Genomic DNA, 104953 nt, shown 5'->3' on the forward strand with positions numbered 1-104953 from the left:
GAGGATCACGTATGATGCAAAAAATTATTTAAAAAATAAAAGAAACTGAGCGGAAGTAGGTTATGATACTGGGACCGTGTCCACTAAGCGTTCGTAGCACTACGTCATTCGTAAGCCAGTGATGATATTTTATAGCGTTAAGACAGGTGTAACGTTACGAACGCTTTGTGGATATGGGTCCTTATTCTCGATACGATCGTAGCCCTAAGAATTCGTAACTTTGCTCGTAGCCAATGTGTTAAGAATGGGCTTAAGAATTTCGTAGGGCTACGAACGTTTCGAGAATAGCTAGCATGGTCTTGATCGGAGGCACCGCAATTCGTTGTAAGGATGGTGTTACGTGGGCTTGCTAGAGATCAATGATCGATGGATCGAATCCCGGTCCTCGGTGATTATATTTTAGGTTTGCTGCCACCATTCCCGTTCTTGTAGCTTTCTCCAACGTTGTGAACGTCTGTGATCTGCATCACGTCGGCATTTCTGGAACGTGTGGGTTTTCCTGTCCATTGATCACTTGATTGTCTGGGCTGTTTGTAGAAGCCGTCTCTTGACAGGAGTTCTGCTGTGTGGCGTCGGGCTGTAAAAATATTTTGTATGAATGGTTGGTGATACCTTGAGGGTAGGTCATGTTTAACCTTTTCGCGAACACTAATGTCTCATTGACTTTCAGTGATCCCTCCGTACAATCCGCGCATCTATTTCTTTCCGTTTACTCCAGTGAATTTTGTTTCTGAGGATAGCCTAGACAACAGGGCCTAGATTTTCGAAGCTCTCTTAACGCTAAGATAGTCGTAAGTTAACGTTAATGTATGGCACTTACGACTTTCTTAGCGCTAAGAGAGCTTCGAAAATCTAGGCTCTGGTGCTCAATTATAAAAAGGCTTGACATAAAATTGTAGAAAACACACCACTGTTTGCGGCGTTAGTGTGTTCAGGATCCCAATCCACAAAGCGTTCGCAACGTTACGATTTCTCGTAACTATATACTAGTAGTTTATTACAGGATTACGAATGACGCAGTGCTATCACCGTTTTGTGGTCTTTACATTGTCTTGCCATGGTTTTCGTCATGATACAAGATCGATGGCCTTTATCACACTAGTATATGGCAATAACATCTATCATCATGGAACGGTTGGTAGCCTAGTGGTTAAGGCGTTCGCTCGTCACGCCGAAGACCCGGGTTCAATTCTCCACATGGGCAAAATGTGTGAAGCCCATTTCTGGCGGGTGTCCCCCGCCGTGATATTGCTGAAATATTGCTAACAGTGGCGTAAAACTAAACTCATTCATTCTATCAATTTTTGCCATATGATATTGTTTGCTTGACGATACAAAAACAGCCTGGGCCCTGTTCCTTGAAGTGCAAAGACAGTCGGACTGACTGACTGACTGAGTTTGGTTTTACGCCGCTTTTAGCAATATTCCAGCTACAACACCAGAAATGGGCTTCACACATTGGACCCATGTGGGGATTCGAACCCGGGTCTTCGGCGTGACGAGCCAACGCCAACCACTAGGCTACCCCACCGCCCCCAAAGACAGTCGGAAACCTGTGTGTGAGAGTTACTACTTCCCCAGTGCTACCGTCGTTTTGTGTGACGGTTCCCTGGGGTATTATCTTCCCGTTAAATATATTTGATAAAAATTACTTCGATGTGCCCAGAAAAGGTCTTTGGGGTCTATATAACCCACGGTAGCCAAACAGTCAAAGTGTCCGCTCATCAGACCCGGGTTTGATTCCCTACATGGATACAATGTGTGAAGCCCGTTTCTGGTGCCCCCCTGCTGTGATATTGTTGAAATATTGCTATGAGCGATGTAAAACCACACTCACTCATTTTTTTAAATATACATTTTAGATAAGATAACATTATTTCTAGGATCAGATGTTTGTCTTTACAGAAATATACAGATGGCTTGCATTGTATTACGAGAGCCCGGGTCACGTGAGACAGGGCAATGTCAGGTCAAATGTGAATTTATTGGATTTCTCTCCAAAAAATACAAAAACGATGTCATTGAAGTTTTTGTTTTATGAAGTTTTGTTTTGGAGTTTTGTTGGGTTTCTTCTTCAATTCGGGGAGGGTATATTATTTTGTCAGTTGATTTTGTTTGGGCGATGGGATGAGAGGTGAGAACGCGGTACTTCAAATAACCATCTAAGCTACATTTCGTCTCTCTTCACCGCAAAGGTGTTGTAATCACAGATTTATGAAAAATTACAATGAATTAAAGCGTTAATTCTAGCCTGATAGTTGGACGAGGCGGGCAACAATTACATTCTTGGCCAAATCCTATATGCAAAGTCCTTTTGTGTTATGTCTGAATCACCCCGACGACCATTTTATGGCTTCTGTAGAGCACATTTTTATAACGTAGTGTCTATATTTTATGTTTAACGTAAATGCTGACACATGAGAACTTAGCTCAGAATTAGTCTCCAGCAATTCATTCTTGTAAAAGAGTGAGTGAGTGTGGTTTTACGCCGTTTTAGCATCTTCCAACAACATCACGGCGGGGACACCAGAAATAGGCTTCACACATTGTACCCATATGGGGAATTGAACCCGGGTTTTCAGCGCGACGAGCGGACGCTTTAACCTTTAGGCTACCCCTCCGCCCCCCTCTTGTAGGAGAAGCCAACGGGACCGGGTGGTTAGGCTCGCTGACTTGCTTCATGAATGACATCGTATCCAAAATGCAAAGATCGTCGCTCAAGAAGCTAAACATGATAATTCAGACAAAACTTACATATAACTTGAGACCTGTGAAGATCCTGGCTAGAATTGGTCTTCAGTAACCTATGCTTGTCTTAAGGCGACTAACGGGATGGGGTGGTCAGGCTCGCTGACTTAGTTGACATCGTACCCAGTTGCCTAAATCGATACTCATGTTGTTAATCACTGGTTGTCTGGTCCAGATTCGATTATTTACAGACCGCCGCCATATAGCACGAATATTGCTGAGTGCGGCGTTAAACAACCAAACAACCAACATATAATTTGAATATTGCTGAGTGCGGCGTTAAACAACCAAACAACCAACATATAATTTTGAATATTGCTGAGTGCGGCGTTAAACAACCAACATATAATTTGAATATTGCTGAGTGCGGCGTAAAACAACCAAACAACCAACATATAATTTGAATATTGCTGAGTGCGGCGTTAAACAACCAAACAACCAACATATAATTTGAATATTGCTGAGTGCGGCGTTAAACAACCAAACAACCAACATATAATTTGAATATTGCTGAGTGCGGCGTTATACAACCAAACAACCAACATATAATTTGAATATTGCTGAGAGCGGCGTTACAACACACAAACACAAAACATAACAGTAGACAGTTTTATGACAGTGTATGGATTTCTGTGAATATTGTTGTATATGCAGTAGACATGAATGTGGATTCCGTGTATTTCAGCCACCACGTGCTGGGGCTATCTACTTGACTGTGAGGGAGTGAGAACAGGCCACCTGTCCAGCCGTCCACCGGCCCGCTAGCCAATCCCACTGCTGTTATCCACAACCTCATGCTGCTTCTCAAGCACACGCGTCACTTGTGTCACCACATGGCGAACGGTGATAACCTTTATCCTGCCTCAGACACGTTCAGAAACATAATCTGGAAATATGCAGAATCTTAACAGTGATCAGCACATTTTACATAGAAACTTACATGTAGGGTGTGCAAATACTCATTCGCTTCACCCTTCCGATAATGCTTCATCACAAGTACCTTTTATTTACAATTTAGCATGCGGTCGGTTTTATAACATTGCGTTTTTTTCAATGTTGCGTCACAGGGCCTAAAGAGTTTGTCAAGGTCGTTGCACATGTGCCGTTATATCACCATCTGCCAGACTGGTCTATTTCACCCCTGGATGCCAGAGGGACATGTCCTTCCTCTTCAATCCTCACTTTAAAGTGAAATACAATTCTAAATATATCTAGCACACAATACACTAAACAGTTTCGACGTCTGTGGAAATTTTCCTGTTTCTTGATACCATCCACTATTATCTTAGACAAACTAAAGTGCTGAAAATGACCTTTCAAAATTGGCCACATCGTAAATAATAATAATAATAATAATAATAATTATTTTGTATAGCGCCTAGTTTCCATCATAGATGCTCAACGGCGCTGCATACATCGTTAAAACCACAATAAGTGTGAAAAGAGTTCTATTCAGAAGCCATCTTGAAGAAGTAGGTTTTGAGCAAGTTCTTGAATGGTGAATGGGACTCAGTTCGTCTGAGGGTGACTGGAAGATTGTTCCATAGAGCTGGTGCTGCTACAGAAAAAAGGCTCTATCACCCATGGATGTTTTAGTGCTTGGCTGTGTTAGTCTTAACGTATCTATTGATCTAAGAGCTCTGGTGGGTACATGCAGATGTACAAGCTGGCGAAGGTAGTCACAGGACTGGTCATCGTAGAGGCAGTTATGAGTCAGTAGCAGAATCTTGAAGTAGATCCGTAACTACATCGTAAATGTCGCCATTTTGGACACATTACGAAACCGCTATTCACAGTGTTATTTGCTGTATGTACGATATACAGCGGAGGAATGTGCTGTTTTTAAGGCATGACAAAATGTGGGAAAACACTTAAAAGTGGGGTTTTTTCAAACCGTCCAAGTATTTGCACTTTAGAGTACACCATCGTAGTGGAAATTGAATTTTCTACATTTCGGTGTAATTTATAGCTGTAGTGTACCCTCAAGATATTACATTCAATCACAAGGCTACCCTCAAGTTATTACCCTTCAATCACAAGGCTACCCTCAAGTTATTACCCTTCAACCACAAGGCTACCCTCAAGTTATTACCCTTCAACCACAAGGCTACCCTCAAGTTATTACCCTTCAACCACAAGGCTACCCTCAAGTTATTGCCTCTTCAACCACAAGGCTACCCTCCACCCGCTATTACTCCTTCAACCACAAGGCTACCCTCAAGTTACTGCCCTTCAACCACAAGGCTACATACCCTCAAGTTATTGCCCTTCAACCACAAGGTTACCCCTCAACATATTCCTTCAATTACCCCACAAGGCTACCTTGTTATTACTCCTTCAACCACAAGGCTACCCTCAAGTTATTACCCTTCAACCACAAGGCTACCCTCAAGTTATTGCACCTTCCTCCCTTCAACCACAAGGCTACTCCTCAAGCTACTTGCCCTTCAACCACAAGGCTACTCCTCCCTGTTATTACCCTTCAACCACAAGGCTACCCTGCAAGTTATTACCCTTCAACCACAAGGCTACCCTCAAGTTATTATCCTTCAACCACAAGGCTACCCTCAAGTTATTACCCTTCAACCACAAGGCTACCCTCAAGTTATTACCCTTCAACCACAAGGCTACCCTCAAGTTATTACCCTTCAACCACAGGCTACCATCAAGTTATTACCCTTCAACACTGCTCACAAGGCTACGCGCAAGTTATTACCCTTCAACCACAAGGCTACCCTCCAAGTTATTATCCTTCAACCACAAGGCTACCCTCAAGTTATTACCCTTCAACCACAAGGCTACCCTCAAGTTATTACCCTTCAACCACAAGGCTACCCTCAAGTTATTACCCTTCAACCACAAGGCTACCCTCAAGTTATTACCCTTCAACCACAAGGCTATCCTCAAGTTATTACCCTTCAACCACAAGGCTACCCTCAAGTTATTACCCTTCAACCACAAGGCTACCCTCAAGTTATTACCCTTCAACCACAGGCTACCCTCAAGTTATTATCCTTCAACCACAAGGCTACCCTCAAGTTATTACCCTTCAACCACAAGGCTACCCTCAAGTTATTACCCTTCAACCACAAGGCTACCCTCAAGTTATTACCCTTCAACCACAAGGCTACCCTCAAGTTATTACCCTTCAACCACAAGGCTACCCTCAAGTTATTACCCTTCAACCACAAGGCTACCCTCAAGTTATTACCCTTCAACCACAAGGCTACCTGTAAGTTATTGCCCTTCAACCACAAGGCTACCCTCAAGTTATCAGCATACCCCTTTCCACCACATACCTCAAGTTATTACCCTTAAACCACAAGGCTACCCTCAAGTTATTATTCTTCAACCACAAGGCTACCCTCAAGTTATTATCCTTCAACCACAGGCTACCCTCAAGTTATTACCCTTCAACCACAAGGCTACCCTCAAGTTAGTATCATTCAACCACAAGGCTACCCTCAAGTTATTATCCTTCAACTACAAGGCTACCCTCAAATTATTACACTTCAACCACAAGGCTACCCTGCAAGTTATTACCCTTCAACCACAAGGCTACCCCTCAAGTTATTACCCTTCAACCACAAGGCTACCCTCAAGTTATTACCCTTCAACCACAAGGCTACCCTCAAGTTATTACCCTTCAACCACAAGGCTACCCTCAAGTTATTACCCTTCAACCACAAGGCTACCCTCAAGTTATTACCCTTCAACCACAAGGGCTACCCTCAAGTTATTACACTTCAACCACAAGGCTACCCCTCAGTTATTACCCTTCAACCACAAGGCTACCCTCCTGTTATTACTCCTTCAACCACAAGGCTACCCCTCAAGTTATTACCCTTCAACCACAAGGCTACCCTCAAGTTATTACCCTTCAACCACAAGGCTACCCTCAAGTTATTACCCTTCAACCACAAGGCTACCCTCAAGTTATTACCCTTCAACCACAAGGCTACCCTCAAGTTATTACCCTTCAACCACAAGGCTACCCTCAAGTTATTACCCTTCAACCACAAGGCTACCCTCAAGTTATTATCCTTCAACCACAAGGCTACCCTCAAGTTATTATTACCCTTCAACCACAAGGCTACCCTCAAGTTATTACCCTTCAACCACAAGGCTACCCTCAAGTTATTATCCTTCAACCACAAGGCTACCCTCAAGTTATTACCCTTCAACCACAAGGCTACCCTCAAGTTATTACCCTTCAACCACAAGGCTACCCTCAAGTTATTACCCTTCAACCACAAGGCTACCCTCAAGTTATTACCCTTCAACCACAAGGCTACCCTCAAGTTATTACCCTTCAACCACAAGGCTACCCTCAAGTTATTACCCTTCAACCACAAGGCTACCCTCAAGTTATTATCCTTCAACCACAGGCTACCCTCAAGTTATTACCCTTCAACCACAAGGCTACCCTCAAGTTCCTTACCACCTTCAACCCCACCAAGGCTACCCTCAAGTTATTACCCTTCAACCACAAGGCTACCCTCAAGTTATTACCCTTCAACCACAAGGCTACCCTCAAGTTATTACCCTTCAACCACAAGGCTACCCTCAAGTTATTACCCTTCAACCACAGGCTACCCTCAAGTTATTAGCCTTCAACCACAAGGCTACCCTTATCTCTTCTTGAAAAGAATAACAACGCCTGGTCAATCAGTGATAGTTTACTGTATATGACAACAACAGTTGAATACCAATACCTTTATGATGAGTGATGAACACACATGCCATTCAGTATACACATAATTCTCCACAATGACAAGTAATAATAATCATAATAACAAAAACAAACTCATCATAATGATACATTGGTTCCACATTCATGAGTGAGTGAGTTGGGTTTAACACCACTTTTAACAATATTCCAGTAACATCAGGTCAAGGTACTGTAGCTCCATATGGGGGAATCCCAAAGTGAAGCATGTTCACGATGTCTACCACTAAGGTGAAACCCACACACATGGGTATGGTGTTGACAAAGCTTAAAACCACAAATGGGGTGAATAATTCATTATTCCAACCCACAATCACAGGTTTTCAACATGCCTAACATTTGTGTGTGTGTACGTGCGTGCGGAGTGCGTGTGTGTGTGTCACAGAAATGAAGGCTCTTTTAGAAAAGAAAAGGACTAGTGCAAACCTAATGACAACAGCCTCCATGTTTGTAGGTTATATCATTTGTTTGTTGTTTCACGCCACATTCGGCAGTATTCCAGCCATATGGCGGTGGTCTGTAAATAATCCAGTCTGGACCAGACAATCCAGTGAACATGTGCATTGATCTACACAATTGGGATACGATGACATGTGTCAACCAACTCAGCAAGCCTGACAACCCGATCCCGTTAGTCGTCTCTTACAACAAGCATGGGTTACTGAAGACCAATTCTAACCCGGATCTCCACGGGTATGTTTGTAGGTAGTGTTTCTAGGTAGTCTTGCGTGAACAAAACTAAACTGTTTATTATGCTTACACTTTCTGTCAGTTTCGGTTGGTTCCCAATGGCAGCAAAATCGGAACATTAGGAACAGGTTGAGAACTATGGCACTAAACAACATATATAATACCCCCATTCTCACATGGGGTTTAGAAGTACAGAAGTAGCATTACTACCATAACAACAAGTGTTCAAATGCAGTTTAGCAAGTTATGGAATCAAACCCATGTTTTTGATGAGCTAACACTTCGGCTACTCCACCACCTTTTAATATATAAGGAACATAAGACAGCTGGTGATTGGAATGGTTACTGAAAGACAAACCCTGTCCCAATGTAATGACTGATTTGTAGTCAACATAGATATATTAAACTATTGGTAGCACTGGCCAGGTCACTTCCATCACTGTAACTGTAACAAAAATGTCTGTGAAATTCGGAAAAAAACCACAATGTCTATTTGCCGATCTGATTTGTTAGAAATGAAACCACAACCAATGATCATCAATATCGTCTTCATGTAAGAGTATGAAATTGTCTTTTTAAATTTGACAATTTCCTTATAAATATATATATCATACAAACATACACAAAATACAAGTCATCAATTTATGAAAAAAACATGACTAATACACAGAATTCATATAGAAAAATAGACATCTACATTTGATATGGTTTCTGAAATGTAACTGATTAACAGTGAGCAGATTCAGGTTCTACTGATGTCCTTCAGAGAGTGTTTCTAAAACAGGTAATGCAACCCATAAAATATCTTAAAATATGTGTTTCGCTATTCAGGTCATTATTAACTATGGCAGGTTGGTGAGTTTTTTAATACAGGGATTTATTCTATATCAGGTCCCCTGGTCATTTAGGAAACGAAACGTGTTCAAAGCAGGTTTTTTTTCTTATACTCTGGGGTATGTAAACATTGTATTTTGTACATAAATTATCATTAAAGGCAGTAATACATTCGAAATATTTAAAAATTTGTGATTTCCCAATCAGGAACATTTAATGACACATGCTGTAAATCTTAGGTCAATTGGCCTCGGAGCAGGTCACGATAAATCTCTGTATCACCCTCTTTCTTTGAAAAAATATTAATTCGCAGAATTAAAGACTTCGCTTAAATGATGATAATGACTAGCTCACAGTGAAGCACAACAATCATGTGCTGGTGGCTTAAAATACAAGTAATGCTGGGATGGTGATTACAGCTATATTGCTAGATGCAGGGGCTCCAGATTCCTGTTGGTTGTGAGTAGGAAACATATAATGTTTATATTTAAATAACTGACACAGAAACACAGAAACCCAACAAATGATGTGAAGGTCACTAAAGACTACAAGGATGCGAATGTAATGTTTGGCACAAGCGAAACTGTAATACCTTGAAAACAATTCAGGTGTTAACAAATTATTAATGAAGGGTAACTGATTTGATTGATGAATAATTTCAAATATATCTAAGAAAATAACCATCATACCAATTGATCAATGGAAAAACAGAAAACAGATTAATATTTATGTAGATCATGTCTAACAAGCAAGTTTATCCAAGGAGTAGCAAATGTCTTTCTGACAGAAAAAATGCTTAGTAAGCACATTTTTATTGGTTTGATTGCTCAATTAATATTCTGGAAACAACATATCAAATATTAACCCGATGTTATATAGAAAAATATTATCCATAAAGAAATGATATCAGTTAGACTTGTCAACACAACCACACACATCGTCTCTCTGATTGTACAGGTAATATGTTGAGCAATAAAGATTTCTCTTATACGTTCCACTCCAGTTAAATATACACTCACTCACTCACCAGAAACATCACTTTCCTCCCATATTTAACAGACATCCTGTTATAACTGGAATAACAGCACTAAACCAAACTCATTCTCATGGCAATCACAGTAACCTACTACTTGCTTGACAACGACATTAGAATCTATGTCAAAAGCGTCGCCTATACAGAATAAAGAAGTTGTATATCCATAAAAATAGTCCTCATTCTTGACCCAATGTCCCCGCATGTGAACAGTGATGTTAAAGCTGGAATTCGCCAATATTGCTAAAAGAACTCATGACAATAAAAACTAAACTCAGTCAGTCAGTTCATCTACCCAACCTTTAAACAGTATGGAATGCCTAAGAACAGTGGACAAAAGTGGCTACATTTACACTAGTGAACGATTACTGATGCCCTGTAATTCAGCAATATGCAAAATAAAAACATTTTTCTTTTTCACTCACTCACTCATATTGAATTGAAATTTGAAATCAATTTGAAATGAAACATAACATTAACAAATGCCTGTAATGTGCAGGGAAGCCGTCGGACTCTGGAAGCACACACATTATTGCACTCAAATGCTTCAGGTCAGACAAACAGTCTTCACTCTTTGGCACTGTATCTATTGTATTCAGGGGTGGAAATAACCCATTGCCCGACGCCCGAGTCCAGTGTTTTTTTCTGTTGGGCAAGCAAATTTTTATATCACACTGTACCGGTGTCCAGTTGACTTTCCAATATGAATTATGTTGTTTATTTAAAAAATCAACAAGAAAACGGACGGTATAGTGGAAAAATTATCAGGGCAAGTGATTTTACATGTGCCACTGTACCGGAGTACACTAGCAATTTTAAAGTTATTTCCACCCCTGTGTATTACCTCTGCCAAATCAGCTCTGGCATGTACATCTGTAATATTACATCTGACACAGTGTGTGAAATGGCCGCCAACTGGCTAGACCACGGCTAAGAAAATGACGGTCTGGCTGAAGATTTTGAAAGAATATTTTATGCATGTCTCTTTTGTTTATATACATACTGCTTCTGCTTCTGTAGATGAATATGGCCATCAAAAATATAAATATAAACTTGTATGGTTGTGAGTTACCCCCCTTTATAATATTTGACTCATGACATGCCATTTAGGTTTACGTTTTTGATACCTTTGTAAAACAACATGTCTGGAAACAGAAGCTGTGTTTTTTAAGCTGGTGAAATTTGATACTACCTTCAAACTTCCATAGCCATCTGGTCACCAATCCAGAAGACTGACACTATTTAACACACTGGTCTGACATTACACTGTATCAACTACAAAGTTTACTGGGAATAACATCACTAAACAGTTTGACTTCAAACAACGTATTACATAGCTGGTTTCTTCAAAACATGTATTTTGGCATAAAGGGTGTGTGTGTGTGTGCATGCGTGCATGCGTGTGTGTTATAAGATGTTTTTTATGGAGAAGCATGTACAATGTGAATGACCCCCCCTAAAATATATGTACAAAATAAGTGACCCCCCTGCATGTCATGTACAACATCAATGACCACCCCTCCCCTACCCATAATTTCTAAGCATAATTTTTAACATATTTTCATGAACAAAATTGATGACCACCACCCCCCTTAGTCCCAAATGCGTGTGTACAAAATTGATCACAATCCAGTGATCAACAGCATGAGCATCGATCTGTGCAATTGGGAACCGATGACATGTGTCAACCAAGTCAGCAAACCTGACCACCCGATCCCGTTAGTCGCCTCTTACGACAAGCATGGGTTACTAAAGATAATGACACAGTAGTGGTGGTCCAATTAATTGAAATAATCGAAGATTGGTCGCAGTGCCTAAACGACCAAGCAATCGATTGTGTTTTCTCATAATCGAACACAACCAATTTTGGAACACTTGTTGCAGCAACAATATTTTACACAAGGTTGGTTTTGTCTGTGTCATTAAATTTACATTTCATAAGCACTACAAGCTCGTTCCAAGTCATGATTGAATTTATCTTAAAGAATCCAGGAAATCTGTGTTCCTAACATACTAATCATCCTTTAAATATGCGAAATTTGCCAATGGATTTTGCCATTTGCAAAGACCCAATTACAAATTATTACTTGTGTTTTCTTTATTTTGTGTGTGTGCATTAACAAAGATAACAGGAACATTTGATAAATGACGAAAACCAATTATTTTCAATGATTGATCGGTTGTAATGAACCAATCATCAATTATGAGATTTTAACCAATTCCCAACACTCTGAGCTGATCAGTGCCAGTTTTACCATGTACTGCCAAGCTGCAGGGTAACAACATGGAGTATCTTTGTTTGGTTCAAAACACTTAGATGATAAAACAAATGATCTTTTCTCTCCATGAAATGTAGGCCAATATAAAATTAATGCGAGATTAAGACTTTACTTATTCTGTTAAGTGCAATAGCAAACTGACATTCATCGTGAAATAACGGATATCATAACCTATTTTCTTGTATCCCGTCCACTTGCTGTATATTTATGTTTAGACGAGTGAGTGACTATGGTTTTACGTGGCTTTTAGCAATATTCCAGCAATATCACAGAGGGGACACCAGAAATGGGCTTAAGTTTAGATGAGCATAACGAACTATGGTACAATATGAACTTGTTACAATCATTGTTTACTGTATTTCAACACAGTTTTGTGTAAGATGCAAATATTAAAATCATTTCAACCTGAAATTATCTTTAAACAAGGACATTAAGGATTGAACTACAACAAGCATGGAGAACATGTGAATACACTGAGTATAGAAGGAGAGGAAATCTCTTGGGTTCAAAAAAACTTCATCTGACCTGTGTCTTATATGGGTGAGTGAGTGAGTATGGTATTATGCCACTTTTAGCAATATTCCAGCAATATCATGGTGGGGGACACCACAAATGGGCTTCACGCAGTGTTCCCATATGGGGAGTCCAACCCGGGCCTTTTGCATGACAAGCGAACGCTTTAACCACTCGGCTACTCCACTGACCCATGTTTTACATGGAATGAACAAATATGCACTTAACTGACAGGAAGATATGAGAGTTCAACAACTTAACCCATCACTTAACCCACGCCTGGAATGGTTTCTGGTAACCTTCAACATTATGCTGTTCACATGTTTGGGATGGTTTGCCAGGCTAACAACATTGTATTGTACACCAAAAGTCACTGTGTTCTCTAATTTGATTGGTTGAAAACGTGATCAAATGGTATTCGATTCCCGGAAATTCGCTGCGTATTAGTACATACAAACATCGCGCTCACACCATTGTATTGTTAATCGTCAGCTGTGATGACGTCATTAAACGATATTGTGACGTAAAGTCCGAATGACGTCACAAATGAGCAGTTCCAGATGCTACCATGGGAGACAGCCGAAACGTCCGGCTGATGACATTCCACTGCTGACGCCGTCGGTGCCAAATGAATTCCTGTGCTTCAAATACTCAATTACACCTGGAAATTGGCCAACACATGATGTTTATCTCCATTATATTAGAAACCTAGAAACAGTTTGTGTTAAGATTTTGCACAACTTTTACGATGTAGTTGTAAACATTTAGAAGTACAAAATTTGTAGTCTTTGTACTCAAAGGGAACCTTCCCTGTCATGTCCGCCCCGCACTGATAGCAGCGACTGAAACAGAAAATATCACTGTGAGTTTATGCCATCAGCAACATATTTGTCGGAGACAGTAACAATGAGATTCACATTTACTGATAAGGAGGATCTAAATTCACAATACTGAACTGCCTCACAGCTGGTAGACACTGTGAAGATCAGCAATGGATTTCTAGTCGTAATAGTCGAGACACTGGATTGGACTGTCACTCACTAGCTTGGTTGATTGTGTGTCATCATGTCCCAAATTGTGCTCATGACATCAATCACTGGATGGTCTAGTATTTGGTCACACAGTGTGATTGGCTGTGCACCAGGGCCCAATATTTGGCCATACCAGATGTTTGGCTATACACCTATGTTCAGTGTTTGGCTACACAGTTGTGCCAAATGTTTGGCTATACACCTATGTTCAGTGTTTGGCTACACAGTTGTGCCAAATGTTTGGCTATACACCTATGTTCAGTGTTTGGCTACACAGTTGTGCCAAATGTTTGGCTATACACCTATACCTTGTATTGGCTGTGCACAGTCCAACGTAAGAGGCCTATTCAGACATTTAAGATGAGGATGGAGTAACTTGGAAAAGATCATGAAAGGGAGATTTTCCCTGCCAATCCCACATGCTTGGCAATAATTGATATGTATTTCCTACATGCTTGTCTGGTCCTGGTTTTGACTCAACACAAGTATAATGTAATACAAGTGTTACCATGGTTACCTGAGAACAGATGGCGCTGCTCCCTGCACTTCCTGTTGCTGCAAGATCCTTCTTTCAGCTGCCAGTGCTCGCTAGAGAAAGGAAAACAGTTTCTCTCATCAACATGGTTCAACAAGTTCGTGAAGTGTACGTGGTTCAACAAGTTCGTAGTGTACGTGGTTCAACAAGTTAAGTAGTGTACATGGTTCAACAAGTTAAGTAGTGCAATGGTTCAACAAGTTCGTGAGTGTACGTGGTTCAACAAGTTCAGAGTGTAATGCGTGGTTCAACAAGTTCAGAGTGCACGCGGTCAACAAGTGCGTGGTTCAACAAGTTCGTGGTTCAACAAGTTCAAGTGTACGTGGTTCAACAAGTTCAGTGAGTGTACATGGTTCAACAAGTTCTGAGTGTAGTGTCAGTACGTGGTTCAACAAGTTCAGTAGTGTAATGGTTCAACAAGTTCGTAGTGTAATGGTTCAACAAGTTCAGAGTGTATGCGTGGTTCAACAAGTTCAGTAGTGTTCAACAACGGTTCAACAAGTTAAGTAGTGCACGTGGTTCAACAAGTTAAGTAGTGTACATGGTTCAACAAGTTCGTAGTGTACATGGTTCAACAAGAGTGTACATGGTTCAACAAGTTAAGTAGTGTACATGGTTCAACAAGTTAAGTAGTGTACATGGTTCAACAAGTTCAGAGTGTACATGGTTCAACAAGTTCGTTGTGTACATACAAAGAAGCCAGATGACAGTTGGGGAACAACCTCATTATAACCAGATCTTTCACTCAGGGACAATACCTCTCTGGATCAAGATACAATAACATCTCTGAAATGTAGCATCTGGAGAAATGAGAGCAAACTCTGATTGCCCAATCTAAATGAAGGATGCATGGAATCTTGTGCCAATCAGATGTCAGATTTCTATAATCAATCATCCCATATTTGGAAATTTCAATTTTCCCAAATAGAAAACCATCACAAACACAGCCATTTTAGTTGTTGATGAGTATGTTTTGTATTTTTTGTTGCTTGTTAACAAAGCTCTTAGTAATATTCCAGCAATTTGAAGGCTTTCTGTAAGCAATCAAGTCAGAGCCAGGAAATAGTAATAGTAATAGTCTGCTTATATGTCGCTCATATCCAGGCTCATTGCCTGCTCGTGGTGCTACATACATTATTATCCCCGGTCATAGGACACTGTCATACTTTCCCAAACTTTTTCAACTCCCTGGGGATCATACAGCCATGCTGCCTGTTAGGCGCTATGAACTAAACACGCACATTGCCAGCACATCCTCACGGGTACCCATTTTACAGCTGGGTGAACGGAGACAATGTGGATCTAAGTATCTTGTCCAAGGATACTATGCAAATGTGCCCATCAAGCCATGGATGACATGCATCAACTTAGTCAGCAAGTCAGACTACAGAAAAACATTTGTTACCTCTTAAGACAAGCATCAAACACTGAAGACCAGATAACCCATGAAAATCTGGGTTAGAAATGGTCTTCAGCAACCCAGGCTTGTTGTAAGAGGCTGACTAACGGGATCGGGTGGTCAGGCTCGTGGCTTGGTTGACCCATGTCATCATGTCCCAAATGCGTAGCTGACCGCGTCATACCAAAAGACGTTAAAATATGTCTCTTGTTGGTCCCTGCCTGGCGCTCGGCATTAATGGGTACAACAAGGACTGGTCGGCTCGGAGTCAGTATAATGTGTCTGAGTGGGGTATTCATGCTTCACTGCGGCATGGTATCTCAGTGAGCTAGCACTATAAAACCAGCTTAAGCCTGGGCTAGTACAAGCAGCCGCACATACACATACACACGCATGCACGTCGTCATATGAGCGAAATATTCTCAAGCACGACGTTAAACCCAATTTCACCTCACCTCACCTCACCCAATTGCGTAGGTCGATGTTCATGATGTTGATCACTGGATTGTCTGGTCCAGACTCAATTATTTACAGACTGTCGCTATATTGCAGGAATATTGCTAGGGATCGTGTTAGACAACAAATAACAAACGAACAAACAAAAGCCCTGATCCTCAGTTGGGATGATGTGTTGGGATAGTTACCTTCTCTCGATCGGAGAGTGACAAAAATCGCTTCTTCTCCTCCTCCTCTGCTTTTGCCATGGCCATCTCCACCTTCTTCTCCTGCGAGGAAGACAAAATCAGGTCATCATATCCACATGTATTTCTGCACTGAATACGATTTGAAAATAAATGAATATGGGTGAGACTTGCACATGTGATTAGCACCAGAGTGTGACTTTGGATTTATGCTGCTTTGGGCAATACTTCTGCAATATCATTAAGGCCAAAATACATTGTACCCATTGGGGAATGGAACCCAGGTCTTCAGTGTGATGAGCAGGTGCTTTAACCACTTGGCTACACCACCACCTCTTCAGTGACAGAAAGAACATGATTAGTAGTAGGGGTGGGTATTGCAGAGAATGTTCATATTGCGATATATTGCGATGCGAAAGCATGTATTGCGATATGTAATATTGCAGCCCTAATTAGTAGGTCTTGGAGTTGGGAGTGTCTTAGCATATAGGAGAGTGGGTTTAGAGGCATACCATTAGGGGCAAGTTTTATAGGTTTGTTGTTAAGACCGTAGTTAGCAACTTTCAAGCTAAATCATGGCACTTGTTCAGTGGATAATTGATGTAGACGATAACTGATGTTGATGACATGATTGTTGGTGTGGTGGCTGAATGGGTAGGTGTGGGTGTAGTGGATGGGTGTAGTAGATGGGTGTAGTGTTCAGGCATGGCGGGCAGATGATATAGTGTACTGTGATGCTAATTGGAGCATGAGTATACTAGGTAGGCTGGTGAAGTGTGTTGGTTATGGTGAGCTGGGTTGGTTATGGTGAGCTGGGCTGGTTGTGGTGAGGTGGGTTGGTTGTGGTGAGGGGTGAGGTGGGTTGATTGTGGTGAGGTGGGTTGGTTGTGGTGAGGTGGGTTGGTTGTGGTGAGGTGGGTTGGTTGTGGTGAGCTGTGCAGGCTGAGGTGGATATGGTGCACTGTCATGTGCTATGATGAGCTGTGTTAGGTGTGGCAAGGTTATTTGAGCTGCGTTAGGTGTGGCAAGGTTGGTTGAGCTGTGTTAGGTGTGGCAAGGTTAGTTGAGCTGTGTTAGGTGTGGCAAGGTTGGTTGAGCTGTGTTAGGTGTGGCAAGGTGAGTTGAGCTGTGTTAGGTGTGGCAAGGTTATTTGAGCTGCGTTAGGTGTGGCAAGGTGAGTTGAGCTGCGTTAGGTGTGGCAAGGTTATTTGAGCTGAGTTAGGTGTGGCAAGGTTATTTGAGCTGTGTTAGATGTGGCAAGGTTATTTGAGCTGTGTTAGGTGTGGCAAGGTGAGTTGAGCTCGCGCTAGGGTTAGGCAAGGTTATTTGAGCTGCGTTAGGTGTGGCAAGGTTATTTGAGCTGTGTTAGGTGTGGCAAGGTTATTTGAGCTGTGTTAGGTGTGGCAAGGTTATTTGAGCTGCGTTAGGTGTGGCAAGGTTGGTTGAGCTGTGTTAGGTGTGGCAAGGTGAGTTGAGCTGTGTTAGGTGTGGCTAGGTGAGTTGAGCTGTGTTAGGTGTGGCAAGGTGAGTTGAGCTGGGTTAGGTGTGGCAAGGTGAGTTGAGCTGTGTTAGGTGTGGCAAGGTGAGTTGAGCTGTGTTAGGTGTGGCAAGGTGAGTTGAGCTGTGTTAGGTGTGGCAAGGTTAGTTGAGCTGTGCTGAGCTGGAGCGATATAGTTAGTTACAACACCTTCGGCCACACAATGACATGCCAGCACAATGTGCAACAGTAGTTCCACACTAAGCTGCACCAATATAAAGCAGTGTGCAACATTAACACACACTGAGAAGCCTGCAAAGAACAAAGCAGTTTTCTACAACCCTTATATATCTTTGGGTCTCAGATATATAACAAAATAATATAACAAGGAGTTTCCCACTCAAGTACTCAAACAGGTCAAAGAAATACCCATGTTTCTTGTTGAATTTCTTGTAAGCATAATCAAACATATCCAAAGTATACCTTACTTCTCTTCCCTGGTGTATCATCATCATCATCATCATCATCATCATCATCATCATCATCATTAAATTTTAGGCAGTCCTAAGTATCTGAAGACAGGTGCTCTACAAATCCCTAATGGTGCTGCTACTACTACTACTACTGCTACTATCGCTACTACTACTACAACAGCTACTACTACTACAATTACAACTACTACTACGGCTGCTGCTACTACAGCTACTACTACTACTACTACTACAGTAGCAGCAAGGGACTGAACATACTACTTCACGATGAGCTATGACAATCTGAGATGGTCTACCTTGAGACGTTCCTGTTTGGCTTTCTTCTGTTGCTTCTTCTTCTCAGCGTCCTTAACCCGCTTCTGTGCCTCCATCTCGGGTGTCAGTGCACAAGGGATCTGGGACAAACAGGAAGTCACATAACAAATCCGACATCATCAAACCGGCCGTTATCCACATCAGGATTGAACAAGTGTGTAGGCCAGCTGAAGTACTCATTTATCCAGTTAGGCTGGTACAGAACCAAAACATGTTAGTCTCTTCATTCTCTCATAACCAGAAACAAAGACCATGAATGTAATAAACTAAAATACATTAAACTAATCAGCAGATTTGGGTAGTAGAGGCAATTCTTGACCCTGGACCAGGTGAGCTCTGATGTTAGCTGTCATCTACCTGGACCAGGTGAGCTATTACCTGTTAGCTGTCATCTACCTGGACTAGGTGAGCTATTATGTTAGCTGTCATCTACCTGGACCAGGTGAGCTATTACCTGGACTAGGTGAGCTATTATGTTAGCTGTCATCTACCTGGACCAGGTGAGCTATGGTGTCAGCTGTTATCTACCTGGACCAGGTGAGATATGATGTCAGCTGTCATGTACCTGGACCAGGTGAGCTATAATGTTTGCTGTCATCTACCTGGACCATGTGAGATATGTTGTCAGACATCATCTACCTGAGACAGGTGAGCTATGGTGTCAGCTGTTATCTACCTGGACCAGGTGAAATATGATATCAGTTGTCATCTACCTAGACTAGGTGAGCTATTATGTTAGCTGTCATCTACCTGGACCAGGTGAGCTATGGTGTCAGCTGTTATCTACCTGGACCAGGTGAGATATGATGTCAGCTGTCATGTACCTGGACCAGGTGAGCTATAATGTTTGCTGTCATCTACCTGGACCATGTGAGATATGTTGTCAGACATCATCTACCTGAGCCAAGTGAGCTCTGATGTTTGTCTTCATCTACCCGAGACAGGTGAGCTGTGATGTCAAATGTGACCTACCTGAGCCTTGCTGTAGTCAAACTTCTCCGGGAACTCTCCCATAAATCTACGGAATTCATTCCTCGTCTCTTTGCTGGTGGTGACAGAGTAAGGCACCTTGCCAAACTTGTCTCTGAGAAACAAATACTCACACTGAGATAATGTATAAAGCAGGGCTACAGGTAAGAAGCGCACATGCGTAATGTACGTCTCAAAATCAATTAAGCACGACATAATATAAGATTTCAATGCGTATCAAAATTAAGCACGACATAAATATTTCCTTCGCATGCACATCTAGTATTTAATTTCCGCATTATCTTGCAAATGGAAATCTATTTCGATAAATACTTGCTGTAAAGTTTCTTTTGCGAAACACGATTTGACACATAAGGAAACCCCGACAGTAGGAATCACTTGCGTTGCCATGCAACGATGTGCGTCACTATTTTTCGATTGGCTAAAAACTACACTGTTCCTATTTATATCCAGTCGGACTTGACATTTCGCGCATCACACAGTCGCTCAGTTATTTCTCACGCGTCTTCAAATACAAATACATGGTTGGAAATAGTGATCGATGAATCGTCCAGACAAACCACATCAACTCACTCACACAAAAACATGCCAGTACTCCTTCAAAATTCTCAGTACACCTCCACTTGCAATATGATGTGTAAGTACACTTACACCCCCAAAAGTTATCTGGAGCCCTGTATAAAGTAAAACCATCAGCATGGATATGGCACCGGCAGAATATTAGGATTAATTTTCAGACCATTCTGTGTACACTGAATTCTACTTATCTTTCTTACCACGCTTACAGGCTCAGAGTACATGCATATATTCAATAAAATATTCTCCTCATTTCCACTTTCTTTACCTTTTCACTTGTGGGATAGTAGGAATTAAAAATGATCGTTCTTTTAATACTCGTGGGTTCCCTCATTGAATGATAATTATTTAAGCTTACACATAACTATATTTCAGGTCAATATTTAAAAAAATATTCAAACCCAATTCTGCTTTCATTCTATTTTCGGTTGTGGAATAGTAGGAATTAAAACTCTTAAAGGTTCCTCTATAACTCTTGGGTTCCCTCTTTGAATGATTATTATTTAAACTTTTCAGAACTAAATGTAAAGGTACTACTCTATCAGCTGACATAGGTAAGAAGAGACCAGGACACTTACTTCATTGTGGGATCAGCACCTGCCTTCATCAACAGTCGGATCAGGGATGGATAGCCACCCTTCGACGCCACATGGAGCAACGTCGTGCTGTTGTCACCAAAAGGTTCGTTCAACACTTCAGCTGTAATAAGGGGAGATAACTCAAAGGTAGGTTGGGCCAGACCTATCGTCAGACCAGGCAGAGCTGCAGGTTTTGTGCTTGGCATCTTCTCTGACAATTCTTTTTCCAAAGACTCACCATTTTTATGTCTGTCAGGATCTACAATTTCATCTTTCAAGGAATCAACTTGTTCCACATTATCCTGAAAATTGTTACTACTCTCTGACACAGTGTCTCCACAGTCCGTCACTTTGATTTCATAATCCCCTTCTCCAATATGGAAACTCTCCTCCTTGAAATTTTCGGTCTCAAAACCAGAATCGGGAATGTCTTCTTTTCCTTCTGACTTTGTTGCACCATCTGCCTGGGATATTTCCTCCCCATCATCTCCCTCTACAGACAGGACCTGTGCCTCCCCTGACACAACAGGTGCCCCCTCCTCCCCCTGTGGTGCCGTGTCGTCAGTCAGGGGACTGTCTATACTAGCTGCTGGGTGGTTGAAGATGGCCAACAAACTGCGGAGAGCACTCTTGTCTCCGACTTTGCAGGCAGTGTACAAGGCGTTACGTAGGTGGTATCTTTCTTCAGCTGAAAAATAAACAGGTTGCCATGGTTTACCTTAGACACCAGTGGGGGTGGTTGGGTAACCTTGTGGTTAAAGTGTTCGTTCGTCACACCAAAGACCTGGGTTCGATTCCCGACATGGGTACAATGTGTGAGAGCCATTTCTGGTGTTCCCCAATGTGATATTGCTGAAATATTGCTAAAAGCGGTGTTTAACCATACTTACAGGCACACACACTTAAACACTAGGGGTGGGTATTGCAGGGAATTTTCGTATTGTGATATATTGCAATGCGAAAGCATGTATTGGGATATGTATTGCAATATATTGCAAGAATTATTTTTAACAAAAAAACTACTTATAATCGAGTTAATGCTTGATCTGTAAAGCAAAAACACAACAAAATCACAATGCTTGATTAGGCTTTAATAAAACTTTTAATCATGGCAAAAGATAAATGTAAATAATGTTTGGCACAAATGAAACAAGGAAAGGAACAATTTAAAAAACGGAAATATCCGAAGATTTCCGAGTGTTACAAAGTTTTCCGAATGCATGTCAAAATACCGGTTTTCGATCAGCATATCGCAATACGTATCGTTTTCATGTCCGAACCGTTAAATACCGGTAAACCGGTTATATTGGGCAGCCCTATTAAACACCAGGTACAAATGTTCTACTTTGACTTTTGCAAGGTAAATATTTTGGCTTTACAGGTTGAAATAAAACTTGAAAAACATTTCTGCTGCAAAGTTGCCAGATAATGTCTCTCCTACAGCACATGATAGAATTACTCACCAAACATGTCACCTTCTGGTTCTACTTGATGTTTCAAAGATGGCCGTCGCTTCCGTTTGTTTTTCTTCCTGCGTGGCCCCTTTCCAGTATGCTCAAACGGCTGCAGATCAAGGGTACTAATGGCTTCCTCCATTTCCACAAGGTCGGCCTCACTGGCGGTTGACGTTGCTGACGATGATGGTTGATTGTCCTCACAAAGCAAGTAATCTGATCCGGACAAAACAAACAGCAGTGAGGAAGGGATCTTAAGTGATAGTCATGTGACAGTCATGTGACACTCTGAAAGTTTCATATGTAACTTGGTAAGTAATCAAGACAATTGAGTGAGTGAGTGAGTTTAGTTTTACACCACACTCAGCAATACTCCATCTATATGGCGGCGGTCTGTAAATAATCAAGTCTGGACTAGACAATCCAGGGATCAACAGCATGAGCATCGATCTGCGCAACTGGGATAGAATGACATGTGTCAACCCAGTCAGTAAGCCTGACGACCCGATCCCGTTAGTCGCCTCTTAACACATGCATGGGTTACTGAAAATCAATTCAAACCCGGACCTTCACGGGTCTCAAGACAATTGACACACAATGTGTGAATGAGTGAAAAAATTTATGTGATTGACAATATGAGTAAAGATCATAGGGCACTTTAACTTTCAGCCTGAGGCAAGAGACTTTGTTTGACATATGCCACTGTTCAACCACTGAATGGGTGCACACAAGTGAGTGAGTATGGTTTTACGCCGCTTTTAGCAATATTCCAGCAATATCACGGCAGGGGACACTAGAAATGGGCTTCACACATTGTACCCATGTGCGGACTCAAACCCGGGTGCTATAACCACTAAGCCACAAAACACCTTGAATAGCTAGGGTACCCATGCCCTTGTTGCCACCATGACAGTCAACACAAGTATTCTTTTATACAGGTCCAAACTTTTAAGGATTAGTATCATAGCCTATGCCTACCTACCTGGAAGAATGAACTTGCCCGTCTGTTTGTTGCTGGGGCTCCCACTAACAAACTTGGGGGAGGCGGCAAGTGGGGACACACTTAAATCTTTGTCTTTCAATTTCCGTGGTGATCGACGTAACACGTCGTCAGATACAATCTCCAGTCGTCCTGTCTCAGGACTGAAGTGACGCAGCGGTGACACAGGCAGAAAATCTTTTTACATTTACCTCCTCACCTGAAAATAGCATTTGACAACGTGTAAATAAATCATATGAACTGTCTTTTGTCCACACACTTCCTGGCAAAGCCCATAGGTCTAATCATTAAAATCATACCCACTATGCTGTATAAACTTAGTGCATGCATGTGCGACGTGGAGTTCAGTGACATATAAGTGGCCTTATTATTAGAGATGTATAGATACTTTAGCCAATCAGATGTTTATGGCACTTGGCACCATGGCAACAAGTAATATGGACTTCTGTCTTACCATAACACTCAACCGATGCCAACATTTGGTGAACTCGTTTAACTTCATTTAGAGTTGGTCGACGTGTTGGGAATGGTACTGTTCGGATGCGAAAGTCATCCTTCTTAAATGGCGGGGTTTTGCCGGCATAAAACATCTGTCTGTTGAAGCTTGGGGCTCGGAGGAAGATGAGGTCACATTTCTTCAGGTGGTCAGACCACGTGGCCAGGAGATCTTGGACTTCCTGAAAACACAATGTGGAAATGTGTTACTGGCTATAATTAGAAGTGTCTGTGCCAATAACACATGGTTATGTAATCCTGGTTAAAACTACAGTCAATGAGCAATTGAAGGGACCTGTGTAAATACATATATGAGACACAATGCCATTTAAGAAAGTGGTCAGATGTATCATATGTTATATTTGGGTTTACACTTTCTCACTATCTCAGTAAAGTACAGTTATAAGGCTCCACAGTGGCAGAGTGGGTTAGATATTTGACTTTGTGTACTGGCAATTGTGATCCTGAGAGTTTGGGTTTGAATCCAAGACGGAACTCAACCTAACAAAACTGCTAGAATCTGAACTTTACTGAGGAAGTGTAATCCAAAATATAGCATATGTTCTACCATACAATGTCAAAAACAAATGTAAAGTGATGACTAAAGAAAGGATAAACATGGACCAAGCTCATACTTCGAGACAACTGCATGTTTGACACATCACAGTTCAACACAATGGCATTCCACTGTAGATGGGTTCATACTAGTAAAACAGCCAACTGATCAACTTACATCAAGGCCAGGCCCAAGTGAACATTTCTACAAAGTGTTTCTACCTGCATGAGTGCTGCCTCGTTATAGCGCCTAATGCTGGCACCTGCTGACTTGGGGGCGTTCCCCTGGCTGTCTCGACTGCCCTGTGCCGTTCCACGTTTTGCCCGTACCACATATCGATGGAAGGTCTTGTGGGCTACCAAATTTTCTCTGAAAACGTCACATGAATTTACTCAGTTCCTTATCATCAAGACCCGGGTTCAATTCCCCACATGGGTACAATGTGTGAAGCCCATTTCTGGTGTCCCCTGCTGTGATATTGCAGGAAAACTGCTAAAAGCGGCGTAAAACCAGATTCACTCACATTTAATAGAAGAAAGAAGAGTGAGCTGGCACTGAAGACCCTTGTTCAATTCCCCACATGTGTACATGTCTGAAGCCCAATTCTGCTGTGATATTGCTGGAAGCAATGTAAAACCATACTCGCTCCCAGAAGAAAGGAGAGTCAGTGAGTTGGTTTTAATGCTGCTTTTAACATATAACATTATCAGGAATGAACATAAAACGTATGCACAATGCACATGTTCTTGAGCAGGTAGCCACTGCATTAATGGACAAAGTATGGGCTCCATTGACAGTTTGTATCCAACTCTTGAGACCTATAGTGGGTACCCGTGTAGGGCCATATAATCGGACTCGGATAAATTTGCACTTGACCCTACCCGAATACATCAGCCACTACATATCCTCTTTGTACTGTCACTTACCCCTCAAACACTGCAGCAGCAAAATGGCCGCCAGCTGTCATACAGATCGCCCACTTGGTTTTCCGGGGCAGATCAGTAGCTGTGGCTATCAGCTCTTGCTGGGTGGTAGGGGGTTTCTGAAAAGAAACATACTAACATATATCATCACATTCAAACTTTGCATTGATGTCAAGGTGTTTTGTACATCAAATAGCTGAGAATCTTCCTGACAGATTTCATGAGTAAAAAAAGCAATGTTTATTAGTGAGTGAGGTTTTACACCATTTTTTGGCAATATTCCAACAATATCATGGCAGGGGACACCAGAAATGGGCTTCACACATTGTACCCATGTGGGGAATCGAACCCATGTTCTCGGCATGCTGAGTGAACGCTTTAATCACTGGGCTACCCCACCGTCCCCACTGTTTATAACATTGGTGCTGAACAATTCTTATTTCCATATAATTGAGACTGAGCACAAAACTTTGAATATATTTTGTCTCATGTGGCATATAGGAATTATAACAATATATGGATTTATTACAATGAGAGCAACATTTCATTATAGGTTCTTACACCATTATGAAACAAGTTGTGGGGGTAAAAGCATCTCAAAGGAGTCATTGAATGATAAAGTTGAATTGAATTCTTGCGTTACTTTCAAAAATATTTGCTGTGATTGTCTTCACCTTTTTATGATACAGGAGGCATCGGAACACAGAAATTAGCTCCCCATCTTTGTTCTTAAAATAGACTTTGGGGTATTTCCTGGCTGTTCCTTCAATTGTCAAGCCTCCCTCTGATTCACTGTCTGTACCACTGTGTGCTGAAGCTCCCCTCACATGCTGGGGTATTGCCATAGGTTTGCTCTTCCCTTTTCCACCCCCGGTATCAGTGTCTGTGTCAGACAGCTCTGATTCATCCTCCGATCCTGATATGCTCGAGACATCACCTGGAATGACAGCAAATGTTCATGTTACCATGGCAAACACAGGTAACATCATGATAAACAAAATTATTACCAATTATTGCCAGTGGGCCCTTGCTTATATCCACTGGGCTTCCATCTTGGATGGATAGTGCTTATTTGGAGATAAACGTTGGTTTTCAGATTTGCAGTTGTTATTGTGTATTCAGGGGCCATCAATTTCATTTAGAACCCACAGCTTAATAAAGAGGTCTCAAATGTTAAAAGTTTCAGGGCTTCAGACACTCAGAAACATTTAGACAAATCTGAAAATGTTTGCTGTAATGTTTATTTGTAATTGTCTGTAATGTTCTCTCTCAATGTAAGCTCTTACAGATTTGAAACAGATATCACATCTCTCTGGAATGTCATTGTCATGATGTCTCATCACAATCAATATTGTTTACATTATTTAATGCTGCACTCAGCAATATTTCACTTTTCAGCTACCGTATATTACCGTATATGCTGGTGGAATGTAAATAATCATGTCTGGACCAGACAATCCAGTGATCAACAGCATGACCATTGATCTATGCAAATGGGATATGACAGCATGTGTCAACCAAGTCAGTGAGCCTGTGACCACCCTGCCGTTAATCAATTATATATATATATACATGTAATTTGATTTTAGATGAACTTATAATTTTGTATTGGTGATCTCAGATATGTTTACAGTAATGATTACACAATGCCATTTAGAAAGTGGACAAATGTAACATATGTTATATTTAGGATTACACTTTCGTAGTAAAGTACAAATTCTAGTACTTTTTGGGTTTAGTCCCACCCAGGATTCGAACCCACACCCTCAGAGTCAGGCACCAGCTCACATAGTCAGCTGCCTAACCCGCTCAACCACCGCAACGTGGGAGCCGTGCCAATTACACTTATCAGAGGGGTAAACAAAGTCGGCAGTCTAGACTACCAGTTATCCGACTTCCAGTTTTGTGGAAGTCACAGTGGCTGAGCGGGTTAGGCGGCTGACTTTGTGTGCTGGCGAATAGGTGCCTGTCTCTGAGGGTGTAGGTTCGAATCCCTGATGGGACTAAACCCAAAAAGTACTAGAATTTGTACTTTACTAAGAAAGTGTAATCCTAAATGTAACATATGTTACATGTTTACAGTAAGCATGACCATTTACGCGACTGTACTGACGTGTAGTGGAGCGATTAGGAACATTTTTGTCAGAGAAGCGTGAGAGGGTGTGCACTTAAACAGTACAGCTATGTGACATCAAACGTGATTTGGGTAACAAGATTTAGTGGCAATTACGAGCATCCATGAATCAAGGTAATCCATGAATTTATGTAACGCGAGTATATGTCCCTTCAAGTACCTGCTATTTTCTCAAACTCGTCTTCACAGACCAAATTAGATCCTTTGAGTCGAAGTTTTAAGTTGTATCTGTGCCAATCTGATTTGTAATGCTCTTTCTGAAAATAGAAACATTTTATCACAGTTACCATGGTGAATGTAAAGAGCGACACTTTCAGATGAGCCTGTCTTGCACTTGTTTCTGTATAGAAATATACTGCTCAATAGCGTTCTTGTCTTAAACAGAACTGACATTGCAACAAAGTTAAGAAATGACAGTACTGAGTATAGTTATATTTCAATACAAAAGTACACCAGGTACTGAAGCTCACTTTAACCATCTTTAAAAAGTCGTTAACAGTAACGCTATACATAGATATGAGGAAAACGTGGCACATTTCAATAAAAATATATTCTGACATCTGTTGCAATAAATACCTGATAATTTTCTGCTGTTTCAGCATAAAGTTTCATAGTTTGATTAAATCAGATGAAAACTTTTATTACTTCCATGTGATGCAATTAATTTGCATACATTTTTTATAACCATGGGTGCATGAAGCACACGATGGCAAAAGTATGATAAGCCCTTTAGATATGCATATCTCCCATTTCAAGAGATCTGATAACATGTGACAAATTTACATATTATTACTAAACAAACGTGATAATTTATATTCTGAGACAGCTGTTGTCAGTTTTGCACTAAACCTAGGTGAACTGGCTGTTACTTAGGAGACTAAATAGAGAGTTTGGTTTCATGTCGCTTCGAAAAACATTATGTCGCTGAGTGCATAGCGATGTGGGAGACATTTACCACTCTGGTCAAACAAACGCAGGAATATATGACAAACCCCAAAAGACAATCAGGTTAATAAAGCTCGGGTGAGTGAGTGAGTTTAGTTTTATGCCGCACTCAGCAATATTCCAGCTTTATCATGTTTATGGTGGCAGTCTGTAAATAATTGAGTCTGGACCAGACAATCCAGTGATCAACAGCATGAGCATCGATCTATGCACCTGGGATACAATGACATGTGTCAACCAATTCAGCAAGCCTGACCACCCAAACCCGCTAGTCGCCTCCTACGACAAGTATAGGTTGCTGAAGACCAATTCTAACCCAGATCTTCAGGGTTAATAGACAAGAATGCGTAGCCATAACAACAACACGCTAAGACAATGTCAAACACATAATTGTTAGTAAATTATTTTGAAATTCTGTAAATCCAACCGACATAAAACTGAGCATCACAACACTGACAAATGATCCCAAACGAATGCAACAAGTACCTGTGCCCAGCGGGCAGCGAACTCAACGCTGCAGAAGTTGCAGGACATCCTGTCAGACACCACGTGCTGCCTCCTGTGGCGATGATGGCTCGACACTTCTGGAAACAAGTCAAGAGATATCCTGTCATTCATACATTAGCTTCATAACCAAAACTGATACACACCTGTACCTGAGGTTTAAAAAGTACCCACATCTGGAAAAAAAATATAAAATTATCAAATGGATATTTTTTCTCTTTTTTAGCATGTTTAGAAAGTTTTATTCAAATAATGAAAATGTCACATGAAAAACATGGAAAAAGGTCAAGAGTGAGATTCTGTCATTCATACAAAAGGGATGCAGAACCAAAATTGATACACACACGCAACTGGGTAAAACTAAATATGAAAGATTATCAAATGCATATTTTTTCTCTATTTTTAACATGTTTGGAATATTTTATTAAAAATGCCACTTGAAATATGTGCTTCTCAAAATTAGATCAGACAAATAGCAGTTTCAGCAAACTTGATAGAAGACCCTCAAACACACCTTTGTTTGTCAACTGGATCAATGGTTATTATGTAAATAAATGAAATGGGTGTGTTACTTAAAGTTAAACAGATACTGTTTCAGTTAAACATGTTAAAACACAAATTACAATATCTAAAACCCAAAATGGAAATCTGCTGCAGACCTTGGATCATTATCTCCCTTGGATCATTTTCTGCTAATGTGTCATGACCACCAGAGATATTCCTTTCACTCCTTGTGAGAATGATATATGTGTTCATGTTGAAAGCACAGGGATTATATTCATAATCATATAGCCATAAACATATACATTGGATAACATTGGACATTCACTTACCCTTGGTACAATTTTGAAGTCTCGACAATTTTGAAGTCTCAGGCCAGTGAACAAGCAAGAATTTCAAAGACTGAAAATGCTGAACACTACATAAGCATGAGGTGAGGTGAGGTGAGGTGAAATTGGGTTTTACGTCGTGCTTGAGAATATTTCGCTCATATGACGACGTGCATGCGTGTGTATGTGTATGTGCAGCTGCTTGTACTAGCCCAGACTTAAGCTGGTTTTATAGTGCTAGCCCACTGAGATACCATGCCGCAGTGAAGCATGAATACCCCACTCAGACACATTATACTGACTCCGAGCCGACCAGTCCTTGTTGTACCCATTAATCCCTAGCGCCAGGCAGGGACCAACAAGTACCATATTTTAACATCTTTTGGTATGACGCGGTCGGGGATCGAAACCTCGCGACCTTCCGCTCTCTGGGCAGACGCTCTAACCACTACACCACGGAGGCGGTACATAAGCATGAGAAACTGCTTGGTCCATTGTCTTACCTTTGTCAGAATCAGTGTTATCTATAATCCTGTCATCATCTTCAACACTTGGATTACACGTTGCTATGGAGATCCCGGTCAGTTTCTCCTGAGCCAGTCTTCCATGGTATAACATACAGGAGGAGTAATGCTGACTTTTCTTCTTTGGTAGCTTCCTGGGACTTTTGGTGCCCCCTTCCATTTTCTGTCATCATTCAAAACAGGTATGGAATTACTTGCACTTCAAACAGATAAATACTTGTAAGGCGAAAATAAAAAGAATTGTGTTTCTGGTCTTTCAGTTTGTTATTGTTAAATAATGAGTGTCCACAAAAACAGTATATGCTAAAAACAGGTCTGATTGATTATTCGTGCAATGAGAAATTATGTTACATTACAACATAACAAAGCACACTTCACGATGTTGTTAGACATGTTAAAGTTTATTGTTTTGACACATAGATATTTTGAGTTCTAAAATGTACCTTTCCATATCAGCTGATCATTTAGGCCTCCAAATGTTTCTCCTTAGTTTTCAAGGGTTAATCCTGGCAGTCAGACACCAGTATTGTGCCATTATGAAAAATGTTTGTGCTTCACTGAACATGCTGTTATTATTGCTATACTTCCTACCTACCCTATATTTTGTGAAGAGCTGCAAAGGGATAAACAAACAAGTATTTTTTTCTTTGGCCTTAAACATATGTCATTCACTATTAAGCACGATGTTGGATGCTCAGTTTGATCATGTTGATACAGTCATTGATATCACAAGAATATTTTCTAAAGGGAATCATTACCCATTTTCCAAAGGGAGTCACAATAAGAGCAAGAGTTACATGAACATAGTTAGCTAACAATAGCTCCTTATGTATATCATTCCAAAATGGAACCAACGAATATCAAAGAAAACCATGAGTATCTTAATTCCCATTACCCAAGAGCTAATATTTTGTTGAAAGTGGAACATTTTTTTAATTTTGAAGGGGATGAATACTGTAATCGTAGTTATTTTTGCGTGGGATTAATTTTCGAGCTTTTATCGCAAAAAGATTGTAAGGCCAATAATCATACCAAGCTTAAATATTCATGGTCAGAGTCATGACAAATACTCAAGTAGGAACAAACAATTTGTTTATTAATCCAACATCAAAACAATATGTAAAGGAATAGAGGCATGTATGAGATTGTAGTAGTTAGTAAATCAGCAAATGTTTGTTCAGTTTGTCAGTTGGCGCTAGCTACTGATCACAAATTGCATGAAGTCTATTCGGTTGTCACAAAAAATTTGTGATGGATACCTGATTGTTTCACATGATTCAGGTAGTTTGAAATGTCTATTGGTTGTGAAAACATACTGGATACCATAACAGGTGTTTGAAACTTTCAGCTAAAATTGAACTTTCCAAAAATTGAAATTATATACAATTACAGTATTTTACTCACATATGCTCTAGGGATCGTGAATAGACACTAGAACTTTGTGTACACAGCCATACCATTGTACCAGGCTTTGGTTAGACGGACTTGTGTTGGGAATTGGTTAAAATCTCATAATTGATAATTGGTTCATTGATCAATCATCGAAAATAATTGGTTACATTTATGAAATTTGTTAATGCACAAAAATATGGAAAAAACATGTAGTTATTTGGGGGTTTGGGCAAAATTTCACATCTTTTAAGAATGACTAGTATGTTAGGAACATAAATTTCTTGGTGTCTTTAAGATAAATTCAATCATGACTTGAAACGAGCTTATAGTGCTTATGAAATGTAACAGACAAAACCAACCTTGTGAAAAATATTGTTGAAAACAAGTGTTCCAGAATTGTTTGTGTTCGATTATGAGAAAACATGATCGATTGCTTGGTCGCTTAGTCACTGCGACCAATCTTCGATTATTTCAATTAATCGGATCACTACTAGGACGGACAAAACTTGATACTGGCAAATCAGATTCAAGTCAGGAAGATTTGAAAGTATGCAACCAGTGAGTGAGAGCGAGTATGTTTTCACTCAGTTTTTAAAGCAATATTCCAGGAATATCATGGGGAAGATAACAGAAATGAGCTTCACATATTCTACCCACATGGCAACCTGGGTCTTCAACATGTTCAAAGAGATGAGAGAGACTTTAATCACCTGGCTACCCCACATATAGGTGACAAAAATCTTAAGATGTATATCAGTCAAACCAGGGATAATCTACAACAGGGATAGGTCACTCGCTTGCTTTCTTTACCATTTGTACTAATTAGCGTGTGCCTCGTCATGCTCCAACGCACACAGTGACTTGGTTCGTTCCCAGCGCAACTTCAGCTGCGTTTAACAGTACTTCAGCCAGTTTATTGTATCAGTCGGAATTTTAGAATGAATGAATGAAGAGCAAGAATTATATGCGAATGAATGAAAGAAATAAAGAAAAGAACAAAAAGAAAGAAATACATATGTGAATGAATTAGAAAGAATAAATGATACACTAAATGATACACTACGACCATCCCTCCCCAAACATGTTAAAGAATGCGAAAACTATCGCTGGAACACATGTGTTAACATCAGCTGTCCTTTTTTTAAAAATCTACTTTGAGACATATTTTGCATTAGTAATTAATTCAGATATCTTATTGCATGTGTGGAATGGCATGGACATTGACAGAATGTTAACTGACTGACACTGTCACACACCCCTCAAAACAGAAAGTTTAGAACTATCACAAAGCCGTTGTAAACACGCTTTCCAGTTTTGTCAAATACTAAGCTCAACAAGAAAGAAAGAAGTTTTAGAACTAAAACACTCAACATCACAAGCATCACAAGCATCAATGGCGATCAGATTCAGAACAGATCAGCGATATGTCGTATTTCTTCACACGCTCAAAATACACCCTAACAATTTTTTAAATTATAAAACTATCACTGTTACTTGCAAACACCTTTCACCTGATGGTATATTCCCTCATAAAAATTAAAGGTGTATGTGAAAGATGTTTTAGAACAATAACTAGAAACACTCAAAAACCATATTTCCTGTAGTATTTCAATGGCAGATCTCAAATATGTCATATTTTGCACACACCTCAAATACACCCTAACAATTCTTTTTAGTTATAAAACTATCACTATTACTTGCAAACACCTTTCAACTAAAGGTATATTTCCCTTCTAAAAATTATACGAATATGTGAAGAAAGAAGTTTTTAGCGATAGAATTTAGTCTTTCTTCACTGTGTACGGAGAATTGAAGCCAGTGAGCTACAACATGCCGACTTGAAACTTTACTACAAGTCTACTGTACTAATACTGACACTAATAACAATTATTTGATTTAAAATGAAGTGACAGAAGAGGTAACTTATCCTCTTTATGTAGGTTTTCAGTTGTCACAACACTCAGTGAATGTAATCAGCTGTTGAAAATAAACCGGACTCAATCTTAAAAACTACGCTGTTGCCATATTGGCTACACTGGTAGTAACTTTTAGAGGAGTGACCACTTCGTTATATACTCCCTGGTCAAACTAACGAATTGGAAACAAATCTCACCATTAATAGTATGAACACCAATTAAGGCTGGAAAATGTCCTGTTTGTGAAACACAGTGACTCGGTAAAGATTTTTAACAAATGAAAAATCAGACCATTGTGGTAGTTACATCATACTAATAATCCCATCTATGAAATATTCTGAGCACTACGGCAAACACAGTCAATATAGCAACAGATCTGTCACCATGCCAAGTATCATTGTAAGTATAAGCCTAAGAAGTTTGTTTGTCTCATCATAAAAATCAAACCATTGTTTGACCATGTTGACTGACTGATGATTGAGTTTAATAGGCTTCTTTAGCAATATTCTGAGCAACTATGGCAAACACCAGAAATGGGCTTCAACATAGCACCCAGATCTGAACCACCATGGCGTGACGAGCCAACGCTTTAACCACTAGGCTACCCCACCGCCCTGACCATGTTGACACTGACAGAGTATGTGACTGTGAGAATCGAGTCACATGTTCTTGATAAATGTCTTACCGCTTTGGGTTTTCTACGTCTGAAACTGTTCAGACTGAACGGGATAATGTCTGCAGATGCCATGTAGGAAACACTAGTATATTCGGTTTTCTCAAACTGTCAAATGTCATCACCATCTGCTTGGGCCTGATGGTGGTGGTAGATCCGTGTCACTGTGTCGTGTGGATTGTGAAATCTTCTCAATGTCGCTGCTGTATATACGATCGAAACATAAAGCATTAATTGACCTACCTCTCTGCTGACTGCTGGATGATTCTTCTGTTATATATCCCCTGTTTAGATGATTGCACCAGAAAAAATATTGGGTTAAAGTTGTGCAACACTTATTTCATGGGCGCGGCCATTTTGAAAATGCCACATACGGTATGCTGTTAAATTAAATAAATAAATATCTCAACCCATAACGCTTACAGCTTACTTCTGGTCAACTTCAGTTTATCCTCGTTTAACAATTCCCCATATGTATCTGGCAATGTTTGTGATGAGGCTTTTCTAGTTTGGGAACACGTGCTTTAGCGACAACCAAAAATATTGTAAACAACGAGTTCAATTAAAATATAACTCATGTACGAAATAGTAAATATATTATTATTTGTGTTGTGTTTGCAGGGACAAGATTGATAATTATTTCATGTAGGAGAAATAAATTAGCACATACAGCTATGTATTATAAGCTATTATTCAAAATATAATCTTTGAAATTTGTGAACAAATTGTTCTTAATTCGTTAAATGCTTGTTTTAGACATAACCGCAGTATCAGTCCACTGAATTTAACCAAGCAGATATCGCGAAAGCACCAACCCACCTTGTCACCCGATGAATATACTCTGAACATGCGAAACTTGATAAGAACGAAGAGTGCTTATTCGTTTTTGAAAGTTCTGGTGAGACCACAGGCGAAGAGGTCAAGGGCGGCGTTTAATCAGAAGGCATCAGACATTTCATTCAGCAGACTCAGGTAAACACATTACTAATGCCATTAGATGTAGTAATGACAGAAAGGTATCTATGTACCTTCTAATGTACAGTATACAAACCTTATTATGAAAGCTATGGGTAAAGACAACATGAAGTGGATGGGAGACGTATTAAATGCATGATATTTTTATATTTATTTTACAAATTTGGCTAGGATGCGTCAAGACGGCATGTTATATTGTAAAACAAGACACTTTGGATTTTTTCTTTTCAAAAATTACAAATTTCGTAACGGCAGTGACACAATTTCAGGAAATTTCTAATAAAAATGGTAAAATATGAAAAATGAAACATCAATAAGCTTGCATAATTTATGTTATGTATATTCAGAACAAATATTATGTTATGTATACCCAAAAAAGAAAAAAAATCCCCCAAAACATAAAAACTAACAAACAATGGGTTGTTGTTATTTGCTTTATTTAACGTGCACGCACAACTAAGGTATTTCGGCGACGGTAGACAATGGGTACATTTGTGCGTTTTAAATACAATTTCATTTTGACACTGAGTTTGACACTGGGCGATTTCAGTTGAGTAAATGTACTTAAAACATCAAAGGTAAACTGATGTTTTCACACTAAACATTCTAAATATTGTGCAATCCAATTATCAGCTGTGGGATGCCCACTTCCAATCACTGTCGACACAGTACATGTATTTGGTTGAAACATATTTTTTTATTTCATCAAAGAAACCTGGATAGGCTCCAGTACATTGTTCCAATAGCTGGATACATAATTGAAATAATTTGACAACAAAAGAAAAATACTGTGACAAAATAACAGATAAATGATTGAATAATAAATATGTTGGTTATGCCTAGCAACGAAATGAGCAGTCAGAGAAAATCAAGTTATATAAAACTTGCCTTACATTGAATATATATGTAGATTTGATAATTACTGGAACCGGGTTACTTTTAGTAATGAACTGGTGTAATGAGTTCAGAATGTCACTATTACTGTATAAAGTAGTTTTCACATCATATCCATGAAAATAAAAAATACATCCTTGTTCTTAAATTTTGATAGTTCCAACATTATAGTAGATGTATTTACTATCTAAACATTCTGCAATCCGATTATCTTATAACAAACTAGTTTTAGTTGGTGCCGCTTTCGCTCATAAGATTTGTAGCCGTTTTGCCAAGTCGAGGTTCCGCTATGTCCAAATGGTGCCGTTTTCACCAGGTGACGCTTTGCTGTTGTGACGCTTTTATCTCTGAACTCTGGCTGGAATAATGAAGCTTATTCATATGAACTAATGTAGTTCATGTAAATAAATTGTGATTCCAGCCAATGCCTACATCGAGCACACCTTGGTATAGGGCAAAGTCAGCCAAAGTTATATGCTGGACTATGATTTTATGTTGATCTGTCCAAAAATATTTTCCTCCAGAGTGAACCCGTGAAGATCCGGGTTAGATTTGGCCTTCAGTAACCCTAAACACTCTCACTTCCAGCAGAGTGAATGTTTTTAAAATAATTTCTAGTCAAAAGCAGATTTCAGCTGTTTTTATTGTTTTTATTCCCTTCTCAGGCTTTTATCTTCAAACAAAATCTGTAATCCAACACGTAAGCATAAAACTCAAACAAATATAGGAATAGTGTCATCTATAGGAAGAGGACAATAAGCAATAGTAATTGCTTGATCAACATAATGAAACTCATCCTTCCATAGATGGTAGAAAATACAAATTGAATCAGTATGTGATGCAAAGAAAAGTACTCAGTATGAGTGCAACATATGGTTGTACATTAATTAGATTCATCTGCATTTTATTACTGACCCTGTTGTTCACTGTTAGCCACTCATCACATGATGAGTCATCTGTTACGGATTATTTTCTGTCATTGAACACTGTAGACAACCAGTCTACATAACATTGATGTTTGGTATACGGAGGAGGAATTTGTTATCCAGGGATATCTACCAACTGCCAGCATTGTATGTAGTACTGTGGTTTAGTGGAGATCTGATGGAGACTCCCTGTGACATGGTTTAGTTTGAAACAAGTAGGCTTTCTTTTTATTTATCGCTTTTTATTTTTTAATTTGTTATTGTTTACCACTGTACATCCAAATAATGTACAGGTTAGTACAAACTTCTTGTATAGAATAACTCTATTTCGTTAATATCTCTAAAATATGGTTATTTCATGTTAGGTCTTCCATTTTGATAAATACCCTCAACATATACTGGCATAACCTGGTTTTGATCATGACTGACTGACTGACTGAGTTTGGTTTTACGCCGCTTTTAGCAATATTCCAGCAACATCACGGCGGTGTACACCAGAAATGGGCTTCACACATTGTACCCATATGGGGATTCAAACCCGGGTCTTCGGCATGACGAGCCAATGCTTTATTAACACTAGGCTACCCCACCGGCCCGTTTTGATCATGAGCCCCATTCAAATGGCATAATGCTAAATTACACATCCAATAGAAATTTTCTGCTGGTGGAGATTGGAGTGATGGAGCTGTTGATGTTATTTTGAAGTTTCAGCTCAATTCATGGAGCTTAAGTGATTGTAAATTGGAACTAATATACTGAGTATTTTTATTATTTGATACAGTTTTATACTCAGTCTATAAATTCGTTCTGTGGAATAAATATATTGTTTATTTTCTCTGTTGTTTCAAATGTTGAATTTGCTAATGACAAGAAATTTGAAAAATGAATTGCTTCAAATCTCTTTTGCAGATATTTTGCTCACACTGCAACAATGGCAAACAGTGATCGAGAGCTGGATGACACACAGTTGAAGTTGCTACAAGAAGAATGCATCCTTGTAGATAGGAATGATAAAAATATTGGCTCAGCCTCCAAGAAAACATGTCACCTGCTGAAGAATATTGATGAAGGTGAGTGGTTAAGGTACTGGGTGTCAAATGTGTGGGCCCAAACTTGTTGGGTTTAGAAGTGAGGGACACAGTAGGTAGTATCCATCTTGACCATGACTCATTTCAGGCGGGTTTATATAAAAAGATTATTAACAAGATATGGGGACAAAATAAATAGTCTGTATATATTTTCATTTTTCTCAAACTAGCACAACAGACAAGTGGCTGTGTCTGACCCTGTTATAAGGGTAGCCCAGTGGTTAGTGTGTTAGATATTTAATGTTCTCTCTATGTGTTTGGAAAAGACTGGGTTCACATGGTACTGAGAGCAAAATTAAGAAAAATTCTGATGACCAGAGAATGTACTGACATGCAAACATGGCTGAATGAGTTAATGCTGCTTTGGGAAAAATAATAAGTAAATACTAAAATAGTCATATTGTCTTTTACACAAGTCTGATACCCGTCTGTGTCAAGTCTGATACCCGTCTGTGTCAAGTCTGAGTCAAGTCTGATACCTGTCTGTGTCAAGTCTGATACCCGTCTGTGTCAAGTCTGATACCCGTCTGTGTCAAGTCTGATACCTGTCCAAGTCTGATGTCTGTGTCAAGTCTGATACCGTCTGTGTCAAGTCTGATACCTGTCTGTGTCAAGTCTGATACCCGTCTGTGTCAAGTCTGATACCGTCTGTGTCAAGTCTGATACCTGTCTGTGTCAAGTCTGATACCCGTCTGTGTCAAGTCTGATGTGTCAAGTCTGATACCCGTCTGTGTCAAGTCTGATACCCGTCTGTGTCAAGTCTGATACCCGTCTCTGTCTGAAGATGTGAGTCTGACCCTCTGATACCTGTCTGCAAGTCTGGCAGTTGTGACAGGTGAACCCTGTGTCAAGTCTGAACTTTGTCAAGTCATACCAGTGTCAAGTCTGAAAGTCAAGTCTGATACCTTTGTGTTTGAGGACCCCTTGCAGGCAGTTGTGACAGGTGATGGGTTAGCTTTCTCAAAAGACAATATGTTAGCTTTCTAAGACAATTTTTCATTTCTATAGTGTCTGTCTTTGGGTTTAGCATGTTTAGATGCCCCAACACGCACAAACAACATTATGTACACAGCATCCAAAAGAAAATAATAATATGGCAGTGTTTTTTCGCATATGGATTTTCTTGATTATTTTCATTTTCAAGATAAAGAAATCAGCTGTCTGAAAGCTTCAGTCACTTGTCCAGAAAATTTAGATGTGAACTTGCTGACACGACCTGCTGTGTTGTCAGATCTCGACACAGACACGTTTCACCAGAGATATGGTTTATGAAAGATATGGTTTAAATGAGGCTGTGAGAAGATAATCCTATTATTCCAGGTATGCTTCACCGAGCGTTCAGCATGTTTCTCTTCAACAAGCAGGGAGAACTTCTCATCCAACAGAGGTCAGATGCAAAGATTACATTTCCAGGTAGGCATCTCTGTGTATCTCAGGTGGCAAGCATGGTGGTCCAATCATCAGGGTGTTACAATTTGCATTACAATTTTTTTGCATTTCCTATGCCTCTGGAAAAGGGTCAAATGTTATGGATGTTATATTTAGGCGTTCACTTTCTCAGTAAAGTACAGAGTCTAGTACCTTTTTGGCTGAGTCCTTCTGGGATTCGATCGATCTAATCTATTCAGCGACCATGGCTTCCACAAAATGGAAGTCAGACAAGTGGCAGTACTTTGTGTACTCCTCTGATAAATGTGAACTGGCATGGCTCCCATAGCCGAAGCTATGACTACACAACACGTGTTATATAGTAACGTGTTGTATTTGGGGTTACACTTTGTAAGTAAATTACAGATTCTAATGATATCTTTACATATTTATGTTGATATATTTAGTATTGAAAGACATTCAGGTCAGTTTCTTTGTGCAGCTAAATTGCTATTATTAAGTTCAGGAGTAATGTTTAGATTGAGATCATGTGATCTGGTGTGAATCACATGACTGTGAAAGGGGAGATAATTAGGGTAGGGGCAAAATGACTGGTCAACAGTCTGTCAGCATACAGTGTCACCAATGGTTTAGCAACCAACAGCAGCCGAAAACAGTTTGTATTGAGATGACACAGAAAAGTTTTTGCTGTGTGGTATCGTATGGGTTGTGGATGAACATTAGTACTGATAGTTGCAGCGGTGACATTTTTTATGTATAGTTATTTGCTTGGTTCAGAAGTAAAGGCGGACTCACATGGGTCGGCCCATCGAATCAATGTGCCGAATTCAACGGAGTTGTATCGTCTCGACTAGAGTGATTAATCAAATTCAACAAACGGTACAAATTGGCGCGTGTTGTGAGTGTGTAGAGCCTGGTCTAGTTATTCGGCAAGTTGGATGTGGCACGGCCAATCATATGGCGTTTTGGTGTCAAATGGTAAATATTTACAGACACGCGCGAAACATGGCTTCATCTCCTTCAAAGAAACCACACCTCCATTTTTCACTAGCAGGGATTATTCCAAAAGAGAAAAGACAAATGCTGGCCTGGCGGCGATCACTGCCATCTTCTTCACATAGTATTGAGCAGCAGATAACTGCTGCTAAGTCTGCTCAGACATTTTGATATCATGGAAACAAAATACCGCGAAACATTATTAGATCGACACTAATATTGGCAGATCAAATCATGTGAGTGGTAGCTAGTCTGTCAGTCGATATTCGAACATGTTGTACAATATATGGAATTCGGCAGGTCGTTGTGACATGCCAACCTGTGTGCGATTTTAGAATGAAGAATATCCTTTAAGGCAGTGTTGAGTACAGCTTCCATCCTGGTTCCAGGTCACTGGACCAACACATGCTGCAGCCACCCCCTGAATGTGACGGGAGAGTTGGAGGAGGCAGCAGCCATTGGAGTCCGCAGAGCCGCTCAGAGGAAACTCAAACATGAACTTGGCATTGAGCCAGAACAGGTGAAATTCAAATCTCAGTACAATCAGATCTTGCATTTTGTCACCAACCATTTATCCTACTAAACAAGGAAGAGGTGTTCCTGCATGCTGGGTTTTACATAGTCTTGTAAATATGGGAATCACGATGACCATATAGTCTTGTAAATATGGGAATCTCGATGATCATATAGTCTTGTAAATATGGGAATCACGATGACCATATAGTCTTGTAAATATGGGAATCACGATGACCATATAGTCTTGTAAATATGGGAATCACGATGACCATATAGTCTTGTAAATATGGGAATCACGATGACCATATAGTCTTGTAAATATGGGAATCACGATGACCATATAGTCTTGTAAATATGGGAATCACGATGACCATATAGATTTGTAAATATGGGAATCACGATGACCATATAGTTTTGTAAATATGGGAATCACGATGACCATATAGTCTTGTAAATATGGGAATCACGATGACCATATAGTCTTGTAAATATGGGAATCACGATGACCATATAGTATTTGTAAATATGGAAATCACGATGACCATATAGTTTTGTAAATATGGGAATCACGATGACCATATAGTCTTGTAAATATGGGAATCACGATGACCATATAGTCTTGTAAATATGGGAATCACGATGACCATATAGTCTTGTAAATATGGGAATCACGATGACCATATAGTCTTGTAAATATGGGAATCACGATGACCATATATAGTTTTGTAAATATGGGAATCACGATGACCATATAGTCTTGTAAATATGGGAATCCACGATGACCATATAGTCTTGTAAATATGGGAATCACGATGACCATATAGTCTTGTAAATATGGGAATCCGCGATGACCATATAGTCTTGTAAATATGGGAATCACGATGACCATATAGTCTTGTAAATATGGGAATCACGATGACCATATAGTCTTGTAAATATGGGAATCACGATGACCATATAGTCTTGTAAATATGGGAATCACGATGACCATATAGTCTTGTAAATATGGGAATCACGATGACCATATAGTCTTGTAAATATGGGAATCACGATGACCATATAGATTTGTAAATATGGGAATCACGATGACCATAGTAGTAAATATGGGAATCACGATGACCATATAATTGTAAATATGGGAACACATGACCATATAGATTTGTAAATATGGGAATCACATGACCATATAGTAAATGGGAATAGTGACCGTATAGTAAATATGGGGAATCATGATGACCATATAGTCTTGTAAATATGGGAATCACGATGACCATATAGTTTTGTATGTGGAGACATTTTCTAAATGTTGAGGTATGGGTTTCCCCATTCTCTTCCCACAGAGGTTACTTGTCATATCTTCCTACGGACCTCTGTTCTAAGACAGTCATATTTCCCGATTCTCGTAAAATCCCCTAGCGGCAAAAAATGTCAACACAAGTTATCTCCCTTCTTTCTGTCCAATCAGAACATGTGTTACATCAACTTGACTAAAACAAGCAAATGTTGGGTCACAAATATCTCTCCTCTGCCAGGAACTTGTGTTGATGTGACACACAAGACACTTAATGGCTAGCTTAGCCGCTGTCAATGGAGACGCCATTGATCCGACATTTACATGACTGAGTTCTGTCTATAAGAGTTGTTTGTGCAGTTAAGCATGGCGAGTGGAAAGGGTTCTAGTTTTCCGAAGACAGTGGAAATAACCGAGGCTTGGCGAATGATCACTTTTGAAACAAAACAACTAAAATCTGATTATCACAATCCTGAAACTATCATTACCATGAAAGGGCCATATTAGAACAGAGGACTAGGAAGAAATTACAAGTAACCACTGTCTGAAACATGGGGTTCCCAGCTCTGTGATTGCTGTCGAAAAAACCATAAGTTAGACAGTTGTAGCAGTTAAGCATTACAGTGGTAGTCTGTAAATGGGCAATGGAAATTCCAAATTTCAGTTGACAAATGCTTGACTAACAATTGTGAATGTTTCTCAGACTATGTCCTTGAAACAACTGTAGTGTACCATAGTTACAGCATCCACGTGTCACACCGAAGACCCAGGTTTGATTGTCCACATGGGTACAATATGTGTAAGTCACACAGTGCAGCATCTTGATGCTGAATAAATGTGTGCTTGAGTCTCCATAGACATTGCCTCCCTTGGTGTAGTTTAAGTGCTTTGAGCATTAGCTGGTCATGACAAGGATGTGGGTACTATGCAGGAATCCTGTTTCTTTGAAAAGAATTGATTGTTACACAAAGCTGCGATAAAATCATTCACTCACTCACTCACTCACTCACTCACTCACTCACACACTCACTCACTCACTCACTCACTCACTCACTCATGTTACAACCATGTTACAAGTTATCAGAATATATTCTTCCTCGGCTTTTGAAAACGTAATAGAATGTTTCTACGGAGGAAGAATTATTATGTCATAATTTTGCTGATATATTTATCAAGGAATTTGCCTTATCCTGCAGGTGCCTGTTGACGGCTTCCACTACCTCACTAGAATTCACTACCGCTCCAACAACGTGCCCGACGACAAGACGTGGGGGGAGCACGAGATCGACTACATCTTGTTGTCACAGAGAGATGTTGACGTAGTTCCTAATGAGAATGAAGTAAAGGACTACAAGTTTGTCAGTAAACAGGATTTGAAAGAATTAATAGGTTTGTCGCCATCTATGTTGTGAATTCCATGTGAAGTATTTGCTGTTTGAGTTACATATAGTCCTTGCTGGTTTTCCGGTGTGTCCCACAAAGTGATCAGAGTGCTAAGCTGGTTGTAACTCCCTTACTTTGACTGTTGCAGCACCATATATGCTTTGTGGAGCAATTCTGTAGTGCTTAGAAGATAGCTTGATTTGACATCTAAGACTTTAATAATAATAATAATTCATTTATATAGCGCCTAGTATCCATCTGACTAGTTGCTCACGGGACGCTGTAATCAGAATCTGATTATTACCCCGGATAACCCAAGCTGCCTGTTAGGCATTAGAAGGTTATAGTCAAATGACTTTATCCAACCGGGTACCCATTTTCTGCTGGGTGAACAGAGGCAATTTTGAACAAACTCACTTGCCTATGGTGAGACCACATGAATCACATGTGCTTTGTTATGGGGCAGGACTAACATCCTAGAAACTCTCAGGAGTCAAGCTGCCAAACACAGTCACCCATCCAAGAACTGTCCAAGTTTGACGTTGTTTGACTTCAACTGATTCGTGATCTGAGCTCTACGCACAGGGCCACACACATCTCTTAATAAATACAGTCAATATGTTTCAATCCATCAAAAATAATTTGAGGTTATTTTACTTATCAAAATAGTTTTAAATGTCACTAGCATGTTAAGGTCACTAAATCAATAGAATTAGGGGATCATATACAAATAAGAGATAGTGGATTGGCCTCTTGGTCAAAATGTACGTTTGTCATTCCGAAGACTCACATTCAATAACATTGTTCACAGCCAATTGCTGGTTCAGATATTATAATAGCGGCATAAAACCAATCACTCTCACAAAACCAGTGACTGACAGCATGAGCCACAAGTCAATCAGTCACTGTAAATGATAATTTAGTATGGTAATTAACTGTATTATCGTGCTCAGTTATGCTGTGCTTTGCAGTGGTCACGAATGGTGTTTAAAAGTTCAGATTAAACATTTCTTAAAATTGGCATTGAAATTATTAACAAATGTAAACTATATAAACAGCAAACAAGTATGACATGTCACATGTAACAACTTCAGTCAAAGTCATTGTGAACTATACAGTTGGACGTTGGGGTTGGACTTCCATCAGACCGTTGGCAAATCTGCCGGATTTGTCTGAGGGTCTGATGCTATTCGTGAACACTGGCTTTGTTATTTTTTCCGATGTAATCATACTTAAGTTTATTAAAACTTCATTGACTGTTAAGGGCAATGTTGGAGCCTACTTCAGTCCGTTTGAGTCAGAAACGGACCGATGAATTGCAAATTTTATCATTGTACAAAATTGCCACATAAATATAAATAGTATCGTTTACTAATACACAACAGCTTTCTTATATTTGAAAATTTTCCGGACTCCACCAAAAAAGTTCTTTAAGAAACTATCATCATTGAAAACGCAAAAGTTGTTATCTGTCACAGCGGGGTGAAACCGCAGAAACGGAACAGCCACTATCACGTCGTGCACGGGATACACATGCCTGATGAAAAATGAAGTTGAATGCTGACGTGCAACAGTTGATGATTAAAGTGTACACGATTATTTTTTTTGGGTGCTATATATGAAGCTCATTTCTGGTAGCCCCGCTATGATATTGCTTGAATGTTGCTAAACGAGGCATACATCCATGCTCACTCATTGACTGTTTGAATTTTCAGCAAAAGCAGATGCTGAAGGGATCCTTCTCACCCCCTGGTTCCGTCTTGTCGCAGACAAGTTCCTGTTTGGCTGGTGGGAGCATCTCGACAACGTTGACCAACACAATGACCACTCCACCATACACCGCATGTGACCACCATGAAGTCGCTGATGACCTAACCAATGCAGTCTGCGATGTTGTCCCCGAAGCTAAATATTGCCACAATCTTTAATCTTGCACATTTGTATACACTATGTCCCTCCATTACCTGTGTATTTGGACCCCGTGAAGATCCGGGGTAGAATAGGTCTTCAGCAACCCATGCTTGCCACAAAAGGTGACTATGCTTGTCGTAAGAGGCGACTAACAGGATGGGGTGGTCAGGCTCGCTGACTTGGTTGACACATGTCATCGGTTCCCAATTGCGCAGGTCAATGCTCATGCTGTTGATCACTGGATTGTGTGGTCCAGACTCGATTATTTACAGACCGCTGCCATATAGGTGTATTTGAATAAGGCCCTGCAGTGTAGGAGTGTAATGATGTATCAAACAATCAAGGGGCGGTGGTGTAGCCTAGTGGTTAAAGCATTTGTATGTCACATCGATGAACCGGGTTCAGTACCCCACATAGACACAATATGTGAAGCCTCTTTCTGGTGTCCCCCGCCGTGGTATTGCTGGAATATTGCTAAAAGGGGCATAAAACCCAATCAGTGTATTGCACTTGTTTGCCCTGTGAATGTACAGTATTCATAGAAATTCAAAATTAATAAACAGTTGCTAATCATTGATACTCCTATTACAATAAGCAACATAAATCATGAGTCAGAAATCTAATACAGCTAAATTTCCAATCAGCAGTGTGGGTGAACTGCTGCATGAACAACTCCAGAGTTACTTCCCTTTGGTTTGAGTGGTGGCTTTGTTAACTCTTCCGTTGAAATCAAGCGAAGTGATGAGCTGATGGTTCCAAGGTCACATACTGTCAAGTGATAAACATTGCCATTTATACCATGTCCCTGCCATCTTCTGAGAAACAGACCATGGCATGGCTATTGGTAAAAATACCGAAAACTGCTGTTTAGATTTGCAAGTATGGAGTTACATAGTGTATACAAGCGGGGCAGTGGGGTAGCCTATTGGTTAAGCGTTGGCTCGTCACGCCAAAGACCCGGGTTCGAATCCCCACAAGGGTACAATGTGTGAAGCCCATTTCTGGTGTTCCCTGCCGTGATGTTGCTTGGAATATTGCTAAAAGCGGCGTAAAACCAAACTCAGTCAGTCAGTCAGTATACAAGCCAGTGAAGTCACGATGGCGTGTTGTCACTGTTGAATATGTTTGAGATGATAATCAAAACTGTAATTCATTCCTGCAAATGGTCTAACTAGGCCCATGTGATATGTCCCGTTCCCTTAGGTTTCTTCAAGTATATTTGTCTTTAACTTCTGTAAGTGGCATTTAGAAGCTGTATGATGAAGAGGAACAATGTTTATAGATAAACAACTTCTTTATTGCAGTAGATGCAACGTTTCAGTGTAGATACTAACACTGCTAACCTTTGATAACGGTGTTATCATCTACACCAAATTTTGCATCTATTGCAAAACAAAAGTTGTCTATCCATACAAATTGTTCCTCTTTATTTGTCTTTAGGTTACACACCTCATAACAGTTACTGTAACTTGTCAGGATGGAAAGAAATAGAAAAAATGAATCTTACAATCCATCATGTTGCTCAATCCTGCTGGTAACAGGACAAGGGTTGGAACTTGTGGATGTCTAAATCTTTGTGAATTTATTTTATGGATATCATTTATTGATTTGAATATATTGTGTCATGGTATATATTATATACAAATATATTGCATATATTTTGTTTTGTCTTTATATTGCCTTTATTTATATTGCAAAGCCTTTAATGATTATTAGTTGCCAGTATTTCATATCATCTAAGGCACCAGAAGTGCTTGGCAAAGATGCAAACAGTTGCATCTCTTAGATATGTAAGGAAGCTATGACAGTGAATTCAAATCATGTTTTGTCGGGATTATTGTCTTCCTGTTTTGTGGGGGGCGGTGGGGTAGCCTAGTGGTTAAAGCGTTGGCTCATCACGCTGAAGACCGCTGATTCCCCACATGGGTACAATGTGTGAAGCCCACTTCTGGTGTCCCCCGCCATGATATTGTTGGAATATTGCTAACAGCGGCGTAAAACCATACTCACTCACTCACTCACTCCTGTGTTGTGGGTCTAACTTAAGTCGTAATGTAAAGGGTTAAGACCTGCATCTCTTCAGCCTTTCCTCTTGCATTGTGCTGGCCTGGTGAGAAGTAACTGGAATACTGTTCAAAGCAGCATTAAATCAAGTTACTGACTCGCCAATAGGGATGTCACAATACATAAGTTTCATGAATCGATACAAATGTAGAGAATGGACGCAGGAAAAATTCACTGCAACCTGAGGGATGCACAATATTATTTTTTGTTGTTTCTTTCAGAGCAGTTACTGCATCATTTCATCCACCAGTCCATATGATCAATGATTCATTCCAGGCTCTAAAGAAATTATCAAAACATACAGTTCTCTATGGTGTTACTTCACAGGACCCTCGCATTGCCTACAAGTACAAGGACACCTAAAGCTGATAACCAGAGTCAGGGTAAAACCCAGATGTTAAAGCCAACTCATTGACTCACAAGTTAACATGACCTGCAGGGGTGGAAATAACCCATTGCCCAGACGTCCGAGTCCAGTGTTTTTTCTGTGGGGCTAGCAAATTTGTATATCACACTGTACCGGTGTCCAGTTGACTTTCCAAGTTTAATTATGTTGTTTATTTAAAAAAATTAGCAATAAAACGGTCGGTATAGTGGGAAAATTACCAGGGCAAGTGACATTACATGTGCCACTGTACCGGAGTACACTATCAATTTTTGAGTTATTTCCACCCCTGACCTGTATATCATGACATTTTGAGGCATGCAAATTTAATGCCACGTACAATATTAAAGGGGAGCCTTGAGGACTGATGAAGAATAATAATATTTGATTTGATGAAGAATAATAATAATTGATTCGACTGTTCGGACCAACTCATCCACAACATTGTTTAAATATGGACGTGACTGGGGCAACTTCGCAGTCCCAGCAAGTTCTAGAAAGTCCTAAAACACCACTGCATTTGCTTGCTAAATTTTAGTTTGAATGTATATCAATGTAGCAAGTAATGTTTAAAAATAATAACACAAGTGTTTCAGTTTCATGCATGTATTTCATATTAAATCCAGAACAAGGAAGGAAAGGGAACACCCAAGCCAGAACAGACCGTCTTTCAATCACTGTAATATTGAATCGGTGATATTTTGGAATTCATGTTTCTGTGACAGAGTTTACACAAATACATTCTTAGTAATTTCCTTTGAAAATATTCATCATTTGAAACTATTATGGACAGATCAAATTGCACAGTAAATATAAATTCAGAACAAGGACGTTAGTGTTTCTGATGACTGTTTCCTCAGGACAGCAGGTGCTTGTTGAAATAGTCCGTTAGCCAGGTGTTCATTGAAAGGTAAGAGTTTCCTAATGAGGTAGGAAACGAAAGACCCATGTTTAACATGACTGATCCATCACAACCATCAGTCAAGGCGGAGGAATACTCAGTCTGTGTCATGGATATGTCACCACTTTATTGTCTACATGCAAAACCAGAACAAAAGTAGACTTGGTCCTGATCGTAGAATTCATCTTTTCGTTTGCATGACGCCTGGCACTTGAAGAAATGCCTTGTCCCTGTTTCGTTCAGCCAGTTGAACGAGTATTGGTTTACACCCCACTTGAGCTATTTTCCAGCTATATTGGTGTATCAAGGATGGACGCACTGTACTCATGTCGAGATGAACCCAGGTCTTCAGCGTGACGGGTGGACGCTTTAACCACTGGGCTACCCAGGATCTGTGTCATTTTCTACCCATGCAACCATTTTAACCAAAGACCCATGTATCGAATGCCTTGGTGTAAGACTGCCAGTGCAGTGACCAGTTGCAGATTGCAACACTACAGATCGTCATCGTCTTCAGGAAGAGCCATGTTAGTTGCATCCTCTAGTTCCTTTTCCATCCTGGCTAGAGTATCCTTGTCGATGCTGATCTCCGGTGGGGGGTGACATGGCCCGGACACAAATTCCAGCTTGGAGTCTCCCACTAACTTCCTCAACAGGCTGAGGAACGGCTTCTCGATATTGTAGTTGCTCTTTGCGCTGATGTCACAGTACATCAAGTTCTTCTTGCGATGGAATTTGATGATCCTTGATCGGACTTTCCGTTCTCGGACGTCGACCTTGTTGCCGCAGAGCATTATGGGTATTTTGCCACACACCCTGTCAAGATCTCTCCACCAATCAGGAACGTGTTGGTAGGTTGTCATGGCCGTCACATCGAACATGATGATACTGCACTGTGCCTGCGGAAGACATGAAGGATATAGGGATTAGTTAAAAGATTTCAGCATCATGAGTCGAATCTGGACCAAACAAACCAGTGGCTGATAGCAATAGCTACAATTCGAGTCGTGGGAGATTGGCCCAGGTCAGCCTGTTGTTACCACCAGATTCCCTTCCTGGACAAACCCATGAAGATCCGCGCTAAACTTGGGTTTAAGAAACCTATGCTTCTCGTAAGAGGCGACTAACGGGATCGGGGCTCAGGCTCGCTGGCTTGGTTGACACATGTCATCCCAGTTGCGTAGATCGATGCTTATGCTGTTGATCACTGGTTTGTCTGGTCTAGGCTCAAGTATTTACAGATCGCCGCCATAAATCTAGAATATTGCTGTGTACGTCATTAAACAACAAACCAACGAACCTTCCCTGGACAAGCATTGAGTGCTACCCACTGTGGTATTTCCATTATAGTAGTGAGAATATACATGCGAATACCAGTTAACAACCCCCAAAGACTTTAATCATCAATCGGTTATTGCCAGAAAATTCTGTACATTTGTTTTACAACCTCATCAACGCCTCCCTCATTCACTCACACCCACAATATTTGCTTTACCACCAAGTTACAATCACGGACACTAGCTCACTCACTCACTCAATCAATCACTCACTCAAATCCCATTCACCTACTCACTCTTTCACTCACTCAACTTGCTCAAATTAATCTACATTTGTTTCAGCACTTTGTTACACCACACACGCCCTCACTCATACACCCATTCACTCACCCATCTACTCACTCACCTCACCTCACCTCACCAGCTCACTCACTCTGACGAGTCATCTTACCCCAATGTAGTATCCGTCACGGAGCACTCCAAAGTTCTCCTGTCCAGCAGTGTCCCACAGATTGAACCTCACAGGACCACGGTTGGTGTGGAACAGCAGCGAGTGGACCTCAGCTCCCACAGTCGCAATGTACTTCCTCTCGAACTCACCCGTCAGGTGGCGCTGCCGACAAAAATGATAGTTATGAAAAACAAAGTAGTGTCACGACACACAAGGCACATGTACTATGGAGCCAGCAGTCGTAAAGCTTCATGGAACGTGATCAGGCATAGGTCGGGTTGCAGGGGACCAGATTCAAACTCAGACTACCTCGCTGGCAAGGTTGTAAGAAATGAACACATAGTACATCCTTATAACAGGCAAGTCCAGATAAACCAGTCCATCATCATATCAACATTGATTGACTCCGATATATCTCCCATTTTTTTCAATCGTAAATTAAAAATGAAGTTCCCCTACTTTTTTTTCAAAACTATATATACTCCTGATCCCAATTTTCATCAAAGAAATGAACGTCTGAAACACATCCACCCTCATTAAACCGACCCGATGAGAATGACTTGAAAACTGTTCACGGCAGCATTAAAGCCAACTAACTCGCACTCGCACTCGCACACGGGCACGCGGACGCGCACACGCCAATCTTCTTGGCAATAGTAAGTGCCTCTTAAGGTGCTTTTAAATAAGTATAAAGAGATGATTGCCCATGACTGTCGGGATTAATTCAATAGATTCACTGTTCGCTAGCCACGTGTGACTTTGTCAATACTACTTAGTTTGTCTGGAACTATAATTAATGTGGCTGCTGGAGATCTATTATTGCCCGATTTTAGGGACCATTCATAATTTATGGCGCTCTTTTATTGGGGGTGGGGGTGTTTGATGTGACGATCTCAAGGGGGGTCACCCATTTTGTTCTGGGGAGATAAGGGGGTCAGCAATTTTGTTCAAGGCAATATTGAAAAAATATGCTTAAAAATATGGGAGGGGGTGGTCATTGATTTTGTACATGACATGGGGGGTGTCATTTACTTTGTACATACATTTTAGGGGTCATTCACATTGTACAAGCTTCATAAAAATCATCACCCTCCTAGCAATAAATCATGAATGGTACCCTATATTGTGTTGTAGAATGATGATTGAATGTTTGTAAAATGATCTCAAACTAGATTTAAATATGGACTGTGATAATTTACTATTTACACTGTCCCTCCATGACAGGTTTTTACATAGTATAAATATATTCATTCTTAATGTATCACTTTCTGTCGTGGGGCGGTGGGGTAGCATAGTGGCTAAAGCGTTGGCTCGTCACGCCGAAGACCCGGGTTCGAATCCCCACATGGGTACAATGTGTGAAGCCCATTTCTGGTGTCCCCCGCCGTGATGTTGCTGGAATATTGCTAAAAGCGGCGTAAAACCAAACTCAGTCAGTCAGTCAGACTTTCTGTCGGCACAATATTTCTGAAATAATGCCGATGTCGCGTAAAATGTAATCTCACTCACTCACTCACTAAGTGCTTGAATGTGTATTCGTATTATCAGTATTCAATACTAGATACATTTCAATCAGATAAGATCGTTTACTTCGATATTATCCATATCCAAAATACCACCGTACCACCCTTATTTTAGGACTGACAATATCGATTTGCGCAAGGGGGACCTGATATTTAGAGCTGTGTACATTTGCAGCCTCATTTCAAGGTAAAATATGTAACTAACAAACCTGTGTTTACAATCATACTTGTATTGTAATTCCCGTATTCCCATGACTACTTAAAGCGGCGTAAAACCACACTCACTGCCACTATCAACCACCTTCTGCCATCCTCTATATACATGATTTATGATAGGATCAACTGTTGTTAGCTTTGCGTCATTCAACCAGAAAGTACTAGTTGAAATTACCCAGGAAATATATAGAGGATATTTTGCGCCACGAGTGAACATATCAACTTTGTCAGACCACTCGATGAAATATACATGATATTTGACAACATTAACAAAATATTCTATTTATAATATTTTGATCATTGTTTATAAATGATCGAGACATCGATCATTTCGTTAATGGCAAAAACGTAGTTCATGGCATTTCGTAGTTCCAGGCAAAAGTGATATTCTACTCAGTAAAAATACCATTTTTATTTTCACCAATATTTACAGTATTTCACCCTTAAGAATATAATAAAACAATTTTATCATACAATGGATAATTTGTCATAAACCCATCCAATAAATATGCAAATGAGTCCCACAAGCAGGAAATAATTTTGATAGATATCGCTGTAATGTTGACTTGCTCATTAACTGTTCACTCAAGCTCACGTTACGTTAGGAGTGGGTTTTTCCTGTGTGGGATGTTCTGCATACAAACAGGCCTGAGAGTGTCAGTACTGTGTGTAACGGGAATCATCCGTCAAACAATAACAATAAACATATGCGTTTACTAAAGTTACGTGGATGAAAATACGAATAGAGATAGATTACTTTTAGAACAGAAAGCACTAAACGACGGACTTCTTTCAGTAAATGCCATTTCAATTTTTAATATATAAGATTTGACAGGTTAAACAATTTATAACTGTAGTCTAGACATAAGGAAGATATACCTGTATCATATTCTAAATATAATATGTATAGTACGAACTAGCAAAGAGGGCACATAGATGTACAGTATCAGTTTATTGTAGTAACATTTCTGTTGACGGTATAAGTCCTTAACAATCATAAAAACAATTATCAAAAAAAATATATAATTTTACCTTGCAAAAAGTCGTTTTGCCCACTGATCCGTCTCCGATTAGAACCAGCTTAAACGTAGGAATTGACTTATCCATTTCAGACAATTTCCTTCAAGCGTCCGACACAGATTTGACGTTCGTTCTTGAACAAATGAGCGCTGTGAAAATACGCAGTACCTCCCGCCCGTTATATACAGGAGAACCGGTTTATGTCTGCCCGAGTCTGTTTAAACCGACCAGGATTGCTTCGAACGAGACGAAACCGACCAATTTCAGCTCCGAAATATTGCTGCGAGTATAGCGATGCTCAAGTACGCTTGATCAATATGAAATCATTTTTCATTAAACTGATTGACGTTTGATGGTATACCATATAAAGTTAGTATGTTATCAAACCAGTATCGATATACGAACATACCACTCTGTCCGTAATTTTGATGTTGATCAAATTATCGATCGATTTAAACGAGTTGTGTACAGTATAGAAATCAATATTTTCTCTGTTAATTCAACTGCGAAATCTTTAAAACAAAAGACAGAAATTGTTTTGTCGTGTTCATACATTCGTTTAGTGAGTACTGCTAATGTTTACATTCACTGGATATTGCACAACAGCTTGAAACGTTATATTGGAAGCCAGCCAAGTATTTCATTCATGCGTCACACGCTTTGGGAGATACGTTCAGTAGAGTTATCTCCCTTTATTGATCCATGCGTAACAAATAATTCACGATGATAATCGATTTGTTTTGTCGGTGCTAGGATGGAACGTTGGTCTTTTGTTAAGTTATTATCTTTGTATTATATTATGATTGTATATTACATATTAATTACGGATTATTTATTAGTTATTGGGTTTCTCGTTGCACTGTGTATCGATGACTATTTTACCAAACCCAGTCGCTGTGTGTGCAAAAGACATCTTTTTTCCATTTTAAAAATGTCGTTTCTGAAGCTCAGAAGCTTTCTATACTCAATGAAGCAATAAGCTGTCTTCTGTAATTATACTCAATGAAGCAATAAGCTGTCTTCTGTAATTATACTCAATGAAGCGATCGATGTCCCCTCTCGTACGCCATTTTAAAAAACCCAACAACACAAAAAACAAAAAGAAACAAACAAAAACACGTAAATACGTCTTATTTTCTTCTTAGCGAAGACCAGTAACATGTCTTGTTTCTCACAATTTTCAGTCTAAAATAATCAAAACATAATTGTCAAAGTCAAAAAGGTAACATGTTTATTCTTCAAGTGCAGAAAGTGCGGGACGATCACATCCGTATGACATTGATGGTGACAATTCTCAGTCTAATTAACCGAAACATAAGTAGGGACCGTTCATAATTTATAATTCAACCCCAACCCCAACCCCAATCCCAACCCCAACCAAAACCCCTACCCCAACCAAAACCCCAACCCCAACCCAAAACCCCTACCCCAGCCTCAACCCCTACCCCAACCAAAACCCCAATCCCAATCCCAGACCCAAACCCCAATCCCAGCCCCAACCAAACCTCTACCCCCAACCAAAACCCCCCCAGCCAAAAATCCCAACCCCAACCAAAACCCCAACCCCAGCCCAAAACCCCAACCCCAACCCCAACCCCAACCAAAACCCCCAACCCCAACCAAAACCCCAACCACAGCCAAAAACCCAAGCCCCAACCAAAATCCCAGCCCCAACCAAAATCCCAGCCCAGCCAAAACCCCAACCCCAGCAAAACCCCCCCAACCAAGCCCCAACCCCAGCCAAACCCCCTACCCAAACCAAAACCCCAACCCCAGCCCCAGCCAAAACCCCAGCCAAACCCCAACTAAAACCCCCCTACCCCAACCCCAACTAAAACCCCAACCCCAACCCATACGCCAACGCCAACTAAAACCCCAATCCCAACCAAAACCAAAACCAAACCCTAAACCCCAATCCCTAGCCATAAATTATGAACGGTCCCTTAGCTGAGTTTCTAAGGTCATAGAAAAAATATGCCTATTATGTTTTTTCTTCAACTCCAGGAGTGGGACGTTCACATCCGTGTGACATTGCTGGTGACATGTACCGATACTTCCTGGTTTAAGCCGCATCAGTCTCATGTGGAATGTACGACTTTTGTTACTTACATGTCGACAGACGGGGAGAGAGAATCTGTAAGAGAGAGGGGCTCGGGTTATGGATCAAAGAAAGTCGCATCAATTGACGTGCTGCACCTCACCCATATCTGTCAAATGTGACATCTGATTTGTTTGAGTGGCATTCTGGAAGGTGTTGGTATAGAGATGACAAGACTTGACTTTATGGATGATCAACTGTTTTATTTTGACAACGTTTCGGTATAGATTCTTATACATGTCAAGATATGCTTGAAAACGGTATAAGAATCTATACCGAAACGTCACCATTGTCAAAATAAAGAAGTTGATCATCCATAAGGTCAAGTCTTGTCATCTCTAAATATGACATCGTCACAAAGAACCTCATCAAACACACCCTCTTGTTCTAGTTAGTTCTTCCGAGAACCCAGGTGGTGGTGGTGGAATGGGGTTTAACGTCGTGCTTGAGAATATTTCGCTCATATGACGACGTGCATGCGTGTGTATGTGTATGTGCGGCTGCTTGTACTAGCCCAGACTGAAGCTGGTTTTATAGTGCTAGCCCACTGAGATACCATGCCGCAGTGAAGCATGAATACCCCACTCAGACACATTATACTGACTCCGAGCCGACCAGTCTTTGTTGTACCCATTAATGCCGAGCGCCAGGCAGGGACCAACAAGTACCATATTTTAACGTCTTTTGGTATGACGCGGTTGGGGATCGAACCCGCGACCTTCCGCACTCCGGGCCGAGAACCCAGGATTACAGATGAAATTGGAACATAATGATAACAACAGCTGCAAAGTTCACTTTCACAGTATGCCATACATTTAATAATAGTCATAACCGTTCTATTTGCATGTATGCGTTAACAATTTATACACTGTAGAGAAATTATGCATCTGAGCGTATTTGCATGTTTTACATATGTATTCAAAATAAATACACGTGCACCTGGCCAAAGAGTATTAGATAATGATAAAAAGACGGAGACACGCTATTGTACACATGTACTGATTAATTTATATATCACACGCGGGGGTGGGTGAGGGGTGACTTACCTTATACATTACCTTATACATTATTTTTAGGGGGGCTTCACATTGTACATGGTATTCCATGAAAATCATCTCTCTCTCTCTCTCTCTCTCTCTCTCTCTCTCTCTCTCTCTCTCTCTCTCTCTCTCTCTCTCTCTCTCTCTCTCTCTCTCTCTCTCTCTCACACTCTCTCTCTCTCACACTTCTCTGAAAACGACGTGGGGATTCCCGAGGAATTTGGCTCCCCACCAATCCAACTGCTAATCACCCGTCAATCTGGACCTGGAGGTCAGACTTGGTAAATTGGTTGATTACGTCACATCGCTGCTTACGTCACATCTCTCATTAGGTGGGACGTTACTCATAACATCAATCACTGGATTGTCTGGCCCAGACTCGATTATCTACCGACTGCCGTCATAAAACTGGACGATTCCTAGTGCGGCATTAAACAGACAAGAGGTTAACCATAACCCACCCAATAAAGATATATCACAATATAATTTTGGATTTATGGCCAAATCCCTACCAACCAGTAGGCCAACTCAGTTAATTCACGAGTGAACACCCTATATGTCCCGGAGCAAACTATATTTTGACACGCCCTCTTCATATCAGGGTCTTCTGTTTCACCTGGGGATAAAAGAGATTATAAGACAATATAACAGTTCCCAGTGTGACACACGATATTCAGAAACATCTCAAAATACTCAAGGAGACTATTCCAGGAGGTATTGAACTTGAATTAACACTCATCGGTATTGTTAAGAAATATTAATTATATCCTTAGAATGATAATAATTGAAAGAGAACCAATTCCATTTTTAAGAGTTGAGCGAGTGAGGCAAGTTTTCAGAAAATTCCAGCAATATCACGGAAGCTGCACCTGATATGGACTTCACATATTGTACCCACGTGAACAATCGAACCTGGGTCTTCGGCGTAATCATTAAGCTACCCCACCGCCACTTTTAAGTGAGTGATTTTAGTTTTACGCCGCTTTTAACAATACTCCAGCAATATCACGGCAGTTGACATCAGAAATGGACCCATGTGAGGAATCGAACCTGGGTCGTCGGCGTGAGTTAAGGCTTTAACCACTAGGCTACCCCACCGCCCCTTTTAAGATGTGAAGTGGATGTTCTGATTTCACACCTCTTTTCCATCTTTCACAGATCTGGGGCGGTGGGGTAGCCTAGTGGTTAAAGCGTTGGCTCATCACGCCGAAAACCCGGGTTCGATTCCCCACGTGGGTACAATGTGTTAAGCCCATTTCTGGTGTCCCCCGCCGTGATATTGCTGGAATATTGTTAAAAGCGGCGTAAAACTAAACTCACTCACTCACTTTCACAGATCTTGACTCAACCTTTATAGCTGCTCCAAAACTAAACAATACCGCAATGATGTAACATTTCTTATATTCGACATTGCTCTTTCACAGTTAAGTACATATTCTAGTACTTTTTCGGTTGAGACCTACCCGGGATTCGAACCCTCACTCAGAGTGAGGCGTCTGATCGCCAGTCCAGAAATACCGCGATCTAACCCCTTCAGCTGCCTCGGCTTCCACAAATGTGGAAATCTGAGAACTGACATGTGTCCCCCTCTGACTAAAAGTGTAAATTTCCTTGCATTGTGTTTTCATTTAATAACGGGGTGGTGGGGTAGCCTAGTGGTTAAAGCGTTGGCTCGTCACGCCGAAGACCCGGGTTCGATTCCCCACATGGGCACAATGTGTGAAGCCTATTTCTGGTGTCCTCCGCCGTGATATTGCTGGAATATTGCTAAAATCGGCGTAAAACTAAACTCAGTCAGTCAGTCAGTCATTTAATAACACAAATCAGTTTTACCAAAGTTTGAGACGCCCCCTCAGTTAAACCAAGTAGACACTCGAGGCGAATCTTCATTATAGACCGTATGCTCGTATGTTTCTAAACAAACACGTTCGAGCGCACTCGATTGCTCTGACATGCCATAGTAAACAGAGCAAGTGAATAAACAACTCGATTTTATGTCTCTGTTTCCTTTTATGGGAAACCGACTTCCTTTGTCTAATAAGTGACTATAGTTGTGTACGTGTCTAACTATATGGGCGTATGGGACTCCGATTATATGCATAAAAACATGAGACCTACGGGTTTACTTACGTGTCCCGTTTGTTTGGCTGTACATGCAACTCCTTTGCTAATTTAAGTCTCAGATTCCTAACGCCTCACCACGCCATGTTCTGTGCATCGTTTCCCTTACAACCGTCACTTTCCAAACAAAAGCGAAGGTGAATTATTTCATACTAACTCGACGTTTAGCCAAGGACCGTCTGCTCATACACGTGATATGCGCGTTGTGCTCACAATCTGTTCTAGGTGCATGATCATTCGCAGATGCAAACTCCTTTTCAAAACCTGATATTAGTGAGTGAGTTTAGTTTTGTGCCGCTTTTAGCAGTATTCCAGCAATATCACGTCGGAGGACACCAGAAATGGGCTTCACACATTGTACCCACGTGGAATCGAACCCGGGTCTTCGGCGTGACGAGCGAACGATTTTATCACTGGGCTATCTCATGAACCAGTGAAGATCGGGGTTAGCAACCCATGCTTGTCGTAAGAGGCGACTAACGGGATCAGGTGGTCAGGTTCACTCACGGTGTCAGTGGCTGGATTATTTATTATTTTATTTTTATTCTTCATTTTTATGTTACAATTACAGCAGTTTCATGTTCTCCAATTGAAAGTATTTTAAGTGTACAGTGAATAGTGTTGATATAAATACATAGTGTACAGTACTCTTATATACAGTACACATACATACAAGGCACATATACAGTCAGTCAGTTATAGCATTTCTAAAAAGTAAATGGAAGGGTGACCAGAAAGAATGAAAACTTGAATAGTTACAATTAGAAAACGCAATGAATTTTGAAATTTCATAATATTTTACTATTACTTTTTGAAACTATATAAAATTGAGTTTCTCTGCTTTCTTATTACATTAATACAACATATATTTTTATTATTATTATCGCCACATTGATTGGATTATTACGTTTACCTTTAAATCCAAATAGAATGTCAGTCACTGGATTGTCTGGTTCAGACTTGTTTATGTACAAACCGCTGACATACAGCTCTAACCTTTCTGAGTATGGCGTTAAACAACAAACAATATTAATTGAACATCGAACGAAAAGCATGCTAAGCAACATATTCTCACTCTCCCAGCAGAGACCCTCTCCCAGCAGAGACCATTATATAATAGAAACTCATTATGGTCTCTGCTCCCAGGCAATACGATCAAAGTAATTTGGGACATTGTATATATTAATTATGATAGCTATAGTATGGCTATGAATGACATGGACGAATAATCGTACAGTGTTGCTGAATCACAAAAGTCTAGGATCGAGGTCGTTATGGTTATTGATCTGTAAAAGATATTACACGTGGCAATTTCCAAGCGCCTGTCGTCTGCTATAGAGGGAATATTTTAGAGTTATGGACCCTTGGCGTGACGTCATTGAGCATGGCGAACTTCTGAAACTTTGTGACAGGTGTCTAATACAAACTTATTATATTTCAGTAACAGCAATAATGAGATTATTTTCACGTTACAAGAGGATTAAATTGAGGACTGTCGCCTTATTTGCAGTAGCGGCTATTGCAATATATTACATCTACAGCAACTGGTATGCCTTCACGAGTTGGGAGACGCCGGACGACTTGCTCTCTCTTCGGAAAAAGCGATATATGGATTATCAGAACGGTGAACTTAAGCGGACTGGACCAGGTGAATTAGGAGAAGGTGTTCGTTTGGAAGGAGAAGAAAAAGCAAAAGCAGAAAAGCTTATGGTTAAGGAAGCGTTTAATATAGTTGCAAGCGATAAGATAGCCCTCGACAGGGGCCTAAAGGACATGCGAGAACCGGAGTGAGTATACATTGTGTTCCGTGAAACTCCACCTATCGTATATACCGTAGTTTATGTCATTCATAACTGACGTTAAACGTGGTTACATAACTCACCAGACTTGTTATTATATGTTTTATGGCAAGGGCATGTTATCCCTTATGGATTGTTTGTTTGTGTACAACTGCATGTGACGTTTATTGACACTAGGCTTGTTTAGACAAGGTAGCTAAGGAAGTGCTGTAACTGTCCTGAACAGACAGGATCCATATCTCAGCTCTGACACTGATTCGGGATGTAAGTGACTGGAATCATTCAGTTAACATGTGTGCTTTCCTTACCCTCAAATTGGTATTTCTTTATTCAAAGGTGGCTGAAATAATGGGGCGGTGGGGTAGCCTAGTGGTTAAAGCGTTTGCCCCTCATGCCGAAGATCCGGGTTCGATTCCCCACATGGGGACAATGTGTGGAGCTCATTTCTGGTGTCCCCCGCCGTGACATTGCTGGAACATTGCTAAAAGCGTGTAAAACCAGTATCACTCACTCACTCACTGAAATAATACAGATGTGGTGTTAAATACTACCTCACTTATTTCATAGTTTAAACTGAATATTAGTGAAATCTGTAACATAAATTAAAATATTATTGTTAAATAATGAAATTAAAGCTATTTCACTTACTGTAGTTTTGGAGGTAAACTATGCATACTTACAAGATTATTGATTATGGCGTAGGAATGAGATCCATGACCAATGCGATAGTGTTGTCAAAAATACCAGGTATATACAACCTTGTATATCCTAGTGTGGTCAGTAAATATTTAGCACAGACACTGCTGTGTCAATATATTCAGAGTGCAGAGTCATTTTGTCAACAATAATTGGCTGTTGATAAATGTGATAAGTAGATTTAGCACCTGGTGGTCAAGTGTTGGGAATTGGTTAAAATCTCATAATTGATGATTGCTTCATTGCAACCGATCAATCATCGGAAATAATTGGTTAACGTCATTTATGAAATTTCCCTGGTTATGTTTGTTAATGCACAAAAACATAAAGAAAAAACATGTAGTTCTTGTGAGTTTTTTTTGGCAAATTTCACATCTTGAAAGGATGACTAGTATGTTAGGAACATAGATTTCTTGGGGTCTTTAAGATAAATTCAATCATGATTTGAAACGAGCTTGTAGTGCTCATGAAATGTAACTGACAAAACCAACCTTGTGAAAAATATTGTTAATTCAAAAAGTGTTCCAGAATTGTTTGTGTTCGATTATGAGAAAACATGATTGATTGCTTGGTCGTTTAGTCACTGCGACCAATCTTCGATTATTTCAATTAATCGGACCACCACTAGTGATCATGTGATATTATCATCATTGAGAGAGTTAGCATGAAGTGATGTCTATGTACATTGGTGTGTTATTTTGACTAGGTTTATATTCAAGGTCGCACACTCTATCCCATTTCCATTGACAACTTATATGTTAGCTGAACCCTTGGCAAAATCTCTTTTTAAAAAATCCTTGATCTGCCTCATGATATTGATGTCGATCATCGAGTTTATTTTGCGAAATTCCCACAGAATAACATCTTGATCATAGGTTTGCTATCACCAGATTTGCCCCTTTATATTTTTATTTCCATCATACTGTCTTGTGAATGTTTCTTTTAATGAAATGCAGTGTTTATTATACAAAGAATAATACCTATTACATCGATACTTTTTCTAAGACGATACAATTATCGATTCTTTCAAAACTTTATCGATATTTAGTTTTGAAAGTGGCGGTTTAAATATGTTTATGTATCGTTTACATTTTGTAATTGTATCATGTTTTTTGATGTCATGAAAGTTATAAATGATTATTTGTCATGCACAAAGATGGGAAATTAGAACTTTTTATTCTCTAAGAATAAAAAATCGTGATCTTTTCATGGACAATTATAAAATATGTAATATTAATGTTCAAAATGTAACTAAATGTACGCAATAATGCCGTGAAAATAGGTATCGTGATACGTATTGAATCATGACATGGGTATCGTGATACGTATTGAATCATGACATGGGTATCGTGATACATATTGATTCATGAAATGTATGTATCATGACGTTCCTAATACCTATGATTAGTAAAACAAATATGTTAAATCCTTTTTTAGTACCTAGATTGACCATGTTTTGAAGGACATTTAGTTTGGCACAAATTTACAATGTGTCCCTTTTTAATTTCTTTTCTCGAAATTTGACAGATGTAAGACACTAGTACATCCGAAGGTACTACCCACTGCCAGTGTTGTGATCATATTCCACAATGAGGCTTGGTCACCCCTGATACGCACTGTCCATAGTGTAGTAAACAGATCGCCGCCGGAATACCTCCATGAAGTGATTCTCCTGGATGACTTCAGCGACAGAGGTGAGTGTCGGAGTGAGTGAGCGAGATCATGGGTGAAAGAGCATATAACTTTTTATGAGTGTGTGTGAGAGATTGAGCAAGGGAGATATTTTTCTAGGGTTCCAAATTTGGTGTCAGTTAATTTTTTCACACAATTAGGATTTTAAGTGAGCGAGTGAGTCTTTGAATACACGTGAGTGATTACACAACGCTGAGTACACAAGAGTGAGTATTATAGTGTATGAGTGTGTGTAAGAGATTAAGTTAGGGAGATTTATCTAGGATTGTAAACTTACTGCCAATTCAATATGTATAAAAAAATTGAATTTTTATAGTTCCTTATTTTGTGAAATTCAGGGGTATTTGGGCATGTTTACCAAGATGCAGTGATGCACTATAATTAACTGTAGTGCATATCTATATGTATATGCTTGTAGCTTTGTTGACAAGTGAACATCTAATACCTGGGTGCTATTCCACAAAGTGACTTTAAGTTTAACATTAAGGTTACTGGATGCCTCACGTACATCACAGACTTTTCTGCAGTCGGTAGTTTGTCCACTTGGTGAAGACTGTGCCCCTCACTTGCTGTTTTGAGCTAATTGAGGTCTTGGTTCCACAAAGCAATCTTAGTGCTAAGATAATCGTAACTCCCATGCTTTAACATGGCTAATGTTCATCGTAAGATCACTTTGCTCAGTGCTAAGATGAACGTAACTCCCGGACTTTAGCATGGCTAATGGTTGTCGCAAGATCACTTTGCTCAGTGCTAAGATGAACGTAACTCCCGGACTTTAGCATGGCTAATGGTTGTCATAAGATTGCTTTTCTCAGTGCTAAGATGATTGTAACTCCCATACTTTAACATGGCTAATGTTCATCGTAAGATCACTTTGCTCAGTGCTAAGATGAACGTAACTCCCGGACTTTAGCATGGCTAATGGTTGTCGCAAGATCACTTTGCTCAGTGCTAAGATGAACGTAACTCCCGGACTTTAGCATGGCTAATGGTTGTCATAAGATTGCTTTTCTCAGTGCTAAGATGATTGTAACTCCCATACTTTAACATGGCTAATGTTCATCGTAAGATCACTTTGCTCAGTGCTAAGATGAACGTAACTCCCGGACTTTAGCATGGCTAATGGTTGTCGTAAGATCACTTTGCTCAGTGCTAGGATGAACGTAACTCCCGGACTTTAGCATGGCTAATGGTTGTCATAAGATTGCTTTTCTCAGTGCTAAGATGATTGTAACTCCCATACTTTAACATGGCTAATGTTCATCGTAAGATCACTTTCCTCATTGCTAAGATGAACGTAACTCCCTGACTTTAACATGGCTAATGGTTGTCGTAAGATTGCTTTGTTCAGTGCTAAGATGATCGTAACACTCATGCTTTAACATGGCTAATGGTTGTCGTAAGATTGCTTTCCTTAGTGCTAAGATGATCGTAACTTCCTAATTTTAACATGGCTAATGGTTATCGTAAGATAACTTTGCTCTGTGCTAAGATAATCATAACTCCATGCTTTAAGTTTAACATGGCTAATGGTTGTCGTAAGAACACTTTGTGGAACAAGACCCTTGATGATTTGTATTTGCATGAAGCCTCTTCTGTTTTGTTCCAGCCGGTCTGGGCCAGGAGCTGGTGGACTTTGTATCCAAGACGTGGCCTGATGGCATTGTTCGTATTGTCCGCACCAAGGAGCGAAGTGGACTGATCCGAGCCAGGATAGCTGGGGCTAAGGCTGCCACCGGTGACGTCCTCATTTTCCTTGATTCTCATTGTGAGGCCAGTCCAGGATGGTAAGTGCATTTTCGTCTTCAATATTAAGTGTGAAAGTCAACATGGTAGGAGGATTCTTGTCATTACTGGGGTGATGGGGTAGCCTTGTGGTTAAAGTGTTGACTCGTCACGCCGAAGACCTGGGGTTTGATTCCCCACATGGGTACAATATGTGAAGCCTATTTCACTCTCTCTCTCTCTCTCTCTCTCTCACACTCACTCACTCACTCACTCACTCACTCACTCACTCACTCACTCACTCACTCACTCACTCACTCACTCACTCACTCACTCACTCACTCACTCACTCACTCACTCACTCACTCACTCACTCACTCACTCACTCACTCACTCACTCACTGTCATTACTACAAAGAGGATACTTTGGTCTGGTGAAGTGTGGCTGTACATTTGTCACTGTCTCAATCTTTTGACCTCATGATTATGTATATTATGTCTAATGCCGCTACAACTTATCCTTGTTTAGACAATCACTGAAATGAGCCAGGGAAAATTATGCTTGTTTACTGAAAGCATATTCTTGAGTTTTCAAATGAGATAAGAGATCAATGTGTCTCAGTATGAATAAGAAGCAAGTGTTGCAACAACATATGAGGGTACTTCATTGGTAGTCCATTGTACAAGTGGACCAGGGTTTATCAACATCACCTCAGTGACTTCGACACAGATCAAACAGTCTCTCTACTTCAAGTAGTTCAGCTTGAGTCAGTTTGTGGTGGCCAAGGATTTGTGAGATGCAACTGTGCTGGGGCCAAACGGTGTCAAACCAACTGCTGCAAATGTTTCAAAGCAAAGCTAGAGTGCAATTACAGATGTGACTCAAGTCTGCCATGTACAAACAAACACTCCTAAATGTCCATATTTACGAGTGTGATGTAATGTTGAATCCCGCCAAGCGTGGAATGTTAAATGGAAAATGTTTCCGTGACCAAAATGATCTATGTATCGTTCAACAGTCTCTCTGCGCAAATGACAGCCTATGATCATCAAAGATCCCTAATATGTAATTTACCATTGTTTACGTTCTATTGTTGTCTTGTAAATTAAGATTAATCCTAATAAACATGGTTATTCTTTGTTACAGTATTATTTCGTATAAGGGTTCATTGTACAGTATAAACATTAGGAGTCATAACCAAGAATATGCTTTCAGGAAACAAGTCTAATTTGCCCTGGTTCATATCAGTGATTATGTCTAATTACTGAAAATTTCATTAATTAGACATAACCACTGAGTGAAACAGGCATTAGACATAATCACTGATTATACTTGTGTCCTGTAACAGGATCAGGACATGTTCAAAACATTATACAGCGTATTCAGGTTCTCTAGCTTCAGGGGGCGGTGGGGTAGCCTAGTGGTTAAAGCGTTTGCTTGTCACGCCGAAGACCCGGGTTCGATTCCTCACATGGGTACAACGTGTGAAGCCCATTTCTAGTGTCCACACTGTAATATTGTTGGAATATTGCTAAAAGCGGCAAAAAACTAAACTCATTCACTCACTCTTGCTTCAAAGCTCCTGGCCTTCAGGCCCACCCTTTCTTTTTAATGCTACATTATCTGAGATGCTTGTTCACCAACAAAGTATTTAATGTAAGCCATGATAATGCAGAGCTGACTAAAACAATATCAGTAAAAAAACACTTGCTTTTCTTATGCAGGCTGGAGCCATTGTTGTCCCGTATCAAAGAGGACCATACGGCTGTGTTGTGCCCGGAGATCGACAGTATTGATAAGGACACTCTCCAGTATGGGAGCACAGGAAGCTTCTCTGTGGGGGGATTCTGGTGGAGTCTGCACTTCTCCTGGAGACCCATCCCTCAGAGGGAGCGGGAACGCAGGAAGTCTATGATCGACCCCATCAGGTAACATGTTTTGTAATTATATTATTTCTGGACTCGAGATTGAATATTCTGCCCAGAAAAGACTGTAGCATCCTTGGAATGAAATTGAGAGTTGAAATACTTGAAACCTGGTTTTTAGTACATTTACCAACTTTCACACACAGACACTCTCACCTGTAATACCTGTGAAGGTCCGGGTTAGAACTGATCTTCAGTAACTCATGCTTGTCTTAAGAGGCGACTAATGGGATCGGGTGGTCAGGCTTGCTGACTTTGTTGACACGTAAACATTTCCCAAATGCGCAGAGCGATGCTCATGCTGTTGATCACTGGATTGTCTGGTCCAGACTCGATTATTTACAGACATCCGCCATATAGCTGGAATATTGCTGAATGCGGCATAAAACTAAACTCACTCACTCACTCACCTGTACATGTACACAAGGCTTGAAGTTGTGGCTGACACGTGGGATGAAAACTGTGGATATGAGAGAAGATATAAACTAACTAATTACATGCAGAATGGGCCATCAAGTTCTAGCACTATGTTTATGCCCATGTGGGGCATGGTGGGTGAGCTGCCTAAGGCGCCAGGCTAGGGATCCAGCAAGCTTGAAGTGTCGGGAATCGCACCCACCTGTGACCAGGTGTAAAAACCTTGGAGTCAACTTTGTGTGCAGACTCTTTCAGTGTTGTCACAACCCCTAGTGTACAGTACACAACCCTGTGCACTTAAAAAACCCACAAATCTGTTGGTATATGACCAGATGGTGGCCACATGAATACGTGCAAACACCCAGTTGCGGGTACAGCAACGTGCAGTAACTTTGGACAAAGTACTGTGACTATGTGTCCCAGTCCACCCAGATGTGAATGGGTACCTTATAAGGATGAGAGAGCCACAATAACTGTGTGCGCCTAGTGGCTGCAAGAGTTGTATGCTCCCAGGGAGTTGAGATTGATAATATGATGTGCCATTGAGATTGACATCCAATGATTCAAGGAAAAACAAAGAAGTGCTTTGAGCATGTACCAGTTGCCTGGATATGTGCGCTATATAAATATTTTATAATAATAATAATAAATATGATGAAGGGAAACTGTTCGATACACTGAAAACAATAGTGATTCGTAACAGGACTACTAAGCTATTTACTTCTACTATTTTCACTTTCTATTCATTATACAGTGAATCGATCCAGGGCATTCAAATTCAATTCATATCTCAGAGGCATTAAAAGTGTTCAGTTCGTACAGGAGTTCATTGAGATAACATAAGTGAATAAAGAATACTTCCGTCTTTGATTACTTTTAAAAGCTTTGGTCAAACCATCATGCTTTATTCTTTTGAATATGTTGCTTGAAGAACAAAAAAATCAAATTGAACAAAAATAAAAAGTAGGCTACTTTGTTAGCAAGCATTTAGTGGTCACACATTGAAGAAATGCAACCATTAATGCGCACGTTATTCATTGTGACATCACAGTCTGAGATAAAGGAGTACCGGTACCTAATTTCAAGCTTTCTGTTGTCCATAAAACTTTGAATTATTCTCTCAATTACTGAGTGATGCATTTTAAAGAAAAACAACAGCATATGGTTTTGTTGCTGTTAACTTCTTGGTAACCTAGGTAACATTTCTTTTGAAATTTAGAATGTGTAACACCTTAACCATGAGTAACCTACTGTTCTAGGTAATCTGCTCTGTAAGATGGTAAAAGTATGCTTTATGCTTTTGTAGACAGGTCTAATAAAAGCCAGAACACGAATCTGAGTTCTCTGAGATTTAATAGGTGTAGGAAAAAAGGGCGGCAGGTCGTTAGACTGCTTACAGTACTTGTCTATTAAACGGAGGTTATGCGGGACCGCTACGATCAAAAGCAGACGAACCGGAGCGTTCTGCTACCAAAAGTTGAATAGTGATTTAAAAATGAAACCTTAATGATATGTGTGATTATGAAGCAGAATGGGATTTAGAATAAACTTTACAAATATGTTACAGTTAAGGATTCTCAAATAATATAATGAATAATACACTTGTCCAAACTTTTGAGTTATTATCCTGACTTGAAGTCCAGACTTTCTTGATTCATTTGTTGTGGATTCTGTGTAAAACATTTGGCGGGTTGTTCAATATTTAATATCTTTTTCTAATTCCAATTTCAAATATATATTTTTATTATCTAAATTGTTTTAGAAGAAAAAAAAGAGAAAAATTTGTGGAGGAGAGATTTTAGATAAATTTTCAGCAAATTTTCAGTATATAGCCTGAAATAATTATTCATTGAAACGTGTTGCCTAGTTTGGGCAAATAAGCTCAAAAGTGTTGTTTTCATAGACTGAAGTGTCAAGCACTTAACACCTTTATTTGTGTCATGATTTATTGTAACACTTCTTTATGTAGTCTAAATGCACTGATCTATGTAACAGCTGTCGTATAACATGCAATATTGCCATTAAATTGGCAAGACAATAAGAACATGTGACAGATTGATAGAAACCTGTTGGGTGTGTATGGATCAATATCTCCCGCCAACCCAGCTGTTATTGTAGTTATAGTGAACAGAATACATATGATACATATGATTATCTTGTCTAATGTATCTTGTATCAGTGTCATGCTTATTGATTATATCTTATTTATGCTGTTCTGTTCGGTACTAATTTAATATCTTTGTGTTACTGATAGCTAGCTATCATGAAGTAGAAGATTTTCAAAATCTGTGATTAGCAGGGCTGCAGTCTGCTATGAGTTGAACATGAAATTATGAATATTGTGTAACGAAATAGGTATTAGGTGAGGTGAGGTGAAATTGGGTTTTACGTCGTGCTTGAGAATATTTCGCTCATATGACGACGTGCATGTGTGTGTATGTGTATGTGCGGCTGCTTGTACTAGCCCAGACTTAAGCTGGTTTTATAGTGCTAGCCCACGGAGATACCATGCCTCAGTGAAGCATGAATATCCCACTCAGACACATTATACTGACTCCGAGCCGACCAGTCCTTGTTGTACCCATTAATGCCGAGCGCCAGGCAGGGACCAACAAGTACCATATTTTAACGTCTTTTGGTATGACGCGGTCGGGTATCGAACCCGCGACCCTCCGCTCTCCGGGCGGACGCTCTAACCACTACACCACGGAGGCAGTCAGGTATTAGGTAATGAATACAGTAACAAGTTAGCAGCTGAAGTATTCATTATATACATTGAAACAACAACAATGTTTTTAACCATGTTGGCAGTGTTAGTTCATTTTTCTCTTTAAAGAAATCAGAAATATTTAAGGTTCGATTCAGTGAATATATGAGTGAATCATAGCTGACCAAGTAGTTAGTGTAATTCATGGCTTGTCTGTGTGTTGTTAATTGTCTATATCTTCTCAAACTGCAACAGGAATTATCCTTTGAAAGTACAAGGTCGTCATTAATATTTCACTTTTCATTTTGGCCAGAATGGTCTTTTGTATCCTGCCCTGTTCTTTATCCTCTGATGAAATGTCTTCTTGATCATGTCCCTCCTCTTCAAGGTGCAAAATGCATTAATTATTCATCATCATGGTAACGGGTTCGGTGTATTATATAATTAAGGCTGAAGGGGTCGTTGTCGGCACTGGTACTACATATGTGTACAGCAGGTACATTTCTGACACAGAAATGTACTCTAAACAAAATCAAAATACCGAAACATACATGGTACCCTAAACGGCAGATGAGTCCGTAATGTTAATGTTGTTGTTCCCGTTCAACTGACTGCGAGTGGTATTGTGTATTGCGATATATATTTGTTACTGTGTATGCTCGTTTCTTATATAACGCAATCAAATGTATTAAATACAACAGTATGACAGTTCCAATCAAGAAAACGGCATAATTGAGAATGGACCCGTCCTAGGGTATACTTCTGAATTCATATTTTGGCTAGGGTGCGTTTCTGTAGTATCTGTGCTGACAATGAGCTTCAGCTGTAAGAAATACAGTGAGTGACTTTTATTTTCTCCCCTGCAGGTCTCCAACAATGGCGGGAGGATTGTTTGCTGCAGACAGAAAATATTTTTTTGAAATTGGGGCGTATGACCCTGGAATGGAGGTTTGGGGAGGAGAAAATTTGGAAATATCATTTAGAGTGAGTGTTTCATTGTTTGATAGAATTTGTTAGTAGTTGCATGAGAACGTATCCTTGTTTATCCAGACTTTGTGTGAAATCGTCATCTCCAAATCATCATCATGACTCTCAGGTTTACTTTATCTCCATTCCATTTTGATAAAGAATCATTTCATTAAATTGGATACTTTTTGAGCCTCATTCAAGTGGAACAATGAATTAGCCATCCAATCAAATTAGTCTTATCAGGGGTGGAAATAACTTTAAAATTGCTAGTGTACTCTGGTACAGTGGCACATGTAAAATCACTTGCCCTGATAATGTTTCCACTATACCGGCCATTTCTTGTTGATTTTTTAAATAAACAACATAATTAACATTGGAAAGTCCACTGGACACCGGTACAGTGTGATATACAAATTTGCTTGCCCGAAAGAGAAAAACACTGGACTCGGATGTCGGGCAATGGGTTATTTCCGCCCCTGCTTATAGGCAAAAGAAATTCTGTGCTAAGTTGTATATTGGTGGGATGGAGGTAGTGGTGTATCCCAGGGTATATAATGTAATAGAATGAAGACATTATTACTCTGGATTGATGAGGATGAAAGACAAGCAGAGAGAGAAATCTACTGGTCTTTTGGGGCATCTAGGCATCTAGTTGTTGTGACCATAAAGTCCTAATTATGATATATTCTCATTTGTTATTTAAGAGAAATATGAGCCTTCAGAATTCACACAGTCCAGTAGCTCAAGGATACCAAATTGTGGTGTGTAGCTGTAAAAGTAAAATTCCAGTGATAGTCTTCAGAGACTTTGGCATTTGATTGGCATAATTCTGGAATAATAGAATAGATGTCATGGTAATTTGAAAATATTGATTTGCAGCATCTTCTGCATTAAAATGTTTGGTCACTAATATTTCAATTGATGAATTCTTTATTACCCAACTGTTACCTACAAAGCACTCATGCATTATATTATACCATTTTGTATCTGTGTTGAAAATCTGATTATGTTCCATGATTTATCATGCCCAAACCACTGATCGTGTCCAGAGATTCAGATGCATCCATATATATTTTCAGATCTGGATGTGTGGAGGAAAACTAGAGTTTATTCCCTGTTCTCGAGTAGGACATATATTCCGCTCCAGCCATCCTTACACATTCCCAGGTAAAATTACTCATCAAAGAATCTAGCTATCTGGTTGGCCAGTGGCTTGCATAAGCCTGTGCAGATATCATGATGTCAGAATGTGTGCTGTTACGTGATTTCTTGTCACATAACACTTGATGAACTTCGCCAATTGACAACATGCTCAACATAGATCTAAATGTCTTTCAAATGTCTATCACCAACCTTAATTTGGCATAGGTAGGATGAAGTTAAATTGTATGAACTGAATTTTAATGTTTTAAAATAATATGTAATATTCAGCTCATCAAATCACATGCACACCATTATTGACATGTAACTCAAGACTTGGTTCTCATGGTCTGAATGAGTGAGTAAATTTAGTTTTATACTGCTTTTAGCAATATTCAGCAATATCATGTTGGGGTGCCATGGTCTGAGCATTTAGATGTAGAGTTGCATCCTTTAAGCATTCCAGAAACCTATGATCATGGGGTTGAATCCAAAGGCAACCTGATTATGCTTCACGGTTGGTCAGCAACACTCCTTTGTGTGTTTCACTGAAGTGGTAATCCGCAAACATGAGGAGGGTCTGCAGTAGTGGTGAAATTTGATGACATACTTTAAAATGGTTTTGTGTGATCTTAAGGTGCTTTATAGTTGGTGTTAGAATTAGAGATGTTAGCATCGTGATACGTACATGTATCATATCCCACACTTATATCGGGATTCGTATCATATCGCAGCTTCAGTGCACAATACTTTGGCAATATATCGTCTTGACTACAATGTTAGGATCGTTATGTATTGTATCTCAGGTTGTATGCCAATACCAGCTCTAGTGTCAACCAAGTCACTAGTCTGCAGGTCAGCAAAATCCAATTGCAACGAGTGTGCTCATCACTTGACATTAATTAAGCACTTCATTAAGCATACAGGGAGTGAGTGAGTTTGGTTTTACGCCGTATTTAGCAATATTCCAGCAACATCACGGCTGGGGACACCAGAAATGGGCTTCACACATTGTACCCATGTGGGGAATCAAACCTGGGTCTTCAGCAAGACTTGCAGATGCTTCAACCACTAGGCTCACTGCCCCCATAAGCTTACAAGGTCCATGGCCTTTAGCCGTAATATAAAGGAAATTCTTATCAAAGTGGTCGGAAACCCGAACTCTTTCACACTCTTTCATCGTATCCCAATTGCGTAGGTCAATGCTCATGCTGTTGATCACTGGATTGTCTGGTCCAGACTCGATTATTAACAGACTACTGCCATATAGCTGGAATATTGCTGGGTGTGGTGTAAAACAACGACCCAAACTCTTTCACTGTCACTGTTACAGGGAACAAGGACACTCACGGCATTAACTCCATGAGACTTGCTGAAGTATGGATGGATGGCTACAAGCGCCTATACTACACACACCGGAGAGAGCTGCTGGTCAGTAGTGTTGGAACAGGGGTGGAAATAACTTTAAAATTGCTAGTGTACTCTGGTACAGTGGCACATGTAAAATCACTTGCCCTGATAAGTTTTCCACTCTACCGGCCGTTTGCTTGTTGAATTTTTAAATAAACAACATAATTTACATTGGAAAGTCAACTGGACACCGGTACAGCGTGATATACAAATTTGCTTGCCCGACAGAAAAAAAACGCTGGACTCGGACGTCGGGCAATTGGTTATTTCCACCCCTGTGGGAATTGGTTAAAATCTCATAATTGATGATTGGTTCATTACAACCGATCAATCATCGAAAATAATTGGTTAGCGTCATTTATCAGATTTTCCCGGTTATGTTTCTTAATGCACAAAACATAAAGAAAAAACATGTAGTTCTTTGGTTTTGGGTTTTTTTCAAATTGCTCATCTTTAAAGGATGACTAGCATGTTAGGAACATAAATTTCTTGGGGGTCTTTAAGATAAATTCAATCATGACGTGGACGAGCTTGTAGTGCTCATGAAATGTAACTGACAAAACCAACTGTGTGAAAGACATTGTTAATGCAACAAGTGTTCCAGAATTGTTTGTGTTCGATCATGAGAAAACATTACCAATCTTCGATTATTTCAATTAATCGGACCACCACTACTGGTCAGTCTCATTGAAATGTTTGTCCAAACAGTCTAGTGCCAGTAATGTTGACTGATCAGCATTCTTTGTTTCATCATATGTGTTTAAGAGTTCCATTTTGGGGGTCGTTTTTCAATTTTCATTTGGTCTGTTATTAGTGGTTGTCAGAGTGGCTGTAGTTATCTCCTTTGTTGGCTGCCATAGGTCTGCTTTTGTAGCCCCTTAAGGGATTTAATATAGCATTCAAATGTAGAGCCTTTCCCATGTTGTGTCTTGACCTGTGGATGGTACATTTGTATGTTAAAAGCATTATTTGCCATTAGCTTGAATTCCAGAATTGAACGGATCATAATCTTGTCTGTCATCATGAAACTTATGCGTTTCAGCAAAGTGGAAAACATGAAGGCTTGCATCAGTTGGGGATTTCATCACACTTTTAGGTTGACAGAACTGAAATTCTGTTTAAATACTGTTTAGACATGTCCTTCTTACATACATTTATTTTATTTTTGTGTGTATAAAAACACCATTCACAATAGCTTGTTTTGTCCTTGGTTATTCATACTAAACTTACGGACTTAATGAATCCACACAATCACCATATTAATGCACAGCATCTTTCTTTCAAGGGCAAGGACCATGGGGACATCTCAGAAAGAAAGGCTTTGAGGGAGAAGCTGAAGTGTAAAAGTTTCAAGTGGTATCTGGACAATGTTTACCCTGAAAAATTCATTCCTGATGAGAATGTGAAGGCTTGGGGAATGGTAGGTTTACATTTTGATGTGCGTAACCATGGTAATCCTTAGAAAGCACCCATTTAATCCTTAGAAGAAATTTGTAAATCAGTAAATCTTCTGTGGGTAAGATCAATATTGCTCACCGGGACCATCCATAGTCTAGTGAGTGAGTGAGTGAGTCACAGAGTTTGTTTTTATGCTGCTTTTAGCAATATTTCAGCAATATCACGGCAGGGGGACACCAGAAATGGGCATCACACATTGTACCCATGTGGGGAATCGAACCTAGGTCTTTGGCGTGGTAAGCGAACATTTAACCACTAGTCTACCCCACCGACCTTTCATACCTTCGAAGGTTACAAATGAGTTGGACAGAAAGCAAGTTACAATTAACAATGCTTTATAATTAGCAAAACTAAAACTGTGGGTAGTTCAATGAGCTGCATGTCAGATTTCACCGTTGCCATGGACTACTCGTTTTTGTGACATTTACAAATAGAAGGTTCTATTACTTAGATACCTGTATGTTCCAAGACCTGCCTTGGTATTTCTTCCCACATTAATCAACATGCTGTGATAAAGTATACCCTGTCTGGTCTTGCATGTTGTGAGAGGGGGCGGTGGGAAAGCCTAGTGATTAAATCGTTACTGAGCACATGTTCGATTCCCGACATGGGTACAATGTGTGAAGCATATTTCTGGTGTCCCCCCCACTGTGATATTGCTGGAATATTGCTAAAAGGCCTGTAAAATCATACTCACTCATTCACTCACTGTTGTGAGAAAGGCCATAGGTAGTCAAATACCCTGAAGTACTCCCATGTTTTGTATAAACACTAGGGGTGACTATTGCAACATACTATTGTGATAGCGATAATCTATTGCGACCAACTAGTGCAATACTATTGCAATAGTTTTTTTCTCCTTGAATTGTCTCATTTGAAGTCATTTTCTAAATGAATGTATAGTTATAGTTTGCTGCCACACTTGTTTAAGAGGTAACAGGGGCGGATAACTCAAAATCAAAGTGAATGAATCTGGTACTTCCTGTATTTTGCGTTGTGCATTTATCAACGGAAGTCAATTACTAAACTATCGATAGTCACACATACTATATATCTATGCATTGATAGTTTATCGTTTCTACCATTAATTGCTATCAGAGAATCAATGCATCGTTACAGCACTAATATACTCTGTGTCTGAATCTACCTAGTCTTGAATCTCCTGGTGCATTGTAAAGTAATGCATGAATTGTATAAACTCTAATGCACCCACTTCCTGTTTCAGGTGAGGAATCCGTCCAGCAATATCTGCCTTGACACACTACAGAAAGACGAAAAATCCTCTTTCGACATGGGATTATACTCCTGTCAGAATGGTGTCAGTGCCAATCAAGTGAGTTTTTCTCAAAAGTATTATTAACCCATTCAACACCGTAGGCTGGTTTTCTGGCCAAAACGTCACCAGTCCCCAGACACCGTAAGCCGGAAAACCGGCCAAGCAGTAGTCGCATTAAAATGATATATAATTTTAGGAACCTAACTAACATATGATTCATTTATCAAATCTATCTCTTTTCATAATGCCTGAAAACACTCATTACATTTCAATTGGCCATATATTATCAACAGAATTAGAATTATAATCTATTTTTTGCAATGTTATTGAATAAAAAAGATTCTCGGACACATGCTTCGGCAACGGGTCCACATCGGAGTTCTCAATGAGAAAATTAATGATGTTTCGAGGAAATTAAACAATTTAAATAAACTGAAGAATAAAATCAACAACTGTGCTCTCATAATAGTTGTCAAACAAACATTATAACTTACTATTTCCATCTTTATTGAGCGATCGTGTAATGTAATTCAAGTGACTTCTCGGCTTTCGTCGCTTCGAACTTTACGCTCGGACACAATGTTTAATGCTAAAATATATGCATTAAACTTTCTTGTCACAGGTCATAACCTAGCATGATACGTCAACTAACTCCATAATATACGTATAGGTGCTAATTTTTGCGTAACACGTTCAGAATAGCATGATATTTACCCAAAACTTTCGTCTGAACCTACAGGTTTTCATTTACGAGGACAGTATCCATTGCTGTTATCTGATTGGCTGCCTTAGGTAACGTGTCTGATTTTGATCAATCATGATCCTTATAGCAGACTGAGGCAAATAAGCGTCATTAGAAACCAATCTTTATCCAATGAAATCGCTTCTTACAACTGTGAAAATACTCTTGGCAAGGGTACAGTGATATTGTTGATGCTTTCGAACAATACCCGCCATCAAACGAATCGCCTCACATGTTATTCATATGAAGCTTCGAAAACGGAGGTATTTCACGCTGTTGTATCATGGTACCGAGGGGAAAGCCACTGATATCGGGAAATAGACGACCATACATATTATTTCAGAAATCTTTTTATAATAATTTTCCGATTAATTTTCCGAAAAATGAAAATATAAAAGAAATAGGTAAGGGAATATTATGACATGTTACAAATGGGAAAAAATCGCCTCATTTTTTGCTTCCTTCTTGGTTTATCTTGACATATAAATGTGTAAGCTTGCATTTTCATTAATAATTAACTTATTTAAGTTGTAGTCGTATTACTTGAATAATATGATAAAAAATAACTTTCATATTTATAAACAGTGGGATTAGACCTTTCAAATGGTTTTATGATATGTAGTAGTAATAATGATTTACGAGCTGATATTTTCCTTGATAAACATAGGCTTCATCTATGACCTCAGAGTCTCTGGGAACTCGGTGTCATGGCAGTAAATGCCTCTGGTTGACTGGTGTTGAAAGAGTTAAATGAACCATTTTCCATTGTGTAAAAATGAATATTCTGGTGAAACCGTGCATGCCATTCAGTGATACATTACCTGCAGGGGTGAAAATAACCCATTGCCCGACGTCCGAGTCCAGTGCTTTTTTCTGTCGGGCAAGCAAATTTGTATATCACGCTGTACCGGTGTCCAGTTGACTTTCCAATATTAATTATGTTGTTTATTTAAAAAATTAACAAGAAAACGGCCGGTAGAGTGGAAAACTGATCAGGGCAAGTGATTTTACATGTGCCACTGTACCAGAGTACACTAGCAATTTTAAAGTTATTTCCACCCCTGTACATGTGTTGATCCTGATCCTGATAGCCCAGTGTTTTTTGTGTATAATATATCAAGTACATAATGATACACGACTACATACACACATGACAGTGTTATAACTTCATTATTGCCCATTATGCATAATTTCTTTATCTTTTTGACAATGTTTGAGCTCCCTTTTCACTAATCATGTGGTCAGCAAGCTTCTGTTGTGATGTATCTTCAGCCATGATGTTGTAGTTTTTGGTTCAAGCTTGTGACATCCTTTCCTTCCCTGACATCCTCTGCTAATTCTATTTGGGCAGCTACAGGCTTTTGTCACTCACTCACTCACTCACTCACTCACCCCACCCACACACCCACAGAAATTATTAACCAACAGTTGAGAGAAAACACTCACTCACTCCAACGAATGCTTCAGATCCTGTCAATCAGCATGACTGATGAATTTCGTCGAGAGGAGGGCTGTTTGTCGTCCAGCGGTGTAGCAGGGCAGGCGGTGAGACTCACGGGATGCGCAGGAAACGTAGAGACCTTGAAATGGAAACATAATAAGGTAAATACCTAACTGGCTGGTTTGGTTTGGTTTGGGTATTGTTTTACGCCAAACTCAACAATACTCCAGCTATATGGCGGGAGTCTGTAAATAATCAAGTCTGGACCAGACAATCCAGTAATTAACAGCATGAGCATCGATCTGTGCAATTGGGATATGATGACATGTGTCAACCAAGTCAGCGAGCCTGACCACCTAATCCCATTAGTCGCCTCATACGACAAGCATAGGTTATTGAAGATCATTTCTAACCCTTATCTTCATGGGTCTCTTAACTCACTGGAGTCGTATTCTGTGTTGGAAAACGGGTGGTGGGGTAGACTGGTGGTTAAACCTTACGCTCATCACGCTGAAGACCTGGGTTTGATTCCCACATGCCTACAATGTGTGAAGCCCATCTCTTGTGTCTGCCGCTATGATATTGCAGGAATATTGCTAAAAGCGGCATTTAATCAATCACTTACTGTGTTGACCCGTGAAGATCCGGGGTAGAATAGGTCTTCAGCAACCCATGTGCTTGCCATAAAAGGCGACTATGCTTGTCGTAAGAGGCGACTAACGGGATCGGGTGGTCAGTTTCGCTGACTTGGTTGACACATGTCATCGGTTCCCAATTGCGCAGATCGATGCTCATGCTGTTGATCACTGGATTGTGTGGTCCAGACTCGATTATTTACAGACCGCCGCCATATAGCTGGGATATTGCTGAGTGCGGCGTAAAACTAAACTCACTCACTCACTTACTGTGTTAGAAAATGTCACCAGCAACCTTTACTGATTGTTAAAGGTAGCTTTTCATTAGGTTATTACTTCTGTCAAGCCTTTGCTCAGGGTGTGTTTTGTGACACAATGCCAGAGTCCACCAGTAATGGAAGGGAAGTAACTCTGCTATTGCAGTGGCTGAAAATACCCCTGAGGAGTTATGTCCCTGTGACAAACACAGGTGGCTCAGTCCTCTGAGGCCAGACAATTGTCTGTGCAGTTACGGCCTTCCATGAAACCTTTGATTGTAGATTTGATTGCCTATTCATCTATCTAGGTTTTTCAGCACCATACTAGTGATCGTGGCTTTCAACAGAGTGATAAACAAAAACCTGCATTTCTTCAGGCTTTTGTTAAATATCAAACTATGGCCCATTGATATGGTCTTCCCTGTTTATGATGCAACTGAAATACTGTTCAAAGTGACGTCAGCCAATTTCACTCTTGGTGTGATACCATGGGGATCCCTTTCTTTTGTTTTGTTCATTTGTTCTTGCCGCGCTCAGCAATATCCCAGCTATATGGCGGCGGTCTGTAAATAATTGAGTCTGGACCAGACAATCCAGTGATCAACATCATGAGCATCGATCTACCCAAATGGGATACTATGATGTGTTAACCAAGTCAGTGAGCCTGACCACCCGGCCCCGATTTCTCGAAAGAAACTTAAGTTTTTACTCAAATTTCAAACTGAGTTTGACAATTTGAAACAGCTGAATTTTTAACTCAACTGCATTTTAAAAATTAAAAAAGCCCAAACAACTTAAGTAATCTATCCATTGAACTCAAACTAAGTAAACAATTTGAGTTTGGTGGATAGATTACTTAAGTTGTTTGGGCTTTTTTTATTTTTAATATGCAGTCGATTTCAGTTCATTCTGGCAATGCATTTTCTCAACTTTGAGTAAACACTCTAACTTAAGTCAAAACTCAGACTTAAGTTTGTTTCGAGAAATCGGGGCCAAATCCCATTAGTCCCCTCAAACAATAAGCATGGGTTGCTGAAGACCAATTCTAAAATGGATCTTCAAGGGTAGACACCTTTCTAAAATGGTTTTAAAGCCAAGTAATAAGGATTTTTTTATGATAGTGTTTGAGTACGGATATAATATTCACAGAACCTGTGGGTATTCTGGGTGAGAATATTGGTTTCCAGCAGCTATGCTTGTTGCAAGATGGAGTATTTATGCAGATCAAGTGGTCTGGTTCAGTGACTTGGTAGGATGTGTGTCATTGTATCCCGTTTGAGTTGGTCTATGCTCAAGAATTCAACCATTGACAAGTGTTTTCCAGATTGTATGTATTACAGATGGCTCTTGTATGCCTGGAATATTGCTGACTGATACCTTAAACAAGAAAACAATACGTACAGTCCACCATGTTTGTTTGTTGTTTAACAACGCACTCTGCAATATTTCAGTTATATTCACTATGGTATAACTTGAATATTGATGACTGTGCGATAAAAAAACAGTTACTCACTCCCACAATCTGTTTTTCAGAAGGACGGGACAATCATCCACGTGAAGTCAGGAATGTGTCTTGACAAGGCCAAACTGAAAAATAACGATGCCGTTGTTGTCAACCCTTGTAACGGAGACGATTCTCAAAAATGGACATTTGAACATTACCTTGAATAGAAATCAACATGAAGATTGCAATCCTTCGCCATTTTTCGTTAACTTATTGTGAGTTGTACTGAATACAGTAGGGGTACTCCAGGCCTCAACCATGACAGAACCAGACCACTGGATGGAGTGTTGTGATACTGCTGAAACTGTAGGCTTCTAGACCTGCAATTTGTTATACTTATCATCAAGATTTCTCTGTGCGAAGCATCCACGGAAACTAAGGAATAAATCAACCATGCTGCTGAAGTTGTTAAAGAACACACTGTTTAATACAGATCACCAGCATTTATTTTGTATCAATAGCAATATGTTACTTACAAATGAGAAATGCTCACTTGAAACAGGTAGTTATGCCACAGCCTTAAACATTAACACATACAGCTGGGAACATGTCATGACACATTAAGTGTAGTCAGATGAAAATTTTGGATGTTTTTTTTTTGTAATTTAAATTTTATTTCTGAATCCCTGTTACAGTCAAAACTAAGCAGCCAGGGGACAGCTTGGTCTGAAGTTATACAGTAATTTAACAGGACACAGGTGGAATTTTTTATGAAACAAGACAATCCATTCACTCACCATTCACACAAGTACAAGATTATTTTTTAATGATCAAACATATTAATAATATAATTAATTCAGTTGTCTTTGAATAAGCCATTTCGAATAAAATTCGGCGTTACATCTTTTGTTAAAGAAAATACATTTTTCAATACTATATCTCAATCTCAACTCACTTCGGAACTGAGCAGTATTTGGTAAAACAGAATTGAGCTTGCATTTGTACAAATAATATTTTTCCAATAATATGAACAAGTCAAAAACAAAGTCAGTAAAAACAATTTTCTTACAGCCAAAAATTATCAGTTTTAACTTTGCTTAGTAGTAAATGATTCTGCTCTGATTATCAGAACATACTCAAGCTGCAATCTAAGATTATAATATGGACCAGTACTGATCATGGGTTGAAATCTTTTAGGCAACTATGTGAATAAAGCAGAGCATTAGGCTGCAATGTGAATCATGCAAAGCTTTATGCTGTTATGTGAATCATGCAGAACTTAAGAAGCTATGTGAATCATGCTGATCTTTATGTTGCTATGTGAATCATGCTGATCTTTATGCTGTTATGTGAATCATGCAGAGCTTTCAGCTGCTATGTGAATCATGCTGATCTTTATGTTGCTATGTGAATCATGCAGAGCATTAAGAAGCTCTCTTGATCAAGCAGGCCCTTAAGCATCCTCGATAATCTCCAGGGTATAGGTTACAATCACTCTCCACTATACCCTGGATTCATCCACGGCTTGGGGGCGATGATTTTATTACCTCCCTTGGCTTGCTCCGCATTCTCACAGTAGCCAATCAGCTAAGCCGCCATTACAACCGAGCTTGCCAGTGTCAACAAAGATTGCAGTCGCAGTTTCAAAGGTTTGTTCGCAGTGCCACTCAGATTTTTTGGGAAATAATAAAGACAAATTCACAGATCTGAAACTTTAAAAAGAATATATGAAAGAACTCCTACTACTTCTTTCAGAGTACCTCTGCATCAATTGTGTTGCAAAGTTTAAACAGTTAGATAATTTAAGACGTGAAAGTGAGTAGTGGTACGCTCAACTTCCCAGCATAGGCACCTGACTGGATAAAAAGTCAGCAAAGGGAGGTAATAAAATCATCGCCCCAAGCCGTGGATGCATCCAGGGTATCGTGGAGAGTGATCGTAACGTATACCCTGGAGATTATTGAGGATGGTCCTTAAGATGCTTTGTGAATCATGCAGAGAATTAGGCTGCTATGTGAATCGTGCAGAGTATTAAGCTATGTGAATCATGCAAAGCATTAAGAAGCTATGTAAATCACACATTGAACCATGCATGGAGATAAGTATGAAAGTGTAGCATACTTCAGATACATGCATGATCTCATGGTGACAAAGTAACAGATTCCTACTGCTGAGTTTTACGAGGGTATTTTGATTTTTTACATTGTGTGATTTTTCAAATTTCTTCCATGTGCACAAGACATAGTGCTTTAGGAGTACACCTTACAATTTACCCAATCTACTATAATGTACAATAAGTAATTATAGTAGGTGGTCCTTTGTTTAGCATTTGTTTTACCACATCACTGGGGCGGTGGGGTAGCCTAGTGGTTAAAGCGTTGGCTCGTCACGCCGAAGACCCGGGTTCGATTCCCCACATGGGCACAATGTGTTAAGCCCATTTCTGGTGTCCCCCGCCGTGATATTGCTGGAATATTGCTAAAAGCGGCGTAAAACTAAACTCAGTCAGTTTACCACATCACTAAATGGATTGAAATGTGTATGTCCAGTATGTGAAACAGGTCATCCTCACCTGCCTGAAATTGGAATTTATTTTTAAACTCTCATTATTATCAGTATGAAAACCTTATTTGGAAGTGTCTCAACTATGTTCAACTTGCAGTTATAGCTCTAGAACTTGTCTAATGTCTTTACTGCTTTCATATGGGGGAATATGTACAGCGTTGATTTGGGAAGTTATTACAATATTCACATGAGGAATATATACAACATTCATGTAATATGTACAACTTTGATTAGCGAAGTTATTACAATGTTCACATGGGGAATATATACAAGATTCATGAGGGAATATGTACAACATTGATTAGGGAAGTTATTACAATGTTCACATGGGGAATATATGCTACATTCATGTGGGAATATGTACAACATTGATTAGGGAAGTTATTACAAAATTCACATGGAAAATATATACTACATTCATGTGGGAATATGTACAACATTGATTAGGGAAGTTAATACAAGATTCACATGGGGAATGTGTAAAACATTTATGTGGGAATATGTACAGCGTTGATTAGGGAAGTTCTTGTAATATTCATGTGGGGAATATATACTACATTCATGTGGGAATATGTACAACATTTACTAGTGAAGTTATTACAACATTCATGTGGGAATATGTACAACATTTACTTGTGAAGTTATTACAACATTCATGTGGGAATATGTACAACATTTACTTGTGAAGTTATTACATTCATGTGGGAATATGTACAACATTTACTTGTGAAGTTATTACAACATTCATGTGGGAATATGTACAACATTTACTTGTGAAGTTATTACAACATTCATGTGGGAATATGTACAGCGTTGATTAGGGAAGTTCTTGCAATATTCATGTGGGGAATATATACTACATTCATGTGGGAATATGTACAACATTTACTTGTGAAGTTATTACAACATTCATGTGGGAATATGAAGTCTTGATGTGGGGATTATTTCAGTCTTTATATATTCGTCATATGAGCGAAATATTCTCAAGCATGACGTTAAACCCAATTTCACCTCACCTTCAATCTTTATATGGAGAATATGTGCAAGGTTCATTTGGTGAATATATATACAATATTGATGTGGGAATTATTTCAATATTCATATGGGGAATGTATACAACATTTGTGATGTGGGGATTATTTCAATATTTATATAGGGAATATGTACAGCGTTTATTAGGGAAATATATATGCAACACTTGTACTGGATTATGTACAACATTCATATGGAGAATATGTATAACAGTGATATGGGAAAAGAAACTGTACATAAGACTTGCTAGTTAGCATAATTATTCACATTGGCATGGCTGTTGGTTTGTATGCTGTTCATATTGAGCAGGCGCCTCAAAGAACTATTATTGTCTCATTTAATTGCCGACCCTGGATTATCTATATTTTAAGTTCAACAATGATTTATATCAAAACATCTTACAGCAACCTCATTAAGATCATATTTATTACCTCCCTTAGACACACCAGGAACTTGTGAATGTAGGTTCTACTGATAATGTTTCTAGGCTTGTCAGCACCATATCCATGCTTGTGGGTCTCACAAAAGTAGTAAACCTCGGAGACCTGCTTCACTCTAGGCTGTCTTCCCACATTAGGCAGAATGCCGAATTATAACTGGAATACTGGTCGAAACACTGTTAAACCCAACTCACTTACTCACTCAAATTTGACACCTCTCTCTATCAACATCATCCTTGATAACTCCAGGGTATACGTTCCGATAAATCTCCACTATACCCTGGATGCATCTACGGCTTGAGACAATGATTTTATTACCTCCTTTTGCTGGCTCCGCATTCTCACAGTAGCCAATCAGATCAGCCGCCGTACAACCGAACTTGCCAGAGTCAGCAAAAATAGCGAAAGTTTGTTTCTCTCTGGCATATGGCTGTAATAAGCTGGGCGGTGGGGTAGCCTGATGGTTAAAGCTTCCGCTCATCACGCTAAAGTCATAGGTTCGATTCCCTGCGTACAATATGTGAAGCCCATTTCTTGTGTCCTCCGCCGCAATATTACTGGAATGTTGCTAGAAACAGCGTAAAACCATACACACTCCGTTTGGAACTGCTTGTAGAAATTGTGATGGTGAAATCAGAGAAGCAGCTCTGAATGTTTGCTCACTTCTATGGCAGTTTTGACTCTGTTCTGATCTTCTGATTAGGAAGTCCACCTGACATGATACGAGAAAAAGGCTGTAATAACTGACGTAAAGAGGTATGGAATTGATGTACAGGGTCTGAGCATCATGAGGTAGTCTCAAAGGGGTGGCCATGTGGTTTCAGAAGGCTGAATCCACATATCATGAGTTTGAATCTCAAATTAGTCTCTGATATGATCCAGTTAATAAGCTCACTAAACCTGAGTGGTCAGGCTTGCTGGCTTGGTTGACACATGTCCTCGTATCTCAATTGCTTAGATTGATGCTCATGCTGTTGATCACTGGATTGTCTGGTCCAGATGCGATTATTTACAAACTGCTGCCATATAGCTGGAATATTGCTGAGTACGGCGTAAAACCTACCTCACTCGCTCGCTCGCTCGCTCGCTCGCTCACTCACTCACTCACTCACTCACTCACTCACTCACTCACTCACTCACTCACTCACTCACTCACTCACTCACTCACTCACTCACTCACTCACTCACTCACTCACTCACTCACTCACTCACTCACTCACTCACTCACTCACTCACTATAGCTGAAGGGGTCATCAGCACAAATACTACAGTGATGTACATAGGTATGTTTCTGTATACAGAAATGTACCATAGCCAAAATCAGAATACAGAAACATACCCCAAAACTACTCCATTCAATAGGCCTGGAGTCCGTTTTCTTGATTAGAACTGTCATACTGTTGTATGAGATGCATTCGATTTTATTATATATGAAATTAGCATGCACAATGATGAATATTTTTCTATGCATAGTGTCACTTGTAAGGCAAGTGGGAACTTAATGACATGAACCTTTGGATTTTTCTGCCGTGTGTGCGAGAAAGGATGGAGACGGCACAGCACAGGCTAATGAATCAATAACTTGGTGGGCACTTGTGCACGCGCTTCTCTAACACCTGGCTGTCCCTTTCTCTGCACTCCTCCCTCGTAACAAATAGTGAACTATGTCAAAATTTTAATGATAGTTTCTTAAAGAACTTTTTTGGTGGAGTCCGGAAAATTTTCAAATATAAGAAAGCTGTTTGGTATTAGTAAATGATAAACATGTGTATTATTTATATTTATGTGGCAATTTTGTACAATGATAAAATTTGCAATTCATCGGTCTGTATCTGACTCAAACGGACTGTAGGATACATTTCTGTACCCAGAAACATACCTGGAGAACATACGGTCTATTGTACCCAACAACGACCCCGTCAGCCTCACTGACAAATACAATGTACATAGTCTTGCTTTTCTGCTGTCTATGTCTGAATACAGTGTACATTCCGCTGTACCATATCAAGCTGTTTATTATCACATGTAACATGTCATATGTACAGGTTTGTTAAGTGTTTTGTTACAGGGATTTGTTTGAGTTGATAGCTTGGGAAACATGGTGGGATGTGTATGAAGTTAATTGTTGACATACACATACATATCTAGTGCTAGAGGTTGGAATGCATTGGTGTTGAACTATTGTGAACTGGATGTGTATGGATGTGTTTTTCACATTAAGTCTCTTATACATTGTAGATAGCGAGAACTTATGGTTTTCAAATTATCTGTTTCTACCTGTACAGGTGCTACAGTCTTTGTTTTACAAAGTCACATGACAAAAGAAAGAATAGTTTTGCTATTTTATATTTCCATGTGACTAACAGGATTGGGTGGTCAGACTTGCTGACTTGGTTGCCACATGTCATCGTATCCCAACTGTGTAGATTGATGCTCATGCTGTTGATCACTGGATTGTCTGGTCCAGACTCGATTATTTAGACTGCTGCCATATAGCTGAAATATTGAGTGCGGCGAAAACTAAACTCACTAAACTCACTCAACCATGCTACACAGGGTCTAGGAACTAGCACCTTCACCAACAAAGTTGTAGTGTAACAATACATTAATACAATATTGTATCGTGATATGCGTCTCGTAATACAATACATTGATGTACAGCTACTATCTCACAATACATATGAATGATTACATAACAAGTTTTATCGATGAAAATGCATTTGAATAGCTCCAAGAACCAGTGTATGCTGAATATTCACACTGCCCACATGCATATATGTTTCTCCCCTTCTATATCCTTTTGTTGCTGTTTGAAGTTTGTGATTGTAATTCACCTGCAAAAAGAGGGACCTGAAAGTGAGAGAATATGAACTTATACTTTAAAAGAATACGAATCATATTGCTCCCATATTTTGGGATTTAGTATCATATGGCAGCTTCACCGTATCATTACACCTCAAAAAGAAGGGAAAAAATTTGAAATCACCAAGTCAACTCTGTTTTCGTTGATGCTTCATCTTCTTAATACCGACCAGTGAAGATCCGGGTTAGAATATTGATCTTCAGTAATCCATGCTTGTTGTAAGAGGCGACTAACGGGATCGGGTAGTCAGGCTCACTGTCATTGGTTCCCAATTGCATAAATCGATGCTCATGCTGTTGATCACTGGATTGTCTGGCCCAGACTCGATTATTTACAGACCGCCGCATTTAGCTGGAATATTGCTGAGTGCGGCATAAAACTAAACTCACTCACTCATTCTTCTTTATACCCACTTAATGATGCCATCTATTACACTTCACATCGTAATTTGTTATGAGTCTTTCATCCTTGGCAGCCACACTTTACCCAGAGTGCACTGTGATCCTATTGCCACAGAATGCCAGAAAGTAACACCATGGGTTCGAATCCTGTGTTTGCCCTGATTATGATCCTTAGCTTGTCAGCACCATACAATAGCTGCTGGATTTCTCCATGGGTTTCAAGCAGCATGGCTCTGTTTCTGCTGGATTGATGGTCCCTGAATGACTGTTTGGGATTTAAGAATAGTATCATAGGCCATTAATGCTCTTTAAGACCTGGGCCTAGATTTTCGAAGCTCTCTTAGCGCTAAGATCGTCGTAAGTTAATGTTAATGTATCGCACTAACGACTATCTTAGTGCTAAGAGAGCTTCGAAAATCTAGACCCTGCTGATATTTGAGCAGTTAGTGGTTCATTAACTGTCAACTTATTTGGCCTTTTCAAGTACAAAAGAGATTTCAATTCTTACGCCCAACAAGAAGGGTTGTCCAGAGTAAGCATGGCGCCCAACCTGCATGGGATGTTCCATAATGTCCTATTTTATGCACAAATAACTTTATTCTTAGGTGTGTAATATCCTTACAATTGAGAAACTATTTTCAATATGTTGGACAGCATTCCAGATGTTAAAAACAGCTGTATTATCTCTGTTTCTGTGGCTAGGATGCTGAAGGCGCAGTATTATATTGTTTAAGGCAATAAAACATAGGCCAGGAAGTGTGAGAATTATTTGTAGCACTATATCAAAATGTTTAATTACAAATAGTTTTCATATTTGGGACATAAACACATGCTATAATTGTTTGTATATTTATATTTATTTTCATGGTTATCCTTTGTATTGGAATTGAATTCACAATCAAACAGTTTCTTGTTGCACTCATATATTGTTGTTACGATTGTTGATTTTTGTGCAGTTTCTTTTTCAGACATTTATATTCAAATTTACCTCCGTTTGATATGAAAAGGTTTTAGGTTTATAATATACTTGACAGATAATCTGGGAAATAAATGTGGTGATAAACATTTATTATCCCACAGAAGAGTGGCTGCTGGTACTCGTGCTGTTGATCACTGGATTGTCTGGTCCAAACTTTTACACACTTAGTCCACACCCATTTGATAATCAAGTCTTCATCATCCAGTCTTGACTACTTTAAGTACAGGTTGTGCAGCATTTTTTACTGTTTTTTTCTTTGTAAAGTGATATAGCTGTGAAATAACCATAAAGCTGGCATTTGTTCAATTTGCCAATATAAGTCACCTGACTGAATATCAAGTAAATCTACTTTGTGGCATTTTAGTCTAGTGGCTTGTGTAAATATTTTCTCAACAGAAACCACTGAATAAATTATGCTGAAACTTAATATACTTGTTACCATTGATGACAACACGCAAGTTCAACCCATCCCCAATTTCCAATATGGCCACCAAAGCTGCCATATTGAAGATATTTTTATGGCCATATCTCATCCATTTTTGTACAAAATGTAATAAAATTTGTCACGTGGAGTTAATAGTGATGCTCAGCAAATTTGTTCAGTTTTTAAGTATTTTAGAAAATGAACTAAATTGTGTTTCATCATTTATCAAACATAATCCCCAAGAAGTCCTTGAAGCTGAAACTAATCATGCTTGCATCTGCACATGACACCTGTTTTGTTCAAAATGTTCCACTATGATTTGCAGCAAAGAAGCCATGTCAGCTGTATGGCAGAAGTAAATGTATTTTTGTGAAAAAAGTAAGTCTTTTAGTTATGTTATATGTTGCAAACTTGTTGAACAATAGTATGCTCATTTTGGACATGTTAAACTGTTGACTACATCTCCAGGTGAGTTAAGATGCACTAGCATTATTCTTGAGCATTAACTTCAAATTCTGTATAGTGACATTGTTTAACATGGTTCATTGTTTTGTTTTTTTGTGCCAAGTAGCTTAATGTCACAAAATCACAAACTGTTGCAGCCATGGTTCGCACCCTCCTTACTTATGTTTTCACTATTTAATGTATTCTGAAATGATACCTTTCTCACAAACATTTTACTTATTTCTTTTTAGTAGGGAAAACTTCTGATTTTGATTTTTGTATTATTTATTAAAAAATGTTGAGTCTGCTTATTTTAGTTTAAAATTTAGTCTGACCTAATGAATTTATTTCCATGTAAAGAATATTTAGTGGTTTTTAATAGTAAGTAAAAAGTTATATGTATAGTATATACAAATCATTGTACTCTTAGACAGGTAAATTCTATTTTTCAAGGTTACACTGCATCTCCTATTGTCATTTTAAGGAGAAAATAATAAAATGAACTTCATCTCTTGTTTTGATGGCTTCACATTTATGTATTTCCTTGCAATTTCGTGCTAGTCGTTGACCCTTCGCCTATTCGGAATCCTGAATGTATTGTTTACAAACTCGCTGCCTCACTGAATCCTATAGTCATACAAAGAAATTTACATTATTTATCACAGACATATCAAATGGAATTTACCGCAGTGTTAAAAACAAACAAACAAACAAATAGGACTAAAAAATTTGGCTTAATATTTTGGGACAAAGTGTATGACCCAACATCAATTAAAGAGTGTACATTAGTTACTTGGTGTCTAGTAGAGGAAATATGGTATGCAAGTCTGGTTCATCCTCAGTGATCCAGGGAGTTCTTGATCCATGCATCACCATAGCTTCACCTTGAGATTGATTCGAGCAACATGTGGATGGAACAATCATCCACACAATGTAGCCACACAATGAGGAACAATCAACCACACCATGTAGCCACACAATCTGGAACAATCATCCACACGATCTGGAACAATTATCCACACAATGTAGCCACACGATCTGGAACAATCATCCACACAATGTAGCCACACGATCTGGAACAATCATCCACAGATTGTAGCCACGCGATATAGAACAATCAACTACACAATGTAGCCACACGATATGGAACAATCATCCACACAATGTAGCTACGTGATATAGAACAATCAACTACACAATGTAGCACGTGATATGGAACAATCATCCACACAATGTAGCCACACGATATGGAACAATCATCCACACAATGTAACCACACGATCTGGAACAATCAACTACACAATGTAGCCACACGATATGGAACAATCATCCACGCAATGTAGCCACACGATCTGGAACAATCACCCACACAATGTAACCACATTTTAACAATCATCCACACAATGTAGCCTCATGACCTGGAACATTGAACCACACAATGTAGCCACGAGATCTCGAACAATCAACCACACAATGTAGCCACACAATCTGGAACAATCAACCACATAATCTGGAACAATCATCAACACAATGTACCTATACGCTCTCGAACAATCATCTACCAGCTTCCTGTTCCCTTTTGCTGTCAAATCTGCCATGTCAACAAAGGAAGCCGTCTGCTACACCAGGGGAGATAACTCCTGATGTAGTAAGGTTCATTCTTAAGCCTACAAGAGTTGCCTCCCATATTGAGTACCTTTCTTTGGGTTACACAATGTAACACCTATTTTAAAATTCTATTAATAGTATTAGGAAACAAAGATTTTCTCAATAATTTCTGAGAAAATTGTAGATGTGTTAAAGAGTGATATCTTCAACGGGTGAGTAATAAATCCATCAATATACCCCTCATGATGTGACGAAAGAATTTGTATGTTGCAGTTATGTCGAGAATACTCAGTTATTGCATCTGACAGCCAGCTCTTTGTCAAGGATTGCGCAACTCAGTATATGGCAAAGGCATCCTTTCTATGTCGTTGAGGACCGCCTCCGTGGTGTAGTGGTTAGAGCGTCCGCCCGGAGAGCGGAAGGTCGCGGGTTCGATCCCCGACCGCGTCATACCAAAATACGTTAAAATATGGTACTTGTTGGTCCCTGCCTGGCGCTCGGCATTAATGGGTACAACAAGGACTGGTCGGCTCGGAGTCAGTATAACGTGTCTGAGTGGGGTATTCATGCTTCACTGCGGCATGGTATCTCCGTGGGCTAGCACTATAAAACCAGCTTCAGTCTGGGCTAGTACAAGCAGCCGCACATACACACGCATGCACGTCGTCATATGAGCGAAATATTCTCAAGCACGACATTAAACCCAATTTCACCTCACCTCACCTTCTATGTCGTTGAAAACGGAAGATCTATTTGACACCAAACTACCGCCTGTCAAGCTTGAACAAAAAGAAAGGCAGTATTGTCACAAAGTAGGAAGTGGGAATACTTCTTGGCGACGGAAAATTTAAAAATCTGAAACGATTCAGCAACTCATTATCCTGACACCACATGTAGTGGTCGAGGCGTGGCTGTACTATAACGAATATTTTGCAGATGCAATATTATTATTATTTATTATTGGATATTGATATAGCGCATATATCCACGCAACTAGTACATGCTCAAGGCGCTGAACAATATTCTATGTCAATGGTTGCATGTAATTGTACTAAAATTGACTGTTTTATCTAGTTGTGTACTAACGTAGTGGCGTGATGGCCACATGTTCAAGATGTGTAGTGGGCAGCAACACCTTGAAACCTGTACCACTCCACAGGACGATGTTATTCTTGGTGACAGCAGATACGTAGGTCGTCCATATTTCATGAGTCCGTATCTAGTCGCTAGCAAGAGCGATTCATTAAAATTCAAAATTAATGCATTATTAGGGTTTAATGTTGCTATTGGTTAATGAAGCAATGCTGTAACCGGGTCATGATATAATTTGAACTCACTGTTATGAACTACCAGACTATACACTGCCTGGAGGAGAGGTGAGGTGAAATTGGGTTTTACGTCGTACTTGAGAATGTTTCGCTCATATGACGACGTGCATGCGTGTGTATGTGTATGTGCGGCTGCTTGTACTAGCCCAGACTTAAGCTGGTTTTATAGTGCTAGCCCACTGAGATACCATGCCGCAGTGAAGCATGAATACCCCACTCAGACACATTATACTGACTCCGAGCCGACAAGTCCTTGTTGTACCCATTATTGCCGAGCGTCAGGCAGGGACCAACAAGTACCATATTTTAACGTCTTATGGTATGACGCGGTCGGGGATCGAACTCGCAACCTTCCGCTCTCCGGGCGGACGCTCTAACAACTACACCACGGAGGCGGTCTCCAGACATGTGAATTTTGACCACAGATACCAACTTCTTACTAGTTCATGCCACAGTCTACAGACTGTATACATCCTGTATAAGTGCATACGTGGAAATATTCTGCAGAATTTCAACTTGGAGTTCTATTGGCAATCCGTTCTTTGGAATCCTGAGGCCGCAGGGCCCTCCAACAAGAGTCTATAATTGTTTTATTATATAATGAAAGAGAAACGGATTTTAACGTAAACTTTTAATGCACACATTGTGCCATCTATCCGAGTGATCTGATCGGCTGAAAAGCGGGGGAAGCCCCTTCATACGGGATTCCTTGTCTATTTTTAGTAACCCAAGTCAATATCGTAATTTATCAGAAAAAGTCAATATCGTGTTTTGTAGTCAATCATGTGACGGTCTTTTGACCAATCGTGGTACAGGAAAAATACTACCTATATAATAAAAGATTTTGTACCATGCCCTGACAATGCTATGACGTCATGTACTTGATGACGTCACAATGCTATGACATCGCTGCACTGCAAGTCTAATGGCAGTACCATGTTCAGAGACACAGCATGCTTGTAAAGACGAAATGGGTATACTCAGTTCCATATCCAAAGAGAGCATGTGCATCTGATGACAGTAGCCAGTGACTGTATGAATTCAATAGGCAGTGTGTTGATATTTTGTATTCAAAATGGAGAAACTCACAACTGAAGACGTAATACACATGCTGTTTAGTGAGGATTCAGGGAGCCACACTGGTTCAACGTTTGAACTGGAGAACAGTCAGAACACACTTCAAGAGTCCATAAAATTTGCCATTGAATCTGCGGCAAATATACAAGTTCACAATTCATCATCTGATGATCACGAAGATGATGCTTCATTGCCACCGGATCGAACAGAAACTGATTATGTGTCTGATTCACATTCATCTGATGATACTGATGACTGTAATGACAGTAGAGCTACTCCGTTACTTAATGTGGTCCTGTCAGACTCGGGTGCGCGGTTGGAAATTCAAACTTTAAAAGGACTTGAAGAATGCACAGAATCATTTTGGACACAAATGTCATTGCAGCTCATCTAGATGTATCTGATGTTGGTGTTGCAGCTGCAACCGACGGGGCAGCTTACATAGACTGTGTGGTTGGAAATGGGGAGAATGAAGATACAAATCTTCCTACTAACAAAAGATATGATGTTAATGTAAGTCTAAAAAAACGAAAAGTTGCAAATCCAGATACCTGGAAAAGAACTGTACAGAAAAGGAAACGGAATACCGGTCAGGAATATACATTCTCAATCAACAGAACAGTGCCTGCAAAGAAATTGAAACCAAGAAAATGACGTGATTGTTGCTTTGATCGACTCGAAAACCATGCACAAGTAATTTTCGATGGATTCTATAACCTAGGCACCAAGCGAGAACATGATATGTATCTATGTGAATTAATTGATTCAGCAACAGAGAAAAGCAACACAGACCCAGAGCAGAAACTAAGAGAGATATAGCTTGTCCCTACAAGTACCATGTGGTTCTGTCAGATTGAGTACGTTGTCAGATATGCTATGGGCATTTTCTACAAATTCATGGTGTGGATCGGTCACGCATAAGACGTATCCTAAGCTCTGACAATCCGATGTCTCCCCCTCCTGATAAGCGTGGACGACATGTTCCAAGTAACAAAATTTCTGAGGACATTAAAGATCACATCAGAAGCTTTGCCCCAATGAAATCACACTACTCCCCTAGAGACAATCCAAATAAGCAGTATCTGCCATCTCAGCTGGACGTCAGGAGAATGTGGAGAATGTGTCTTAAGGAATACGAGACTGAAACCTGGGAAGCGATGGAAACTAACCAAGAGTACAACCATGTCATTACAAAGTACGACTACAGATCAGTATTTCGCGAATATTCACTTTCGTTTGGATATCCCAGGACTGACACATGTGGTACTTGTGACCGAGGCCTAAATATCTGTGGAGGAAGATACCGTGCAGATGGCAAGCTACAGACAGAAAAAGACAAGCATTTGTACCACGCCAACCTGTCCTATGATGAAATGAAACAAGATCGTAAACGTGCAAAGGATTCATGGCCGGTACAGCGCAACTTTGGTCGGGATGACTCATGTTCAAAAGATACAATTGATATGTACTCTTTCGACTATCAACTGAACTTTATGATCCCAAACTTGACACACGCAGAAATGTATTACAGCAGACAGTTGAATATGTTGAATTTCGGAATTCACGATCATGCCAATGGGTATGGAATCATGTGCGTATATCCTGAAACAGTAGCCAAAAAAGGAGGAGCGGAAGTTGCATCTTGTCTAAAAACGTTCTTCAGGATAGACAATCTGGGGCTAAAGAGTGCATCTTCCACTCAGATGGTTGTGGTGGACAGAATAGGAATCGTGATGTGGTATCGTTTTTTCAGAGTCAGATCACCCATGGACAAAAGTTGAAAGCCTTATAACACCTTCAGACTTGAAGAATGTTATTCAGACAGCCAGAGTTTGCCCAAGTGCTTTCAAGGTAGTGGAAATGCAAATGTTAGATTTCAAGGACTTTAGAGAACTAAGGACCAAAAGCATCGGAGCTGTCTTCAGAGACGCTAGTGGAGAAAAGGTTGCATTCTCAAAGGTGCATTGGTTCAGTTATGGAACAAGTAAAGAGACAGACTGGGAGACGGGACAGACAAAACTGGTCAGACATGAAGATGCGGTGTGGTGTAGGTACACCCTTGACTCAGCAGAAGATTGAAAGAAAGTTCCAATCCTTAAGCGGGGAGCTTTCAGTATAGATCTTTGCCAGCAGTACAAGGCACCGATCAAGCTTAATCGTTATCAGGAAGCAAACCCTACATACCCGACCTGGATAAGCGTGCATTCTTCGAAATGCTTCCACATGACACCAACTCTGATGAGTAGAGTGAATACTGTGACGATAGTGATTGAAACATAAAAACTCAGTTCCAGTGTGTTCCTGTTTGCATAAGTTTGACATTATTTAATTTGGAGACTGATAGACACTCAGTTCCTATGTGTTCCTGGTTCATCACGTTTGATCTACCCTTAGTAAAGTCGGATCAAAATGTTCTGCAATGGCAGCTACACTGTCTTGAACAGAAACGAATTGTTGCAGTTTCCTGGATATTACATGAGAGGATATCAGATGTATTGCTTGTTCCTGACAAGAAGAGTAGAGGAAACAAGAGCTTTTCTTGAACTGTTTGGATTGTTACAAGAATTTTGCATTAAATATATTATAAACTGTTTATTACAATTTGATGTTCAGAATGTTTTATGGTTGAATAATTTGATTATAATTTTAGTATGGAGATGTTTTATCATTCATTATGATGGTTGATTATGAATGTACTGCATTCTTTAAACCAATGGAAAAAACGTTACTAGTCTCCTCTAAGATTGAGATGAGTTGCGGGGAAAAAAACATCGTTTTAAAACACAATATTCCTCTGAAGCGTTCATCAGAAGCATGTGCAATAGATACACATACATTTTGTTTTGCATCTTTGTCATTTTTTTGCATTATTTCTTGAAACGATTTTATGCATAGTGACTTAGGTCATTCTGCCACGACAAAATATCCCTGACTTCGGCCATTCTGCCAGAAAAGGGAAATTCAATAATCAGTTTTTCCTCCCTAATTCTAAAAATATTTAATGAAACAACATTAAAGTAAAACATGATGCATTTTATCCCACCGCGCAAGTCTACAAAGAATACAAAGATTTTTTCCCAGTAGTTTTCAAGATACCAGTTTTTCGTCTCTCCTGAAAACCTACAAAAAATGATATTTTCTGCTTCTCAACCCTGCCTTGCTATATCCCGGCGGTAAATAATCACGCCTGGACCAGACAATCCGGTGATATTAAACTATATCAATAAAACCACTAGGTGTAAGGCAACAAGCACTTACTTGTTAATGCAAAACCTGAATACCGACGGAGGGGCAGAACATTCGGGCGAACACGTGATGAGATTTTCGGTTATCCGCCCACCAGATTGAGTTGTCACCGGTGTAGGTTGGATGTGGTATCAAATAATTAAAAACCTAGTTTAGCGTTTACAATAGGTGAGTTTTTACGTTGAAACACAGAAATGAACACTCCCATGACGTTATCAATTTTGGGGAGCAATCTTCTTTTCGTTTCAAATCTGTAGCAATCAACAACATCAAACAGTTGACAGTCCTAATGGGAGTACTGAGCCTCTGAAATTAGTCTCTCTCTAGAAGTATGAAGAAAAGCCACAAGCTCTCTCTCTCTCTCTCTCTCTCTCTCTCTCTCTCTCTCTCTCTCTCTCTCTCTCTCTCTCTCTCTCTCTCTCTCTCTCTCTCTCTCTCTCTTTCTCTCTCTCTCTAGAAGTATGAAGAAAAGCCACAAAGACAGATATTCCTTGGCATTTGAACAACGAACTGAACATAATTCAATATATACTTAGAAATGGTTTGGAGCAAAAGAATACACATATGTTGGACATTTCAGTTTCTTTTAAGGTACGATGTAGAGTTTGTCAAAGCGTTCGATTGGTCTCTCTCTCTCTCTCTCTCTCTCTCTCTCTCTCTCTCTCTCTCTCTCTCTCTCTCTCTCTCTCTCTCTCTCTCTCTCTCTCTCTCTCTCTCTCTCTCTCTCTCTATTTTTATGTTTATTTTGGAACATCTTGTAGGCTTTATGAGTCAATGAAATATAGCGAAATTGCACACTGGGAATGCAGACTTATCAGTCTTTGGCACCAACTCGAGGAAAGTCAGTTTGAGTGTCACATGGAGAAGTGTGGTGGCGCTGATGCAATACCTCGTGTGACCACCGAGGGCATCCAGAACTGCACGGCATCGCCTCGGCATCGAACGAATAAGTCTCAGAATCTTGTGTTGCCCAATCGCAGCCCACTCTGCCTGTAGTGCCTGTGCGAGTTGCTGAAGTGTCTGGGGCTGAGGGTGACGGCGTCGCACCCGTCTGTCCAGGGCATCCCACAGATGTTCGATCGGGTTTAAGTCCGGTGATCTTGAGGGCCAGGGGAGCACATTGATGTTGTGGTTCTGGAGGAAGTCTCTAGTGTGACGTGCTGTGTGGGGTCTGGCATCGTCCAGTTGAAACAACTCCTTCTGGCGATCAATGATTGGAAGGAGGTGTGGGCGTAGGATTTCGTCACAGTACCGTTGAGCTGTCAGGTTGCCCTGGATCATCACCAAATCACTTCTCCTACGGCAGGTGATCGCTCCCCCCATCATAACACTGCCCCGGCCGAATCTGTCCACCTGGGGAACGCAAGCGTCGGCGAAACGTTCACGTCGACGTCTGTACACCCGAATTCTTCCATCGCGTCGTTCTAATAGAAATCGTGATTCATCACTGAACCAGATTCTACGCCAATTCGGTAGGTTCCAGGCCTGAACGTTGGTGCCATTGAACTCGATGTTGTTGTCGAAGCACAGGGCCAAAATAAGGTCTTCTGGCACGTAAACCAGCCTCTCTCAACCTGTTCCTGACGGTCTGTGCAGAAAGCCTCCTCAATCCGGGTATTTGTCGAGCGGTACTGGTCGCCGTAGCTGTTCGATGACGCAGGTGATGTACCCGGATGTAGCGATCCTGCGCCGCAGTGGTCTCTCGAGGTCGCCCACTACGAGGGACATCTGCTACCGCATTCTGCCGGCGATATCTCTCCCAGAACCGTGAAATGATGCTTTGGTGAACATTCATGCGTCGGGCAACTGCACGTTGAGACTGGCCAGCTTCAAACAAACCAATGGCGATATGACGGTTGGCTTCACTTAGACGTGGCATTTTGCGTTCGTCAACAATATTCCAAATACAGTGAATAATCGACAGACAGTGATCAACCTTTTATACCCATCATTGAGACTATCTAATCCCCAACTGTCACGTGCATTGCATGTGAATTGTGTATTCTGTGACACTACACGCCGAAATTGAAAATCATGCTGTTAAATACGGGTATTTTACGGATGGTGCGTTTTATTGTGATGTTTCAAAACATAAACACCATAGGACTCATAAACAGAGCAAAACCTTTTGTAAAATGAATCACGTTTTAATTCATTGCTACATGAAATTGCTATTTTCATGATGCGTTTCCTTTTTGGGAGAGTATATGTGCAGCCATATTGCTGGAATATTGCTAAAAGTGGCATGAAGCAATACTCATTCACTCTGTCTCTCTCTTTCTCAGTGTACCTTTCTCTGTTGCCTCTCTCTCTCTCAGAGATGACAATGACATTTATTCAGGCAGCTGCAGGTAACATGATGACCCCATTCTGTTCTGTTCGCATAAAATATCATTTTATCCCACACTACACCTACCACACTACACCTACCACACTACACCTACCACCCTACACTTACCCCACTACACCTTCCACACTACACCTACCACGCTACACCCACCACACTACACTCACCATGCTACACTTACCACACTACACCTACCACAACCAGGCTACACCTTCCACACTACACCTACCACACTACACCTTCCACACTACACCTACCACGCTACACCCGCCACGCTACACCCACCATGTTACACCTTCCACACTACATCTACCACACTACACCTACCACACTACACCTTCCACACTACACCTACCACGCTACACCAACCACACTACACCCACCATGCTACACCTACCACACTACACCTACCACACTACACCTTCCACACTACACCTACCACACTACACCTTCCACACTACACCTACCACGCTACACCCACCACGCTACACCCACCATGCTACACCTTCCACACTACACCTACCACACTACACCTTCCACACTACACCTACCATACTACACCTACCACACTACACCTACCACACTACACCTTCCACGCTACACCTTCCACGCTACACCTACCATATTACACCTACCACGCTACACCTACTACACGCTACACCTACCACACTACACCTACCACGTTACACCTACCTACACCTACTATACTACACCTACCACACTACACCTACCATACTACACTACCCCACACTACACCCTTCCACACTACACCTACCACACTACACCTACCACACTACACCTACCACACTACACCTTCCACACTACACCTACCACGCTACACCTACCACACTACACCCACCATGCTACACCTACCACACTACACCTACCACACTACACCTACCACACTACACCTACCACACTACACCTACCACGCTACACTAATTACACTACACATACTACACTACCACACACTACACCTACCACACTACACCTACCACACTACACCTACCACACTACACCACCACGCTACACCTACCACACTACACCTACCATGCTACACCTACCACACTACACCTACCACACTACACCTACCACACTACACCTTCCACGCTACACCTACCACGCTACACCCACCACGCTACACCCACCATGCTACTCCTTCCACACTACATCTACTACATTACACCTACCACACTACACCTTCGACACTACACCTACCACGCTACACCAATTTACACTACACCCACCATGCTACACCTACATACCACACCACACCACCTTCACCACACTACACCTACTGTTAACTACACTGCTACACCTTCCTGCCACTACACCTACCACTCTACACCCACCACGCTACACCCACCATGCTACACCTTCCACACTACACCTACCACACTACACCTTCCACACTACACCTTCCACACTACACCTACCATACTACACCTACCACACTACACACTCCTACCACACTACACCTTCCACGCTACTCCTTCCACACTACACCTACCATACTACACCTACCACACTACACCTACCACACTACACCTTCCACACTACACCTACCACTACACTTCCATACCACCACACTACACCTACCACACTACACCTACCTACACTACACCTACCACACTACACCTACCACACTACACCTACCACACTACACCTACACCTACCACACTACACCCACCATGCTACACCTTCCACACTACACCTACCACGCTACACCTACCACACTACACCTACCATACTACACCCACCACACTACACCTACCACACTACACCTACCACACTACACCTACCACACTACACCTACCACACTACACCTACCACACTACACCTACCACACTACACCTTCCACACTACACCTACCATACTACACCTACCACACTACACCTACCACACTACACCTACCACACTACACCTACCACGGTACTGGTCCTTGAAATAACAAGTCACAATTGAATGTGAAAATGATGAAGGTCATTATCTCTCACAAGTTTAACCAGGTTTCATAAGAGTTCTCATGATGTACGAACTGAACCGTGTAAAAATGAAAACATTGATAGATATGACCAGCCTGACAGAATTCTGTTATCATGAATTCACGTTAAGGCGGCCAGTGAGGAACTGGGTTAGAATTGGTCTTCAGTCACCCAAGATTGTCCACGGATTGTATGGATTCCCAATGTTACACACAAGGCAGGACTGAAAACTATTTGTGCAATCCTCAAATTTCAATTGATAACACTGAATATAATAAAGAAGTGCTTAGTTATTACTCTGAGGATTGCGGATGTCGGGGTTAGTAGTTGTATGTTCATTGAAAGTTTAAACATACTTATATGATTTCTATGTAACGATCTTATTTGTTCATGACGCAACTGTATAATCACTAGATTATACGGCCAGTGAAGATCCGGTTAAGAATTGATTTTCAGCAGCCCATGTTTGTCGTAATAGGCGTCGAAAGAAATTGGGTGGTCAGGCTCGTTGACTTTCCAACACATGACATTTGTCTAGATGGATGCATGCACGCACACACACACACACACACGCACGCACGCACGCACGCACGTACGCACGCACGCACACACACACACACTACGAACGCGCGCACACACACATAACGGTCGCACGCACGAGTTTAGTTTACGCGCGCAAATAGTTTAGTTTGAGTAATATCGCAGTAGGTGATTCCCAGAACTGGGCTTCACGCAGTGTAGCCATGTGGATTGCAATATGTTAAGCCCATTTCTGATGTCCCACTGTGATATTGCTGGAATGTTGCCAATGCGGCATAAAACTAAATTCACTCACTCACGCATGTCGTATCCGCAAGCATCCCCAAGTACATGTGGTCGTTGTTGTATCCATGAAGCATGCGAGTCAGCTGGTGCAGACCCGTGGTTCATCTCCAGGATCAAGTGGTTATATGTGTAAGGGTGATGTACTGGGTCACGTAAGGTTACTGACAAGGTCCCATGTATTGTTAAACATAAATTTCAGTTCTGTGGCAGCTAAGTTCATTTGTCCACAGTCTGAAGCATTTTTTACTTTTTTAGCATCTTGAGGGCAATTTACTCATTTTGATCATTTCAGAGAAAGTACTTTAGAGTGAGAGAGTGAAAATGATTTTACCAGCTCTTAGCCATATTCCAGCAACATCACGGCGGGGAACACTAGAAATGAGCTTCACACATTCTACCCATGTGGCAAATCGAACCTGGTCTTTGGCTTAATGAGCTGAACTCTTTAACCACTAGGCTGCCACCACCACCAGTGTACTGGGAATGATAGAGGGAATATCATATCTCTTATGTCCGGACCCAGACATTAACAAACACGATTCATATGCAGACCTTTTATTGGATGCGAAATAACATTCAGTGCAGTCATTTCATCCGGTTGATGTCATATCTGTTTAGGTCTTGCTATGCTGGCAACCCCTAAGCCTAGTCTGAACTGAACTGGCTGCAGCAATCGGGAAGATGTTACCAGGTTCTGAAGCAAGGCTGTCGGCAATGGAATTGTCCTCTGCGTCAGAGAGAGCGACAACAAATACCTCTGCTTTAGCATGCAGTCGACGAATACTGTTATCGATAACCTCCCTTTCCGATTCTGTATCGAACCCATCTGAGAACATGATGACCACGTTGGTAGCATTCGGTCGGTCGCCTTCTGACAGTGTGAAAACTGAATTAACAGCCACATTGATAGCCTCGACAATGTCCGTCTCAGTCCCGCTTTCGCTGACCTGGTTCTTGATAGCCGCCATTACGCTATTTGACTTACTGTTGCTGTATTCATCAAACTGAATACCACTCTGGCGTTTGTAGAAAACACCATATATGCAACGTGAACAGACTCAGGTTAATGGTTAATGGTTCGAGCAAACTTTCTGCAAATCGTCTCACTTTTTTCAAAGTTGTTTTGCCCAATGGAGCGCGATACATCTTCCATGATGAGGGATGTCCCGAATGCAAGCTGCAAATATAAATAAACAAATAAATAAATAACAAAACACGTGCGAAACATTTGGTTGGTTGTTCCTAGTGTGTTGATGAAGGAGGTGACGTTGGTGACTGCTTTTGTGTTTGTTAAAGTGATGTTTACAGAGTTTGCAGACAATGTCACACAAAAGATGATAGCCTTTGTCTCAGTGTTTTACACATTTAAGAATTGAGTTCACATCGTGGTGGCTTACTGAAGCCTGAACCCTTTGCTCACACAGGATTATATTTGTATGGTTCAAAACGTTCGTCCTCCAGTACTGACAGTTGCAGTAAACCAAGCTTAACAGTACTTAAGCCATCTGTCGTTCATTTCCTATGAACGTCAGCATATCACGTGATTGAGTCATTCTGTGAAAAGGGCAAATCCAGCATTTGCTCTTAAGAAAATTATATTTGCATTTTTTTATGTTTATATGTCTTTATGTACTACTTTGGTTTGTATGATTGGTATATTGCATCAGCAGAGAAGTTTGGACAATAATTTTTCGTAAAGTTTATTGTGACTTTTCAACATTAAATCAAAATGCCATTACCTTGAAACACTGTACTTGTGTACAATGGGGCTACCTGTACTGTACTGTACTACTGAGGTAAAATCTGTAAACATGTAACACTCATATATGCTTAGTTTGACCATTTTACATATTTGGGAATAGCATGATATGGGATAATATGATCAAGGAAACACTGTACTTGCGTACTATGAGGCTACCTGTACTGTACTGTACTACTGAGGTAAAATCTGTAAACATGTAACACTTCATATACATGCTTAGTTTTTGACCGTTTTTACATATTTGTGAACAGCATGTTATTAGACAATGAGATCAAAGAAACACTGTACTTGCATACTAAGAAGCTACCTGTACTGTACTACTGAGGTAAAGTCTGTAAACATAATTCTGGGAATAAAAACATAAAAAAAAAATGCCATTACCTAAACGACGTCAAAATACTGATTTTAGCAAATCTAGTCATAAATTTTGCTTAAAACAGCTATGAAATAGATAGAGTTGTTAGGCGTCACATATGTGGCTATTTATATGTATATTTGTGCAATGAATGGTCAATCTTCTAAATTATTTTGATGCATTTATGAAGTTTTTAGTTTTTAGCATGAATGTAACATAAAAACTGAGGCAACAATGGCTCTTATCTCAAACAGTCATCAGAAAAGGATACAAAATTGAATTAATTTACCCTCCCATAAGTTAAACGGCTTCAAAGAAATAATTGGTTGTATAATCAAGCAATTGACTTATTATATAACATTAGATTTATGAACATTAAACGGCGTATTCTCTTTTTGCCTGCACTTTTAATTGGCTATAAGCGGATTGGGATTCACAGTCCAGTGCCTGCACAAGTACAATGCAGTTCAATGATATGTTGCTGACAACACGCGGCACACCCACAGCAAATTGTTTGGTTCTCAAAGTAGAAAACTTGAAATAACTTTGCTTTAAGGATCAATCAAATATGATTCATGGCACTTTCTTACTTCAACAAGACAGATGTAATATTATTTATCACGTTTAAGTGTTTTCTAAGAATGGAAAATGTTATTTTCTTTGTTAATTGAAAAATATTTGAACCTCTATTAAAAGCACTAAGAGTGGATTCACAAAACCCTTGGCAACTCTTTTTAAATTATATTCTTATTTCATCAACTTTAATACCACTGCAAGACAAAATGTACAGATTTTGATGTTTGGAGCGTTGCGGTAATGATTGCTATGGTAATGACATTGTGATGCATTTTTTAAATCTTTGTCTTGT

At 40.0% G+C, this 104953-nt stretch overlaps 4 protein-coding genes and 1 long non-coding RNA gene across 5 annotated transcripts; 3 read left to right on the top strand and 2 right to left on the bottom strand.

Moving 5' to 3' along the window:
• Window positions 1-8504: 8504 nt before the first annotated feature.
• Window positions 8505-25214, top strand: LOC124287122. Its single transcript, XR_006901196.1, has 3 exons — window positions 8505-8614; window positions 8934-8936; window positions 25204-25214. It is a non-coding gene; the product is annotated as an uncharacterized LOC124287122 (long non-coding RNA).
• On the bottom strand, window positions 12313-34438 carry LOC124287111 (ankyrin repeat and zinc finger domain-containing protein 1-like). Its single transcript, XM_046723601.1, has 17 exons — window positions 34218-34438; window positions 30204-30387; window positions 28853-28950; window positions 27582-27678; window positions 25962-26224; window positions 25291-25406; window positions 24586-24733; window positions 23744-23990; window positions 23296-23490; window positions 22323-22529; window positions 20860-21547; window positions 19688-19799; window positions 18697-18795; window positions 16436-16516; window positions 14375-14445; window positions 13520-13668; window positions 12313-13175 (listed from the first exon to the last, which is right to left on the bottom strand). The coding sequence occupies exons 1-16, from the start codon at window positions 34278-34280 to the stop codon at window positions 13551-13553; spliced, it is 2787 nt and encodes a 928-aa protein (XP_046579557.1). The 5' UTR covers window positions 34281-34438; the 3' UTR covers window positions 12313-13175; window positions 13520-13550.
• A 527-nt stretch (window positions 34439-34965) lies between these two features.
• On the top strand, window positions 34966-47232 carry LOC124287105 (isopentenyl-diphosphate Delta-isomerase 1-like). Its single transcript, XM_046723587.1, has 6 exons — window positions 34966-35177; window positions 37910-38070; window positions 39409-39501; window positions 40863-40993; window positions 43477-43669; window positions 45379-47232. Exons 1-6 carry the CDS (start codon window positions 35053-35055, stop codon window positions 45510-45512), a joined length of 837 nt encoding a protein of 278 aa, XP_046579543.1. The 5' UTR covers window positions 34966-35052; the 3' UTR covers window positions 45513-47232.
• A 1381-nt stretch (window positions 47233-48613) lies between these two features.
• LOC124287129 (GTP-binding nuclear protein ran-1-like) lies at window positions 48614-53803 on the bottom strand. The gene is made up of 3 exons (XM_046723614.1): window positions 53424-53803; window positions 50653-50814; window positions 48614-49823 (listed from the first exon to the last, which is right to left on the bottom strand). Exons 1-3 carry the CDS (start codon window positions 53496-53498, stop codon window positions 49419-49421), a joined length of 642 nt encoding a protein of 213 aa, XP_046579570.1. The 5' UTR covers window positions 53499-53803; the 3' UTR covers window positions 48614-49418.
• A 6242-nt stretch (window positions 53804-60045) lies between these two features.
• Window positions 60046-81643, top strand: LOC124287139 (probable N-acetylgalactosaminyltransferase 9). The gene is made up of 11 exons (XM_046723626.1): window positions 60046-60457; window positions 62693-62859; window positions 64467-64644; window positions 66308-66511; window positions 70499-70616; window positions 71681-71768; window positions 73075-73172; window positions 74437-74571; window positions 75835-75942; window positions 78095-78229; window positions 80494-81643. The coding sequence occupies exons 1-11, from the start codon at window positions 60123-60125 to the stop codon at window positions 80629-80631; spliced, it is 1704 nt and encodes a 567-aa protein (XP_046579582.1). The 5' UTR covers window positions 60046-60122; the 3' UTR covers window positions 80632-81643.
• The last annotated feature ends 23310 nt before the right edge of the window (window positions 81644-104953 follow it).

The sequence above is a fragment of the Haliotis rubra genome, unplaced genomic scaffold (genome assembly GCF_003918875.1).
Source record: "Haliotis rubra isolate DU_JTF1 unplaced genomic scaffold, ASM391887v1 Scf1105, whole genome shotgun sequence".
Classification (NCBI taxonomy): Eukaryota; Metazoa; Mollusca; class Gastropoda; order Lepetellida; family Haliotidae; genus Haliotis; species Haliotis rubra.

Coding starts and splice junctions, on each gene's coding strand:
- LOC124287111 (XM_046723601.1), bottom strand. CDS start 34,280: ATGGCATCTGCAGACATTATCCCGTTCAGTCTGAACAGTTTCAGACGT. Junction 27,679..28,852: donor TCGCTGCCCGCTGGGCACAG/GTACTTGTTGCA, acceptor TTCTATTTTCAG/AAAGAGCATTACAAATCAGA. Junction 24,734..25,290: donor GCTGCTGCAGTGTTTGAGGG/GTAAGTGACAGT, acceptor TGACGTTTTCAG/AGAAAATTTGGTAGCCCACA.
- LOC124287105 (XM_046723587.1), top strand. CDS start 35,053: ATGCGAAACTTGATAAGAACGAAGAGTGCTTATTCGTTTTTGAAAGTT. Junction 38,071..39,408: donor GCTGAAGAATATTGATGAAG/GTGAGTGGTTAA, acceptor CTATTATTCCAG/GTATGCTTCACCGAGCGTTC. Junction 39,502..40,862: donor TGCAAAGATTACATTTCCAG/GTAGGCATCTCT, acceptor TCCTGGTTCCAG/GTCACTGGACCAACACATGC.
- LOC124287129 (XM_046723614.1), bottom strand. CDS start 53,498: ATGGATAAGTCAATTCCTACGTTTAAGCTGGTTCTAATCGGAGACGGA. Junction 50,815..53,423: donor GCAAAACGACTTTTTGCAAG/GTAAAATTATAT, acceptor TTTTGTCGGCAG/CGCCACCTGACGGGTGAGTT. Junction 49,824..50,652: donor GTGACGGATACTACATTGGG/GTAAGATGACTC, acceptor TGTCTTCCGCAG/GCACAGTGCAGTATCATCAT.
- LOC124287139 (XM_046723626.1), top strand. CDS start 60,123: ATGAGATTATTTTCACGTTACAAGAGGATTAAATTGAGGACTGTCGCC. Junction 75,943..78,094: donor ATGGTGTCAGTGCCAATCAA/GTGAGTTTTTCT, acceptor CGAATGCTTCAG/ATCCTGTCAATCAGCATGAC. Junction 78,230..80,493: donor TGAAATGGAAACATAATAAG/GTAAATACCTAA, acceptor TCTGTTTTTCAG/AAGGACGGGACAATCATCCA.